The sequence below is a fragment of the Bufo bufo genome, chromosome 8 (genome assembly GCF_905171765.1).
Source record: "Bufo bufo chromosome 8, aBufBuf1.1, whole genome shotgun sequence".
In the NCBI taxonomy this organism is placed as follows: Eukaryota; Metazoa; Chordata; class Amphibia; order Anura; family Bufonidae; genus Bufo; species Bufo bufo.
The window spans coordinates 105355467-105499645 of NC_053396.1; the positions used below are offsets into that span (position 1 = coordinate 105355467).

At 45.1% G+C, this 144179-nt stretch overlaps 1 protein-coding gene across 2 annotated transcripts; it reads right to left on the minus strand.

Moving 5' to 3' along the window:
- Window positions 1-23900: 23900 nt before the first annotated feature.
- On the minus strand, window positions 23901-114407 carry LOC120977147 (ubiquitin carboxyl-terminal hydrolase 12-like). Of its 2 annotated transcripts, XM_040404925.1 has the most exons (10): window positions 114052-114115; window positions 78118-78168; window positions 77895-78027; window positions 58181-58394; window positions 44324-44550; window positions 37209-37285; window positions 32123-32206; window positions 30566-30763; window positions 26949-27027; window positions 23901-24948 (listed from the first exon to the last, which is right to left on the minus strand). In XM_040404925.1, exons 5-10 carry the CDS (start codon window positions 44531-44533, stop codon window positions 24847-24849), a joined length of 750 nt encoding a protein of 249 aa, XP_040260859.1. In that variant the 5' UTR covers window positions 44534-44550; window positions 58181-58394; window positions 77895-78027; window positions 78118-78168; window positions 114052-114115; the 3' UTR covers window positions 23901-24846. The 2 variants fall into 2 exon arrangements, with proteins under 2 accessions (XP_040260859.1, XP_040260858.1); XM_040404924.1 differs by lacking the exon at window positions 77895-78027 and having other exon boundaries at window positions 78088-78168; window positions 114052-114407.
- Window positions 114408-144179: the final 29772 nt, after the last annotated feature.

The window sequence follows — 144179 nt, forward strand, 5'->3', positions numbered from 1 at the left end:
TTAATTGAAAAGTTATTCCTTGCCATAAAAATAACTTAATGCACCATTCAACGATTTCCACTATATTGTAGCCCTGCCGCAAAGTGACCTACTAACATCATTTCTTCTTGTTAGCTCAGGAGAAAGTGTTAATGAGGACAAGGCAGCTGATATCACTCTGTCATGCTGATCGAGTTAGAAGAGCAGACTGGTTGCTTTAAAAGGTGGGTTCGTACTTGAAATCATTGTCTTCTTCGGTTAACCATTGTTACCTCCAATGAAACAAGTGCAGTCATCATTGCTTTGCATCAAAAGTGCTTCATGGGCAAAGACATTGCTCCTTGTAAGAATGCACCTAAATCAACCATTTATGGGATCATCAAGAAGGAGAAAGGTTCAATTGCTGTGAAAAAGACTTCTGGGTGCCCAAGAAAGTCCAGCAAGTGCCAGGACAGCCTCCAAAAAAGGATTCAGCTATGGGCTTGGGTTGCCACCAGTGCAGAGCTTGCTCAAGAGAGAGCAGGTATAAGTGGATCTGCACACACAGTAAGGGCTGCTTCACACGAGCGGATGCCGTGCGGGTAATCCGCAGCATGAATGAGAGCCAAGCCGCGCTCCGGACAGCAGAGACATGGAGCAGTAACATGATTGATAATGCTCCGTGCCTCTCTGTGATCTTTTTACTACAAAATCACAGTGAGATAAAGTTGTCACTGTGGTTTTGTAGTAAAAAGATGACAGAGAGGCACGGAGCATTATCAGTCATGTTAATGCTCCGTGTCTGCTGTCGAGAGCGCTGCTTGGATCTCATTCATGCTGCGGATTACCCGCACGGCATCTGCTCGTGTGAAACAGCCCTAAGGTGAAGGCTTTTGGAGGATGACCCGGTGTCAAGAAGGGCAGCAAAGAAGTCACTTCTATCCAAGAAAAACATCAAGGACAGACTGACATTCTGTGGGAAGTACAGAGAATGGACTGCAGAGGACCGGGGTAAAGTTATTTTCTCTGATGGAGCCCCCTTCAGACCATTGAGGACATCTGGAAAAATGATTGTCCGGAGAGGAAAAGGTGAGCTACCATGAGTCTTGTCACATGAACAATAAAGCATCCTGAGACCATTCATGTGTACAGTTGCTTCTCATCCAAGGGAGTGGGCTCAGTCACAATTTTGCCTAAGAACAATGCCATTAATAAAGAATGGTATCAAAACATCCTCAAAGACTAACTTCTCCCAGCGACCCAGGAGCAATTTGGTGATGAATATTGCTTTTTCCAGTATGATGGAGCACCATGTCACAAGGCAAGATAACTAAGTGGCTCGGTGAACAAAACTTTTAAATTTTATGTCCATGGCCGGGAAACTCCCCAATCCCATAGAGAACCTGTGGTCAGTCCTCAAAAACAATAGGGTTACAATTAAGGTATGGTGGCTCACTCTGTACACAGCTGTGGAAGTGGGTGCTGCTAAGTCTACTATGACTCACCCAGTCATAAAAGGGGATTGTAGTATATGTATGTGGAAAGACTGAGCACTCGCCAGCTGGACCAAGTGAAGACCAAGAACAGGTATATATAATGTGAGAATAATTTATTGATGAAATATTAATAAATAGCCCTGAACTTATATTGCAATAAAATATAAAATACAATGCTAATATAAAATGATGTAGTACCCAAATAACGAATTAATATGTAATAATAGCACCTGCATAGATACAATAATATAACATAAACAATGCTAAAAAGAGATTAAAAAAAAAAGGGCAAATATGGTAATATAGATGATATAAAAAACAGTATAAAATGTAGAAGTGGTTATATATTCGATATGTGTTCGGTATATATTCGATGAACCACTACATAGTCCAGTGAAGAAATATGCCAGGTATAATGTCCAATGATGAAAGCGGATAAATGTCCCTATATTTAAAGAGATAGATTCGCTTGTATAGGAACAAATCAACGTACAATCTAGGAATAGGAATGCACCTGTTATATGCCGTCTGTTGTGAGTATAACCGTGGCGTCCCACGAGGCTCACTGAATCAGATTAGGCAGTACCTGGGTCTAGTCGCTTGATCAAGGTGGTCATGTAGCTCTCAGCATGAGAGATCTCTTGATAGCTTTTCACCGATGTTGCAAGCCTGGACCTAGTTGGTAATTATCAAGGCGTCTTACTTAGTTCGTATTTGCGCGGTGTCACTGTTCCGGCAAAGTTAGGATCCAATTGTCGGGATGTTAGGGTCTCAGAAATGTTCATCAGCTGATGTCCAAAGTGTACAGAAACCAAGTCCTCAAAAACAGGTAGACAAACCACAGAAATTGTGATAAACTCTAAGGGCTGATTCACATCTGTATTTAACTGATTCGGTAGGGTGTTCTGGCAGAGAAACAGCCTGCTGGAGTTCACTCACCAGATCCAGCATAGCTGGACACAGCCATTCCCTCGCTGGACCTCATTGACTATAATGGGATCTGGCCATTTTCCGGCATAAGTGCCAGCTTTGGCTGGCCACAAAGTCCTGCTTGCACACTGCATGCTCTGCAACTTCTCTAAACTGTATATGTGGTAGAGGCCCATATCTAACCAGCACTGGAAAGAAACGTGGGACGCCACGGAACTGAAGTTCGTGCTACGAAACAGTGAGTACGGACAATTAATACACTCAGCCATTGTATGCCTATTTTATTATACCGCTGCAGTTAAGATACATCAACAGGACATGGATGGCACTAATGACCATTAAGGACTAAAGGTTACTGATGGTCTCAATATTTCCCTATATCCATGATATAAAATAGAGATGTGGATCCTGGAAACTTTCTATAGGACATAATCCTTTGCACATTATTAGAGACTACATAACTATACCAGTGAATGATTGGATCGCCAACAGAAATAGAGACTAGTGTATGTTAAGATCTACAAATACTGTATACAGGGAGTGCAGAATTATTAGGCAAGTTGTATTTTTGAGGATTCATTTTATTATTGAACAACAACCATGTTCTCAATGAACCCAAAAAACTCATTAATATCAAAGCTGAATATTTTTGGAAGTAGTTTTTAGTTTGTTTTTAGTTTTAGTTATTTTAGGGGGATATCTGTGTGTGCAGGTGACTATTACTGTGCATAATTATTAGGCAACTTAACAAAAAACAAATATATACCCATTTCAATTATTTATTTTTACCAGTGAAACCAATATAACATCTCAACATTCACAAATATACATTTCTGACATTCAAAAACAAAACAAAAACAAATCAGTGACCAATATAGCCACCTTTCTGTGCAAGGACACTCAAAAGCCTGCCATCCATGGATTCTGTCAGTGTTTTGATCTGTTCACCATCAACATTGCATGCAGCAGCAACCACAGCCTCCCAGACACTGTTCAGAGAGGTGTACTGTTTTCCCTCCTTGTAAATCTCACATTTGATGATGGACCACAGGTTCTCAATGGGGTTCAGATCAGGTGAACAAGGAGGCCATGTCATTAGATTTTCTTCTTTTATACCCTTTCTTGCCAGCCACGCTGTGGAGTACTTGGACGCGTGTGATGGAGCATTGTCCTGCATGAAAATCATGTTTTTCTTGAAGGATGCAGACTTCTTCCTGTACCACTGCTTGAAGAAGGTGTCTTCCAGAAACTGGCAGTAGGACTGGGAGTTGAAGCTTGACTCCATCCTCAACCCGAAAAGGCCCACAAGCTCATCTTTGATGATACCAGCCCAAACCAGTACTCCACCTCCACCTTGCTGGCGTGTGAGTCGGACTGGAGCTCTCTGCCCTTTACCAATCCAGCCACGGGCCCATCCATCTGGCCCATCAAGACTCACTCTCATTTCATCAGTCCATAAAACCTTAGAAAAATCAGTCTTGAGATATTTCTTGGCCCAGTCTTGACGTTTCAGCTTGTGTGTCTTGTTCAGTGGTGGTCGTCTTTCAGCCTTTCTTACCTTGGCCATGTCTCTGAGTATTGCACACCTTGTGCTTTTGGGCACTCCAGTGATGTTGCAGCTCTGAAATATGGCCAAACTGGTGGCAAGTGGCATCTTGGCAGCTGCACGCTTGACTTTTCTCAGTTCATGGGCAGTTATTTTGCGCCTTGGTTTTTCCACACGCTTCTTGCGACCCTGTTGACTATTTTGAATGAAACGCTTGATTGTTCGATGATCACGCTTCAGAAGCTTTGCAATTTTAAGAGTGCTGCATCCCTCTGCAAGATATCTCACTATTTTTGACTTTTCTGAGCCTGTCAAGTCCTTCTTTTGACCCATTTTGCCAAAGGAAAGGAAGTTGCCTAATAATTATGCACACCTAATATAGGGTGTTGATGTCATTAGACCACACCCCTTCTCATTACAGAGATGCACATCACCTAATATGCTTAATTGGTAGTAGGCTTTCGAGCCTATACAGCTTGGAGTAAGACAACATGCATAAAGAGGATGATGTGGTCAAAATACTCATTTGCCTAATAATTCTGCACGCAGTGTATGCCAGTCTACATTTAGACTAACTGGAAAGAAACCCTCTGTATAGTGACCAGGGGTCATTCCTTACATGAAGAGAAAAGGCATTTTACACATTAATATAGGAAATGGTTCCTTCCAAACTATGGAATGCTCAACCCCAAGAGGCAGTTATGGTACATGCTGTAAGAGCACTAAAAAGGGTTAGATGCTTATCTAAAGATAATTGACATTGAGGGATATCAATAATTTTGCCTGAATGATGTATAATTGATCTGAGAAGAGTTGAACTGGACAGACAAGTCGTCTTTTTAATGAGTAACTACATAAGTTTGGTAGAAACAATTAATTTCTCAATAAGACTGGGTACACAAAGCCCTAATCTCAAACTGCGTAAAAGAAAATAAAAAATCATTAGTGATTGTAGGGCATGTTTCCGAATTTTCAAATACACAGCATCTCCTGTATGTGGATTTGCCACGGCAAAGTGTGTACCCTGTAGAAAAATTTGCACGTATTGTAAAATCTACACTTTCTTTCAGTGTAAATTCCACCCCAGTCTTGGCTTACAAATACTAATGCTGACCATGTGAAAGTGGCCTGATATAAATGTTAGGGCGCCTTCATATGCTGCGGATTTTGTTGCAGAATTTTCCACAACTGAAAATCAGTTCCATTCATTTGATTGGGGGGGCTAGCACATGGATTTCTGCAAGCCCCATTCAGGTGAATGGAACTGATCTTCAGTCGCGGAAATTTGTGCAACAAAATCCGCAACGTGAAGGCGCCCCCTAATGGCTGGCACTATTGTATATGGGCTATAGGCGATTCTACTCTAGTGGAAAAAAAAATAAAAAATATGAAAACTCAATGCAATTGAGCTGAGACTGACAAAGTATAATCTACTGATGTTGCTTGGTCAAAGATCATACAACCAAGGTGGTGCACCCTTCATTTTGGGTTTTGTAGTAGGGTTTATGTTGATGTAGGGTCACATTAATACCAGGTGGTATCTCCCCTTGCGGCGATGCAATCTGCCGCTCCGGCATGGTGACAGTCATACAGATGCTGGATATCCTCCTGTGGTATGTCATTCCAAGCTCTTTCAACTTGGACCAGTAGTCCAGCCACGGTGCTTGTTGACTGGTATAAACTGCGGTGTTCGAATTGAGCCACTCATTCCCTTCCATCTCTGGTGGGAGTGAACGGTCGGGCTGAGAAAGTCAAATGAGGCTGCTTGCTGTGCTAAACGTCCAAAGGACGTTTGGATGTTTATATCCACAAAACCATCCACCCAATTTTTGTTAAGAAAACAAACAAAAAAAACCCCCATACAATATTCATTAAAAATATTTTATAAACAATTTAGATGGTAGTGTCCCTTTTAAATGTATAAATTACAAGTTTAGCTATAATCTTTTCCTACAAAAACATATATCAATTTGCTTAGTTCCTTCTGCTCTATACCATGCTGCCTGCGTTGTAAGGAGACCGGCTCTCTTTACTCATTGCATATGGGCCGCCTTGTGTCTGAAACACGCAAGCAGCAGTCAGGGGTTAACTTGAGGCTCCTCTCGGTGGACAAATGAAAGCATTGTGTGGGATGTGAGTTCAATAGGAGAGGAAGAGTAATGAATTTCTATTGTAAGAAGTGGGAAGGTTAAGTGTTTGTTTAGCTGCTGCCCAACCAGTCAGAGATCTGCAGTACTCAGATGATGTGGCCAAACAACATACTGCGATGATGAGACGTAAAGAAGTCATCTGCCGCAACGGCATAGATCTGCTCCTAATGGCAACCATCGATGACCTATTAAAATAATGAGGCAAGCGGACGTGTTCTGAAGTTTACCCATGGCTGGTCCGCACAGAAGAACACGCTAACATGGCGTGAAGGCCAACATGAATTCAGTAGCTTCTCTATTACAAACGCGGAATTTAGATCAGAACACAAAAGGACAGATTTTAGTTATGGACAACAGCCATTTTCTCGCTAAGCCCTATAACAGGGATCAGCAACGTTCGGCACTCCAGCTGCTGTGAAACTACAACTCCCAGCATGCACACTTACTCGGCTGTTCTTGTAACTCCCGCAGAAGTGACAGGAGGATTATGGGAGTTGTAGTTTCACAACAGCTGGAGTGACGGAGGTTGCTGATCCCCGCCCTATAACATAGATAACACATTAATCGTCTGGCCAACCTCTCTGTGAACAGTAATAAGGCTTATGTACATTGTCACTCTTGGTTAGCAAGAGGTTAAACGTGTCAAATAAATAATTGGTTACATTTTCAGGACTCTCCAGTGTATCAGATGTATACTGAATAGTCATAGAGGTATAGAAAAAAAAAATAACGTGTAGAGTCCTGTGCCATATAGCAGCTCTCATTACTACTTTAGCCAGGTTATGGCAACTATAAGGCCTCTTTCACACGGGCGTTGCGGGAAAAGGTGCGGGTGCGTTGCGGGAGGAGCTGAGCAGACTGATATACAGTTTTATGGGAAAAGATTTAGTAAAACTTGCAACTTAGGGCTCTTTCACATGAGAGGATGCCATGCGTGGAATCCGCTGCGTGAAAGACAGCCAAGCCCCGCTCTGGACAGCAGAGACACGGAGCATTAGGCTACTTTCACACCTGCGTTCGGGTGTCCGCTCGTGAGCTCCGTTTGAAGGGGCTCACAAGCGGCCCCGAACGCATCCGTCCAGCCCTAATGCATTCTCAGTGGACGCGGATCCGCTCAGAATGCATCAGTCTGGCGGCGTTCAGCCTCCGTTCCGCTCAGCAAGCGGACACCTGAACGCTGCTTGCAGCGTTCGGGTGTCCACCTGGCCGTGCGGAGGCAAGCGGATCCGTCCAGACTTACAATGTAAGTCAATTAGGACGGATCCGCTTGAAGATGACACCATATGGCTCAATCTTCAAACGGATCCGTGCCCCATTGACTTTCAATGTAAAGTCTGGACGGATCCGCTCAGGCTACTTTCAGACTTAGAATTTTTTTCAAACTATAATGCAGACGGATCTGTTCTGAACGGATACAAACGTCTGCATTATAGGAGCGGATCCGTCTGAGCAGACATCAGACGGACCCGCTCTGAACGCTAGTGTGAAAGTAGCCTTAACATGACTGATAATGCTCTTTGCCTCTATGTGATCTTTTTACTACAAAATGACAGTGAGGTAAAGTTGTCACCCTGATGTTGTAGTAAAAAGATCACAGAGAGACACGGAGCATTATCAGTCATGTTAATGCTCCGTGTCAGAGTGAGGCTTGGCTGTCTCTCACGCAGCGGATGACACGCACGGCATCCGCTCGTCTGAAAGAGCCCTTACTCATTTAAATCTATGGTATTTCTGGTTTGATTGTTTACGGGGGAGCTATTAATAGTGACTGGCAGCTATCTCTGTATACAATCGTGGCCAAAAGTTTTGAGAATGACACAAATATTAGTTTTCACAAAGTTTGCTGCTAAACTGCTTTTAGATCTTTGTTTCAGTTGTTTCTGTGATGTAGTGAAATATAATTACATGCACTTCATAAGTTTCAAAGGCTTTTATCGACAATTACATGACATTTATGCAAAGAGTCAGTATTTGCAGTGTTGGCCCTTCTTTTTCAGGACCTCTGCAATTCGACTGGGCATGCTCTCAATCAACTTCTGGGCCAATTCCTGACTGATAGCAACCCATTCTTTCATAATCACTTCTTGGAGTTTGTCAGAATTAGTGGGTTTTTGTTTGTCCACCCGCCTCTTGAGGATTGACCACAAGTTCTCAATGGGATTAAGATCTGGGGAGTTTCCAGGCCATGGACCCAAAATGTCAACGTTTTGGTCCCCGAGCCACTTAGTTATCACTTTTGCCTTATGGCATGGTGCTCCATCGATCCTGGCGCTTGCTAGACTTTCTTGGACGCCCTGAAGCCTTCTTAACAAGAATTGAACCTCTTTCCTTGAAGTTCTTGATGATCCTATAAATTGTTGATTGAGGTGCAATCTTAGTAGCCACAATATCCTTGCCTGTGAAGCCATTTTTATGCAACGCAATGATGGCTGCACGCGTTTCTTTGCAGGTCACCATGGTTAACAATGGAAGAACAATGATTTCAAGCATCACCCTCCTTTTAACATGTCAAGTCTGCCATTTTAACCCAATCAGCCTGACATAATGATCTCCAGCCTTGTGCTCGTCAACATTCTCACCTGAGTTAACAAGACGATTACTGAAATGATCTCAGCAGGTCCTTTAATGACAGCAATGAAATGCAGTGGAAAGTTTTTTTTGGATTAAGTTAATTTTCATGGTAAAGAAGGACTATGCAATTCATCTGATCACTCTTCATAAAATTCTGGAGTATATGCAAATTGCTATTATAAAAACTTAAGCAGCAACCTTTCCAATATTTATGTAATTCTCAAAACTTTTGGCCATGACTGTACACACTTACACAATGCTATCACTGATAACACCTCCCCCGTGTACAGCTATCAGTGACTGACAGCTATCTCTGTACATACACTTACACAGAGAATGCTATCAATCACTGATAGCTGTACACAGGGGAGGTGTTATCAGTGACTGACAGCTATCTCTGTACATACACTTACACAGAGAATGCTATCAATCACTGATAACACTTTCCCCCTGTACAATTATCAGTGACTGACAGCTATATCCGTATACACCCTTAGGGCTCATGCACACGAAGGTTTTTTCCTCTGATTTAAGTCCTCTTCCGTTCCGTTATTCCACAAAACATATCCATATGGTTTCCGCATGCGATCCGTTTTTTGCGGATTGGAAACGGAAACAGTAACTTATTAAATCACCAAACACATGAGCAATATGGGCTGGGCATAGCATTTCTACAGTATGGATCCGCAAAATACGGATGACTTGAATGGGGCCTCGGACCGTGATTTGCGGACAATAATAGGACATGCCCTACTTTTTTGCGGGACGGAAATACGGAAACAGAATGCACACGGAGTACCTTCCGTTGTTTTTGCGGACCCATTGAAGTGAATGGTTCCGCATAAGGTCCACAAAAAAAACAAAAAACGGAACAGAGGCGGAAAGAAAATACGTTCGTGTGCATGAGCCCTAACACAAAGAATACTATCACTGATAACACCTCCCCGTGTACAATTATCAGTGTATCTCTGTATACAAACTTACATATAGAATGCTATCCATATCCCTTCTGAATAGCGATTACAAATTCCTGGTGAAAATCCTATCAATTAGATTACAAGACATCTTCCCCAACATCATACACCCCTCACAAAGAAGTTTTATTAAATCTAGACAATCTGTCAAAAACATCAGGGCAGCTGTAGCCGACACCCTTGAGACACAAGATGGTAATTCCCTCCCCCCACTATCATTAAGTCTAGATGCCGAAAAGGCTTATGATAAAGTGTCATGGCCCTTTCTGAATGCTGCTCTATCCCACAGAGGATTTGGCCCGATATTCTCAGATTTTGTCTGCCATCTCCAATCGGATGTCCGCACTACGCTCACAATAAATGGCTATAACACCCCCTATTTGGATATTTTTAGGGGCACTAGACAGGGCTGTCCTCTCTCTCCTTTACTTTTTAACATTTTTTTTGCACCCCCTCTTACATCACTTACAGCCACTCCACACCTCCATACAACATAGTCATAATTCAGTCGCTCTGGCCGCATTTGCAGATGATATTCTGTTGATTATAAAAAAAAAAAATGAAATTACACTCCCATAAACATTACAGAATCTTACGGATATTGGACAACTCTCAGGATATACTCTAAATTTGGATAAATCTGAAGCCATGCTCCTTAAAAGGCCACACGAGACCGAGGTGGACTGCTCACTTCCCAATTCAATGGCGCTCGCACTCTATATCATACCTGGGGGTACAGATCACCAAGTCACCGGGCAAATTATACAACGCAAACATCGCTTGAGGACACATTGGCAGGCTGGCGACACCTTCCTCAAGATGGTGGAATTCCCTCGCCTGTTATACCTTTTACATTCGCTACCAATCTATTTTCGCCCTAGGGATGAGAAGAAAATCAACTGTCTATACCGTACATTTATCTGGCAGGGTCTCCACCCCAGGATACCTTATATTGTCCGACAACAGCCTAGATTGAATGGGGGGTTGAACTTTCCTAATATAAGGGCTTATAATATCGCAGCTCTCATGAGAATTGCTTGAAATTGGATATACCATAAGTCCATATTCTCAAATAGGGGTCAGAAACCGGCCTTTATACCCGGACTAGCCCTCCCTAACCTTCTCCATAGCCCAATGGGAGAGATCCCGGAACGAGCCAGGGAAAACATTTTAAAAAAAATGTCAACTTGGCAGGCGTGCCAAAAAATGAGAATTCTCAAAAATGTACACCCCCACAACTCATTACATATGACCCTCTTAGCTAACTCACATTTCCATATGGGGTCACCACATAGAGATTTTTTTGACTGGCATAAGGGAGGTATAACTTTGCTCGGCCACTTGGTGGACCACACCACACATAAGATTCTGTCTTTTAAAACTCTCAAAACTAAATACCCCACCATTAAGTTAAGTTTCTTCCCTTATTTACAAGCCAGCAGCTATTTCCAGAAGTTACTACACCACCTAACGCCTCGAGTATGGAGTCCGGCTTTACAGGCCTCCCTCAAACATACTCCTACTTTAAGGGGACATACCACCAGTTTCTCCAAATTTCTAAATACCCTTCTAGATTATAGTCAAGGGCAATGGGCAGTAACTAAGTGGCTCAGCGATATCCCGCAACTAATGTCCACTTTGTATCAGACCCTGGAACGCAATCTCCGCTATTTGCCAGCCAGTCGCTACCGGGAGATGACCCTACAGATTTATCACCGGGCATATATTTCTCCGGTACGGGGCCATCGTATGGGCGTCTTTGAGTCAGATGGCTGCTTCGCGTTGTGGTGAGGCAGGAGCAGATATTTTTCATTGCTTGTGGTTATGCCCGGTGATGCAATCCTTTTGGGGTAAAATACATACATTTACCACCACCCATCTGACGTCAGCAGCACCTTTGGACCCTATATGGGCCATTTTCGGATACATTGACTCGACCACAATGTGGTGCACCCCTGGTAGCCGGAAACTACTATGTCTAATAGCAGCAGCAGCAGCGGTCAAGACCATCCTCCATATATAAATCGATCCTATACCCCCATTTAAGTTATTTCTCGAGAAACTCTGCTTATTAACCCCTTAGGGACCAGGTCATTTTTCACCTTAAGGACCAGACTGATTTTTGCAAATCTGACATGTGTCACTTTATGTGCTGATTACTTTAAAACGCTTTTACTTATCCAGGCCATTCTGAGATTGTTTTATCGTCACTTCATGGTAAATTTGAATCAAAATATAAAATTTTTATTTATTTTAAAAAACAAAAACAAATTTAGGGTACTTTCACACTAGCGTTTTTCTTTTCCGGGATAGAGTTCCATCACAGGGGCTCTATACCGGAAAAGAACTGATCAGGCATATCCCCATGCATTCTGAATGGAGAGTAATCCGTTCAGGATGCATCAGGGTGTCTTCAGTTCAGTCATTTTGACTGATCAGGCAAAAGAGAAAACCGCAGCATGCTACGGTTTTATCTCAGGCGAAAAAAACTTAAGACTTGCCTGAATGCCGGATTTTTTCCCCATAGGAATGTATTAGTGCCGGATAAGGAAAGAGATGGATCCGTCTGTCCGCATGACAAGCGGAGAAACGGATTCGTTCTCGCAATGCATTTGTGAGACGGATCTGCATCCGGATGCGTCTCACAAATGCTTTCAGTCCCATCCAGATCGGCAGATCCGGCAGGCAGTTCCGACTACGGAACTGCTTGCCGGATCACACTGCCGCAAGTGTGAAAATAGCCTTACCAAAAATTTGGAGAAAATTTGCAACTTTCCAAATTTCACTTTCTCTGCTTTTAAAACAGATAGCGATACCTCATATAATAGTTATTACTTTACATTTTCCATATGTCTACTTCATGTAGAAGCAAATCCTAAAATTTTTCAGAAAATTTCGAAAACCCACTTTTTAAGGACCAGTTCAGGTCTGAAGTTACTTTGTGAGGCTTAATATAAACCACCCAAAAATGACCCCATTTTAGAAACTACACCCCTCAAGGTATTAAAAACTGATTTTACAAACTTTGTTAACCTTTTAGGTGTTCCACAAGAATTAATGGAAAATGGAGATGAAATTTCAGAAATTCCCTTTTTTTTGGGCAGATTTTCCATTTTAATCATTTTATTCCGCTAACAAAGCAAGAATTAACAGCCAAACTAAACTCAATATTTATTGCCCTCATTCTGTAGTTTACAGAAACACCCCATATGTGGTCGTAAACTGCTGTACGGGCACACGGCAGGGCACAGAAGGAAAGGAACGCCATATGGTTTTTGGAGGGCAGTTTTCACTGGGATAATTTTAACTTGCCATGTCACATTTGAAGATGAACCCCTAGAGTAGAAACTACAAAAAAGTTACCCCATTTTGAAAACCACAGGATAAGGTGGCAGTTTTGTTGGTACTAATTTAGGGTACAGAAGATTTTTGGTTGCTCTATATTACACTTTTTGTGAGGCAAGGTAACCAAAAAAAATAGGTTAGATCATGAGCTATTTTTATAGAGCAGGTTGTTACGGACGCGGCAATACCAAATACTTTTTTTGGTTGTTTGTTTCAGTTTTATGTAATAAAGCATTTTTTTTTTAAAATTATTTTTTAGTGTCTCCACATTCTGAAAGCAATATATTTTTTTGGGCTGACTTTCCTATGTAGGGGCTCATTTTTTTCAGTATGAGATGAGATGATGGTTTGATTGGTACTATTTTGGTACTATTTTTTTACGGTGTTCACCTGAGGGATTAAATCATGCGATATTAGTATAGAGCAGGTTGTTACGAACGTGTAGATACCTAATATGTATACATTTTTTTTTTTTTAAGTTTTATACATAAAACGTAATATTTTTGAAACAAAACAAATCATGTTTTTGTGTCACCATAGTATGAGAGCCATTTATTTTTAATTTTTTGGGCGATTCTCTTAGGTAGGGCATCATTTTTGCAGGATGAGAGGATGGTTTGATTGGTACAATTTTGGGGTGCATATTACTTTTTGATCGCTTGCTATTACACTTTTTGTGATGTAAGGTGACAAAATGGCTTTTTGACACAGTTTTTATTTTTTATGGTGTCTATCGGACGGGGTGGATCATGTTATATATTCATGTTATATATTTATAGAGCCGGTTGTTACGGACGCGGCGAAACCCAATATGTGCGGTTTTTCTTTTTCTATTTTTTATTATAAAATCAGGGGAAAGGGGGGGGGGTGGGCATGGCCTGACCGGACATGTGAGCGGCTGTGTGGCACAAAATCCTCTAAAAACTCCTGCAAACTGCTTAAAAGTGTGTGTGACTCGCCAGAATTGAAGATCGCACTGTTCCCCTTGTACCTAGCTACATATTCGCTGAAAAATGAAGCGACAAAAGGCAAAGGAGAGGGAAGGAAAGGACTGCAGTGCCGACCAGCCTGTGAAGAGAGCGGAGGTAGCGGCGCGCCTAGAAAGATTCGCTCATACCAGAGCGTCCTCTGTATATGAACTGGACCTGGAAACCTCCGCTGTGTCCACCGCCCAGAACACTGAGGAACCAGCTGTGCTTGCAGTACAATCTCAAGAGGTTGGTGAAACTTCAGAATGGGTGGTTGCTGCTGATAAAGAACCTACTATCAAAGATGTGTTTGCAGCAGTAGCGCATAGTAACAAAGCGCTTGCCTCACTCAGCAATAATTTTGGTAGCCTGAAACAAGATATTGGGCTTATCAGACAAGATATGAAGCAAGTGAGGGAAAGAATTTAAATAATGGAGACATGTGTAAGCGACTTGGAAGATCAAGTACAGCCAATACAGCGTGATCTTAAATGTGTGATTCATAATGTCACGTTGCTCATATCCAAGACGGATGACATGGAAAACTGGCTAAGACGTAGTAATGTCCGTATGATTGGAGTGCCTGAAAAGAGCAGAGGGATCAGGCGCTGTTACATTTGTAGAAAAGTGGATAATAAAAAAGTTTGGCAAAGATAAGTTATCTCCGTTTTTTGCCGTTGAGCGTGCTCACCGTGTACTGTTTCGCCCTCCACCACCCGGGGCGCCACCGAGACGTCAGGGACCGAGATACCATCCAGAGAGGTGCCAGAGACTGTACGGATCTCACTATAAATGGTAGCCAGATCTCTTTATTCCCGGACTTTTCTGCTGAAGTTCAGAAGAGACGTGCTCGTTTTCTGGACATTAAGAAAAGGCTGCGGATTCTACAGCTTCCTTACTCAATGTTATACCCGGCAAAACTGCGGGTGGTTGCAAAAGATGAGACTCATATGTTTGATAATCCTGAAGATGCATGTCAGTGGTTGGATGCGCATGAAGGAGATCTGTGTGGAAATTCTTGAGTTCATCATGTGCCATTAGTAATGTTTAATAACTACCTCAGTTTTCTTGCAGGAATTACTGTAGTTAGAATGGTAGAATTGCTATGCTGCTTTACAGTTTGAACGTTCTTACAGCAAGACAGCTTATGAAAATAATGGGAGGCAGAATAGAGCAGTTGTTCAGAAATTACCTACTGTGAATGAGTCACATACAACTGTTCGTTATAATGTTTATATCTCTGTAATAGCAGTATGTAGGAGATTGGTATAGAAATATGCTTTGCCAGAGTTCAGTGCCAAGTATGCTTACTGTAATAGTTGACCTATTGACAGTTTTGATTAATTGCTATATCAGAGTTCAGGTATTTTTAATACCCCAGTTCTCCTCTTGATAGGAGAAATGTCTTTTTGTTTTACTGTTTTATGTTGGGGAAGGGGTGGGTTTTTTGGAATACTATCGCTATAGGAGATCGCAGTAACAGCCAACTACAATTCTGGAATTGGTTTGATGATGGGGACCCTTAAAGGGTTTCCATCACTTCGTTTCACATAATTAGCTGTCAGACACTAGCGATCCGCTAGTGTCTGCTCTGCCAAACCATCCTAATATAATTGCTTTTGGGGCAGCCGTTTTGCTAAAAAAAGAACTTTTATTAATATGCTAATGAGCCTCTAGGTGCTATGGGGGCGTCATTAGCACCTAGAGGCTCCGTCTACCTTCAGAAACTGCCGCCGCCCAGCGCGTCCCTCCAGCCCGCCCATCTCCTCCTGAATGCGATCCTCCCTGTGAGCGCCTGTATTCGGCGCATGCGCAGTGAATGTCTGACCGCTTCCCTGCTCAGACATCTCCACTGCGCCTGTTCCTCGGAGCACTATGACGTCATCGCGCAGGCGCAGTGGAGATGTCTGAGCAGGGAAGCTGCTACAAGCCGCTACAAATTTGACCGCGCAGCTGCAGTGGAAAAGGAGATAGGAGGAGAGTAAACGGGCGGGCAGAGGCACACGGAGGGCGGGGTTATGAGCCGTTGAGGAGGTGCTGCCTGGGGCTCGGAGGATTGAGACGCCGCCCTGGGCACTTGAGAGGGCTCATTTACAGAATCTTTAAAGTTCATTTTCAGATAAAAGAAAACTCTGTTACATACATCAAAGGTACCGTTTTTAAGTTCTGGGTGGCACATATAACACTATTTGATCAGTCTAATATGCCCAAATGTGGTGACAGACTCCCTTTAAAGGCATATATATGTTAGAGGGGTATATATTAAAGAAATTAGCATACACAAATCTAAAAATAAGGCCCTTTCAATTGAAATGTCTAATAGAGTGCTGGAAACTGAGGTGAAATATATTGCCAATCCAACACCAGAGAATGCTAATAACTGGACTGAGGCCCAAGATCTGTGGAAAGAACATCTGATTGATAAGGCAGGAGCTAAATGCTTCTTCAGGGCACAGAAATATTTTATGGAAGGTGAGAGTGCTGGCCACCTCTTGGCTACCATTGTAAAAGCACAATCAGGTCCCTCCTGTGTGACAGCTGTCAGAGACAGGAATGGTATCCTGGTTACCAGGGATGAGGATATAGTTGGGACATTTCATGCTCATTTTAAGGATGTCTATAGGTCTAGGTTGACAGTTTTCTCAAAAGACAGGGATTGTTATCTGAGTGAAATTGTAATGCCTACCCTCTCTGTGGAACAAAGGGAACTTCTCGATGAAAAGGCACCGGGCGGGGATGGTCTTCCTGGGGAATTTTACAAAAAACATCAAGATTTATTACTCCCACATCTCTTGAATGTACATCAGGATTCCTATAACACATGTACTTCACCGAGCTCGATGAGAGAAGCAGTGGTTGTTGTAATCCCAAAGCCGGGTAAAGATCCTACCTTAGTTGACTCTTATAGGCCCATTTCACTACTGACCGTGGATATTAAAATACTTGCCAAAGTCTTAGCTAACAGATTGCTAGGGGTTATCTCCGCTATTGTACATGAGGATCAATGTGGTTTTATGCCAGACAGATCCACCTCCCTTAATCTTAGGCGTCTTTGCCTTAATCTTCAACTGGGAATGGAGGGGGGAGATTGTAGTGCTGTGGTCTCTCTTGATGCTGCCAAAGCTTTTGATAGTGTCGAGTGGGACTATCTGTGGGCTGTATTGTCAAAGGTGGGATTTGGTCCTTGTTTCATTAAGTGGGTTAAACTACTGTATGACCAGCCTAGAGCTAGGTTCAGAATAAATGGTGGACTGTCCCAGGTGCTGGAATTGGAGAGAGGTACGAGGCAAGGCTGTACTCTATCCCCTCTGCTCTTTGCACTGGCAATTGAGCCGCTAGCATGTCTAATCCGATCTACTCCATTAATACAAGGTATTGTAAGAGGGAGGATGGAAGAACGAGTATCGCTATATGCGGATGACATGTTGTTATATGTGGGAAACCTAACCTCCATTAACCCCATAATATCGCTTATTTCGGATTTTGGTAACCAGTCTGGTCTGCTTATTAACTGGGATAAATCTGTGATTCTCCCATTATCCCCTCTCCCGCAATCTCTCTCTCTTGCCCATACTAACCTTAAAGTAGTATCATCTTTTAGATATTTGGGAATTGAAGTTTCAGCCAACCCTCATAGATATATCCCTGACAATATAATACCTATACTTGCCAAATTTAAACGTAAAGCGATATCATGGCATAAACTCCCCTTATCTCTAATTGGTAGGGGTAAATTGCTGAAAATGGTTTTGATGCCACACCTTTTATATATACTCCACAACGCACCTGTTTGGGTTCCCATGTGCTACTTTTACAAGATTCTAAAATTTTTCCGGTTTGTGTTGTGGAAAAAAGATAGAAGTAGGATCAAATTAGAAACTCTGCAGTGATGAAAGGAAATGGGTGGCCTAGCTTTACCTAATCCTTTTCTATACTTTGTAGCCGCTCAAGCGCAGCATTTTAAGAGCTGGAGTGTAGTTGGAGGAGGTGGAAGGAGTGGTAAGCTTGTAGAGTGGGCTTCTGGGTGCTCTCCTCCTGTTACGTTTTTGGAGAGAGAGGTAGCTGTAAAATTGAAAGCGATCCCGATTATTGGGCTCATAAGGAAAATATGGGATAAGATCAAAGAAGTGTTGAGAATCACAGGATTAATGGACATCTCACCTATATGGCGTAATAAGGCTTTGTCAGAAATATCTTGCCTAGAAGGTTTTTCCCAATGGGAAAGAAATGGCAGATGGAATATTAGTCAGGAGAGTATCTGAAAAAGTTTCCTCTGAAAGTAAAACTGCAATGGGAAAAGGATGTGGGTGTGATAACAGATACTCAGTGGGAGGAGATACTGGCCTTGACCCCAAAGTTGTCCCTTAGTGAAGCAGCTAGATTATCACAACTGTACATGGTCCACAGGACGTACAAATCCCCAGCCTTTTTATTTAAAATTGGTTATAGAAGTGACTCCACATGTCCGAAATGTCAGGAGGAGACTGGATTATTCCATATGTTGTGGAACTGCAGTGCCCTGAAACGGTACTACTCTAGTTAACAAAATATATAGTGCAAAATATGTGCCAAATCCTAGAATGTGTATACTTGGTATCTTTGGAACTGATAACTTACAAGAATACATTGTCACTGAATTAATAGAATATTATATCAAGCGCGTAAAACACTGGCCGCCAAATGGATACAGCCTCTTCCTCCTACTATCGCTGAATTTATTGCAAGATTGAACATTGTAATAAGAATGGAGAGAGGGGTATACATTAAACGTAATTGCCTGTCTAAATTTGAAAGTATATGGGGCCTATGGATAGACAGATCAAGGGTATGTAGTCCTTGGCTAGAGGGATAGGAGTCACGTAAGGGGATGTGTATTGGGTGTATCATCAAATTTGAGTGAATTTGCTCTAAATATCTGGATATGTATGATATTTATCGGCTATTTGAGTCCTATTCCGATTAGACAATCCTTTGTAATACTCTAAATCTGTCTCAAGGGGGTGGGGGAGTTTGTGTTGTGTTTAAGTGTATTTAACTTTTATATTATTGTAGCTATGTTATGTCATGATTTTGTATTATGACCTTTGACGCTGCTTGATTGTAAACTTCTGATCTGCATTTTGTATGGTCATTTTACTTGAATGAAACTAAATAAAAATTATCTGATTAAAAAAAAATAATAATCAGGGGAAAGGGGCGTTTTTTTCTTTTTTTTAACTTGAAACTTTTTTTTATTTTATTGAAAACTTTTTTACTCTGGGACTTCAACGTTTGGGGGTCTGATCCCCTTCTGCAATGCATTACATCTCATCTGTATTGTAATGCATTGCCTGTTAGTGTATGACACTGAGTCATACACTAACAGGTTGCCAAGGAGACCCAGCCTGAGATCTCCTGGGCACCCGTGGAAGGCAGGTCCCGATGCCGTGCAAGGCATTGGGCAGCCTCTGCACGGCAACGGGCTGCCTCCTGACACATCCGAGTCCCCACCACAGCAGCGTAAGGGACTCGATGCGCTCCTTCACCCGACACAAACCCATTCTCTGTCGCGGTCAGCGTGGACTGTGGCATAGAAGGGGTTCATCTGCAGGCATCAGCTTTTACAGCGATGCCGGCGGATACAGCAGTGGTCCGGCTATCAGGGACTGCCGAGCCCCTGCAGTGATCGGACACGCACCGCTACGATGCACGCCGTGCATGTACGGTGGAATGCCTTTTGTCAATGCATCCCCCGCCGAGCATGCACAGCGTTTTGTGTTAAGGGGTTAATGAAGATGGATTGGGTAAAGGCGTCTTCAAAAAAGGAGACACATGTGAAGCTATTTTTTGCATGCTGGGAGAGAGTTTTATAGACATACTGCCCCTCCAGGTTAGGAGATGTATTCAGGAATGTTTCCAGCTCACCTCCTGGTACCAGACACGAATCTTATTGAATGAGCCGCCTATATCAGGGACATGATCTAATCTGAGTGCTCTATGTTTAGACTTTACATGTACTGAATATGGAGATGAATGAGTTGGGCTGATCTTATGTTTTACTTGCTCTGCGGTTTGCAGAGAATTCTGTAATGGTTCTTTCACCACTTTTTCCCCCATGTCCATCCTTTCCCCTTCCCTCCCCCCTATCCCTCATTTCCCTCCTAAAAAACCAACATATGTCGGAAGGTTGACGAAATGACTTTAATATATTGCTCTATTTGCTTGTATTGGGACCATCACCAGAGACGTGCCATGAACAATACTGATCAATATTACTGCTCTTATTAAAATGTATGTCATATTTTTTTTCTTAAGTCAACATTAAATAAAAACATTTGAAAATAGAATACTATCAATCACTGATAAAACCTCTCCCTGTACAACTGACCACGAAACTATCTATCAATCTGCTCAGCTTCTCTTGCTATATAGCAGGCAGCCTACAGATTGCACTGCGTTTTGTGGTCATGTCTTCTTTAACGGGATTGGCTTATTAATACCATTTGGAAGGATGATCAATGTTGTTGAAACACAGCACAGGTTATATGTACGTCTGAGATGACACTTTTAAAGGCTCTAAAGTATACTAAATGGCCCCTTCCAGAATCAATCAAAAATAAAACTGCAGCACTCACCGGTCTTCAATTCATGCCGGTTTACTCACCAAAAATTGTGACGTTTCTCAAGCAAGACCGAGAGGTTAAAACGTTGCAATTTCTTGTGAATAAACCAGCATGAATTGAAGACCGGCGAGTGCTGCAGTTTATTTTTAATTTATTCCGGATGATTTGGGGATACTACAGACTGGTATCCAACACCATAGAAACTTTTTGCTATAGATTTTTAAGTGCTGCTACTTTTTTTTATTTTTTGCCATAAAACTGGTGCATCTTCGGCCGCACCAGGCATATCAGAGTTACGCCGGTCTGCAATAAATTTCCCCCCTTAGTGCCCATTTAGCCAAAACGTGTGTTGAGAGTCTGGCATGTTATCTTTCCGATTCAACTAAAAGGTTCTGTGCAGAACATTACTATTCCTACAAAAAAAACTAACTCAAATTGTTCTTTATGAAACCCGCTTTCTCCATCAAATTTTATAGTAAGCATTGTGCATTCCATGAGGTCATATTCTCTGGGTATTTGCCAAACTCTAATTAGTCCATGAAAAGGCTAACTAGTAAAACATGATTCATCACTCCAGAGGTTACGTTTCCACTGCTCAAATGTCCAGTGGAAGACACTATTTCAGCTGTCACTCTTGGCATTGCGCATGTTGATCTCAGATTTCTGTGAAGTTGCTCGTCCATGGAAATCCATCTCATGAAGCTCTTGAGGGATTGTTTTCACTTCAGCTAATACAGAAGAGCAGAGCGCTCTGCATGGGCAGAGAAAGCACAAACCTAAGAACCTCTGAATTTTCAACAGGTAAAATTAAGCTCATATAAAAAGATTGTCACTTCCAAAAAAAAAAACAACTACAGTAAGAAAAAAACAAACAAAAAAAAAAACCCACTGATTCTGAATCTGTAAATTATACAAGAGTTTAGGAGTCCCTCTGTATAATTGTGGGTGTACAGAAAGGAAAACAAGTGACGAGAACTATAAGGCCCCTTTCACACGAGCGAGTTTTCCGTGCGGGTGCAATGCGTGACGTGAACAAATAGCACCCGCACTGAATCCTGACCCATTCATTTAGAAGGGTTCTGTGTACATGAGCGTTGTTTTTCACACATCACTTCTGCGTTGTGTGAAAATCGTAGTGTGTTCTATAGTCTGCGTTTTTCACGCAGAAGTGAATGGGGCTGCGTGAAAAACGCATTTCATCCGCAAGCAAGTGCAGGTGCGAAGCGTTTTTCACTGATGGTTGCTAACAGATGTTGTTTGTAAACCTTCAGTTTTTTATCATGAGCGTGAAAAACGCATCAAAACGCATTGCACCCGTGCGGAAAAAACGGAACAACTCAACGCAATCGCAGACAAAACTGATTTAACTTGATTGCAAAATAGTGCGAGTTTCCCTGAACGCATCCGGACCTAATCCGTCACGCTCGTGTGAAAGGGGCCTTAGAAGATGCAGATTCAGAATCTGTCCTTTATATGTTTCTACTCACTTGCATTCCCCCGCGGTAAGTCTACAAATGGGCCAAATGATGCAAAGCGAAGACTCCTAAACTTGCAAGGTATAATGAAGAGGACTCCAGGACTCACTCTCAGCATGCAGCACATTTGCAGTTGAATAGTGGGGGAGTGCAAGAAAGTAAAAAACCTAAAAATGACACATTCAGAACCAGCCTCTTTTATAGTATTCACTGGTTACTCTAGTTTACTGGGTCTTTGGTAATGACAATCTCTTTAATGACGTAGATATGAAACGAAGAGTAAAAAATGCACCAAAAACCAAAAAGGCCGATATGAAACTATCCAACCTTGAAACCAACAGTAGGCAAGCGTTAGCCAAAAAGGTAGTAATGGAAAGCACTCCCACCCAAACCCTAAAAAGGCAATATACTAGTTGGACCAGGAGAAAATACCAGCTATATTTTCTGTTGTTCTTTTCCGTTAGAGGAGCATCACTCTCATGGAGATTGCTCAGTTTTTATACCAGACATACGCAGATGTGAACATGCCTTAAATCAGACATTCGAGTGACTGCCAAAGGTACTTATAATGACAATCAACATAGCCATCTAATATTAATGGGAGCAATATCTCTGTAAATAGAGAGAACATAAACAGGTAGCTAAAATGGCAAACCAAAATTGTGGAGCACCACGTGCCATTGATGTGAGAGGTGAACGTGAGCTACTGAGGTGCACGAGGGCAACCGATACGCTACAGTGGAGCAGCTCACCGCCAGAATGAAACAAGGGGCTACAAGACTTGGCCCTAAAACAACAGTTCAGTGAACCCTACTGTATATGGGGCTCCGAAGCAGACAAATGGTCACTGCACCTCTGCTAACGAAGTTGCATCAGCAGAAAAGGCTTCCATTTTCGCTGCAGTATCGGAACTGAACCTCCGCTGATAGGTAGAGGGTTGCCTTCTCCGATAAGTCACATTATCTGGTTCATCCATGAGATGGTCATTAGCGTGTCAGACTGAGAATTATTAAAGAACAAACACTCTGCAACCATTGCTGGAAGAACACAAGCTGGTGGTGGCAGCGTTCTGGTCTGGGGAATGTTTTCCTGGCATTTTCTGGGCCCACTCATCCATGTGGAAGGCACTCTCTACCGATTTGGGTATGAATCCATCCTTGCAGATCACGCCCCCCCATACATGCCGATTGTCTTCCATGAGGTGGATGGGACCTTACAGCAAGCCAAAGCGGCGCTAGCACCGTATTTTAGACTATTTCATGCCTGTGTAGCTTACTTCAGTGAAACTACGGCCACTATTTAATCCATATAGACCTTCTCTTGTATTCTAAAGATTACAGGCCTTTCTTTAATTCAAAGTAAGCAGCTTTAATAAAGCTTTTATGTTTAGTTTATTTTATATAAAGGAAAGGAATAATTTCAATAGTTTTTGGAATGTTCTCCCAAGATTTGTTCCTAAAATTAGAAGTACAATTTGACTTCTGATTATTGACCTGCAATTGGCAATGTAAGGTTTTAGTACACACTTTACAGTGCAAAGATATAAATGTAACCCCTCTCCGCAGAATAGGTGATGCATATCTGACTGGTGCGGGGGTAACAGCCTATATGTTGAACACCAGTTCGGCTAATGGAGTTTTTGGAGAGGGCAGCCCTCTAAATCGGCCAAACATTCTTCAAAAAACTCTCAAACTTTTAAAGAGATTTTTTTTTTACCATTAAAAAAACATAAGATGCAAATATGGATCCCAAGGTGTAACTGGAAGGTTAGTGTGAGCCTTCTGTTTTTGTAGGGGTTGCTCTTCACATAGTATCAGTATTAAAAACAATGCACAGGCATAGCAAACACAAGGTAAACAGGCAAAGTATTAAACCCTGCTCCGAGTAAGGATAAATGGGTTACTTTATTTATGGGATTTTACACTATAAACCTTCATCACCTCTTATAACTGAGTTTTTTGGAAAACAATAGCAAAAAGCCTAGAGAGCAAGGACTCTGGAATCCAGCAGTAAACACTTTTCAGGACCAAATGACAGATGCAATAAACTGGCTCAAAACTAGGTAAGTTACCCTGGCAAACCACTATATTTATCGCAGCTTGTGACTAGGTCCTGAAATGAGTTCATGATTGCAGGCAGAAACTTTCCAAAAGTTTTGCCCTCTTTTCAGACTATACCCATCTCTGCAGTAGTATTTTCAGAGGCCAACTTGAACAATTAGAAAAGGTGCTAATATTCCAAAAGACATTGAAAGAAAAATTAAATAACAAAAATAAAAGATAACAAGTGATCCCATTACTTAGTGTGCAGAACAGCAGCCTCTTAACACTCACTACAAGGAGTGTTAAAGCAAAAAAATGGAAGGTAGGAAACACCGAAGATGGTGCAGGTACAGTCGTGGTTATAGGATATGTACGTAATATGATTCAAGGATTGCTAATGAAATCAGATTTCTCAAATGTTAAAACATTTGATGAACTGAGCACCAAACAACAGCTGATCTGTCTTACAAAGTGCTATCTTCTTAGATTGGGTCTCAGCCGTGGTCCCTGTTCTTTCAAGGGTCACTTCAGTATACAACTTTTTAGGAAAATGGAAAAACCTGCACCTGGTTATGAGAAAACAGACTGAAGTGGCTTATTGCAAAAGATCCACTTTGTACGGCTGATAGCAATAAGAGCTGAATGTGAAACGGTCCATCCGGGAACTGAAAGCAGATATTTGTGGCAGCAGTCATGAGCATCTCCTCTGTAGTCAATACAGGACTTTGATCCCTTATTCACTGTCCAACAGTTCACAAATAGGAATTTACTTTAACCCAACCATGGGATTTAGTCTCTTGATTGGTAGAACAGGATATATCCCGATTCAGAGTTTTTGGAAATGTCTGATGTTAAACCGTAGAACTCTTCAATGGCTTGGGCGTCAATTTTCTGTTGTCAAAAGGGAAAGGATGAAAGAAAAAAAAAATGAAATTAAAAACAGTTTAGATAATATTTGCCCAATTAAAACCTCAGTGTAATGTTTTATTCGTGCATTCAAGACACAGTGCTCAAAGTGTCGTGTTCAGGGGTTTTCGTTACAGGGAGTTGATTATTTCGGTTTCCTGGCAGAGTACAGGATCAAGCCGTCAGTGAGTCAACCTCATCCTGCTGATGGCACAGTATGTAGTGCCAAGAGGCTCAGCCCATGTTCTGCGCCATCAGCCTCTTAATTGACATGGAGTCGGCAGGAAAGGGTTCATTTGAGTTGCATAACTGTAAAACATTGTGGAATTTTAGGTGTTAATGGAAGTTTGACATTACATATATTTTTTTGCTCAGTAAGTGGGGGAAAAATGACAATGTGTCTTATGGAGCGAATAGTAGGAGCGGGGAGAGGTGAATACAGCGCTCCTGCTGCTGGCTGTACTAAGTGAGGCACTCCGAGAAAACCATGGAGTGGCCAGTGCAGGAAGAGCAGAGGTGTGACCTGGAGCAGTAGGGCAAGTTCATTTATCTATATGTCTCATGCGGCTCTTATCTTAGGTCTAATGAGGAATGGGGTTCTGATTTAGGGGATTTGATAATGAGGCATGGGGGGTCTGATCTCAGGTCTAATGAAGAATGGGGGCCGGATCTTACATATAATTTGGAATGAATTTCTGATGAGGAATGGTGGCCTAATCTGATATCTAATGAGAAATGGGGGTCTGAGCTGAGGTCTAATGAGGAATGGGGGTCTGATGAGGAATGGGAGCCTGATTTCAGGTCTGATAAGGATTGGGGGGTCTGATTTGGTATTAGGTTTGTCAATAAAAAAAAAATACAAAACTGCACCGTTTGGCTTCTGCAGCTTCTATGTTTTACAGTACATAGAAGCTGTAGAAAGCCATTCTGTGAAAAGAAAGCATGTTTGACACCTCATTTTCCTGACGCTCTCAGATCTGACATCTCTTGAATGATCTTCTAAGTTACTTTATGGTAAAATCTAAGTACAAATCCACCCCAAACTGGAAGTGTCATTTTGAGACAAAATTTGAGACGTTTTATCTTTTTACGACACCCTCACCATTTTTTCAAAAAGTGGGTGGGGTGTGGGCTGGAGAACATGGGCTGCAGGCGGGGACTCATTTAAAAACATGCAGACCAGAAAACTGGTTCACAATACACCAGAAATCTACTCAAGATGGAGATCTCTGTTCTGGTGCTTGGACAGTAGAAGATGCAAAGAATTTTTTTTCCCCGTTTTCCAATATGATACATTCAAAATGCATCTTGTCCCGCAAAAAAAGGAAGCTGTCATATGGCCATGTGAACGGAAAATGGTTCTAATTATTGGATCGTTATTCTCTGGCCTGTAAAAAAGGTGCACAATGTAAACTGTAGTAATCTTCTCACCAGTGACTATATTTGTGAGTTATAGCCTCCCTTCCGATCCTCAGCTGTGTCATGTGACCAACTCTCTGATCTCCAAATGACCCAGGACAGTAAGTCAGTTACGTCTCTATTGATTCCTATGAGATTGACGTTAATGCTCCCATAGGAATACATAGAGAAACTGGCTTCCTGTCCACACATAAGATGCTGTGTTATTTAGAACGTCTGGGACCACAAGCAAAAGACCCCTAGCAATCAGACACTTATCCTGTGAATAGGTGATAAGCGTGAATTACAGGACAACTCTTAAAAAAATAATAATAATAAGACAGTTATAGTTTACGATAAGAAAATAATTCAACTATAGCATACTGGACACCAGAGGAAACTGACGACATGAAACAAATGCTGAAAAAGTCATGTCAAGGGATAATCAATGTGTAGAACAATTGTTATAGGGATAATAACAGTAGGCATACTGTATGGGAATAATGTAGAACTACAGATCTAAAAAAATAGATTTCCAAAATCAAGAAAAAGCTAAAAAGAATAAATAAAAAAAATAAAAAAAATACCTCTACAATGTCATCATCAAACAGCAGCCAGAATCCATGACTCTTTACAATGGTGATGTAGTGTCCACGGTTTGGGCCACTGTGTAAAACGGAAATTGTAAAATGTTATTTACTCAGTTTTGATACTGCGCATTTTTTAACGAAATGTATTCTTAGCATGATGTAAAGTTATAGAATTTCACACTATACTTTCTGTGTCAATATTTCACAGTGTTGAAGATCTCCGTTTGCAGTCATTCAATAGGATTCCTTAATTAATTAATTTTTTTAATTTCATATGGCCAAAATTTGTTCGGATCATATAAAGGAAACACAGGTGCTTCGCTTTTTACATGTGAGCGCTAAAAACTGCACTGGACACACAGGAGCACGCCTCATGACCAGGACAAATTTTTATCCACTGAAAGCAAACAATGAGGGTTCCTACTGAATACCAGCAAGCAGACATCTTCAAACCCATACGAATGGAGAAATCATATAACTTTTCGTTATGCAGTCAATAACCCCCATTTGATGAATACAAATTTAATACATTAAAAATTACAATAAAAAAGGAACTAAAATAAATTAACATGAATCTTTCAGAATACTTACTAGAGGATGCTACCATAGCTCAGAAGGAACTAGTCTTTTTGTTACTGATCTTGTCCAGTTGTTTTCATGCTGCCAAAGCTTGCTGTGTTTGGGATTACCTTATGGAGAGGTCCTTAAGCGGAGTGAGGAGTCTTATAGCCAAGGCGCAACGCTCCTCTGGAATTCTAGTTAGGGGGTATTCAAATGAGCTCTTCACAAGCTCTGCCTCTGCCACCGGATGTAAGGTAAAGGTCTTTTAAAGGGTTGAACATTGACTTCTAGGAGAGCTGCCTTACATCTGGTGGCATTAGAGGCAGAGCTTGTTAAGATCTCATTTGGATCACCAGTGTGAAAAGCATTCCACGACTCCTCTCCTCCGTCACAGACTTGCTCCTATTTACAGCTGCCTGCACATCCCTTAATTACATGGTATAAACTAGTGCTGTATGATCACCTTAAAGAGGTTGTGCAGCAAGTACATATTGATGACCTACCCTCAGGATAGGTCATCAGTATCTGATCAGTGGGGGTCAGACACTGGTCACCCCTGCAGATCAACTGTTTGAAGAGGAGATAGCTTTCCAGAATTCTAGAGGAGCCTCCTCCTTTTCGAACAGCTGATCGGCCGGGGTGCCGGGAGTCGGATCCCCACCAAGCAGATATTGATGACCATCCAGCACAACCCCTTTAAGTCAATGTGAGGTTTCAGAGAGAATGCTGTATAGGGGTCCATTCAGACGTCTGTAGGCGTTTTGCGGTCTGCAAAATTGCGGATCCGCAAAACACGGACACCGGCAATGTGCGTTCCGCATATTGCGGACCGCACCTCGCCAACACTATAATAGAAAAATGCCTTTTCTTGTCCGCAGGTGCAGACAAGAATAGGACATGTTCTATTTTTTTCGGTAATGGAATTGCGGATACGGAAATGCGGATGCGGACAGCACATAGTGTGCTGTCCGCATCCATTCCAGCCCCCCTGAAAATGATCGGGACCCAAGTTGTGGACGTGTGAATGGACCCTAAAACTGCATTCACATGTCCATGTGCTGGATGCACTATGGGGGAGAGTTATCAAAACTGGTGTAAAAAACTGGATTAGTTGCCCATAGCAACCAATCAGATTTTACCTTTCATTTTTCAGAGCTGCTTTGGAAAATGAAAGGTGGAATCTGATTGGTTGCTATGGGCAACTAAGCCAGTTCTACTTTACACTAGTTTTGCGACATTTGCCCTTTTATGTCCGTACTACTCTTATGTGTCAAGGCCTGAAACATGGATATAACTGACCTGAACTCACAACATCATTGGGATCTGCAACTTTCAATGCCAGAAAACGAGTGCAGGAGGCTTGATAAATTGGTTTTTGATTCTCTGAAATGGGATAGTACTTCCAAAGGCCCCTTACAAAGTTACAGCCCTAAATTACACTTAGGGCTCATGCACACAAATGTATTTTTGTCCGCATTCGACCTGCATTTTTTTGGGCGGGTTGAATGCAGACCCATTCATTTCAATGGGGCCACAAAAGATGCTGACAGAACACAGTGTGCCAAATTATGGACAGGGATAGGATTTGCCGAACTTTCTGTTCCGCAGAGCAAACACGACCGGTATCTGTATTTTGCGGATTCGCAATTTGCGGACCACAGAACGGTCATGTGCATGAGCCCTTAAAGGGGTTTTCCGAGGCTTTAGAACTGACACCCGTGACCCCCACTGATCTGTTGTTTGAGAAGGCAGCGGTACAGTAGAGTCACGGCCTTCTGACAGCTTTACCTAGGCCAGTGACAATACATTCATTGGTTCCCATGGCCTAGGTGCAGCTCAGTTCCACAGAAGTGAATGGGGCTGAGCGCGATATGAAGCACAGCCGCTATACAATGTACGGCCCTGTGTAAGAACAGAGAAGGATGCGGTTCTCACAAGAGCGCCAGTGCCTTCTCAAACAGCTGATTGGCGGGGGTCCGGGTGTCAGACTCCAGCCGATCAGATACTGATGACCTACCCTGAGAATAGGTCACAGTTCTAAAGTCTTGCTTGACCCTTTTGAAGACTTGTCGCATAACTGTGTTCAGATTCACCATACAGAAATACAGCTGGATTTGTGACTCTGACCTGTAATTATGGGCCGGTAAGGGCTCTTTCACACCTGCGTTCTTGTCTTCCGGCATAGAGTTCCGTCGTCGGGGCTCTATGCCGGAAGAATCCTGATCAGGATTATCCTAATGCATTCTGAATGGAGAGAAATCCGTTCAGGATGCATCAGGATGTCTTCAGTTCCGGAACGGAACGTTTTTTGGCCGGAGAAAATACCGCAGCATGCTGCGCTTTTTGCTCCGGCCAAAAATCCGTAACACTTGCCGCAATGCCGGATCCGGAATTAATGCCCATTGAAAGGCATTGATCCGGATCCGGCCTTAAGCTAAACGTCGTTTCGGCGCATTGCCGGAGCCGACATTTAGCTTTTTCAGAGTGGTTACCATGGCTGCCGGGACGCTAAAGTCCTGGCAGCCATGGTAAAGTGTAGTGGGGAGCGGGGAGCAGCATACTTACCATCCGTGCGGCTCCCGGGGCGCTCCAGAGTGACGTCAGGGCGCCCCAAGCGCATGGATCATGTGATCGCATTGGACACGTCATCCATGCGCATGGGGCGCTCTGACGTCACTCTGGAGCGCCCCGGGAGCCGCACGGACTGTAAGTATACCGCTCCCCCGCTCCCCGCTCCTACTATGGCAACCAGGACTTTAATAGCGTCCTGGGTGCCATAGTAACACTGAACGCATTTGGAAGACGGTTCCGTCTTCAAATGCTTTCAGTACACTTGCGTTTTTCCGGATCCGGCGTGTAATTCCGGCAAGTGGAGTACACGCCGGATCCGGACAACGCAAGTGTGAAAGAGGCCTAATATAGTAACTAGACTGAAGATGAAGCAAGAACTCTCTTAATCCTAAAATATTACTAAGTACAAATCACAGTCTTATAACGTATGCCATAGACTTCTGGTGATACATTACTGAAGAAAAACCCTGACGTTTACCCACCTCCCACAGTGAACAACCACCGCTACGAGGTCATACATTCGCTCAGGGTTAGTGGCATCCCCGGAAGTGTTGAAGAGCCGAAGCTCAAGTGGAAACACCACGCGGTAGGAAAGTTTGGTATATCGGTGCAGCTGGTCCATGTACTTAAACCGTTTCAAGTGCAGGGCTAATATCATAGGCAACTTCTTCACTCTCATCCTGCCAACGGAGAGGAAACACACTTAGCAAACACTTCATGGAATTACTCAATAATAACAGTTTTTGGCAAAAGGGAAGGGCAACGACACACAACTTGAAAAGAAATTAACGGCAACAGAATTTAATCCTCCTCAAGCACCAAGTACTAGTACGGTGCTGTAATACACTACCTGCTGCTCACAGGGAGGAGAAAAACGTGAAATATGTACTGACTGACAAAGACTAAGGCTTCATGCACACAGCCGTTGGGGTGGCCGTGGCCGTATTGCGGACCACAAACGGCGGGTTGGCAATCCACGGCCGCCAGCTGTGTTTCCCCCCCGCATCACGGATGCGGACCCATTCACTTGAATGGGTCTGCAATTTCAGAGATGTGGAACGGAACGGAACACCAGAAGCACTTTGCGGTGCAGACATACCACGGACCCATTCAAGTTGAATGGGTCCGGCCCGCTGCACGAATGTTGCCAGTGTATTGGGGACCGCAATTGCGGTCCCCAATGCACAGAACGGCCGCACAACGGCCATGTGCATGAGGCCTAATGGTCAGCAATCTCAGACTAATATGTAGTACAGACAATCAGGATTATGGCTAAAGGGCAACGCATTTTCCAATGTGAATAGTTTCTACACACGAAGCTTGAACCAGGCCCAACAATTTACTCAGTTGTCAACCACAAGAGAACCTGTCACTTGGTTTCCCTCTACTAAGCCACCACCAACTGGTTAACAGTACTAGCAGTACACTTTTACATAAACTGACTGATAGTAAAAGAAGCTCTATTCCAGCAAAAAGAAAGTGCTTCCTACCAGTCATCTGGGTGGTGCTGTGCCCGTGAATGGTCATGCAGTCCGGCTATGATCACCCCATTGTGGTGCGACTGATATCATAAAGAAGCTCCGACCTTAGGAGAAGCTCTGATGAAATCTTCATCACTTTGCCTCCCGGATAAAGTGCACAATGTGGGAAACAGAGTGACGGGGAAGATTCCTTCCCGACAATCGGCTAGATCAGGCATGCTCAACCTGTGGCCCTCCAGCTGTTGCAAAACTACAACTCCCAGCATGCCTGAACAGCTTACAGCTATAAGCCTACAGCAGGGCATGGTGGGAGTTGTAGTTTTACAACAGCTGGAGGGCCGCAGTTTGAGCATCCCTGGGCTAGATTGTCGGCCCGTGTAAAGGGAGCATCAGAGAAGGAAGTGCATTAAAAAGTGCTACTTATGGGATCTCTCACTATGGAGGACCAGCCTTGCACAAGCAGATAAATTACGGTAAACTTCTCAATGTCAGGACATAATCTGTTAACGCCACAACAGACAGTAGCACGCCAAATATCTAAACATTCTTCTTACTCACCTCTTCTGTCCTTCCTGTTTGCTTCGACACTGCTCACAGTAATATTTGTATTCACTGCATAGTGTTTCTGTATTACTGAACCCCCTGCAGGAACACACAGAAGGCCATATAACTACACAGTCTGCTTGACACTTCGGCACATATGCATAAACGGTGGAGGATGTGAGAAAACAAGTCATAAACTTTTATTTTTTTTATGGACCTGTATTATAGCTTTTAAGGATTATGAGAATGCAGCTATGTACTTGATATGGCTCAATAAAAGAAGTGCCTTCTGAAAAGTCTGTATTCGTGTTTATGTTGATTTTTCCTCAAATGTGCAGATTACAGAAGAGTTTACTGCGCATTATTCTGTAAAATGGACATTGTAATTCCAAATGTTCAGACACTCAACTTAAATAGTAATGCATATAGGCCTTTACCTCACAGATCCCCTGCTGCATTCAGACTACTGAGACCATCAGAAAATTGCAGCACAGTTTCCAGCAGAAACCGTGAATCTAATAGCCAGAAAAATCTGGTACACGACAGTGGTAAAGGTAAAATCAGCCACAGTTTCCCTTGCCTAGGCAGCAATGCTGGAGCACCTTTTCTTAGAGCACTACGTTGTTCCATTCATCACTTACTCCTAGCCGACAGGTCCTCATTACTGCACCACGCGGGGAGTTCATGGGTCCTCTTTTATAAAACCTAAGCACATGTTCTGCTTCGGCTAAAAGAGCATCTGTCAGCATGATCAACCCTATGAAACTAGGCATATTGCCTGGTAGGGTTGATCATGCCGAGTAAAATGATACCTTTCATTTTTATGTAGGTTGAAATGCTGCAGAGATGTCTTTGTTTTTATATTTATGCAATTTAGTAATTTTGCACATCAAGGGGCTGGTCTGAGCCCTTGGAGCACTTCTAAACCAATGCCCCTGTGCTGTGTGCACTCCACCCTCCCCTTTGACATGACTAACCCTGGATTCTAGCGCCTGCATCAGCTCAGTGACTCAGTGCTTGTACAGTGGATCAAATGCTGCTTCCCAAACTTGGGAAGCAACTGCAGATCCATTGCGCAAAAGCCAGGTGTGATAATGCAGGGCTAGACGAGGTGTCAATCAAAGGGTAGGGGGAGTGCACAGAGCACAGGGGTGTTGTGTTAGCAGTGCTCCAAGGGCTCAGACCAGATCCTTGGTGCATTAAATTGACAATTTGCATAAATTGATACATAAAATCGAAGATATCACTGCAGCAGTTCAACCTATAGAAAAAAAGAATCAAAGTATCATTTTACTCAGCATGATCAACCCTATCAGGCATTATGAATGGTTTAATAGGGATGATCATGCTAACAGATGCTCTTTAACCCCTTAAGGACACAGGGCGTACCGGTACGCCCTATTTCCCGAGTCCTTAAGGACACAGGACGTACCGGTACGTCCTAACTTTAAATAGGCATTCCGGCGCCCCAGGGGTTAATCTGAACAGGATGCCGGTGATCGCAGCAAACCGCAGGTCAATTCAGACCTGCTGTTTGCTGCGCTTTTTGCAGTTTCTGATCCCCGCGGTCCCTGACCGCGGGGATCAGAAACTTTAGAGTGCCTAAAATCAATATTTTTCACCCCCCCTGCACGATTTGATGCCGGCGGGTGGTGCGGGGGGGGGTGTCGCAGGCGGTGGGGGCGTTGGCTTCTAGTGGTTATACCAGGGTGCCAGCACATTGCTGACACCCTGGTATAAACGGCTGACATCTGTGCAGATGTCAGCCGTTTAACCCTTTCCATACCGCGGTCCGTACGGACCACTGTATGGAAAAAGTTAACTGTCATCGGTCAGGGAGCTCCCTCCCTCTCCATCGGGGGGCTGCTGTGCCTTTGCAGCCCCCCGATGGAGAGGGAGAGAGCCCCCCGACAGCCCCCCTCAGCCCTGTGCTTACCCTTCCCCATCTGCGAAGTTGTGGCAGACAGGAAAGGTTCCCATGGCAACAGGACGCCTGCTTAGGCGTCCTGCTGTCCATGGTGCTGAACAGATCTATGCTAAAAGCATACAGACATCAGACCCACTGGATCTTCAAGAACAAAGTGGGTCTGGGTCCAAAAAAAATGTAGAAAAAAGTGAAAAAAGTTAAGATTAAAAAAAAAACAACATTTAGCACTGAAAAAAAATAAAAAAAATAAAATACACTACACATATTAGGTATCGCCGCGTCCGTAACGACCTGATCTATAAAACGATCATGTTACTTTCCCCGCATGGTGAACGCCATAAAAATAAAAACTATGAAAAAATTGAAATTTTGCCCACTTTACTTCCCAAAAAAGGTAATAAAAGTGATCAAAAAAGTCGCATGTACGCCAAAATAGTACAAATCAAACCGTCATCTCATCCCGCAAAAAATGAGACCCTACTCAAGATAATCGCCCAAAAACTGAAAAAACTATGGCTCTTAGACTATGGAAACACTAAAACATGATTTTTTTTTGTTTCAAAAATGAAATCATTGTGTAAAACGTACATAAATAAAAATAAAGTATACATATTAGGTATCGCCGCGTCCGTATCGACCGACTCTATAAAAATATCACATGACCTAACCCCTCAGGTGACCACCGTAAAAAAAAAACAAAAAAAAAAAAACACGGTGTAAAAAAAGCCTTTTTTTTGGCATCTTACGTCACAAAAAGTGCAACAGCAAGCAATCAAAAAGTCATATGCACCCCAAAATAGTGCCAAACAGTCATCTCATCCCGCAAAAAATTAGACCCTACTCAAGATAATCGCCCAAAAACTGAAAAAACTATGGCTCTTAGACTATGGAGACACTAAAACATTTTTTTGGTTTTAAAAATGAAGTTATTGTATAAAACTTCCATAAATAAAAAAAATTGTATACATATTAGGTATCGCCGCATCCGTGACAACCTGCGCTATAAAATTACCACATGATCTAACCTGTCAGATGAATGTTGTGAATAACAAAAAAAAAAACGTGCCAAAAAAGCTATTTCTTGTTACCTTGCCGCACAAAAAGTGTAATATAGAGCAACCAAAAATCACATGTACCCTAAACTAGTACCAACAAAACTGCCACCCTATCCTTAGTTTCTAAAATGGGGTCACTTTTTTGGAGTTTCTACTCTAGAGGTGCATCAGGGGGGCTTAAAATGGGACATGGTGTAAAAAAAAAAACAGTCCAGCAAAACCTGCCTTCCAAAAACCGTATGGCATTCCTTTCCTTCTGTGTCCTGCCGTGTGCCCGTACAGCGGTTTACGACCACATATGGGGTGTTTCTGTAAACTACAGAATCAGGGCCATAAATAATGAGTTTTGTTTGGCTGTTAACCCTTGCTTTGTAACTGGAAAATCTGCCAAAAATGTGAAATTTTGAAATTGTGTCTCTATTTTCCATTAAATCTTGTGCAACACCTAAAGGGTTAACGACGTATGTAAAATCAGTTTTGAATACCTTGAGGGGTGTAGTTTCTTAGATGGGGTCACTTTTAGGGAGTTTCTACTCTAGGGGTGCATCAGGGGGGCTTCAAATGGGACATGGTGTAAATAAACCAGTCCATAAAAATCAGCCTTCCAAAAACCAAACGGCGCACCTTTTACTCTACGCCCCGCTGTGTGGCCGTACAGTAGTTTACGGCCACATATTGGGTGTTTCTGTAAACGGCAGAGTCAGGGCAATAAAGATACAGTCTTGTTTGGCTGTTAACCCTTGCTTTGTTAGTGGAAAAAATGGGTTAAAATGAAAAATTAGACAAAAAAATGAAATTCTCTAATTTCCTCCCCATTTGCCAATAACTCTTGTGCAACACCTAAAGGGTTAACAATGTATGCAAAATCAGTTTTGAATACCTTGAGGGGTGTAGTTTCTTACATGGGGTTATTTTTGGGTTGTTTCTATTATGTAAGCCTCGCAAAGTGACTTCAGACCTGAACTGGTCCCTAAAAATTGTTTTTTTGTAAATTTCTGAAAAATTTCAAGATTTGCTTCTAAACTTCTAAGCCTTATAACATCCCCAAAAAATAAAATATCATCCCCAAAATAATTCAAACAAGAAGTAGACATATGGGGAATGTAAAGTCATCACAATTTTTTGGGGTATTGCTATGTATTACAGAAGTAGAGAAACTGAAACTTTGAAATTTGCTAATTTTTCTAAATTTTTGGTAAATTAGGTATTTTTTGGTGCAAAAAAAAAAAATTTTTGACTTCATTTTACCAGTGTCATGAAGTACATTATGTGACGGAAAAAAACTATCTCAGAATGGCCTGGATAAGTCAAAGCGTTTTAAAGTTATTAGCACTTAAAGTGACACTGGTCAGATTTCCAAAAAATGGCCTGGTCCTTAAGGTGAAAATGAGCCCGGTCCCTAAGGGGTTAAGCTGAACTGTGCTTAGGTTTTATTAAAGAGGACCCATGAACTTCCCACGTGGTGCAGTAATGAGGACCTGTTGGCTACGAATAAGTGATTAACAGAACAACGTAGCGCTCTAATGGGAAAAAAAAAAAAGTTACAATACAGCAGACATTTAAACTGATATCTGCTTTCAGTTGTCTCACTTGTTCAAGTCACCAATACGATTAGCAGAAGGGCTTAATCACATCACATTTGTCCCCCGTCATCAACTGGAGTTCATGCTGCCCTCCATACTGCTCCATATTATTTCCATGCAGATTCACACTTACCTACTACCCGCTGCACTGCCTCCGATGTGTCCATGTTCCAATCCCCGCAGTATGGCCATGGTCACACGCTCTGTGGCAGAAAATGACTGCCATCAGCGGTGACATGGCCACAAACAGGGCTTCATCGCTGAAACTAGTTACTGGCTGCAGAGGAGCATATGTGACCAGGGCCATGCTGCACCAGATGTCAGCACTGTAGGGACCAGAACATGGACACAGAGGAGGCAGCACAGAGGACTGGAGTGCTGGGGAACAGGCAAGTATGAGACAGGGTGCGGGCACTTGCTAAGAACTCATTATTCCTGGAGAACCCCTTTAATTATTGCATGCAAAAAAAAGAATCCAATGAAGAAAAAAAAAAAGATCAAATATTTGTTCTTCATGACTTGTGACTGGGCCTCACCTTAAGCAGTGTGTAATGGAAGTATTCTGCTCCACATCCACTGAGAGATCCAAGAAATCTTCATCTTTGCTACTAACCTTGAAAAGCAGAAAGAAATAGAACAGTGTGACTGTAAAGCACTGGAAGGTTAGTGGCATTTCCATTTCTAGAGGAGATTTATAGGACTGTAAAACTAGGGGTGCACCGGGTATTGAATTATCAATACATAATCGATACTTTTGTACCGGTATCAATTCTATACCGGGATTTGCCATTTACCGATACTAGGCTGCGCTACTGCTCTCAGCGCGCCATGTTCCCTCAGCAGCACAGGGGAGAAGGAGTCACTCTCCCCTTCCCTCTGTGCCGCTGCCACCAATAAGGAGAGAGAGGGGCGGAGGAGGGGAGGGGCTGTGGCTACTGCGCCACCAATGATAACTAAACCATTAATACAGATACAGGAGGCGGGTGCTGGCGGCAGAATCACATAGCCAGCACCCGACCTCTATGACAGGGAGCTGCGATCAGCGGCAGTTAACCCCTCAGGTGCAGCACCTGAGGGGTTAACTGCCGCTGATCGCAGCTCCCTGTCATAGAGGTCAGGTGCTGGCTATGTGATTCTGCCGCCGGCACCCACTTCCTGTATTTATAATTGTATTAATAGTTTAAAAACATTGGTGGCGCAGTGTGACCCCTCCAACCTCACCCAGCATTAAAGGCATTGGTGGCAGTGGCCACAGGGTCTCCTCCCCTCCTCCTCATTGATAGTGCATTGGCAGTTGTGACCGGAGCCCCAGCAGTGTAATCCTAGGGCTCTGATCGGTTACCATGGCAGCTAGGACGCTACTGAAGCCCCAGTTGCCATGGTAATCTCCCTGCTGCTGTGTGCACAAAGCACAGGGCAGCAGGGAGAGTGTGAAGTCCTATTCACCCTCAGAGATCTATTAGGGTGAATAGGACAAGGGATTAAAAGATCCCAGGTTCTAGCCCCTAAGGGTGAAATGGTTATTAAATAAAAAGTAAAAAAAAAAAAAAAAGGGTGGAAAAAAAAAAAAACACACCAAAATATTAAGTATAAATCACCCCCTTTCCCAATTTTACATATAAAATGTATAAACAATAAATAAACATATCACCACATCTGAAAATTCCAAACTATTAAAATATTAAAAAATCTCTATGTGGTGAACACCGTAACAGGAGAAAAAAACAAAAAAAAAAATGCGCAATTCGCCATTTTTTTGTCATCTTGTGCCCCCCCTTCCAAAAAAAAAAATAGGGTGGGACTGTTCTATTATGGGCCGAATGTTCCATAAAATGCGGAATGCACACAGCTTTTTTGTTGTCTTATTTTTTTTGCTTGGTATCGAGTATCGCAATACTTTATGGTACCGAAATCAAATCAAAATTTTTGTATCGTGACAACCCTATGTAAAACCAGGGCTGAACACAGAGCCGTATTACTCTACATATATAATTACATTCTGTAAGTGTGGAGGCTTCCAGGACTGTAGGCATCTACTGTAAAAAATGTATGAAGTGTAATTCAACAGTTACCCAGATACAAATCATGAAGTAGATTTCTTTAAAAAAAAAAAAAAGAAGACAGACAGATCCGGCACTAATACATTCTTATGTAAAAAAAAAAAAAAAGACGGATCCGGCATTCCGGCAAGTGTTCAGTTTTTTGGGCTGGAGATAAAACCGTAGCATGCTGCGGTATTATCTCCGTCCTGATCAGTTAAAATGACTGAACTGAAGACATCCTGATGCATCCTGAGCGGATTGCTCTCCATTCAGAATGCATGGGGATAAAACTGATTAGTTTTTTTCCGGTATTGAGCCCCTAGGACGGAACTCTATGCCAGAAAAGAAAAACGCTAGTGTGAAACCCAAAATTCAGGAATCCCCCTAAAAGTTCCACATTATCTTTAGGGGCACATTGAAAGATCCATAAACATTTATAGGAACGTCAAACTCTGTATTAGAAAGCAGATGATCGGATAATGGATGTTAACAAAGATCACAGTAAAGGACTGTTTATATGGGTCAGTGATTGGGCGACTGATCGCATTTTAGACGCAAGTTCCCAATTAATCTCCGATGTAAACATGCCCAGAGACCGAGCAAACCCTCCTCTGTCGTCCATTACATTTTCTATGTGAACATGATCATCGGGTGTCGGCTTCAGACCACCTTGCATAATCAATGAAACTGAATGGGGATGAATGATCGTACAAACCACAGTACTGGCAATTGCTCCATGTAAATGGGAGCTAAACAAACACTGATCACTGCACGTTACCAACAGAAAATCTGCCGACAGAACTGCCCCCTAAGGGGCCTTCACACGCTTTGCAGAAATTTCCGCAATGAAAATCAGTTCCATTCATTTGAATGAGGCGGCAAGAACATGGATTTCTGCAAGCCCCATCTAGGGGAATGGAACGGATTTTTAGCTGCAGAGACCTGCCGCGTGTGAAGGCCCCTAATAGAGCTTTTTTATTATAATTATTGGACATATGCTACCAAAACAACTGTGACTCATTCACAAGAGCGCCACAAAAATTGTAAAATGCCATAGAAACATCTAACTGTATGTTTATCAAAGTTTTATTTTTGGAAGCTTTATGACTAATACTACAATCTGGAACAGATGGCAACTACAAGTTACTCTGACCCACAAGTCCACAACCAAAAATAAAATGTAATTTGCTTCTCCATACTTCTGAGGGGTAATCAAAAGTGATGGTCACAGCTGATCATATAAAGAAAAGTGACCTCCTGCCTGGAGGTTTGGGCCTAAGTTATAATGCATACGTTACAATGTCACACTGCACATGTTGTCCAGTCTGCGGCCTACAGGGGGCGCTGAGTAACTGTTATATAGCTTTGTAGAAAATGGTGAAGTAGTTGCTTCTCTAATTACCGATTTAAAATTGTGTAACTTTGCACTGATTTACTTTGTATACTAATCTTGACTTCAGTAGAGCTAGTTCTAGATATAGCTGCTATTAGGCCCTATTCTAGCATTTAGTACATTCTTTGAGAATTCTTTTTTTTCCTTTATCAGATCATTTCTGTGTACAAGGATGATAATCCTCAGAAGTCAAATCATGTCATTTCCAGACACTGGACAAACCTTCAATCCCGAGAGATGTGAGCTTAGAGGCTTGCCGATTTGTGAATACAGCTCTTGGCTATAATACAGGATGCAACTCAAGGTCAGAACACAAAGTCAAGTACAGTATGTTTGTGTGCAGGTTATCGCATCTGCCTCAAAACCTCCTCCAAAACCTCAGTGGGAACCCACCCTAAGGCCCCTTTCAGACGGGCGAGTATTCCGCGCGGATGCGATGCGTGAGGTGAACGCATTGCACCCGCACTGAATACCGACCCATTCATTTCTATGGGGCTGTGCCCACGAGCGGTGATTTTCACGCATCACGCATGCTCCTCTTTGTGCGTTTTTCACGTAACGCAGGCCCCATAGAAATGAATGGGGTTGCGTGAAAATCGCAAGCATCCGCAAGCAAGTGCGGATGCGGTGCGATTTTCACGCACGGTTGCTAGGAGACGATCGGGATGGGGACCCGATCATTATTATTTTCCCTTATAACATGGTTATAAGGGAAAATAATAGCATTCTGAATACAGAATGCATAGTACAATAGGGCTGGAGGGGTTAAAAAAAAAAAAAATAATAATTAAACTCACCTTCCTCGCGCAGCCCGGCTTCTCTTCTGTCTTCTTTTTTGCTGTGTGCAGGAAAAGGACCTGTGGTGACGTCACTCCGGTCATCACATGGTCCGTCACATGATCTTTTACCATGGTGATGGATCATGTGATGACCGGAGTGACGTCACCACAGGTCCTTTTCCTGAACACAGCAAAGAAGAAGAGAAGCCGGGCTGCGCGATCAAGTGGATTAAGGTGAGTTAAATAATTTTTATTTATTTTTTAACCCCTCCAGCCCTATTGTACTATGCATTCTGTATTCAGAATGCTATTATTTTCCCTTATAACCATGTTATAAGGGAAAATAATACAATCTACAGAACACCGAACCCAAGCCCGAACTTCTGTGAAGAAGTTCGGGTTTGGGTACCAAACATGCGCGATTTTTATCACGCGAGTGCAAAACGCATTACAATGTTTTGCACTCGCGCAGAAAAATCGGGCATGTTCCCGCAACGCAGCCGCACCTTTTCCCGCAACGCCCGTGTGAAAGAGGCCTTAGAGTTATGCCAGATGGTGCAGTATGCCACGTCTACACATGGCAGCCAATGGCTGTACGACTTTGCTGCAACATCGCTGCCATGGCTGGACCTGCCCTGTCATGTGTGCCTCACCATAATATGGACTACAGATTCCATATGCTCTACTTGAACATTTAAAGAGACTCTCCTATTTATTTATTATTTTTAAAGAGGCAGGGAACCTATTCAAAATATAAAAATGTTACACATAACGTCCTAAACCCCCTCCATTCTAGCACCACCATAGCCATGGCAGCATGTTTTTGGCTGAGGTGATAACATGCCTGTGTATGTGCATGCCACCACTGAAGTCAGGAAAACAAAGCCCAACGGGGGTTCAGGGTAATAAAGTAGGACATGTTTTTATGATTCTAATAAAAACTTTAGTCTTTAAAAAAAACTTTAATAGAATAACTCAACCCCTTTAAAGAAGCACTCCCGCAAAAATGTCAATTCTCTGACCTGTTAGAAATGCGTTTTGTTTTCGGTTTGTGAGATCTGTTCAGGGATCTCACAAGCGGTCCAAAACGGATCAGTTTGCATTCTAATGCATTCTGAATGGAAAAGGATCCGCTCAGAATGCATCAGTTTGCCTCCGATCAGTCTCCATTCCATTTGCTTATATCTTTGTGCAATTGACTAGCAGAGCGCTGTTACCTGTAGTTCTACTATTCCAAGTGTGTTTTAGCCAAGGTAGCGTGCACCTGCGTTCTTATATTCACTTATTGTGGAGGTGCTGGTTCGTTTATTTTTTCCCCATTGTCACTGCCACTAGGGGAGTGGCTCCCCCTGGTGGTGAGATTGAACCGTGCACCACCAGCCCATTTACCATGTGCTTTTAATTAGATAGCTTGTACAGCTGTATTCTACCCAGCCCATACTGCAGGCTCACAACCTGGGAGAGGCATGCGTAGGATGCAGCTTGGTACTACTTTGCCCAGATTGTAGGCTGTAAGCCCAGGAGAGGCATGTCAGAGTAGGACCCATCTGATTAGAAGCGACCTTGACGACAGGTAGATGGGCCCGAAATATTTTTGATCAATTATATTCGCAAAGAGCTTCTAGCTGCATTTGCAGTAAGTATGACCACCAAGTATTTATTCTTTCAGTGTTTGCTTATATCTTTGTGCAATTGACTAGCAGAGTGCTGTTACCTGTAGTTCTACTAATCCAAGTGTGTTTTAGCCAAGGTAGCGTGCACCTGCGTTCTTATATTCACTTATTGTGGAGGTGCTGGTTCGTTTATTTTTTCTCCATTCCACTCTGGAGACGGACACCAAAACACTGCTTGCATGATGAAACTGACCCAAACGGATCAGTCCTGGCACACAATGTAAGTCAATGGGGACGGATCAGTTTTCACTGACACAATCGGTCACAATAGAAAACGGATCCGTCCTCCATTGACTTTCAATGGTGTTCAAGACGGATCCGTCTTGGCTATGTTACAGATAATACAAACGGATCCGTTCTGAACGAATGCAGACGGTTGTATTATCTGAACGGATCCATGACGGATCTGCACAAAACGCGAGTGTGAAAGTAGCCTAACTTCTTGGCGGTGACTATATTTGTGAGTTATACCTCCCTTCTGATGCTTAGCGGTCTCATGTGACCAACACTCTGCCTCTCCACCTGACACAGGGCAGGAAGTCAGTTACTTATCTATGCATTCCTTATAAGGCTGACATTCAGGCTCCCATAGAAATACTTAGAGAAACTGACTTCTTGTCCACACATAATATGCTATGTTATTTGGAAAGTCACAAGACACAGCTGAGGATCAGAAGAGAGGTTATAATTCACAAATACAGTCACTGGTAAAACAATGACTTTCACTACAGTTTACATCATGTACCTTTCTAATGGCAGAGAATTAACATTTTGTGGGACTGCTTCTTTATGAGGAATCTCATGTTGCGGACAGAATGTTAGAGAGCAAGAGAAGCTAAGTAGAGAGACACTTTTGTGGGATACATTCAGTCCAATGATCAGTTTAGGTGCCTACAGAAAAAGTAGTCATGTGTATGTATAAGGAATAACATAATATTTTGTCACTTTTCCCCTGAGCAGACTCTACCTCTAATTAGCAGTTTCCCCATAGCTAGTAGCTGTATACTGTCTGCTGTGCTGTCTCTCATAAGCACCAGCATGGAGGACATTATACAGCAGTACTGAGCAGTGTAGCTGTGAATCCAGCACTGTGAGTGATAAAATAGAAAACTTACTAGAGCCACAGCCAGACTCAGCATCTCTGTAACTCTGCCTCTCTCTCCTTCCAGCACCTATGTAACCTGATCTCTCTGAAGACTGATTTTACCAGTAAACTGAGGGCGCATGATCAGTACAGGAAAAGAGTAAAGAAAAGTGGATCAGAAATAAGTATTTTCTCTGAGATATATTATAAAGTTTCTTGCATTCACTTGTACAATTGATTTATGTGAAGTTTTAATGAACGAGCGGAGAATTAAATCATTAAATTCCAAATTAAATTAAAACCTTTCCCACAAACTAAATATCAGTCTGCTTAGCTCCTCCATGCCGGTAGAGCAGCTGATTCAACATGACAGGTCCCTTTTCAAGCAACAAAGGCAAGTCCTCTAAACAGGTCCCTCATCTCTAAGCCAGAGCAATGAGCTGCGGCAAAGAGTAGCTCTTACTCTGAGGGACCATTGTCACCCCCTGAGGTCTACAGACACCCACAGATTTTAGTGGAAGCTTTACAAAGCATTAATCAGGGTCGCTACAGAGGAAATGAATATTTGTTGAGTGGTTCTCCTAGAGGAGACCAATGATTACATTATTACAGCCTGGATTACTAGGAAGCTGTAGATGATATCTTCAGAACCAGTTCTTGGTCTAGTACACGCAACTCACAGTTTCACAGTTAAGACATCTGGTTTCATTGGTTAAAGTCCCCTGGAAGATCTCATGAACCCAGGTGAGGTCGGGCTTATCGGGCTCCTGAAGATCTAAGCTCCCGTTCTGCAGCTTGCCATTCTGGTTCTCCTGTTTCTTTTCTTCTTGCAGCAGGTCAGCAATAGTGTTGAGAAGGTAGTTTAAGAACTCATGGGCATCCTGCTGCATGTAGTTGTCAAACAGTTCTGCAAAAAGACATTAAAACTGAATTACACAAAATCACACAAAACCTAGCCCCAATACCCTACTCTCCCCCATAGAAAAATTTAAATGGGAATGGGGAATTGTTCTGGGATCTTCAGCTGTCCTAATAGCTCCCTGCAACATAAACCGCATACTGAGCTGACCTATGGTTTACCCTATTTATAAAAGCCAAGGTGCATTAACCAGACCGTCAAAGGGGTTTTCTGACTTTTTTTTTTCTCTGACAACCTATCCTCAGGCTAGGTCACCAGAATCTGAATGGTAGGGGTTCCCAGTGTCAGACCCTCACTAATCAGTTGTGTGAGGAAGCCACGGCAGCCATCGGAGCTACAAAGAGCACAGCCGCCTCCTCGCTTACCATGCACAGCGCTGTACATTGTGTAGCGGCTGTGCTCGGTATCACGCTCAGCCTCATTCACTTCTATGGGGCTGAGCTGCGCCTAGGCCACGTGACTGATGAACGTGTTGTTACTGGCCTAGAGGAAGCTATGAGAAGGTTGCGGCGGTTCTGCGAATGCAGCTGCATTATCACACGCCGTATCTGCGAGAGTTCCGGGTGTTGGACTCCCACCAATCAGATTCTGATGACCTATTCAGAGTATAAAAAAAAAAGTGGAAAACCCCTTTCATCTTATCTGCCTTGCATTAGGATAACTTATTTTTTTATAACTGCATTAATTTTCCTGAAACTGGTAAATTTCATATGACATGACAGGTCCCAAATGATAAAAAAAAATCATTATTTTTCCAGGTCTACAAAACAATATTTAGTCATCTCTGGGCAGTCTCCTGCTTCGTGCAGGTATCAGTGCCACAAGACAAATCAACGTTATTCATGTCATCCGTTAAGTGGGATTTAATGTTACGGCTGATCAGGCACACATACAAGTATTTTCTATAGCGCCTAACAGATGTACACACGATTCTCCACAAGATGGCAGTGTTTCTCATTCTGCTGAATCAAATCCATGTTTCTCAACATTATTCAGTCTCACACCCCCCAGCCTGAACTCTGAACCCCGTGATTCCCCATGGCCAAATTCAGTCATGATATTGAAAACTGCTGAACTGACATACTGAATTATGCTGTGGCTATTAAAGTGGTTTTCTCCAACACAGAAAGATAGACTATCACGAGGATATGTCATCACCCCACAGATCTTGACGGGACATTTCTATCAAACTCAATATTCAGAATTATTTTAAAATATTTTGCGGTTTTTATTTTTCATTTCAGCAGTACTAGGTCACTGAAAATTACAAAACACTGTCCTTCTTTAGCAGTCAGCACGTCTATATAGATAGGATTACCTATCTACCAGTGAAATAGTAGACTAATAGAATTAGGACAATGGCATGACAGGTCTAGTGTTCTCCTGATGGGGCTGTATAAAGGTGTCCACAGAAGAGGAGTGTAATGTATGTGTGATGCTCTAATTGAGTTGCATATCCCCTTTTCCCTCTCTGGTCGGATTGAAGGGTCTGAGTGAGGGGAGTCAAGTAAATATATATATATATATACACACACACACACACACACGTATAATATACGCTGTTAATATGTGATATAAAAAAATGGAAGTGTCCCTTTAAAGGGGTTCTCTGGGATTTTGATATTGATGACCTATTCTCAGGACATCCTAGGTCATCAATATCAGATCGGTAGGGGGTCCAACTCGGGCACCTTTGCCGATCAGCTGTGTGAAGAGGCCACGGCGCTCCTCGAGTGCTTAGGCCTCTTCCTAGGCCAGTAACTTCACGTTTATTGGTCACATGGCCTAGGCGCAGGCCATTCAAATGAAAGGGCTGAGCTACAATACCAAGCGCAGCTCACAGGGCTCACCAGCCACAGTTTTCTCTAAATTCTCATCGGAGGGGTGCTGGGTCCCCACCAATCTCATATTGGTGATAGGCCATCTTCAATATGAAAATCCCAGAAAACCCCTTTAAGTTTAAAGGGAGTCTGTCACCACTATATGACCATATACAGCACTTACATGGCGCTGTAGCACACCTATACAGGATTCTAGGAAAAACAACGTTTATTTCATATGCAAATGAGCACTCGCAAGATCCCGCGCCTGCGCACTGCTTCGTCGGGCCTGGACATGCACACTGCAATGGCCATTTTGGGTAGGGCATCAATTCAACTATTGCGCATGCGCCAGCCGGCAAAAACAGTGCGCAGGTGCGGGATCTCGGCCGAACCTAGGGATGATACAAGGGATCAGGAGGGCGGGCAAAGGAAGAGGCTGGGGGAGGAGTAACGGTTAAAAAGGCAGAGCAGCCTGGGCACCTACACACTGAACACCGCCCCTGGGCACTTGCGAGTGCTCATTTGCATATGAAATAAACGTTGTTTTTCCTAGAATCCTGTATAGGTGTGCTACAGCGCCATGTAAGTGCTGTACATGGTCATATAGTGGTGACAGACTCCCTTTAAAGCAGTGCAGCTGGTATCCAAGTGAATGGTCCGTGCACAGTGCATGGCTGGGATGGCAGTTGTGCATTGTAAACCATAAAGTGGCTGCAGTACTTAGACAATCAGCCAGAAGACAAAGAGGGGCCGGAGACCGAGCACAAAGATCAGCTCTCTGACAGATTTGCTAGTGTGCAAAATTCTGCAGCCTACTAAGTACTGGGATACATGGAAGCTACAGAAGCCAAATAAAGCCACATCTATATACCGTATATATGGATGTTCCGCGATCACTCAAAAACACAACCATCGATTTCAACAAAACTTGGTATATACATCCTTTGCTACCTGGATAGAAATCTTGTGGGTGGGGGGTGTCACAGCTCTAAAAAATGCAAATATGGCACATCACATGACCTACATTAGCCAATAGAAGCGTGCAGGTCTTTCTCTTCATATCCCAACTGCCATACACACGGTCACATGTCCCTAGATGGAAGCTCACAGGTCCTTAGTCTCCACATACACACAGTTTTACACCAGGTTTCCATAACAACCCAGCCATTTTTCTTCACTGCTGCAGGTCAGCTTTAAAGGGGCAGGGCGCTGTGGATGACACTGTTAGGGAAAGGAGTGCTGTGAGGTGACAGTTCAGGGGGCAGGTAGAGAGACTTAAAAACCCCGCCCCTGGTCCCGCTAAGCCACCCCCCCCCCATTTGGTTAGGTCACGCCCACTACCACTCAACAGCAGACAGGAATTGAAAAAAAATGAAGGTAAAAATCAACTTCTGTCAGCTGCAGGGGTGGGAGGGAGGGTGACTTTCTCCCTGCAGCTCACACTCAGACAGCACAGTGCTGCTGTCTGAGAGTGAGCTGTTCAAAAGGACATCCCTGCGTGAGATATTCCCAAAAAATGCATTAACCAACAGAAGCCTGGTCACATGACCCTTTATCAGCCAATAGAAGCTCACATGCCCTTAGTCTCCACATACACACAGTTTTACTCCAGGTTTCCATAACAACCCAGCCATTTTTCTTCACTGCTGTAGGTCAGCTTTAAAGGGGCAGGGAGCTGTGAATGACATTGTTAAGGGAGCGGAGTGCTGTGGAGGTCACAGTTCAGGGAGCAGGTAGGGTGGCCATTCAAGCCACCCTAAAAAAGACGGACTTAAAAACCCTGCTCCAAAGGTCCCTCCAAGCCACGCCCCCTTTCACTCCGCAGCCACCGGGGATTGAAAAAAATGAAGGTAAAAATCAACTTCTGTCAGCTGCAGGGGTGGGAGGGAGGGTGACTTTCTCCCTGCAGCTCACACTCAGACAGCACAGTGCTGCTGTATGAGAGTGAGGTGTTCAAAAGAAAATCCCTGTGTCCGTCCAGGCCCTGCGACAGACGGAGGACAGGGAGTCTGAAAGCTGGACTGTCCAGCCTAAAACCGGACCTCTGGCCACCCTAGGAGCAGGCTGCTATGGAGGTCACAGTTAAGGGGACGGTCCGCTATGGAGGTCAGTGTTAAGGGGCAGATTGCTGTAGAGGCCACTGTTAAGGGAATGGGGTGTTGTGTAAATCACTGTTAAGGAGCTGGGGTACTGTGGACGTCACTAATGAAGGGGCAGCCGCTGTGGAGGTCACTGTTAAGGGGCGGGATGCTGTCGAGGTCACTGTTAGGCCCCTTTCACACGGGCGAGAATTTCGTGCGGGTGCAATGCGTGAGGTGAACGCATTGCGTCCGCACTGAATCCGGACCCATTAACTCCAATGGAGCTGTGCACGTGAGCGGTAATTTTCTCGCATCAATTGTGCGTTGCGTGAAAATCGCAGCATGCTCTATATTGTGCGTTTTTCACGCAACGCAGGCCCCATAGAAGTGAATGGGGCTGCGTGAAAATCACAAGCATCGGAAAGCAAGTGCGGATGCGGTGCGATTTTCATGCATGGTTGCTAGGTGACGATCGGGACCCGATCTTTATTATTTTCCCTTATAACATGGTTATAAGGGAAAATAATAGCATTCTTAATACAGAATGCTAAGTAAATTAGGGATGGAGGGGTTAAAAAATAAAAAAAGATAATTAAACTCACCTCATCCACTTGCTCGCGCAGCCCGACTAGTCTTCTTTTTACTTCTTTGAGGACCTGGGAGGAAAAGGACCTTTGGTGACGTCGCTGCGCTCATCACATGGTCCATCACCATGGTGATGGACCATGTGATGAGCGCAGTGAAGTCACCAAAGGTCCTTTTCCTCCCAGGTCCTCAAAGAAGAAGAAAGACGACGAACCAGGCTGCGCGAACAAGTGGATGAGGTGAGTTTAATTATCTTTTTTTATTTTTTAACCCCTCCATCCCTAATTTACTTAGCATTTTGTATTCAGAATGCTATTATTTTCCCTTATAACCATGTTATTTTCCTGCAATGCACCGGTAACGCCCGTGTGAACCCAGCCTTAAAGGCGCGGGCTGCTGTGGAGGTCACTGATAATGGGGCGGGCACTGTGGAGGTCTCTGTTAAGGGGACAGAAAATTGTGGAGGTCACAGTTAAGGGGGCGATCAGCTACGGAGGTCAGTGTTAAGGGGGTGGGGTGCTGTAGAACTGTATAGGTCACTGTTAAGGGGGATACTGTTGATATATTTTAATGACATACACAAACATTAAATGAAATAGATGAAATATACCCGTGCAAAGCCGGGTCCTTCTGATAGTTTGTAATAAAAGGCAAATACATAAAATTTAATTAGAACAATGCTCCAAAGCTGTCTATAACCTTTAATTTACTAAAACTGTAATACAGTTTTTTCACGTCAGACACATATCTTATGTAAATGCAGATCCTGTGTGCTGCGGGAGACGTGGAGCCAGGAAAATGACTACGGAGATGGTTAATAGTGCCTAAAATGTGTTTTTTGGGGTTTACAGGAGAACGGCAAGAAACCAATTCTGAAATGAGGGTTCAAGTAAAATGTTGCCTATTACTGCATGGGGAGTTAAGCACCTGTGATAATGGAGCAGGAAAAGTGAGTCATGGAAAACAGGTCACAGTAGTCAGGAGGATGGAGATTACAGCTTCACATTCTACCATATGAGTAGGCTAAGTTTAATCAGGGACTGCATCCTCATCTGATGCCATGGGTCAAATAGGTAGAGGGGTCTTCATCATTACCTACTACCATCAGTGAAGATATGAGCATGCCCATCTAAGGGCTCTTTCACACCTGCGTTATTGTCTTCCGGCATAGAGTTCCGTCGTCGGGGCTCTATGCCGGAAGAATCCTGATCAGGATTATCCTAATGCATTCTGAATGGAGAGTAATCCGTTCAGGATGCATCAGGATGTCTTCAGTTCCGGTACGGAACGTTTGTTGGCCGGAGAAAATACCGCAGCATGCTGCGCTTTTTGCTCCGGCCAAAAATCCGGAACACTTGCCGCAAGGCCGGATCCGGAATTAATGCCCATTGAAAGGCATTGATCCGGATCCGGCCTTAAGCTAAACGTCGTTTCGGCGCATTGCCGGAGCCGACATTTAGCTTTTTCAGAGTGGTTACCATGGCTGCCGGGACGCTAAAGTACTGACAGCCATGGTAAGTGTAGCGGGGAGCGGGGGAGCAGTGTACTTACCGTCCGTGCGGCTCCCGGGGCGCTCCAGAGTGACGTCAGGGCGCCCCAAGCGCATGGATCACGTGATCGCATGGATCACGTCATCCATGCGCATGGGGCGCTCTGACGTCATTCTGGAGCGCCCCGGGAGCCGCCCGGACTGTAAGTATACCGCTCCCCCGCTCCCCGCTCCTACTATGGCAACCAGGACTTTAATAGCGTCCTGGGTGCCATAGTAACACTGAAAGCATTTGGAAGACGGTTCCGTCTTCAAATGCTTTCAGTACACTTGCGTTTTTCCGGATCCGGCAGGCACCTCCGGCAACGGAAGTGCATGCCGGATCCCAACAACGCAAGTGTGAAAGAGGCCTAACTACAGTATCTCACATAAGTGTGTACACCCCTGACATTTTTTGTAAATATTTTATTATATCTCTTCATGGGACAACACTGAAGATACAACACTTTGATACAATGTAAAGTAGTCAGTGTACAGCTTGTATAACAGTGTAAATTTGGGGTGCCCTCAACATAACTCAACACAGCCAATAATGTCTAAACTGCTGTGCCCAATTAGTCATTTTTCCCTCCCGGTTGTCATGTGACTCGTTAGTGTTACAAGGTCTCAGGTGGGATTGGTGAGCAGGTGTGGTAAATTTGGTGTTATCGCTTAACACTCTCTCATACTGTTCCCTGGAAGTTTAACATGGCACCTCATGGCAAAGAACTCTGAGGATCTGAAAAAAATAATTTTTGCTCTACATAAAGATGGCCTAAGCTATAAGAAGATTGCCAACACCCTGAAACTGAGCAGCAGCATGGTGGCCAAGACCATACAGCGGTTTAACAAGACAGGTTCCACTCAGAACAAGGCCTCGCCATGGTCGACCAACGAAATTGAGTGGACGTGCTCAGCGTCATATCCAGAGGTTGTCTTTTCAAAATAGACGTATGAATGCTGCCAGCATTGCTGCAGAGGTTATAGGGGTGGGGGATCAGCCTGTCAGTGCTCAGACCATACGCCGCACACTGCCTCAAATTGGTCTGCATGGCTGTCATCCCAGAAGGAAGCCTCTTCTAAAGATGATGCACAAGAAAGCCTGCAAACAGTTTGCTGAAGACAAGCAGACTAAGAACATGGATTACTAGAACCATGTCCTCGTTTGGTTCAGATGGTGTCAAGCATGTGTGGCGGCAACCAGGTGAGGAGGAATACAAAGACTGTATATGTATGTTGTCTACAATCAAGCATGGTGGTGAAAGTATCATGGTTTAGGGCTGCATGACTGCTGCCGGCTGTGGGGAGCTACAGTTCATTGAGGGAACCACGAATGCCAACATGTACTGTGACATACTGAAGCAGTGCATGATCCCGTCCCTTCGGAAAATGGGCCACAGGACAGTATTCCAACATGATAATGACCCTAAACACACCTCAAAGAAGACCACTGCCTTGCTAAAGAAACTAAGGGTAAAGGTGCTGGACTGGCTAAGCATGTCTCCAGACCTAAACCCTATTGAGCATCTGTGGGGCATCCTCAAATGGACGGTGGAAGGTCTCTAACATCCGCCAACTCCGTGATGTCGTCATGGAGGAGTGGAAGAGGATCCCAGTATCAACCTGTGAAACTCCATACCCAAGAGAGTTAGGGCAGTGCTGGAAAATAATGTGTCACAGCCAGACAGCTGAGAAGCGCTCACAGGAGCTTCTCAGATCCTCCTCCTTGAATTTCTTTGTTTTGGTTTAGTTTCTCATCTCGTTAGTCTATCTCAGCTGTCATGCAGTTGGACTGATTGCTACCCTTTAAGTTCCTCCCCATAATGCAGTAGTGTGCGGCTGATACAACTTCCTGGAGTGTGTGTGCATGCTGTTCCCAGTTCCCAGTCCTCAGTAGTCAGTCGTCTGCAAGATAAGTGCTGTTTATGTATTTATGATTTTGTCTTTTCTGGATCCAGGTGACCCTGACTCCCTCCGTGTCAGTGTAGGGAGCCGGTGGTCGTGTCCCTTCACTATTGTAGGGTCTTCAGGTAATAGATAGCCGAGGAACGTGGATATGCGGCCATCCACCTTTGGGGTGTTCGCATAGGCTGAGCAGTGAGGGAGAGCAGCAGGTCTATTGCAGGGGTCTCCCTTTGTTCCTTAGTTGTGGATCCAGAGAGACATTGTTTATATGGTATTGTCTTGTTTCCTGTACACCATCCGTGACATTATCAGCCGCCCAAAACCGTCTCAAGCATGGATCCGGTTTCACTTTTGGCTGAACGCTTTCAGGGTCTTTCTTTGGAGGTAGCTGATCTCCGTAAGACTTTTTCTCAGTTTCAAGTGACCGGTTCAGCTTGCGTTCATGGAGTTTGTGCTGAGCCTAAGATCTCGCTCCCGGATACGTTCTCCGGGGGTAGTGAGAATTTTGTGCGTTTTAGAGAGGCTTGCAAACTCCATTTTCGCCTTCTTCACCATTCTTCTGGTGATGAAGAACGGAGGGTGGGGATCATTATATCGCTGCTCAGGGGTAACGCTCAGTCCTGGGCCTTTTCGCTGCCGGAGGGGGCACGGCCCCTTCGTTCAGTGGATGAATTCTTTTTAGCCCTGGGTCAGATATATGATGATCCGGATCGTATTGCTCTGGCTGAGTCTAGACTACGTCTGTTATGCCAGGGTAAACAATCCGCAGAGATATACTGTTCAGAATTTCGGAGATGGGCAGCAGATACGGGTTAGAATGATGCTGCACTCCGAAGTCAATTTTGCTATGGTTTTTCTGAAGGATTGAAAGATGCATTTGCCTTTCATGAAAGACCTACCTCCTTGGATTCTGCTATGTCTCAGGCCGTTCGTATTGACAGGCGTCTTAGTGAGAGAGGAGAGATCTCTCCTTCCTGTCATACTCAGTCCCGGGACAGTGCAGCGGTCTCTTTCTGTGCGCAGGGGTCTCAGTCGCTGTCAGCCCCTTCTGAGCAGGAGTCCATGCAGCTGGGGTTGATTGCCTCTGACAATAGAAGATTCAGCCCGCAGGGGAGGGTTTGTTTTTGTTGTGGAGGTATAAATCATCTGGCAAATGTTTGTCCCTCTAGGAGATTCAGGCAGTTTTTTGGGAGTAATAGAGACAAAAAGGAAAAAATCTTTTAAAAATGTTCCGTCTGTTACTATTGGCAGGGTTGAGGTGGAAATTGAAGGTTTTCCGTTTGCTTGTAGTTTCCGTTTTGTCCTGCCTGCTAGGGTGGCGCTAGAGAGCAAGAGCATTTTTTGTGAGATTTTTGTGGATAGTGGAGCAGCTGTCAACCTCATTGATAATCAATTTGCAATAACTCATGGTTTCCAGGTATGCACTTTGGGAAGAGATATTCCTGTTTTTGCTATTGATTCAGCTCCACTTTCTCAGAAATCATTAAAGGGCATAGTTCGCAATATCCGTTTAATTGTGAGTGATGCTCATGTTGAGGATGTGTCATGTTTCGTCCTTAGCGGTTTGCCTACTCCTCTAGTGTTGGGGCTACCCTGGCTCACTAAACATAACCCCACCATTGATTGGCAAGCGAGGCAAATAAATGGTTGGAGTGACTTTTGCAGAGAGAATTGCCTCATAACATCTGTTTCTGAGGTTTCTACTAAGACTGTACCACCTTTCCTCTCTGAATTTTTGGATGTCTTCTCTGAGAGTGGAGTTCAGGGTTTACCTCCGCACAGGGAGTATGATTGCCCTATTAATCTCATCCCAGGCGCCAAGCTGCCTAAATCTCGTTTATACAATCTCTCCCAACCTGAGAGGGTCGCTATGCGGGCTTATATCTCTGAGAGTCTGAGAAAAGGACACATACGACCCTCGAAGTCACCTGTTGCCGCTGGTTTTTTCTTTGTTAAGAAAAAAGATGGTTCTTTAAGACCTTGTCTGGATTTCAGGGAGCTGAACAGTATCACTATTCGTGATCCTTATCCGCTTCCTCTGATCCCGGACCTGTTTAACCAGGTTGTTGGGGCTAAAGTCTTTTCCAAATTAGACCTAAGAGGGGCATACAACCTGGTTAGGGTCAGAGAAGGAGACGAATGGAAGACTGCTTTCAATACCCCTGAGGGCCATTTTGAGAATTTGGTTATGCCTTTTGGTTTGATGAATACCCCAGCCGTTTTTCAGCATTTCGTCAACAGCATTTTTTATCATTTAATGGGAAAATTTGTATTAGTGTATTTGGATGACATTTTGATTTTTTCTCCTGATTTCAAGACTCATAAGGAACACTTACGTCAGGTCTTGCTCATCCTGCGGGAGAATAAATTATACGCGAAACTGGAAAAATGTGTGTTTGCGGTTCCAGAAATCCAATTTCTGGGGTTTCTTGTCTCCGCTTCTGGTTTTCGCATGGACCCCGAGAAGGTCTGCGCTGTGCTTGAGTGGGAGCTTCCTGAGAATCAGAAGGCGCTGATGCGTTTTTTGGGCTTTGCCAATTATTACAGGAAATTTATTTTGAATTATTCCTCTGTTGTTAAACCACTCACTGATATGACCAGAAAGGGGGTAGATTTTTCTTCCTGGTCGGTAGAGGCGCGTAAGGCCTTTTCTAATATCAAGGAGAGTTTTGCTTCCGCCCCCATCCTAGTTCAACCTGATATTTCGTTACCCTTCATAGTTGAGGTTGATGCTTCTGAGGTAGGGGTGGGTGCGGTCTTGTCTCAGGGTTCCTCTCCTGCCAAATGGCAACCGTGTGCCTTTTTCTCAAAGAAACTCTCCTCCGCAGAGAGAAATTATGATGTGGGAGATAGGGAATTGTTGGCCATCAAGTTGGCTTTTGAGGAATGGCGCCATTGGCTAGAGGGAGCCAGACACCCTATTACCGTGTTTACTGACCATAAAAATCTGGCCTACTTTGAGTCAGCCAAGCGTCTGAACCCGAGACAGGCCAGATGGTCTTTGTTCTTTTCAAGGTTTAATTTTGTTGTTACGTTCCGCCCTGGGGTTAAGAATGTGAAGGCAGATGCCCTGTCACGTTGTTTTCCGGGAGGTGGGAATTTTGAAGACCCGGGTCCCATTTTGGCTGAAGGTGTGGTGGTCTCTGCTCTTTTTCCTGAATTGGAGGCAGAGGTGCAGGCAGCCCAGTCAGAAGCTCCTGATCTTTGTCCTCCTGGGAAGTTGTTTGTGCCTCTCGCTTTGAGACACAAGATTTTTAAAGAACACCACGACACGGTCCTTGCTGGGCACCCGGGGGAAAGAGCCACACTGGATCTCATCGCTCGGAGATTCTGGTGGCCTGCGCTTCGTAAGTCGGTTAAGGGTTTTGTGGCAGCTTGCGAGACTTGCGCTCGTGCCAAGGTCCCTCACTCACGGCCATCAGGTCCTCTCCTTCCTTTGCCCATTCCTTCCCGTTCTTGGACACATCTGTCCATGGACTTCATAACGGACTTGCCTCGTTCCTCGGGGAAGTCTGTGATTCTGGTGGTGGTGGACCGTTTTAGCAAAATGGTGCATTTTATCCCTTTTCCTGGTCTGCCCAATGCTAAGACGCTGGCGCAGGCATTTATTGACCACATTGTCAAATTGCATGGGATTCCTTCAGACAGTCTCTGATAGGGGCACGCAGTTTGTTTCCAGATTCTGGAAGGCTTTCTGTTCTCGCTTGGGGGTTCGGTTGTCATTCTCTTCTGCTTTCCATCCGCAGTCGAATGGCCAGACAGAGCGCGTCAATCAGAATCTGGAGACATATCTGAGCTGTTTTGTGGCGGAGAATCAGGAGGATTGGTGTTCTTTTTTGTCCCTTGCTGAGTTTGCTTTAAATAACCGTCGTCAGGAGTCCTCTGATAAGTCACCATTTTTTGGTGCATATGGGTTCCATCCGCAGTTTGGGACTTTCTCGGGAGAGGGCTCTTCTGGTTTGCCTGATGAGGACAGATTCTCCTCGTCTTTGTCATCTATTTGGCAAAAGATTCAGGATAATCTAAAGAGCATGAGTGAGAGATATAAGCGTGTGGCGGATAAGAGACGTGTGCCTGGTCCGGACCTGAATGTTGGTGATCTGGTGTGGTTGTCTACCAAGAATATCAAATTGAAGGTTCCCTCCTGGAAGTTGGGTCCTAGGTTTATTGGGCCTTACAAGATCCTGTCTGTCATCAATCCTGTTGCCTACCGTCTTGATCTTCCTCAGACTTGGAAGATCCATAATGTTTTTCATAAGTCTTTATTGAAACCTTATGTTCAACCTATTGTACCCTCGCCTTTGCCTCCTCCTCCGATTATGGTTGATGGAAATCTTGAATTTCAGGTCTCTAGGATTGTGGATTCTCGTCTTGTCCGCGGTTCCCTCCAGTACCTCGTTCATTGGGAGGGTTACGGTCCTGAGGAGAGGATGTGGGTCCCAGTGACAGACATTAAGGCCTCTCGTCTCATCAGGGCTTTCCATAGGTCCCATCCTGAGAAGGTGGGCTCTGAGTGTCCGGAGTCCACTCCTAGAGGGAGGGGTACTGTCACAGCCAGACAGCTGAGAAGCGCTCACAGGAGCTTCTCAGATCCTCCTCCTTGAATTTCTTTGTTTTGGTTTAGTTTCTCATCTCGTTAGTCTCTCAGCTGTCATGCAGTTGGACTGATTGCTACCCTTTAAGTTCCTCCCCATAATGCAGTAGTGTGCGGCTGATACAACTTCCTGGAGTGTGTGTGCATGCTGTTCCCAGTTCCCAGTCCTCAGTCGTCTGCAAGATAAGTGCTGTTTATGTATTTATGATTTTGTCTTTTCTGGATCCAGGTGACCCTGACTCCCTCCGTGTCAGTGTAGGGAGCCGGTGGTCGTGTCCCTTCACTATTGTAGGGTCTTCAGGTAATAGATAGCCGAGGAACGTGGATATGCGGCCATCCACCTTTGGGGTGTTCGCATAGGCTGAGCAGTGAGGGAGAGCGGCAGGTCTATTGCAGGGGTCTCCCTTTGTTCCTTAGTTGTGGATCCAGAGAGACATTGTTTATATGGTATTGTCTTGTTTCCTGTACACCATCCGTGACATAATGGTGGCCACACAAAATACTGACACACTGGGTACAATTTGGCCTTTTTCACTTAGGGGTGTACTCACTTTTGTTACCAGCGGTTTAGACATTAATGGTTGTGTGTTGAGTTATGTTGAGGGCACCGCAAATTAACACTGTTATACAAACTGTACACTGACTACATTGTATCAAAGTGTTGTATCATGAAAAAAAGAATAAAATAAATTTTTTACAAAAATGAGAAAAGTGTACTCACTTTTGTAAGATACTGTATGTCCTGCAGCACCTGGATTATGGAGAGTTTTTTTTTATCTCTTCAGCGCCAGGTATGTTCTACTAGCGATACCACCTGATGTTAGTAGAAGATCCCATGCATGCAGCCATTACCTGGAAAACCTGGACAGGCTGCCCAACCTTTACTACCTGTTCCTGTTGCCTGGTAACTATTACCGTCACATCCGCACTGGTAATACATTTAGATAATAGGTATGGATTAGGGAACTCTCTGAAATATTAATGTAGCATTATCTACTTGATTATTTCGGGTGGCGACTATGGTTGGTGACCTGTGAACTAAGAAACAGTTTGTCTTACACATTACTGAGGACAATAACGCACTTTGGATTTATTAGCATACCATTTTCTTTCCTCAATCTGGAGATGAATTTCTTGGGAGGTATGACCCCCACTTTCTTCTTTTGCGTGGCAATGCTGTTAAACAGGTCCGCCAAGCATGTGAGTAAGCTTTCCTTCTTCCGTGGCTGGACCTTGTATGCCAGAACTTTTTCCCGAAACGGACGACAAAAATAAAGTGCTTGTAGAACAGAGTTGCAGTAGCAAGTGTTGCCGAACTAGAAGACGAACAAACAGAAAAACAAAATGATCAATAAATGATCAAGCTACAAAAAAAAAAGTATGGCAAATACATTTTCTGCAGACAGAGTACAATAAAGTAAAAACACAGTATGAATAAAAACTAAAAATAATTAAAATATTATTTCGCATTTTAATTAAAGCTCGTCAAGTTATGACCAATTCTTCCTTGGAGAAGAACAACAAACACTTAACTGATATTCCAATCCCCAGCAATTGGAATCAGTACCTTTTGAGGAAGAAGCTATTCATACATACCACAAGTACCTGAGAAGTCCAACAGTTGACTACACTGGTCTCCACAAAAATAAGATCTAGTCTATAGTCACCTGATGACTGCAGCTCTGGCAATGCTTGGCAATTCTCTGCAGTAATCAGTGGGGGCACTAACACCAGGCAGCGATACAGTTGTATACTGCAGCAGGGCATGGGAGCCTAAGACTGACCACCCGTTCATCCTCTTATGAATGGGCAGATTTACAGTGCAGGATGGAAGAGACCTTTGGCCTGAACCGCACCACTGACAGCAAGAGAACGGGAGTGAGGCGAGTAATGGCTTCTTTTTTCAATTATCTCTTTGTGGTGAGTCAAATTAAGCCACACTAATGGGGGCACTGTGGGGTTACATTGTTACTATGGGGAGCACTTACTAACAAGGGCACACTATAGGAGCATTATTACTATTGGGGGCACCATTGCACAGAACCTTTTGTGGGTACTATGGGGAAGTACTATTAATACTGAAGCCATTCTGGTTGGCAGTTACTTTTAGGTAGCTGTAGGAGAGGACTTTTACTGTTGAACGCACTCCCGTTTTGTTTTTTAGATGAACTACTTGCACAACTTATTTTTCAGAGCACTGTAAATTATTAGTGCCAGGGGCAGTATCTGCATGGAACATTATTACTGCTGGGCACAATTATTTTTGAGGAAGGACATGTGTGGCACAAGTTATGGTAGTGGGCACCGTCTGTAAGTCCCTTTTCTCTGAAGTACAGTATTTGGTGCACTTGGCAAAACAGCATTAGGTGTATCAGCAGGATGACAATTTTAGGGAATGAGAATAGGGAGTTTGCATTGAGAAGGTGGGGAGGATAATGAAAAAGCGAGGAGCCTAATATGTACTTGCAGGAGAGATTATCTAAGGCTGGAAGATGTCATAATGGTGGTCTGGGATGAATGGAGAAGACGAGGAAAAAGAATGACTCCAATAAGATAAGCGTACTATATATAATTGTATTCTTCTTATGTATGTTTTCTAGGACTAGATTGAATTAGAACATCTAGACCTAACATGTAAGTGTCTTTGAAGTTTGGGAGAGAGGGTCTGAATTTCGGTACATGTCTTGTATCCCTGATCTCTTAGGCTACTTTCACACTAGTGGCAAGGAACTCCGGCAGGCTGTTCCGGCGGGTGAACAGCCTGTCGGATCCATGATACCGCTAGTGCACGCGTGACCCTGGACTACCACTCCGGCCCCATTGACTATAATAGGGGCGGGCCGGAGTTCCGGCGGCAGCACAGCAAACATGCCGAGAGGTGGCTGGAATAAAAGTACGACATTTCAAGTCAATTGGTTCGAAAAAATAAAATAAAATTGGGTCTGAACATAAAATGTATACAGATTCTGTACATTAAACCATTTGTAAGCACATTAATAAATGAAATTCAACCCAAACAAGAAGAATAAATACAAGATGGCACCATCCAAACGGAGACAGAATTCAATAATCACGTTAGTAGTTAATGCCATATAGTGTAAACAGTGGTGCTCGAAACAAAGGAAATAGGCCATGTAGCATCCCAAAATGAAAAAAGATGGCATGGCAATCCCAATAAAGCAAACTCTTCCTTTATGGAGTTGAAAACGGGGGGGGGGGGAGAAATAAAAAAAGATGTGTGTAAATTAGAGGGCATCTGTCAGCAGATTTCCACCTATGTCACTGGCTGACCTGGTACATGTGCGCTTGGCAGCTATAGACATCTGTGTTGGTCCCATGTTCATATGTGCCCGCATTGCTGAGAAAAATGATGTTTTAATATATGCGACAGATGCCCTTTAACTAATGCATTATGAGAAAATCTCTTTAAAAAACTGTTAACACCTTCGCTACCTGCGCCATACATCTACGGCACTGGAGCAAAGTGCAAAGATGGCGCCTGCTCACACGCGTAGCGGGCGTCATGTATATAAATCACTAGTCCGTAAGGCTTGATTTAAATCATAGTTTTCTACATAAAGACTAATTCTTGCTGGTATAACTTATAATATGCAAGTAGATGAAGATTTTTAGAATAACTTTTCATATTAGTTTGATTAGGTTGATTCTGCATTCATAGGTTTGTAGAAGTTAGGATTAAAGAGATTCTGTCACCTCTCATAACCCAAATTCGGATTTTAAACATGTCATGCTCCACAGCTTACCTTGAATCGGCTGTGCTGTTCTATATTGTAATCCGTCCAGTAGTTTTGCAGAAAAACGACTTTTATAATTATGCAAATTAACCCTGAAGGTGCCCAGAGGGGCGTTATGTTCCCCTTTGTGTGCCCAGTAACGCCCCTCTTACAGTGCCCAAAACGCCTTCCTCCAGAATCCCTAACCGCCCACAGCGTCTCATCCCTCTCCTCCCCCTCCCTGACGGCCGAGCGAAGTCTCGCGCAGACGCAGTACCCACTGAGGGCTGCGCCAGTGCGATTTGCTGGAGACTGAGGGGAGAGCGAGCATCGGAAGTCACTGGGCTCGGCGCATGCCCAGTGACGACGATGAAGCTCCTGCCCTTTAAGGTCTTTTTCTCAACTCTGTTCATGTTATAACATTTTTGCTGTGAAGAAGAGTCATGTGATCTCTGCTGAGTCAAATTCCGTTTTGAGAACTGCAAAAGTAAACCAAACATCTGTGATAATATCTTGTAGGCAGAGAAACTGCCCAATAATCTTACAAAAACCTCTGGAAGAGCATGACATTGTGAATGGATTAATGGAATTTATTTACCAAAAAAATTACACATATAGAATGTGTTGGCAGATAAGAACCCTTTGGCCCATCTAGTCTGCCCAATATACTCCAAATGAGGTGTCACTAGTGCTCTGTAGCACCTCTGTAGCATGAGCACCTCCCTCTTTCTACTGGTAATGCCTCTCCCTATACACCCAAGCATTCTGCTAGCATTTCCTGCTGCTCTATGACATTGTCGGCCTACCTTTAAGTCTTCTGAAATAATGACCCCTAAATCCCTTTCCTCAGATACTGAGGTTAGGACTGTATCACTGATTTTATATTCTGCTCTTGGGTTTTTACGCCCCAGGTGCATTATCTTGCACTTATCAACATTACATTTTAGTTGCCAGATTTCTGACCATTGCTCTAGTTTTCCTAAATCCTTTTCCATTTGGTGTATCCCTCCAGGAACATCAACCCTGTTACAAATCTTTGTGTCATCAGCAAAAAGACACACCTTACCATCGAGGCCTTCGGCAATTTCGCTGATAAAGATATTAAACCAGGGCTTGACAAATTTCCTTGGAATCTAGGAGCCAGCTAAAAAAGTTAGGAGCCAGGCAAAGCCGCGTCATAAAATCTATATTAATAGAGCTCTATTAGGGTGAATAGGACTTTACACTCTCCCTGCTGCCCTGTGCTTTGTGCACACAACAGCAGGGAGCTGACCATGGCAGTCAGCCCCTCATGTGCCCCCCCCAGCCTCTCATGTGCCCCCCCCCAGCCTCTGATCAGCCGCCCCCCTCTGATCAGCCCCTCATCAGCCCCCTCTGGTAACAAACCCACCCCCCCTCCCTCCCCAGTATTAATCATTGGTGGCAGTGGCCACAGGGTCCCCCTCCCCCCCCCCCCATCATTGGTGGCAGTGGGCAGTTCCGATCGGAGTCCCAGCAGTGTAATGCTGGGGCTCCGATCGGTTTCCATGGCAGCCAGGACGCTACTGAAGTCCTGGCTGCGATGGTATGTTAGTGAGCAGCATTATACTCGCGTGCACCGTGATCGCCGGGAGCTCCTTCTTCTCATAGGTCTGTGCGGCGCATTGCTAATGCTATAAGCATTAGCAATGAGCCGCACAGACAGAAGAAGGAGCGCCCGGCGGCCACGGCGCACGTGAGTATAATGCTGCTCACTAACATACCATCGCAGCCAGGACTTCAGTAGCGTGACTCCTGGCTGTCATGGTAACCGATCGGAGCCCCAGCATTACACTGCTGGGACTCCGATCGGAACTGCCCACTGCCACCAATGCAGACAAACATTCCCGGCACCCGACCTCTGACAGGACGCTGTGATCCGCGCGATTAACCCCTCAACTGAGGGGTTAATTGCGCGGTTCACAGCGTGCAGTCATAGGGGCCGGGATATGGCCGGCACATTGGTATTCAGGCATTCATTGGTGGCGCAGTGGCCACAGTCCCTCCTCTCCTCCTTCTACTCTGTTCTTAGTGGCCAGTGGCAGCCGCGCACAGTGGGGAGGGAGGGACTCCTCTCCTTCTCCACTGTGCCGGCTCAGGAAACCATGGTGCGCGCCGAGAGTGCATCTTTGAAAACGGGCTGACAAATACCCAAGCGCCAGGACCAAATTCCTGGTTGCCATGGCGACCTGGCACCTGGGATTTGTCGAGCCCTGTATTAAACAATATAGGTCCCAGAACAGATCCCTGAGATACCCCACTGGTAACAAGACATGGTCTGAATATACTTCATTGACTACAACCCTCTGTTGTCTGTCCCTCAGCCACTGCCTAATCCATTCAACAATATAGGAGTCCACGTACAGCCTTATTCTACATAATTAAAAAACGAATCTTTATTTCATGATGGAATAACCTTTGGATGGTAATATATTTTCCTCAAAAAGCATTTTATATAACAAAAAAATCAGATTTAAATAAAAATTAAAAATAAAATCAGATTTTTTTGATATATTTTTTTTTTAAATCATAGATTTTTATCCACCCTGTATATATCACATTATTACAATTTGCCCTTCCACATTAAGCCTTTATTTTACTATTGAATCATATTTGAATCATATTTAAATATGACTTCTTTACTTTTACTACAAAGTCCATCATTTTGACCATTTCTATTCTTACATGGACACCCCCCCTTGTATTTTGGCGCCTTCTGCATTAGGGTATTTATTTCCACAATCCACACATGACTTTGTATGCAACCCCGACCTGATGAAGTGGACCTGTTGATCCCCGGAACGCATTGTCTCATTTTTATTTGCATTATTTTATTTTATTTACAGTCGTGGCCAAAAGTTTTGAGAATTACATAAATATTGGAAATTGGAAAAGTTGCTGCTTAAGTTTTTATAATAGCAATTTGCATATACTCCAGAATGTTATGAAGAGTGATCAGATGAATTGCATAGTCCTTCTTTGCCATGAAAATTAACTTAATCCCAAAAAAAACCTTTCCACTGCATTTCATTGCTGTCATTAAAGGACCTGCTGAGATCATTTCAGTAATCGTCTTGTTAACTCAGGTGAGAATGTTAATGATCTCCAGCCTTGTGCTCGTCATGTCAGGCTGATTGGGTTAAAATGGCAGACTTGACCTGTTAAAAGGAGCGTGATGCTTGAAATCATTGTTCTTCCATTGTTAACCATGGTGACCTGCAAAGAAACGCGTGCAGCCATCATTGCGTTGCATAAAAATGGCTTCACAGGCAAGGATATTGTGGCTACTAAGATTGCACCTCAATCAACAATTTATAGGATCATCAAGAACTTCAAGGAAAGAGGTTCAATTCTTGTTAAGAAGGCTTCAGGGCATCCAAGAAAGTCCAGCAAGCGCGGGATCGTCTCCTAAAGAGGATTTAGCTGCGGAATCGGAGTGCCACCAGTGAAGAGCTTGCTCAGGAATGGCAGCAGGCAGGTGTGAGCGCATCTGCACGCACAGTGAGGCGAAGACTTTAGGAAGATGGCCTGGTGTCAAGAAGGGCAGCAAAGAAGCCACTTCTCTCCAAAAAAAACATCAGGGACAGATTGATCTTCTGCAGAAAATATGGTGAATGGACTGCTGAGGACTGGGGGAAAGTCATATTCTCAGATGAAGCCTCTTTCCGATTGTTTGGGGCTTCAGGAAAAAGGCTTGTCCGGAGAAGAAAAGGTGAGCGCTACCATCAGTCCTGTGTCATGCCAACAGTAAAGCATCCTGAGACCATTCATGTGTGGGGTTGCTTCTCATCCAAGGGAGTGGGCTCACTCACAATTTTGCCCAAAAACACAGCCATGAATAAAGAATGGTACCAAAACACCCCCCAACAGCAACTTGTTCCAACAATCCAACAACAGTTTGGTGAAGAACAATGCATTTTCCAGCACGATGGAGCACCGTCCCATAAGGCAAAAGTGATAACTAAGTGCCTCGGGGACCAAAACGTTGACATTTTGGGTCCATGGCCTGGAAACTCCCCAGATCTTAATCCCATTGAGAACTTGTGGTCATTCCTCAAGAGGCGGGTGGACAAACAAAAACCCACTAATTCTGACAAACTCCAAGAAGTGATTATGAAAGAATGGGTTGCTATCAGTCAGGAATTGGCCCAGAAGTTGATTGAGAGTATGCCCAGTCGAATTGCAGAGGTCCTGAAAAAGAAGGGCCAACACTGCAAATACTGACTCTTTGCATAAATGTCATGTAATTGTCGATAAAAGCCTTTGAAACGTATGAAGTGCGTGTAATTATATTTCACTACATCACAGAAACAACTGAAACAAAGATCTAAAAGCAATTTAGCAGCAAACTTTGTGAAAACTAATATTTGTGTCATTCTCAAAACTTTTGGCCACGACTGTATATGTTTTTTAACTAAGAAAATAAAAGAAGAAGATTTTTTTCCTATGCCGGTTGTTATGGTTTCTTGCGCCAAAAATATAAGATTACACTCACCGGTAATCACTTTTCCATGAGTCCATGACAGCGCCCATGACAGCACTCCGCCTCCATCCAGGACAGGAAACAGGAACTTCCGTGGAGAGCTTCTTAAGGAGGGACCCGGCCTCTATCCACCAGTTAGTTGCGAGAACCTGTCCCAAAACATATAGAACATCCCAAGAACGCTTCTTTTTTTTGGGGGGGGGAGGGAATAAGTAGCGGGTGCTGTCATGGGCTCATGGAAAAGTGATTACCGGTGAGTGTAATCTTATATTTCCCTTATGCCCATGACAGAACCCTTGAGAGAAGGCTAGAATAGAAGTAGTCTAGGGAGGGATTACAGCCTGTAAAACTTTCCTACCAAAGGATAGCTGATCCTTGGAGTCTAGATCTAGCTTGTAATGGCGAAAGAAAGTACAAGGGGATTTCCAAGTAGCGGCCCTACAGATCTGCTCTTTCTGCCCAGGAGGTAGAAATGGACCTGGTTGAATGTGCCCCGAATTCCAAGGGGCAAGGCTCCCCTGCCGAGGAATAGGCCAAAGCAATGGCTGCGACAATCCATCTAGATAGTGTTCTGGATGTGACTATCACCTTTGTTCTTCCCGGTAAACTGCACAAAAAGTCTAGAGGATCTCCTCCAGGATTCAGTCATCTCCAGATACTTTAGGAGACATCTCCTGACATCAAGATAGTGTAATTTCCTTTCTTTTTCATTATTCGGAGCTTGGCATAATGAAGGTAGGACGATTTCCTGAGATCTGTGAAATAAGGAAACTACTTTGGGGAGAAAAGAAGGGTCTGGCTTGATTAATACTCTGTCCTCCAGGATCTTAGTATAGGGAGGAGAGGTGCAAAAGAGCAGAAATTTCATTTACACGTCTGGCCGAGGTGATAGCCATAAGGAAAGCAGTCTTAAAAGAAAGTAATTTAATCGACAAATCCTGTATGGGTTCAAAAGGAGGCTCCATCATACTGGACAATACTAAGTTGAGGTCCCACGGAGGAGCAGACATTCTGGAAATTGGTCTGGTATGACTGACAGCTTTAAAAAATCTTCTCACCCAAGGATGGTTGGCTAAGGTGAAGTCAAAAATACGCTGAAATATGCACTTTAAGTGTACTAACCCCTAGCCTTTTTTTCTAGGCCACTCTGAAGAAAATCGAGGATTATCGGCATAGGAGGGGGACCTAAAGGGTCTATTGGAACTGTGGAAAAAGTTAAGAAGTTTTTCCATATTCTTAAGTATATAGAAGAGATGTCTTTCCTACATGACAGGAGGGTATTAATCACATCTCTGGAAAGGCCCTTCTTCTCTAGTATAGACCTCTCAGATACCATGCTGCTAGGTGTAGGTTGGTTACCTCTGGTCCTTGATACAGCAGGTCTTGTCTGCCTGGCAGAATCCATGGTTCTGTTATTGATAGTTTGCGTAGCCAGGCGAACCATGACCTTCTGGGCCAGAAGGGGGGAGATCAGAATTAGTCTTGTCCTGTGTTGCCTCAGTTTCTGTAGAACCCTTGGAATTAGTCTTATGGGTGGAAAGGCGTATAGAAGATCGTTCGGCCAAGGTAGGGAGAAGGAGTCTATGCCAGTTGGAGAATCTTCTGGATTTAAAGAAAAAAAAAAAAAAGAGATGACATTTCCGGTTTTGCCCGTTTGCGAACAGGTCTACTAGAGGACTGCCCCAGAGGTGGACTATCTGCTTGAACACTGTTTGATTTAAATACCATTCTCCCTGATCTAGACGATTTCTGCTTAGAAAATCCGCTTTTCTGTTTTCTGAACCTTTCAAATGCACCGCTTTTATGAAGGAGACTGAGGGAATGATTATGGAAAAGACCTTTTCTGCCAGAGACATAAGGTCCTTTGACCTTGTCCCGCCTTGCCTGTTCAAATAAGACACTACCGTGGTGTTGTCTGAAAAGACCTTCACTATTTTTCCCCTTAATTTTTGAAGGAAAGCTATTAGAGTGAGGAGTACTGCCCTTAATTCTCTTACATTCTACGAATCTCTTCTTTCCAGAAGAGACCATCTTCCCTGAACAACATCTTCCTGACAGTATGCCCCCCCAACCTGTCGGACTTGCATCCGTGGTGATTGAAATCTGCTCTTGCATATTCCAGGGGAGTCCCTGAGACAGGTTTACTGGGTCTAAGCACCACTGCATGGATTGAATGACCTGGGATGGATAAGGAAGTGGGGCATCCAAAGGGGATAGAGACCCCTGCCACTCTCTCAGAATCTGCCATTGAAGCTTCCGAGAACGCAGCAACGCCCACTTGACTGCAGGAATTGTGGATGTCATCCTGCCTAATACCGCCATCCCCTGTCTGATGTTTCTGCGTTTTGATGAAATTAAAGATTGTATTTCTTTCAGAATTTTGGAGATCTTGTTCTGAGGAAGAAAGCAGCATTGTTTTACGGAGTCAAAAATTAGACCCAAAAACGGACAACTCTTTGATGGGATTAAGTTTGATTTCTCCCAATTTATCCACCATCCCAACTCTTCCAATATCCTGATCATTTCTGAGAGGTGGGAGGACAGTGTGTTTTCCGATTCTGCCACGACCAGTATGTCATCCAGATAGGGTATCGTTAGGATATCCTTTTCCCTTACATGAGCCATCACTTCGGCCATTAGCTTGGTGAAAAGCCTGGGAGCTTGGGATACTCCGAATGGGAGCGCTCTGTATTGAAAGTGGTGGATCTGCCCCTCCATGGATACTGCTACCCTCAGGAACTTCTGGGAGTCTGCATGGATTGGGATGTGATAATATGCGTCTTTTATGTCTAGGGTTGACATTACGCATTCCAGAAACAGCTGATTTACTGCTGATTGTAGCGATTCCATCTTAAACTTTTTGTACTTTTAGGAATCGGTTTAGGTATCTCAGGTTTATTATCATCCTGAAAGCCCCATCTGGTTTGGGGACCAGAAAAGGGGAACAATAAAGTCCTCTCCCTCTTTCTGATTCTGGAACCTATTAAGACTTTCTTTTTTAAGAGGGAAAGTAACTCTTGTTTTAAGGCCTCATTTTTTTTTAAAGAGTTTTGGTCCAGCCTTGTAACCATTATCCTTTCCAGTGGGGGAGGGGCGAACCCGTCTCTTATAACGCCCAGAATCCCAAGCCTGAAAAAAAGAGAGACAACCTTCCTCCCACCGGACCGGAATCGTCATTTCTGACAGTTTTTAGAACGGTTACTGGACTGAGAGCTGAAAAGGAAACCTTTTTCTTTCCTAGCATTGTTACCCCTCCAGTATTTTTGTCTTTTATCTTGATTATAATCCCTCGTTTTTACGAAAAAAAACTGATGCTTTTTTGTAGGTTTGGAGGATGGAAAGCCTTTTTTGTAGTCTGCAGCTTTCTCCAATAAATCGTCTAGAACCGATTCAAATAAGAAATCTCCCTGGCAGGGAATAGCACATAATTTATTTTTGGATTCTGTATCTCCTGACCACCCTTTCAACCAAACGGCTCTTTTGCGGAATTAGCTAAGGCCGCAGATCTAGCACTCAGTTTTAAGGCATCTGCAGAGGCATCTGATATAAAGTCGACCGCTTTCATGATCGGAAAACCTCTAGTAATTGATCTCTTGGAGTTTTGTTTTCTATGTGGGATTCCGTCCTGTAACCATAATTTGAGGGATCTTGCTGTGGAAGTAGCGGCAATATTAGGTTTGAATGCCTGAGTAGAGGCTTCCCAGGCGTTCTTAAGGTATACTTCAGCTCTTCTGTCCATTGGATCTTTTAAAGCCCCTAAATCTTCAAATGGTAAGGCTGATTTTTGAAGATCTTGGCAATAGGAGCATCTATCTTAGGAGGAAGAGCATTCCCCCTCATCAAAAGGATACTTCCTTTTAAAAAAAATTTGGGATGAACACTTTTTTGTCTGGTCTTTTCCATTCTTTTTTAATTAGGAATTTTATGTTCTTATTTATAGGAAAAATACTTGTTTTTTTATGACCAAGGTCACCGAACATAATCTGCTGGATTGTCTTTTGCTCTTTAGACTCGTCCACCTTCATTGTAGCCCTAATGGCCTTAAGCAAGGAGTCCGTGTCCTCATGGGAAAATAATGGTTTACCCACTGACTCCTCTTCGGATGATGAATCCGAACTACCCCGGATCTCCCGTTCTGCCTCAGCCTCAGAAGAATCTGAATCTGAGAAACGACTAGAAAGAGCCTGCTTGCCAGGTGGGGGGAGATGGAAGGAATTTCTTAAATTCCTTCATAGAATCCGCGATTTCAGATTTCACCATGTTCTTGATACTTTGCATAAACGATGGGGACTCTTCTTCTACCGTCTTATTAATACAGTGCTGGAAAAGCAACTTTGGCCAGGAGGGGGTTAACTTTTTCCTACAAGTTGCGCACTTTTTTCCACGTGTCTTAGAAGTCGCCTTCCTAGGGCTCGTTTTAGTATTCTATGAATAAATAAACAGAATGGCCCCCTTAGAATAAGGAACTTGTAAGGATAATGCTGGGAATTGACCCACTTACCCCACCAGGAATACTGATCGAGTATCGAGGTTATCCTGGTCACCAGTGCGCTGACCACTCCCCTCTTCCATGGTACAGTCCAGAGATGGAGGGTCTTCCATAGACGAGCTCTGTAGACGTCCTCGAAGGCTGGCTGGCACTCTTCCACCTGCGCACTGAGCGGGGTTACATACCCCAGGTAAGGTCCCTTGGAGAAATCCGCCTGCGGCCTTCCGCTCTCTACTTCCGGAACGCCGTGCGTTCCAAATACCAGAAGTGGACATACGTCACTTCCAGTCTGCGCCTAACGCGAGAACAAGAGCCCTGCTGCGCCCCCTGCATCTGTAATGCCACAAGGGAAGCGGCCTGCGGGAGGAAGAGGCCCCGGACCTCCTGAACACTGCCAGTAGGTTCCGGCGTGACAGTGGTACCTCCCGGTACCGCTGGACTGCATACATGTCCCCCTGGGCTTCAACCAGGAAGGGTGGAAATCCAGACTTTAGGCGGCTCCTAGTGGAGACTTACGCCGTACCAGGTAACCACTATGGATATAACACACCGACGGGGCCCTGCAGCCTTTGTAGCTTTTCACAGAAAGCGTCCTATCCATAGGACAGGAAACAGGAACTAATGGATAGAGGCCGGGTCCCTCCTTAAGATGCTCTCCACGGAAGTTCCTGTTTCCTGTCCTGGATGGAGGCGGGCTCTCTCAAGGGTGCTGTCATGGGCATAAGGGAAAAGGTGAAGTAGAAAAAAAACTGTTAATCACAGCGGCAGGGGGGCGGAGAGACCAGGGAGCTCATGAATAGTAGGACTCACGAGCATGTGCTGGAGCTGTTAGGACTAAAGAACGTCTATTGTATTGTTGTTGGGCAAACCTGTTGAGAACGTCAGGTTCGGGCGAATGTCTAATGTGTATGGGAAGCTCCAGACTCTTGGGATGTCGGAGGGGAGACGGAATTGGCGAAATGAATATTTTTGCCTGATCCTTTTGTTCTCCCAGGTGGTAAGCTGCCGCTTGAGGTGTCTTTTTCCTTCCTCCCCACTGAATACACAGACATATTTGACCAAAACTAACATCTATGTGTATAGAAGAGTTGGGAGGGAGAGATAGCTGTCGGTAGAACTTTCGTTTGACCGACCATTATTGAAGACGTAGGACTACCTTCTGGAGTTATGGCAGAATAAAACTAGTAAATTCTATTTTAAAAAAAATAAAATCTATTTCTATGTCTACTGAAAACGGTCATGACGGAGATGACAGTAACACCCTGCAAAGCTTTAATAATGCATTTCTAAAAATACATGTTTTTAATAGTTAGAAAATATGCTCGAAATGGCAAAGGGCATCTAAGTGTCCCCTCAATAGTCTGTAGTGGAAATAGAAGACGGGCGCTGGTAATTTTAGCAGCTCTATTCATAGTCCAATGAGAACCTTCACTCTTTGCAGTCTCCAGCTTTCAGATAAAAACTGTGTGGGTGTATGGTCTGAAAATACAGAATTGGTGACTATTTTATATCCAGTAAACATGTAGTTGGACAGTGGGGGTTATGACTTTCTTTATAAAGAGAAGAGAAAATACAAATATGAATGCAGCACCAACGTCCCTTTCAGACCTCCATCAGGAATGTCTCAGCCTATCAGCAACCATAGCAATCGCTCCATTTAAACAGCCCCAAAAAAAGTTGATGGCAGCATGTCCTCCAAGCTCTCCAAAATGGGTCCATAAAAATATACAAAAAGCGCAGAAAAAGTGCCATAATAGTGCAATTTTTCAACAATAACAACAACAACAGTCTTTTTCAAGCCTTTTTCTATATAAAGAGTTGACCAAACACGCCCTGCCACCCCCATAAGGCTAATTTCACACTCGTGTTAAGCTTTTCCAGAAAAGCCTGCCAGATCCGTACTACCGTTTGCTGCCGGAAATCTGCCTGGGCCCATTCACTATAATGGGGACTGGCTGGAGATCCGGCCTCAGCACAGCAAACATGCCGAGAGGCGGCCGGACAAAAAAGTCAGAGTGCACACGTGTGCAAACCGTAGCACAGATCCGGCAGGCTGCTCCCCAGCAGGTACAGCCTGCCGGAAAAGCTTAACACGAGTATGAAAGACTCTCCCCCTCCCCCCGCTGAAGTATAGATAATGTCAGTTGAAAAAAATATATATTGTAAATTGCCAAGGAAATCAGAGATTATTACACTCCGCCGGAAGTCATAGCATACAGCCGCCCTCTCCAAATGAGCCTTATATGTGTGCATAAGGTATAGCGCCCCTACATTAGTGTTAATGGACTCTAACAGAGCTGGGATTTGAACACCATACTAATAATGTTTATCTAGCTGGTATGTCCCAGCCTACACAGCAAAGCAGGTGAGCTATAGGGAACAGGAAATATCAACTTTTTTTGACCGCTTTAGGGGCCAGTATGAAAAACGGCAATGTTTCGAGATTTTTTTTTAAATGAAATCATTTTTTCCAGTTTTTATGGTGTTTTTTTTTTCCAGTTTTGACTACTTACTGTGACAGAGTGAAGTGTCATCTGGTGGATGGGAGATATTTTCCTCCCAGCATGTGCAGCTGAGACTGATTGCAGCAAGGACCGGATCTTACATGCCAGTCCGGGCTTTGCGGACGCCAAATGGTCTTAAAAAAAAAACAGCTAGAGTGCAGTAAGTGTCGGTGTTAGGGTCCATTCACACGTCCGTTTTTTCTTTCCTGATCTGTTCCGTTTTTTGCGGAACAGATCTGGACCAGATCTGGACCCATTAATTTTCAATGGGTCCTGGAAAAAATGTGTGCTGTCCGTTTCCGTTGTTCCGTTCCGCATGTCCGTTTAAATATAAAACATGTCCTATTCTTTTCCGCAAAATTCGGATCCTGGTACAATACAAAGTCAATGGATCTGCAAAAAACGGAAGACATTCGGATCTCATTACGTATGTCATCCGTTTTATGCGGATTCCGTTCCTGGAAATTACATTTAAAAAAATATATATATATATTTTTTTTTTCAAAGAAATCCAAACAACTTTATTTGCTTATTGAAATTTATACAATACATGTTTCCGTTTTTTGCGGATCAGCAAAAAACGTATGACATACGGAAACATTTTCAGGAACAAAGGATCCGCAAAAAACGGACCGAAAATCGGGATATAGAAAAATACTGACGTGTGAATGTAGCCTTAAGGTGCTTATGGCTGGATGCATGTTTGCGACCTATCTGGGAGGACAGGTTGACGATATCCAGGACCTGAACTCCATATGTGGATCTGCTGCAAGGTGTGAATACACACCAGAACTTGAACTCTATATGCGGTACCCGCGACATGGTGTGAACTAGGGTTGGACGATATCAAAAATATTCCCACGATAACGATATTAAGAAATTTATCGCGATAACGATATATATCGCGATAAATGCCCATTTAGAAGAAAAAACACTTGGGGCCACAAGGAGACATTATACTGTATGGGGGCAGCCACAAGGAAACATTATACTGTATGGGGTATCCACAAGGAGACGTTACACTGTATGGGGGGCAACAAGAAGACGTTACACTGTATGGGGGGGGGGGCACAAGGAGACGTTACACTGTATGGGGGCAGCCACAAGGAGACGTTATACTGTATGGGGGCAGCCACAAGGAGATGTACACTGTATGGGGCAGCCACAAGGAGACGTTATACTGTATGGGGCAGCCACAAGGAGACGTTATACTGTATGGGGGCAGCCACAAGGAGACGTTATACTGTATGGGGGCAGCCGGGCAGCCACAAGGAGACGTTATACTGTATGGGGGCAGCCGGGCAGCCACAAGGAGACGTTACACTGTATGGGGGCAGCCACAAGGAGACGTTACACTGTATGGGGGCAGCCACAAGGAGACGTTACACTGTATGGGGGCAGCCACAAGGAGACGTTACACTGTATGGGGGCAGCCACAAGGAGACGTTACACTGTATGGGGGCAGCCACAAGGAGACGTTACACTGTATGGGGGCAGCCACAAGGAGACGTTACACTGTATGGGGGCAACCGGGCAGCCACAAGGAGACGTTATACTGTATGGGGGCAGCCACAAGGAGACGTTATACTGTATGGGGGCAGCCGGGCAGCCACAAGAAGACGTTATACTGTATGGGGGCAGCCACAAGGAGATGTACACTGTATGGGGCAGCCACAAGGAGACGTTATACTGTATGGGGCAGCCACAAGGAGACGTTATACTGTATGGGGGCAGCCACAAGGAGACGTTATACTGTATGGGGGCAGCCGGGCAGCCACAAGGAGACGTTATACTGTATGGGGGCAGCCGGGCAGCCACAAGGAGACGTTACACTGTATGGGGGCAGCCACAAGGAGACGTTACACTGTATGGGGGCAGCCACAAGGAGACGTTACACTGTATGGGGGCAGCCACAAGGAGACGTTACACTGTATGGGGGCAGCCACAAGGAGACGTTACACTGTATGGGGGCAGCCACAAGGAGACGTTACACTGTATGGGGGCAGCCACAAGGAGACGTTACACTGTATGGGGGCAACCGGGCAGCCACAAGGAGACGTTATACTGTATGGGGGCAGCCACAAGGAGACGTTATACTGTATGGGGGCAGCCGGGCAGCCACAAGAAGACGTTACACTGTATGGGGGCAGCCACAAGGAGACGTTACACTGTATGGGGGCAGCCACAAGGAGACGTTATACTGTATGGGGGCAGCCACAAGGAGATGTTATACTACTGTATGGGGGCAGCCACAAGGAGACGTTATACTGTATGGGGGCAGCCACAAGGAGACGTTACACTGTATGGGGGCAGCCACAAGGAGACGTTACACTGTATGGGGGCAGCCACAAGGAGACGTTACACTGTATGGGGGCAGCCACAAGGAGACGTTACACTGTATGGGGGCAGCCACAAGGAGACGTTATACTGTATGGGGGCAGCCACAAGGAGACGTTATACTGTATGGGGGCAGCCACAAGGAGATGTTATACTACTGTATGGGGGCAGCCACAAGGAGACGTTATACTGTATGGGGGCAGCCACAAGGAGACGTTACACTGTATGGGGGCAGCCACAAGGAGACGTTATACTGTATGGGGGCAGCCACAAGGAGACGTTACACTGTATGGGGGCAGCCACAAGGAGACGTTACACTGTATGGGGGCAGCCACAAGGAGACGTTATACTGTATGGGGGCAGCCACAAGGAGATGTTATACTACTGTATGGGGGCAGCCACAAGGAGACGTTATACTGTATGGAGGCAGCCACAAGGAGACGTTATACTACTGTATGGGGGCAGCCACAAGGAGACGTTACACTGTATGGGGGCAGCCACAAGGAGACGTTACACTGTATGGGGGCAGCCACAAGGAGACGTTACACTGTATGAGGGCAGCCACAAGGAGACGTTACACTGTATTGGGGCAGCTACAAGGAGACGTTATACTGTATGGGGGCAGCCACAAGGAGACGTTATAGTGTATGGGGGCAGCCACAAGGAGACGTTATAGTGTATGGGGGCAGCCACAAGGAGACATTACACTGTATGGGGGCAGACGGGCAGTTCCCCAGCCTCTGATCAGCCCCCCCCAGCCTCTCCCTCTTATCAGCCCCCTCTGGTAACCCCCCCCCCCCCCCTTAGTATTAATCATTGGAGGCAGTGGCCACAGGGTCCCCCTCCCCATCATTGGTGGCAGTGCCCCTTCCCCCCAGTATTAATCATTGCTGGCAGTCGCCACCGGGTCTCCCCCCCCCCATCATTGGTGGCAGTGGGCAGTGCACCCCCCCCAGTATTAATCATTGGTGGCAGTGGCCACAGGGTCCCCCTCCCATCATTGGTGGCAGTGGGCCCCCCCCTCCCCAGTATTAATCATTGGAGGCCACAGGGTCATCCCCCCATCATCGGTGGCAGTCGGCCCCCCCTCCTCCCTCCCCAGAATTAATCATTGGAGGCCACAGGGTCGTCCCCCCATCATTGGTGGATGTGGGCAGTGCCCCCCTCCTCCCTCCCTCCCCAGTATTAATCATTGGAGGCCACAGGGTCGTCCCCCCCATCATTGGTGGCAGTGGGCCCCCCCTCCTCTCTCCCTCCCCAGTATTAATCATTGGAGGCCACAGGGTCGTCGTCCTCCTCCTCCCCCCATCATTGGTGGCAGTTTGCAGTTCCGATCGGAGTCCCAGCAGTGTAATGCTGGGGCTCCGATCGGTTACCATGGTAGCCAGGACGCTACTGAAGCCCTGGCTGCCATGGTATGTTAGTAAGCAGCATTATACTCACGTGCGTCGTGGCCGCCGGGCGCGCCTTCTTCTGTCTGTGCGGCGCATTGCTAAGGCTTATAGCATTAGCAATGCGCCGCACAGACCTATGAGAAGAAGGCGCGCCCGGCGGCCACGACGCACGTGAGTATAATGCTGCTCACTAACATACCATGGCAGCCAGGGCTTCAGTAGCGTCCTGGCTACCATGGTAACCGATCGGAGCCCCAGCATTACACTGCTGGGACTCCATTCGGAACTGCAAACTGCCACCAATGATGGGGGGAGGAGGAGGACGACGACCCTGTGGCCTCCTATGATTAATACTGGGGAGGGGGGGCCCACTGCCACCAATGATGGGGGGACGACCCTGTGGCCTTCAATTATTAATACTGGGGAGGGAGGGAGGAGGGGGGCACTGCCCACATTCCCGGCACCCGACCTCTGAGAGGACGCTGTGATCACCTGAGGGGTTAATTGCGCGGATCACAGCGTCCTCTCAGAGGTCGGGTGCAGGAAATGCGAGTGACAGAATTCCTTCCCTCCCCCACGCCGGCCGAACTGCTAAGAGCGCCGCCGCAAGCGGCCAGCAGGTATCGGGGACATTTGCACGAGTAGAAGTACTCTGCAAATGTCCCGTATCGGTTCATGCTGGGGCGGGCGGCCGCAGATTTAGAAGCGGTCAGCGTACATGACCGCTCCTATGACGTCACGAAATACCACGGTATTTACGAAACGGCGATATCGCCATATCGCCGTTTTTTTAATACCGCGGTATATCGTGATACCGGTATATCGCTCAACCCTAGTGTGAACCTTAACCCCAGGACTTAAAACTAAGGTGATTTTGTTTGTTTTCTAGTAAGGGTACTTTCACACTTGCGTTTTTCTTTTTTGGCATAGAGTTCCGTCACAGGGGCTCTATACCGGAAAAGAACTGATCCCCATGCATTCTGAAGGGAGAGTAATCCGTTCAGGATGCATCAGGATGTCTTCAGTTCAGTCATTTTGATTGATCAGGCAAAAGAGAAAACCGCCGCATGCTAGTTTTATCTCCGGTGAAAAAAAACTGAAGATTTGCCTGAATGCCGGTATTTTGAATGCCGGATCTGGCACTAATACATTCCTATAGGGAAAAATGCCGGATCCGGCATTCAAAATACCGGAATACCGGATCCGTCCTTCCAGTCTGCGCATGCGCAGACCGGTAAAAATGTGAAAAAAAAGATACAAGACGGATCCGTCTGTCCGCATGACAAGTGGAGAGACGGATCCGTTCTTGCAATGCATCCGGATGCCTCTCACAAATGCTTTCAGTCACATCCAGATCGGCAGATCCGGCGGGCAGTTCTGACGACGGAACTGCCAGCCGAATCACACTGCCGCAAGTGTGAAAGTAGCTTAACCTGCCACAAGGTGCCTCTGTACTGCATCCGCTCACCCTGCCTACCAGAGAGAATCCACACAATACTTAGAGGGGTTTGTGGGCAAAAAAATGTTTAAAACTGCTAATAGTGTTGTTTAAAACACAAAAGGCAATACTAACCTCCCAGATCCCCTGCTGCTTCCATACAGACGTCGCCAGGTCCCCCGCCGGTGATGTCCTGATACAGGATTTGTCACATCCCAGTGCAGGGGCATATCATTGCTGAACCAGGAAGGAGAATGGCAGCATCAGTATGAAAGCAGCAGGGGATCCATGGGGGTAGTAAAGCTTTTTCTTTTTTTTAAAGCAGCATTATTAGCAGTTTTACACAATGAAGTAAATAAAAGATTTTTAAAATGCATATAAAAATTGGATTGAATAAATAAGTCATTTTCTGAGCATACATTCCCTTGCAAGCCTCTGTGTTCACCCCCACTGTTCAGTGATTTATCTGCAGTAACTGGGCAATCTTCTGAATGTTAGGTCCGAGGATATCCCCACAGCTTTGTCAGTCTGACATATCGTCTACATTTACATCTAAGAGGAGGAGAAACCATAATTCATAAGGAAGTAATGCAAAAAGGAACTAAAACTTACATTGACCAGTCCAAAATAATGTTCATTTACAGGAAATTGCTCTGGGCCGATTTCTTTTTCCAATGTTGAGGCATTGGTGCCCTACAGGAACAAAAATGCAATCATTAATCATAAAATCCTTATCATAAATGTTACTGTATACAACATCTGAATATTATCAGCAAACTGGGAAGAAGAGACTTCTTATCCAATCGGGATAACTGACACTAGGGGCTGTCTCATGTAGGGAAAGTTACCGTAATACAAGGCACTTCCTAATGTATTGTGATTGTCCATATTGTCTCCATAGCTGGCTGGATTCATTTTTCCCTGGCATTATACATTGCTCGTATCCATGTTACAACCACCCTACAATCCAGCAGCCGTACACAACCTTATGGGCCACACACTGAACCAATCCCAAGGGCTGAAAATGAAACTTAAAAGGGATATTACCAACTGAAATGCTGTATAGTATATACCATAAATGTCTGGTTATACATCCAGGACCCTCATCTAATGGGAGAATACATGAAAAATACATGTGAGCAGCCACAAGAGATAGACATACATGTCTGTTACCAGATGGTTGGGGGCCGTACAGACGCCACATGTGGCCCCCAGGCTGCAGGTTGCGCACCCCTGAACGGACATTACTTCCCCCACATCTGCTTTACCAATATGTAATCGATTTCAAATAGTGGATGTAAATTTTCCCACATATGACAAATTCCAGCAAGCCATTAGTTATAAAATGTATAAAAATACGATGCAACAATTCAACCATTATTAATTTATATCGATATGCATTTACATTTTTTTCACTTTTTAACCTTTATTTACATACTTGGCACCAACCTATGTAACCACTCACAATGGGCTCTCCACTCCATTACATACGATGGCCTATCCTCAGGATAGTCCATCAGAATCTGATCAGCAGCCGGGAAACCAACAACCAGCACCATGACGATCAGTTGTAGCTTCGGCACCAGAACTACATGGCCACATCCGTTGTGCAGTTACTGCAGCTGTGCGCTCACTAAAGTAAGGCTCCATTCACACGTCTGCAATTTCGTTCCGCATTTTTTTGCGGAACGGAATTGCGGATCCATTCATTCCTATGGGGCAGCACAATGTGCTGCCCGGACACGGAATTGCGGATCCACACTTCCGTATCCGCATTTCCGTTCCGCAAAAAAATAGAACATGTCCTATTCTTGTCCGCAAAATGCGGAACGCACATTGCCGCTTTCCGTGTTTTGCGAATCCGCAAAACACGTTGCGGACGTGTGAATGGAGCCTAAATGGGAGCAGCGCTGTAGTAACCAATGGACGGAGCTGAGAAGTTCTGAAGGACAGGGGTGCAGCTTTGTGCAGAAGGAGAGACAATTTAAGATCAGTTTTGGTAACTGTCCTTTTACTGGAAAAACCTGTAGGAGGACATTTACTAACTACAGAGAACACGCTTACATGGTTTCTTATAGGTACAAATGTACTAATATCAAAGGGCGCATTATGTCGCTACATTTGGGAATATTTTAGCACAAGTTTTCCTGAAAACAACCCTAACAGTTTTGCAGTCCGACAAGCGCGGATCCACAAAATACTGGCCGTGAGCATCTTGCAATTTTTTGGGCCCCATAGTAGAAATGCGTATTCTTGTCTGCAAAAAGGACAAGAATAGGACATGTTCTATAATATGCGGCATGGCCGCAAGGATGCAGACAGCACACAGATGTGTGTGTGTTGTCTGCCTTTTTTTGTGGCCCCATAGAAATGAATGGGACCAAAAATACAGATCTGGAACTGGATCTGAATACTTTTGTAATTGCATGTAATAAAAAATGTAGCATAGCCACAGAGTTATTCAATAAAATGTATCTGTATAGCGCCACCTGCTGTTTGTTATTTTTCTTATTTGTCTGTCCGGTTCCCATAGAATGCCGCACATGCTCAGTTTCAGCCTTCAACTGCCTCCTGAGCCGTGATAGGGAGAGCATGGACAAGCCCCGCCGAGCTGCAGCAGAAAAAAGACACTCCCCTGAGCAGTCAGTAGAAAAGACACTCCCCTGAGCAGTCAGTAGAAAAGACACTCCCCTGAGCAGTCAGTAGAAAAGACACTCCCCTGAGCAGTCAGTAGAAAAGACACTCCCCTGAGCAGTCAGTAGAAAAGACACTCCCCTGAGCAGTCAGTAGAAAAGACACTCCCCTGAGCAGTCAGTAGAAAAGACACTCCCCTGAGCAGTCAGTAGAAAAGACACTCCCCTGAGCAGTCAGTAGAAAAGACACTCCCCTGAGCAGTCAGTAGAAAAGACACTCCCCTGAGCAGTCAGTAGAAAAGACACTCCCCTGAGCAGTCAGTAGAAAAGACACTCCCCTGAGCAGTCAGTAGAAAAGACACTCCCCTGAGCAGTCAGTAGAAAAGACACTCCCCTGAGCAGTCAGTAGAAAAGACACTCCCCTGAGCAGTCAGTAGAAAAGACACTCCCCTGAGCAGTCAGTAGAAAAGACACTCCCCTGAGCAGTCAGTAGAAAAGACACTCCCCTGAGCAGTCAGTAGAAAAGACACTCCCCTGAGCAGTCAGTAGAAAAGACACTCCCCTGAGCAGTCAGTAGAAAAGACACTCCCCTGAGCAGTCAGTAGAAAAGACACTCCCCTGAGCAGTCAGTAGAAAAGACACTCCCCTGAGCAGTCAGTAGAAAAGACACTCCCCTGAGCAGTCAGTAGAAAAGACACTCCCCTGAGCAGTCAGTAGAAAAGACACTCCCCTGAGCAGTCAGTAGAAAAGACACTCCCCTGAGCAGTCAGTAGAAAAGACACTCCCCTGAGCAGTCAGTAGAAAAGACACTCCCCTGAGCAGTCAGTAGAAAAGACACTCCCCTGAGCAGTCAGTAGAAAAGACACTCCCCTGAGCAGTCAGTAGAAAAGACACTCCCCTGAGCAGTCAGTAGAAAAGACACTCCCCTGAGCAGTCAGTAGAAAAGACACTCCCCTGAGCAGTCAGTAGAAAAGACACTCCCCTGAGCAGTCAGTAGAAAAGACACTCCCCTGAGCAGTCAGTAGAAAAGACACTCCCCTGAGCAGTCAGTAGAAAAGACACTCCCCTGAGCAGTCAGTAGAAAAGACACTCCCCTGAGCAGTCAGTAGAAAAGACACTCCCCTGAGCAGTCAGTAGAAAAGACACTCCCCTGAGCAGTCAGTAGAAAAGACACTCCCCTGAGCAGTCAGTAGAAAAGACACTCCCCTGAGCAGTCAGTAGAAAAGACACTCCCCTGAGCAGTCAGTAGAAAAGACACTCCCCTGAGCAGTCAGTAGAAAAGACACTCCCCTGAGCAGTCAGTAGAAAAGACACTCCCCTGAGCAGTCAGTAGAAAGGACACTCCGCTGAGCAGTCAGTAGAAAAGACACTCCCCTTGAGCTGTCAGCTTGAAATAAATCTAGCAGAGCAATGAATGCGCAGATCTCCGGATCCATGTGAGGTCCAGGTTCTAGGTTTTTACATAAGTCATGTTTTTTTTCCATTAACGTATGCTACTTCAATACTGCTCTCATCACCCCCTTCTCCCCATTACTAAGGCTCATTTATCAAACTATGTGTAGCAGTCAGCAGATAATCTTCATTTACTCACTGGTGAGTTAGTTGCTGATGATTTATAGGCATTCAATTTTTTTATGCAATTAACCAACTCTCCACATGCCAACCCCCGGCTGAGCCCATGCAGCACCCTGGGATTCAAAGATCAGGGTGACTGGACCCCTGTTCGTCAGACAGGTCACAATTCCAGAGACGAGTGCAGCTCTTATAAGCCATTTATGCTTTGTGGACACAATATAATTGCCTAAGATGGGAATATAAAAGGCATAAAGCTTAGAGATAATTATGACCCTGTTCTGTGCCCTGAGAGAGGAGTAAAGGAAACATCCATAGGGATAATAAATCTGGATCTGCCATTACATTGTACATCTACTAGGATATAAACACAGACATCTAGCAGGCAGTGTTCACATCAACACGTACGAGATTTGTGCTCATTACGTTAAAGGGCATCAGCAGTTTGTATCTATGACACTGGCTGACCCGTTACATCTGCGCTGGGCAGCTGAAAACCCTATGAGAAAAATGATGTTTTAATATATGCAAATGAGCCTCTAGGAGCAACGGGGGCGTTGTCATTACACCTAGAGGCTCTGCTCTCTCTGCAACTGCTGCACTTTGACAGGGCCAGGCAGTGTAAACATCGTCGCACCTTCCTGCCCCTGTGCAGCAGTTGTAGAGAGAGCAGAGCCTCTAGGTGTAATAACAACTCCCCCATTGCTCCTAAAGCCTCATTTGCATATATTAAAACTTCATTTTTCTCAGTAATGCAGGCAAATATGAAGACGGGACCAACACAGATGTCTTCAGCTGCTAACGGGTCAGCAAGTTTCATAGGTACATGGCAGACCGTCTCTAATGCCTGCAGACCACCTCTTGACAAAGAATATATTCATACTTACCTGCTACCCGCCGCTCTAGTCCTCCGTGTTACCTTCATTCTTCGGTTCCCGCACTGTTCATGTGGTGGTGCATGGTGCTCCAGGTAATGACTGGCCTCAGCAGAAATGTGCTTCCTGTGGCCAGGTCACTGCTGAAGCCAGTCACTGGCTGGAGCGGTACACATGACCATGCCCATGGCCAGCCGGGTATAAAACAGTGCGGGGACAGGAAGAGAGAGACAACGATGGACTGGAACAGCGCGATAAGTATAAATCTTATTCAGGAGGCAGACTTAATACATAAAATATCATCATTACCGGAAAATCCCTTTATCAGGTGCATATCACCAGGAAATTCCCTGGTAAACCACAGTACAATTCCTTGTAGGCTCAGCTGAATGTAATGATACCTTTCACTTGGCGATATGTTGCTTCATTCAGGAGATGAAGTACTTATCATATGCAAATGAGCAGCTAAGTGCGCCGAGGGTGGGCCTAAGCCACCCAGCCCCTCCCCTTCCTGGCTGACAGGACCAGACAAGAGGACTATGCAGAAACCTGGTCCTGTCAGTAAAAGGAGAGGAAGCAGGAGAAGCAACGGTGGCGTTCCGTTTCTTGGCAGGCAAAACACTGGGTGCGGACTCATTCATTTCTACGGGGCCGCAAAGGATGCGGACAGCACTCCGTGTGCTGTCCGCATCCATGGTTCCGTTCCACTGCTCCGTAGAAAAGATAGAGCATGCCCTTTTCTTTTCTGCAATTGCAGACAAGAATAGACATTTTCTATTATGGTTGCCATGTGTGGTCCACAAATTGCGGAACACACAGCTGGAGCCGCAAAACACTATGGTCGTCTAAATGTGTCCTAAGTGTGGGACAGGCTAGCTGTACAGTATTGTTTTTCTGGTGCTAAAGGGAAAAAACTCTCAGTCCGTAAACCAGCAGCAGGAGGACCAGACCAGTGCCACGGAGGACGGTACTGGAGAAAGGGGCGAGGATAATGTTACTTTCTGAGCGCTTCTCAGAGATTTTTAATTTTTTCGGACAAACCCTTTTAAAATTAAATGAACCATTATAGAAAGTGTATTCAAAGGGCTGGAAAAAACACTATTTTATCATAACTGCATATGTATTTACCGCAAATAACCAGTGTTTACTACTAAATATTAAGAAAGCTTCATTTCCATGGTGATAGGATCTGTCAAGGGAAAGTTGTTGTCTTTTTTTTCAGAACTGCCAAAAATAACTTTAGGGAGTTCTTAGGGAATTAAGAAAGAGAAAATACTTAAATATTACTTTATTATAACTATATTCCCAAATATCTTTCATTGGTTATAATGGCTTCTTTTGTCTAGGGAGCAATCATTAGGAGAAATAAAATGTCCGCCGTCCTATTAGAACACACAAAACCTGTCCTAATCGCACAGCAGAACAAGTTACTTCACAGCACTGAGCTACAGAGCTGCCTCAGCCACCTCTCCTACTTGTCAGAGATTATGATCCTGAATACAGCTGACAAGATATTCAGATGAATCTCTGTGGGAATGGAGTTCATGAGGAGACATGAAGTACAGAGAGGACAGACAAGACAGACTGCGGAAATGTGGGGCTGTGATAATGGAGACTGCATACAAGTGTTGCTGCTCGTTACTACAGTCGTGGCCAAAAGTTTTGAGAATTACATAAATATTGGAAAAGTTGCTGCTTAAGTTTTTATAATAGCAATTTGCATATTCTCCAGAATGTTATGAAGAGTGATCAGATGAATTGCATAGTCCTTCTTTGCCATGAAAATTAACTTAATCCCCCAAAAAACTTTCCACTGCATTTCATTGCTGTCATTAAAGGACCTGCTGAGATCATGTCAGTAATCGACTTGTTAACTCAGGTGAGAATGTTGACGAGCACAAGGCTGGAGATCATTATGTCAGGCTGATTGGGTTAAAATGGCAGACTTGACATGTTAAAAGGAGGGTGATGCTTGAAATCATTGTTCTTCCATTGTTAACCATGGTTACCTGCAAAGAAACACGTGCAGCCATCATTGCGTTGCATAAAAATGGCTTTACAGGCAAGGATATTGTGGCTACTAAGATTGCACCTCAATCAACAATTTATAGGATCATCAAGAACTTCAAGGAAAGAGGTTCAATTCTTGTTAAGAAGGCTTCAGGGCGTCCAAGAAAGTCCAGCAAGCGCCAGGATCGTCTCCTAAAGAGGATTCAGCTGCGGGATCGGAGTGCCACCAGTGCAGAGCTTGCTCAGGAATGGCAGCAGGCAGGTGTGAGCGCATATGCACGCACAGTGAGGCGAAGACTTTTGGAAGATGGCCTGGTGTCAAGAAGGGCAGCAAAGAAGCCACTTCTCTCCAAAAAAAACATCAGGGACAGATTGATCTTCTGCAGAAAGTTTGGTGAATGGACTGCTGAGGACTGGGGCAAAGTCATATTCTCTGATGAAGCCTCTTTCCGATTGTTTGGGGCATCTGGAAAAAGGCTTGTCCGGAGAAGAAAAGGTAAGCGCTACCATCAGTCCTGTGTCATGCCAACAGTAAAGCATCCTGAGACCATTCATGTGTGGGGTTGCTTCTCATCCAAGGGAGTGGGCTCACTCACAATTTTGCCCAAAAACACAGCCATGAATAAAGAATAGTACCAAAACACCCTCCAACAGCAACTTCTTCCAACAATCCAACAACAGTTTGGTGAAGAACAATGCATTTTCCAGCACGATGGAACACCGTGCCATAAGGCAAAAGTGATAACTAAGTGGCTCGGGGACCAAAACTTTGACATTTTGGGTCTATGGCCTGGAAACTCCCCAGATCTTAATCCCATTGAGAACTTGTGGTCAATCCTCAAGAGGCGGGTGAACAAACAAAAACCCACTAATTCTGACAAACTCCAAGAAGTGATTATGAAAGAATGGGTTGCTATCAGTCAGGAATTGGCCCAGAAGTTGATTGAGCATGCCCAGTCGAATTGCGGAGGTCCTGAAAAAGAAGGGCCAACACTGCAAATACTGACTCTTTGCATAAATGTCATGTAATTGTCGATAAAAGCCTTTGAAATGTATGAAGTGCGTGTAATTATATTTCACTACATCACAGAAACAACTGAAACAAAGATCTAAAAGCAGTTTAGCAGCAAACTTTGTGAAAACTAATATTTTTGTCATTCTCAAAACTTTTGGCCATGACTGTACATCCCCACCTCCTCTCTGTACTACATGCCTCCTGATCAACTCAATTCCTACAGCGATTCAGCTGAAGATCTTATTAAAAACTGTATTCACGAACATAATCCCTGACCAGTAGGAGAGGAGGCTGAGGCAACTCTTTACCTCAGTGTTCTGACATAACTTGTCCTGCTGTGTGATTAGGACAGGTTTTGTGTGAACTAATAGGACGGCGGTCATTTTATTTCTCCTAATGATTGCTCCCCAGACAAAATGGAATATATTTATAATAAAGTAATATTTAAATATTCTCAGTAATTTTATTTTCTTAATTCCAGGAGAACCCCTTTAAATAACCTTCTCTTTGTCTACTACTTGGTTTTATTTTTTTCTTTAAGGGGTGATTTAGACCATTTTCTGGTGAACAGCACCATTTTGTGACACAAACTAACATGACAGAAGAAGACCAATGCCAGGTACCTGTCAAAAAGCTGACCTGCCGCGGTTTAATTTATCAGTCATTGTTGGGCGCTGTCGTTGAAAAGTCTTTCATGCTGAGCACCAAATCTGCATCCCATCAACGGAAACCCATACTAGCTCAAAGATCATTGCTGGTCCGTAGTTTTGTGGTCGAATTGCTGTCCAAGATGACAACTTTCACAGACCAACCATCAATGACAAGCCGTTCAGAAAGTGGCAACCTAAAATCCCTAATGTATGGCCAACTTACTACTATGCTGATGCCTACAAAAGTCTAGGGCCCTGATTTATCAAGACTCTCGTGTGCTACGTCGGGCTCAATGGAACTTGCGCCACCGGAGGAGATATGTAATAATTCAAATGTAAAAGCTGGTGTACACGTCAGTCATTATTTACGTCAGTTTCAGGCATAAATAATGATTAATGTGGTGGGGCCAATGGCCCTGCCCACACTCCACCCTTGCCATGCCCCATTTTAAGATACTGGCAAGGGGTGGCGTAAAATGAAAGCTGGGACTTAAAAAGTCACATAAAAAAAATTGGTTTAGGGGAGATGATAAATTGAAAAGAAGCAGCAGCAGACTGGAAGAGAAGTTGTGGGGTAATGAGGGCTGAGTATTTTATTATTTTCCTAAGCCCACCAACACATAATTGATCCTATGGGGAGACTCACAGTCATGGGACTGGACGATTAACTTCTATCTATAGACTGCAGCATACATTTACAGAGTTCTTATACAATGACATTTTATTTATTCCATGAAAGTACCTGGTGGCAATCTAAGGTAATATAATGCTCAGAATACACATACCATTGCTCTCTCACACAAGATGTGACACTAAGTAGATAGAGAGCAGACAGCTCTGCAGCTTCCCCGCTCTCTTCTACGGAGGCGTTTTTTCCACATTAACATTCTGATCTTAACCAGCTTCTCCAGTCAATGGAAAGGATGCTCAATCAAACCTTATTAGCAAAAGCTAAACCAATAGAGATCTCACGTTGTGGAACAGCTTTAGAGAAAGATGGTGGAATCTAAATGACGTATATATGATAAACACAAGGCTGGATGTTAGGACAAGAGTAGTTATACTTAATGTAGTAGCAGTCATAAAATACATCACTATTTCATTGAAATGGAGACATAAAGACATCACAACCACTGCCACAAGATTCATTCATTTGTACCCAGAGAACTGTGAAGAACATCTTGTCCCTCAAAGGAAATTCCACCAAAAACAAATATGCAGAGTGGTTCACTCCCAATATAAAGAAAGCGGTCTCTTGCCTCCTACTGGGGTAGCTAACCTGTAGTCCATGTCGGACCTTTTCACAGGCTTTGAAACAAAACTAAGAATATCGGCTGTACCAGAAGCCTTCTCCAAAAGAAAAAAGAAGACCCATGTACAGACCGCTGTTTTAGAGTTTTTGCTCCTTGTGAGTAAGCGGGCATGCTTGGTTGGCTGGGTTCTTTGTGGTAGATGTTGAGGGTGCTATTTCTCTTGCCGAAGAACATCAGAATTGGTGTAGGGAGTCTGACAAGCCAAAAAATGCTCCCCCTGGAGATATGCAGATTAGCTCAATTCCAAGAGAAAGAAAGCGGTCTATGTAGTGCCACCCACAGGAGGTGACTTCCCTATAGTCCATGTCTGCCCTTTTCACATGTCCTATGAGACTCCTTACACCAGTTCTGGAGCTCTCCACAAAACTGAACCTTATTTCATACAGTAGTCACAGTTCACATCTGTTGACCAGGGTGCGAGACATGCAGGAAGGAGGACTCATGGTAAGTTCACAACTACAGCAGGTAAATCCGGTAGACTGTTCAGGCAGAGGAGCACACCAACAGTTACCATACCCAGTCCAGCCAGACACCAGCAGATCCTCATTTACTATAATGGATACAACAGGGAATAAAAAAATAAAAATATCATACTAACCCCCAAACCCATAAATCTTTTGAAAGTCGACACCTGACACATTGTCAAAACAGCACCTAGCACTTTATACACACAGGCCTTCATGCACCTTTGCGTCAAAGTGTCATTTTTCCTAAAAATTGTTAAAAAGTTAACATTAGTGGGTAAAAGTGTAACCTAGTCAGAAAGGTATATGGACCACACCTCTTAGAAATTGGTTGCCTTGACAGATTGTTTACAACCATGTCCACCATCATGTAACTTTGTGACGAACCTTCGTGCAACTTTGCAGCAAAGTGATTATTGGCAAAAATTTGACAAGCATTCAAATTTGCAACTAAAGTGTGTACTCGACTACTTTACACCAGTTTGATAAATCTCCCCCATAGTCTGCAAAAAAACTAAGACGTGAGGAGTTCATACATACCACACAGGTCTACATTCAATGCTGCATCTGTTCACGCTCCTTGGGAAGAGAGCGCCTTAGGCTACTTTCACACCAGCGTTTTTACTGGATCTGGCGGGGTTCTGCAAAAACGCTTCCGTTACTGATAATACAACCATCTGCATCTGTTATGAACGGATCAGTTGTATTATCTTTAACATTGCCAAGACGGATCCGTCATGAACTCCACTGAAAGTCAATAGGGGACGGATCAGTTTTCTATTGTGTCAGAAAAAAACGTCTTGCTCCGCATCCAAGGACGGAAAGCAAACTGCAGCATGCTGCGGTTTGCTCTCTGGTATGAGAACAGAACGGAATGCATTTTGGAGCATCCCCTTAACAATGAATGAGGACAAAACGGAAGCGTTTTGTTTCTGGTATCAAGACCCTATGATGGATCTCAATATTAAAATATTAACGCTAGTGTGACAGTAGCCTTAATCGGCGTGAGGAGACTTATAGGTCATACATGTTCCTCTCGAATTCTGGGAAGAAAAGGAAGCAAATGAGCTCCTAACAAGCTCCGCCTCTAATGCGACCAGATGTAAGGCAACTCTCCTACAAATTAATGGGGAGATTTATCAAACTGGTGTAAAGTAGAACTGGCTTAGTTGACTACAGCAACCAATCAGATTCCACCTTTTATTCTCCAAAGGAGCTGTGAAAAATCAAAAGGTGCGGCCGGCATATCCCAGGTAAGGCTACTTTCACACTCATGGATCTGCACAGACGGATCCGTTTAGATAATACAACCGTCTGCATCCGTTCAGAACGGATCCGTTTGTATTATCTGTAACCTAGCCAAGACGGATCCGTCTTGAACACCATTGAAAGTCAATGGAAGACAGATCCGTTTTCTATTGTGCCAGATTGTGTCATAGAAAACGGATCCGTCCCCATTGACTTACATTGTGTGTCAGAACAGATCTGTTTGGCTCAGTTTCGTCAGACGGACACCAAAACGCTGCAGGCAGTGTTTTGGTGTCCGCCTCAAAAGTGGAATGGAGACGGAACGGAGACAAACTGATGCATTCTGAGCGGATCATTTGCCATTCAGAATGCATTAGGGCAAAACTGATCCGTTTTGGACCGCTTGCGAGAGCCCTGAACGGATCTCAAACAGAAACCAAAACGCCAGTGTTGAAAGTAGACTAAGGGCTCTTTCACACCTGTGTTCTTGTCTTCCGGCATAGAGTTCCGTCGTCGGGGCTCTATGCCGGAAGAATCCTGATCAGGATTATCCTAATGCATTCTGAATGGAGAGAAATCCGTTCAGGATGCATCAGGATGTCTTCAGTTCCGGAACGGAACGTTTTTTGGCCGGAGAAAATACCGCAGCATGCTGCGCTTTTTGCTCCGGCCAAAAATCCGGAACACTTGCCGCAAGGCCGGATCCGGAATTAATGCCCATTGAAAGGCATTGATCCGGATCCGGCCTCAAGCTAAACGTCGTTTCGGCGCATTGCCGGAGCCGACATTTAGCTTTTTCAGAGTGGTTAGCATGGCTGCCGGGACGCTAAAGTCCTGACAGCCATGGTAAAGTGTAGCGGGGAGCAGGGGAGCAGCGTACTTACCGTCCGTGCGGCTCCCCGGGCGCTCCAGAGTGACGTCAGGGCGCCCCAAGAGCATGGATCACGTGATCGCATTGGACACGTCATCCATGCGCATGGGGCGCTCTGACGTCATTCTGGAGCGCCCCGGGAGCCGCGCGGACTGTAAGTATACCGCTCCCCCGCTCCCCGCTCCTACTATGGCAACCAGGACTTTAATAGCGTCCTGGGTGCCATAGTAACACTGAACGCATTTGGAAGACGGTTCCGTCTTCAAATGCTTTCAGTATACTTGCGTTTTTCCGGATCCGGAGTGTAATTCCGGCAAGTGGAGTACACGCCGGATCCGGACAACGCAAGTGTGAAAGGGGCCTAAACAGTAATAGTTTGCAGGTTTCCAAGCAAGAAAAAAAATATATACAGTACAGACCAAAAGTTTGGACACACCTTCTCATTCAAAGAGTTTTCTTTATTTTCATGACTATGAAAATTGTAGATTCACACTGAAGGCATCAAAACTATTAATTAACACATGTGGAATTATATACATAACAAACAAGTGTGAAACAACTGAAAATATGTCATATTCTAGGTTCTTCAATGTAGCCACCTTTTTCTTTGATTACTGCTTTGCACACTCTTGGCATTCTCTTGATGAGCTTCAAAAGGTAGTCCCCTGAAATGGTCTTCCAACAGTCTTGAAGGAGTTCCCAGAGATGCTTAGCACTTGTTGGCCCTTTTGCCTTCACTCTGCGGTCCAGCTGACCCCAAACCATCTCGATTGGGTTCAGGTCCGGTGACTGTGGAGGCCAGGTCATCTGGCGCAGCACCCCATCACTCTCCTTCATGGTCAAATAGCCCTTACTTTCAAAGTTTTCCCAATTTTTCGGCTGACTGACTGACCTTCATTTCTTAAAGTAATAATGGCCACTCGTTTTTCCTTTACTTAGCTGCTTTTTTCTTGCCATAATACAAATTCTAACAGTCTATTCAGTAGGACTATCAGCTGTGTATCCACCTGACTTCTCCTCAACGCCACTGATGGTTCCAACCCCATTTATAAGGCAAGAAATCCCACTTATTAAACCTGACAGGGCACACCTGTGAAGTGAAAACCATTTCAGGGGACTACCTCTTGAAGCTCGCCAAGAGAATGCCAAGAGTGTGCAAAGCAGTAATTAAAGCAAAAGGTGCCTACTTTGAAGAACCTAGAATATGACATATTTTCAGTTGTTTCACACTTGTTTGTTATGAATATAATTCCACATGTGTTAATTCATAGTTTTGATGCCTTCAGTGTGAATCTACAATTTTCATAGTCATGAAAATAAAGAAAACGCTTTGAATGAGAAGGTGTGTCCAAACTTTTGGTCTGTACTGTATATATATATATATATATATATATATATATATATATATTCTCAATATAGAAATGTTATTGTTGTTATTTGATTATATATTAAGTATTATAGTATAGCCTTTTATTAGGAGTTAAATGAAAGAGAAAAAAAATATATATAATATTATTATTATTATTATTATTATTATTAATAAAAAAAATTATATAGGTCTCTTCCAGGATTCAAACCTACATGCAAAACCATGCACTTACCAAAAAGCTATAGCATTACCACATGGAGATGCATGTTTTTTCTATGCTTATAAGCCAACATATAATACTGGTGACTTTATAATTATATATTGTGCTTGTGAATAAAGCAGTAATACGTAGATTCACTTTCTGATCAGATCTTAGGCTACTTTCACACTCGCATTTTGGGCGGATCCGTCATGGATCTGCAAAAACGGATCAGTTACAATAATACAACCGCATGCATCCGTCATTAACAGATCCATTTGTATTATCTGTAACATAGCCAAGACGGATCAGTTTCTATTGTGTCAGAGAAAACAGATCCATCCCCATTGACTTGCACTGTGTGTTAGGACGGATCCGTTTGGCTCAGTTTCGTCAGGCGAACAGTAAAATGCTGCAGGCAGTGTTTTGGTGTCCGTCTCCAGAGCGGAATGGAGACTGATCGGAGGCAAACTGATGCATTCTGAGCGGATCCTTTTCCATTAAGAATGCATTAGGGCAAAACTGATCTGTTTTGGACCGCTTGTGAGAGCCCTGAACGGATCTCAAACGGAAACCAAAACGCCAGTGTTGAAAGTAGACTAAACAGTTTTTCGTGATTTTCTGCGGACCCATTGACTTTCAATGGGTCAGTTGAAAACTCGGCTAATGCACCGTTTGTCATCCGCGTCCGTGGTTCCAGTCCGTCAAAAATATATAACCTGTCCTATTTTTTTCACGGAAAACGGTTTGCGGACCCATTCAAGTCAATGGGACCGTGAAAAACCGCGGAGGCACACAAGATTTTCAAACGCATCTGCGTCCGTTTTTTTCCTATCATTTGCATGGCAAACTTGACTTAGACTTTTTTTTACTTTCCTTCATGTCTGGTGATCCTCCAAAAATAAAGGAAGACACACAGAAACAAAAACGGAAACGGATCACGGAACAACGGGAACCCCATTTTGCGGAACGGAACACAACAACTGTCGTGTGCATGAGGCCTTAGAGAGCGGTTGTGTCTCTTCTCTCCCTGCGGCCTGTCAGCACTTCCTCCACCCTGGCTTAACTCTTTAAGGACTCAGCCCTATTTCACCTTAAGGACCAGGCCATTTTTTGCAAAACTGACCAGTGTCACTTTAAGTGCTGAAAACGTTAAAACGCTTATACTTACCCAGGACGTTCTGAGATTGTTTTTTCGTCACATATTGTACTTCATGACACTGCTAAAATTGGGTCAAAAAAGTTAATTTCTTTCCATAAAAAAAATACCAAATTTACCAAAAATTTTGAAAAATTAGCAAATTTCCAAGTTTCAATTTCTCTACTTTTATAATACATAGTAATACCTCCAAAAATAGTTATTACTTTACATTCCCCATATGTCTACTTCATGTTTGGATCATTTTGGGAATGATATTTTATTTATTTTTTTGTCCCACTTTGGGACTTGAACTTTTGGGGGTCTAATCCTTTACAATGCATGCTAATACTTCTGTATTGGAATGCATTGGCTGTATGACTAATACTGTGTGTATTACTCATACAGCTTCCGGCCTGTGAGATCCAGGGGCTGGATCTCACAGGCTCTTAACCGGAAGGCAGCGCGATGCCTTCCTTAAGCATCGCGCTGCCTTCCATGCCATCGGGTCCCCCCCAGAGCCCCATGGGGACCCGATGGCACCGCCGACAACCGCCGCCCGCACAATAAAAAGACGCAAACAGCAGGTCTGAATTGACCTGCGGTTTGCGGCGATCGCCGACACGGGGGGGGAGGTCACGGGACCCCCCCCCCGCACATTTAGCCGTGGTGCCTTCTCAATGAGTAAATTTTATATATATATAAAAATAAAAAGAATCCAAGGCAGCACACAAATCTCCGTGAAAAACAAAAGGGTGTTTATTGACCCATATGTGGACAGCAACGTTTCAGCTCTCTCTATGGAGCCTTTGTCAAGCCATAGTGTTCAGTGCAAAATCAGGTGCTTATAAAGCGTACAGATTTACAACAATCTCATTACATAATTACAATTCAATTACAACAAAAAATATAAGAAAGTTCCAGTGAACGTCAAATCAAGAAAGTGAAATTATATATAGTGCATTCAAACACTGTACTTTGTGCAAAACAGTGTCACAAATAGTAATTAAAATCATCCATATACATGATTGTGATACATACACATAATAAGTTGATCATCATTTCCAGGTGACCCTACTTGTGCTGATCAAAATAGTATAAAGAAAATCATTTACTTATGGATATCTCATGTGCATCGGAAGATCGCAGGACCTGTTCGGCGTCCGGAACTCGGCACTGCGCATGCGCGGGACGAGCTTCATCACGCGAGATGTTCTGGGTGAGCAGAGACCAGCGGCCCACAACCAAGATGGCCGCGCGGCAACACAAGCAAACTGGGCATGCTCATTCCCCACACTGGGCGGGTTTTCAGGCAGCAAACACAACAGTCATGTGAGGAGTCACATGACACTCTCACTTGGTAACGGACCTGTCAAACTTTGCTTACTAGGCTACACCACCGTATCGTAGGGGGTCCAGCGTCTAATCTAAATCAGTGGCACACACCACTTCCACATATTGCCGCTTCGTCCCCATTTATATGCACTCAATTTTATTTACTTTCAGGTCCATATACCATATCCATTCACACTTGTGCTCTCCAAGCGTGCGACCTCCATATGAAAAATCAATCGGAGGCAGCACAGTATAGAGGGTCTGGTAAGCAAAGGTGTGACCATAAGGTGACTCCATGTCCCAGATTCCTCATCAGGAGAACCAAGCTGATGCGATCACTCAATACATGCAATCACCGTCACCACTGTGTGTGTTGTAGGGAAATTTGCTGCCACAGAACGCCTGCGTCATCACGCCCCACCCACAGATGCGGGCCCCCGGTATCCGCCGCTGCACAGTATAGTAATCAAAAAGCTGGTATCGATAGTTAAATGCCGTTCCAGTCCTGCCGTCCTCCAGTGCTCAAACATGTAATCCATTATAAGATAAAATTTCACTTTCATCTACAAAAAATAATTATAAAAACAATGTTAATTATTAGCTTAAAAAATAGCAATTGCACTTATATACAGCCTTATACGAGATAGAAGAGGCTGAATTTCCCAGAACCCCACAACTAGGACAAAACATGGGACACTACACATCACTGGGACAGCCCACGTACCCAAACAAACATATAGGGAAAAGGACAAACAACATGAGCAGAGACATCAAACCACCCTGAAATCAACATTGAGCCCCCCTGGTTTAAGAGTCTTAAGCTCGAAAATCCAGTAGAGTTCCCTTCTTTTAAGACGTGTCGTCCTGTCCCCACCCCGTCTGGGTAAGGGCACTTGTTCGAGTATCCTAAATTTTTAATCCCGTTCTTGATGACCTGCTTCTGTAAAATGCTTAGGAACAGGTAAGTCCAGCCTCTTTTTCCTTATGGTATATCTATGCTGATTCAGCCTTGTTTTGACATCCCAGGTAGTTTCCCCAACATACTATAGTCCACAGGGACAAGATAGCAAGTAAACTACATAGGATGAATCACATGTCAAGTATTGCTTGATACGGACTGTTTTCCCAGAGGCTGGATTAACAAAAGAGTCACCTTTGATCATATAGGGGCAATTAACACAGCTGCAGCACGGATAGCAGCCCCTCCGTGTAGAGCCAAAATACGTGCTGCAGTCAACCTTCCTTGAACCAACATCTGCCCTGACTAATTTATCACCTAGGTTCCGGCTTCTCCGAAAGGAACATAGTGGAGGGATTTTAAATTCCTCTATATTATCAAAACCACTGGCCAAAATCGGCCAGTGCTTCCTGACAATAGTGGACAACCGAGGGCTACTAGTACAGTAGTCTGTAACCAACGGTATCCTGTGTGTAGAAATCTTGGTTTTAACTGGGTCACCATCTTTCATCCTCACCTCAGTTTTATTGATACATTCTCTGACTAGCTTTTTGGGGTAACCCCTGGACCGAAATTTTTCGGCCATTTCCGCTAATCGTTGGTCCCTAATCGGACCTGCCTCGACTATCCTGGCCACACGTAACATCTGACTGTATGGGAGAGACTTAATCATTGGCCGCGGATGGTGGCTCTCATATCTGACAAGAGTATTTTTGTCCGTGGGTTTCACAAAGAGGTCAGTGGACAGGGTGTCCCCCTGAATCATCACCTCAGTATCAAGAAATTGTAATCTGTCATGTGAATGCAGCAAGGTGAACTTGACGCTAGGATCAATCCCATTCAGGAACGAGTGGAAAGCCATGAGGTCCTCTGTGGCGCCCACCCATATCAAGAAAATATCATCTATGTAACGCCACCACCCCAGCACATGGCTGAAGTGGCGGCATCCATAGACGTACGAATCCTCCAAGTGTGTCATATATATATTTGCATAGGTGGGCGCCACATTGGACCCCCTCAACTGTACATAGTAATCATCCTGAAATAGGAAATAATTCCTGAAGAGAATGAATCTCAATAGTCCCAATAAAAATATCCTGCATTCCTTTGTATATGCCGTCCGCATCAGACATAATTCCACTGCATGGAGACCCAATTCATGCTCGATTGACGTGTATAAACTACACACGTCAAAAAAAGCAAGAATGGCACCATCTGGGATGCTCAGATCCTTGATCTTTACCAAAAAATCACTAGTATCCCTTATATAGGATCTGGCGGACACGGCAAACGGCCGCAAGATCCTATCAAGGAAAATCGCTGGGTTACAAAACAGAGAACCCCTGCCGGACACAATGGGCCGGCCAGGGGGAGCAGTGAGCACGCAAATTCTTGTGTATTTTTGGAAGCGTATATAATATTGGAGTCATTGGTTTTTCACATAGTAAATAACTACACAATTTCTCGTCTATGATGCCACCAGATTTGCTGAAACGTTGCTGTCCACATATGGGTCAATAAACACCCTTTTGTTTTTCACGGAGATTTGTGTGCTGCCTTGGATTCTTTTTCTTTTTCTATCTAATCTGGACCAGGTCCGTGGCCCTCTTCAAGGTATTGCACCTGCTGATACATTGTGTGCTGCTCATCTATTTTTTACTTATATATATATATATATATATAATATTTTTTAACCATGTGCAACTCAAGTCAAGAAACCAGAAACATCAGGGAGGGAATGGTGCTGTCGTGAGGTCTGGAAAATCCGATTACCGGTAAGTGTAATAGTCATTTTTCCCTTCCCCCACGACAACACCACAGAGAGGATTTACAGAGAAGAATACCCCTTCCTTACAGTGGGGGCCACCACTTGCAGAACTTCTTACCGACAGACGAACAGGGCAGAATTTAGCTGGAGCCAATAGTGACGGTAAGGTAGAAGGAGAAGAACATGTGGCAGCCTAACAGGTTTGCACAATGGAAACATTAGCCCTTCCCTCCCAAGAGGTAGACTGTACAAGTAGAAAAGGTTTCCATACCTTCTCACTATTGCCTTTGCTGAATGAATATCAACATCTATCTTTTACCTATGATCAACTGGTGTTACAAAAAATTTTGGACACCAGGTTGGGTCATTTGTGAAATAATACCTCTGATGCTTTCTAAATACTGCATCTATGTCCCCTGATGAGCCCACTTTACACACTGGGGGAAACGCGTTGGTATAAAGGCACAGGCTCAAAAGGCAGCCCGCCAGACAGGCACAGGCTCAAAGGCAGCCCGCCAGACAGGCACAGGCTCAAAGGCAGCCCGCCAGACAGGCACAGGCTCAAAGGCAGCCCGCCAGACAGGCACAGGCTCAAAGGCAGCCCGCCAGACAGGCACAGGCTCAAAGGCAGCCCGCCAGACAGGCACAGGCTCAAAGGCAGCCCGCCAGACAGGCACAGCTTCACTCGCAAACGGCAGCCAGGCGGGCACCGGCTCAACGGCAGCCAGGCGGGCACCGGCTCAACGGCAGCCAGGCGGGCACCGGCTCAACGGCAGCCAGGCGGGCACCGGCTCAACGGCAGCCAGGCAGGCACCGGCTCAACGGCAGCCAGGCGGGCACCGGCTCAACGGCAGCCAGGCGGGCACCGGCTCAACGGCAGCCAGGAGGGCACCGGCTCAACGGCAGCCAGGCGGGCACCGGCTCAACGGCAGCCAGGCGGGCACCGGCTCAACGGCAGCCAGGCGGGCACCGGCTCAACGGCAGCCAGGCGGGCACCGGCTCAACGGCAGCCAGGCGGGCACCGGCTCAACGGCAGCCAGCCATACAGGAACAGGCCCAAAGGCGGCCCTCCAGAGAGGCACAGATTTCAAGGCAGCCAGCTAGACATGCACCGGCTCAAAGGCAGACAGTTAGACAGGCACAGTCTCACAGGCATTCAGTCGACCATGCATAGACTCTACAGGCATTTAGGTGACCAGGCATAAAAGCTACAGGTATTCAGCCGACCAGTCAGATGCTGTAGGTGCAAGCCAAACAGGCGTTCATACCACTCAACCGTCCGGCAACACCAAGCAGGCATATATGGAAAGACCTTTGGCCATACAGGCATCAGTAATCAGAAAAACCAACATAACAGAGACGTTCAGGCAAGAAAGAGTCGGACAACCAGGCCCCAAAAGCCATCAGTCAGGCAACCAGGCCCCAAAAGCCATCAGTCAGGCAACCAGGCCCCAAAAGCCATGAGGCAGACAACCAAAATATTTGGCCCAGATCCTCTTACCCATGGATATGGGCTTCAAACGACCCCATTCCTAGGGTCCTGACAGCCGAAAACTATGGCGCGATAGACCCCGGCAGGTATTAACACATAGCCCTCCAGAACATTTCAGGGATCTCCTAGGCTAGCGGTACCTGAAAGGAAAAGCAGGTCTCCTGCTCGAGGGACAGGAAACCACCGAGGTTGGAGAGAGGCTCCACCTTTGTATTCTGAAGGTTTCCTGTCCCTGGGGGCGGATCCTCTCTCTCTGTGGTGCTGTCGTGGGGGACGTCATCCGTATTTTTTTCAGACTGCAAAATACCGTACATACGGTCGTGTGCATGAGCCTTAATGCTGCGTGTCTCTGGCCAACATCAGCTGCAATGTATTGTACTGTATTATTTCAGGAATAGATGGGATAACAGAAACATTCAATGTAATTCTTTCACAACTGTAGAGTTGTTGCGATAACAAATTTTTGATTCGATTTCGATACCATAAAAAAAATATTGCGATACTCTATACCATGCGAAAAAATAAACCAAAAAAGCAACGTGTATTCCACATTTAAAAAAATGGCGAATCGCGCAGTTTTTATTTATTTTTTCTGTTCCTGCGTTCACCGCATTGATTTTTTTTAATATTTTAATAGTTTGGACTTTTCTGAAGTGGCGATATGTGATATGTTTATTTATTGTTTAGATATTTTATATGTGAAATTGGGAAAGGGAGTGATTTATACTTAATATTTTGGTGGGGAGTTTTTTACCTTTTTTTTTTTTTACACTTTTTAGTTAATAACTATTTCCCCCCTTAGGAGCCGGAACCTGGGATCTTTTGATCCCTTGTCCTATTCACCCTAATAGAGCTCTATGAGGGTGAATAGGACTTCACACTGTCCCTGCTGCCCTGGGCTTTGTGCACACAGCAGCAGGGAGCTGAACATGGCAGCCAGGGCTTCAGTAGCGTCCTGACTGGCATGGTAACCGATCAGAGCCCCAGCAGTGTAATCGCAGGGCTCCGATCAGAAGCTGCCACTGCACCACCAATGAGGGGGAGAGGAGAGGGGACCTTGTGGCCACTGCCACCAATGATTTTAATACTGGGGGGGGGGGGTTGAGGGGGAGAGGAGGCACTGCGCCACCAATGATTTTAATAGGGTAGGGGGGTTGAGGGCGCACTGCACCACCAATGATAATTACCCCTTAAAACAGGAGGCGGGTGCCAGCAGCAGATCAGCAGCAGTTAACCCCTCAGGTGCCGCACCTGAGGGGTTAACTGCCGCTGATCGCAGCTCCCTGTTAGAGGCAGGGTGCCGGCTATGCGATTCTGCTGCCGGCACCTGCCTCCTGTATTATGTGTTAAAGACCACCTTATATGGGTCCAGACTTTAAGTATTAGGCTACACAGAGCAGGCCCAGAGATGTCCCAGCACTTACTATTATTCCTGGGTGCCGCTCCGTTCGCCCTCTGTGCCCCATTACTGTCTCCTGCTCCGTATGCGAATTACTATGGAGCAATGGGGAGGAGACATCAGCTTCTCTAGTGGGCGTTCCTTCTCCCTGCGCTGTCCAATCGCAGCGCAGGGAGAAGGAAAGCCCAGGAGAGAAGCTGATGTCTCCTCCCCATTGCTCCGATAGTAATTAGCATACGGAGCAGGAGACAGTAATGGGGCACAGCGGGCGAACGGAGCGGCGCCCAGGAATAATGGTAAGTGCAGGGACATCTCTGGGCGCCGCTCTGTGTAGCCTAATACTTAAAGTGCGGACCCAGGAAAGTCCTGTATTATTGGTGATGCAGTGCACCCGCCCCTCCTCCACTCCTCTCTCCTTATTGGTGGCAACGGCAGCACAGGGGGGAGGGAGGACTGCTTCCTTCTCCCCTGTGCTGCTGAGAGAACATGAGTGCGCCGACAGCAGTGCGCTCATGTTCGTAGATACTAGACTGCGCAGCAGCGTAGCGCAGCCCAGTATCGAAAAAATGGAAATCCCGGTATCGTATCGATACCGGGACAAAAGTATCGATTGGGTATCAAAATTTCGATACCCGCAACAACCCTACACAGCTGTCCCAATAACCGCAAGCTCCACAGACAATCATTGCACTTCACTACCCCGGGTCTCACTCCCACTCCCACTGCCACCTACTCCTAAATCCCTCCAAGGACGTAAGCAGAAAAACCTATAATGAAGTATTGCTGGACAGGGGTATAAAGAAAAAAGCATTTAATATACTCAAACAAAAACAAAAGGTTGCGCATATCAAGATTAAAAGCCTACTCGCCCGACCCGGGTGTCACATAGGGCTGGGCCGATAACTTAAAAAAAAAAAACTAAAAAAACAATGGTACTTTGCCTGTCGGTTTATTCAGTTCGGTTTTGTGACATTTATAGAACGTCCATTCAGAGATTGCAGCTGCACGCTAATCGTACAGCTGCTGAGAAGGGGGTCAGTGACAGCAGGGCTCCCCAGGGAGAAGGCAGGGGCCGTGTGTCTGTGTCCTTGCCTTCTTGATCGCTGTATACAACAACACACTGCCGGGTGGAGGCTTCCGCCCAGAAGTGTTTTCGGTGACGTCACTGGCTTTGATGGACGGGCTTTAGCGATGCCCTAGCCGTTTTACAGGCTAGGGCAGCGCTAAAGCCACCGATCAGTGCCAGTGACGTCACCGGGCTTCCTGGCACCCCTATGGAGTCCGGTTCGTCACCAGAACTCCAGAAAATGCCTTTGCCCTGCGCTATTTAGCGCAGGACAAAGGAGAGCATCAGAGCATGAACTGCTCCGATGCTCATGTCAGGGGGGCTGCCTGGGTGAAAATGGTGGTATGTCCGGGTTCAGCTCTGAACCAGGACAACCCCTTTAACTCTTTAATGCTGGCACTGGCAGGTCTCCTGGATTAGCAGCCTCAGGATCAGCCGCAGTATTGATTTGTTTTATTTTGTGGTTTGTTGGAGCGATAATAATGTATCATCAGCAAAATGAGGAGAGAACGATCCGGATCACAAGAACAACCTCCCTAACATGTCCCCACTGACTGCAATCCTGTTAAAGTGTAACCCAAGTAACTGTGAACTTCAAGCATTACAGAAAGGAGGAAGAAGGGGTCATCATTTTCCAACACAGTAGACAGTGTAACGCACGCTAATGGCCAGTCCTTACCTCTTCCAAGTGGACCCTAAGAGCTCATGATTCCTTTTTTTTTCCATGTCCATTTCGTTTTTTTTGCGGCCCGTATGCAGAACCATTCACTTCAATGGGGCTGCAAAAAAAAAAAAAATGACTGTGTGCATATGTCTGCATGACCGTTCTGCAAAAATATAGAACATGTCCTATTATTATCCGCATTACGGACAAGGAAAGGACTGTTCTATTAGGGGCCAGCCTTTACGTTCTGCAAAATGCGGAATGCACACGGCCGGTATCCGTGTTTTGCGGACTACAAAACAGCCAATGGTTGTGTGTAGGGATGTCATGATACCATTTTTTTTTTAAGACCTAGTACCGATACTTTTATTTAAGTATTTACCGATACCAATTAGAACAATAAAATAAATAACACTTTTATTTTGTGACCACTGACCAAAGAAAGAGCGGCGCAGTTGCTGATAGCAATGAAAAAAATTTAAGTTGGAATTTGGTTGCTATGGACAACTTCTTTACTTTTCCTTTGTACAAGGGTTAATAAATGGGCATATAACAGTGTTTCCCAACCAATGTGCCTCCAGCTGTTGCAAAACTACAACTCCCAGCATGCCCGGACAGCCTTTGGCTGTCCAGGCATGCTTTGAAGTGTAGTTTTGCAACAGCTGGAGGCAGACTGGTTGGGAAACACTATTATATGCACATCCCCCCCCCCCCCACCTTATTTTATATTCCCTGTTTGAACATGAAATGGAGAGAAATTAACTGAATTTCTCCTCCATTGCATGCACAATACCCACCTGGCCTGCTGTAATCCTTCCCATGCGGATCACCAGAGTACTGGGAGGAAGTGGCTTTAACTTCCTCCCAGTGCTAGGCAACCGCATGGGACTTGGGAGCCGCCGTACAGAAGTCCCGCCCCCGCGCCGATCAGCTGGGACACGCTGCTGTCCCCACGATGATCGGCTGGGAGCGCCACCACCGCCGCACGGAAGCAGACATGGGACCCGCCGCCGCAGCCGCCGTCCCCACCGCTGATCATCTGGGACACGCCGCTGCAGGGCCATCAGGTATCGGCAGTGGTATCGGCGACATTTGCACGAATACAAGTACTCGTGCAAATATCCAGTATCGGTCCCGGTACAGATACTGGTATCGGGACATCCCTAGTCGTGTGCATGAGCCCTAAATATAATGGTGGCGTGTTGTAGTAGTCAGTGAAGGTTATAATGATGACATATCAGAAGTTAGCTGGACTTGGAAATATGCTTTAAAATGAATGGGCGGAGATGCAGTAACATGCATGGCCACATCTGATCATACAGCCAATTGGTTGTGGTGGCCCCTTCGTTCTGCAAAACGGTTGATGTCTTGGATTCAGAGGACTACAATCACAGACTGATGGCCTAACCTAAGGGTAGGCCTCTGCTGCTTATCTTGGCATGTGGTGGAGCGAGTTGCCCAATTGTGAGCCTGGCTATTGTTACCAACTGTGTTTCAATTGATGGACCACTTCTAGATCTGCATTTTGTGGATTTTACCATCTTAGACTTGTTGTCTAACTAATCCCCTTCTCGCCTAAGTTGAGTCCTTAGATAAACCCGCCAAGCGTTCAACTTGGGGACTGTATAGGTATTTATTAGGGTGCTACACTAGGGATAAGTTCCAGTGTTATAGGGTTTCCCTGCAACTTTAGGGTATCTAGGGTGAAGTATACAGTCAGGGGGGGTCCCTTCATCCTCCCCGCCTAATCCAGAGATGCGGAATGGAAGCACGGAAGCAGGACGGAGTGCTTCCGTGGGGTTTCGTCCCGTACTTCTGTTCCGCAAAAGAGACGATTACTCTTACCGGTAATTGGATTTTCCAATAGCCTCCACAACGGCACTCCAGGAGGGTGTCCCCGCCTCCCCAGGACAGGAAACAACGTAGAAGCTCAGTCTTAAAAGGCCCCCTCCCCTTACCTGCTTCTGTTAATGATATAGGACTCGGTTAGTTAGTTCAAGAACTGTATTGATATAATGATAACATAACATAACATCTCCCACAATAATTAACACATCTTGGGTAGGGAATCCAATTACCGGTAAGAGTAATCGTCTCTTTTCCCCGGCGCCTCCACAACGGCACTCCAGGAGTATTAATAGAGAAACAAACTCTAGGGTGGGACTACTGCAGATAAGACTTTTCTGCCATACAATAAATCATAATTTTGGAGTACATCTAATTTATAATGTTTAAAGAAAGTATTTGGGTTCTTCCACGTAGCTGCTCTGCATAATTGCTCTACTGAGGCAGAGGTATTTTCTGCCCATGAAGCCGACACGGCTCCGGTAGAGTGTGCTTTGATCCTTTTAGGGGGGGGGGGTCAAGCTTCTCTGCAGGTAACAGAACTCGATGGTGTTTCGGAACCATCTGGATATGGTACTCTTGCTTGCCGCTGATCCCTTATGCTGGCCTTGATACTGAAGGAGGAGATGGTCCAATTTTCTGAATACTCCTGAGACTTCCAGGTAAGTTAGCAGACATCTTCTGACATCCAAATTATGGTATTTTTCTCAGAGGCTGGATTTTCACAAAAGGATGGAAGCGACACCTCCTGTTGGCGATGGAATTTTGAGGCCACCTTGGGTAGGAACATCGGGGGGTGTCTAAGGATAATACGGTCTTCTAACACTGTGAGATAGGGTGCTTTGCAGGAAAAAGCCTGAATCTCGCCTACTCTTCTGGCAGATGTTATTGCCAGTAGAAAGGCGGTTTTTAGGGTCAGGAGTTTAAGTGGGATCTCCTGCAAGGGCTCAAAGGGTGCTTCCTTTAAAACCTCTAATACTAAATTCAGGTCCCAAGGAGGAATGGTAGAATGAATAAATGGGCATTTTCTGAATGCTCTTTTTATGAATCGCTTTATTAATGGTAAGTCTGCTAGCTTTACTTCAAGAAAGCTACTTAATGCTGAGACTTGCACCTTTATGGTATTAGGTCTGAGACCTTTGTCAAGGCCTGCCTGCAAAAAGTCCAGTATGAGTGGAATATTAGCTTCTTGACTGTGGTACAGTCTGTCTCCTGCAAACTCCAGGAATGTTTTCCATGTTCTTCTGCAGATCCGTGAGGTAGAGTCCTTCTTACTACAAAGTAGAGTGGATATTACAGACTCCGATAGGCCTCTTGGTTGTAAGTGGACCCGTTCACTTTCCACGCTGTTAAATGAAGTCTTGCTACATCTGGATGGAGCACTGGACCCTGGCGTAGTGGTCCCGGATACGATGGGAGAGACCAGAATTGACCTGCCGATAGAATGTAGAGGAGGGGAAACCAGGACCTTTTTGGCCAAAATGGAGCAATCAGTATTAATTGTGCCTCTTCTATTACCTTTACTAACACCTTCGGAATTATATTGTAAGGGGGAAAGGCATACAGTAGATCTTTCGGCCATGGACAAGACAGCACTTCCATAATATTAACTGACAAAATCGAATAAAACCAAAACTACAGTAACTCATGCAAACTTAGTCAATGCAAAGGGTAAGGAGCATTACCATACACACATATGAACATAAATCGGCTTCGATACCCCCTCTACATGGAGAAGTCGTCCCACTGGTGGGGCAGAGGTTCCTAACTGTGCAACCCTTATTTATTAAACCAATTCTGACAACCATAATAAACCTTTAGAATGTTAGTAACCAGCAGAAGGAACACGTTGGACAGTCCGGTATATTACCATGGCCAAAGTCTTTGCAGTTTCCTACATCCATTAAAGGGGTTATCCATATGGTATTGATGGCCTGCCCTCCTGACTCCCGCGGTCTCTTCACAGCTTACCAAGCATGGTGCCGTCCATTGTACAGCGGCTCCATGCATTGGAACAGGGCAGAGCTGCGCTAGGACACATGGCCAATGTACAGTGAAGTCACTGGCCTGGTCACAGAGCCCTGCAGCCTCTTCCAACAGCTGATTGGTGGGGGCCCCAGGAGTCGGAGCCTCGCTGATCCGATATTGATGACTTATCCTGAGCACAGGCCATTAATATCAAATTCCCAGAGAACCATTTTAATTTCAAGTCCTGCCTGAATATAACAAGTCTTTCTCCAATGTAAACGAATGAACGGAGGGTCATTGCCAGAGGCCGCAATAATGCCTGTACAAGCGTCAGACTCCTGTACAGACAATTGTACGCTCTGAAAAATGTCTAATGCGTATGAATACGCACCGGGAGCACAGCAATACCTCTGGTGCCTGACAGATCCAGTAACCAAGATCCGTGCAGTAAGGGGGCTGCCGATTTTGCAGTTTTGGCGGGCTACCAGACCATTCAGCGCATCTCTCTCACCCCCTTCCTATGCGCACTGAACTTATAGCAGCACTTTTCATTTTATTCTTTTTTATGAATTAGCTCATTTTATGAAAAAGGGCGATCACACCCCACCCTGGCACCAGTGAGGGACCTTTGATATCCTTGCCGGCAGTTGACTAAAGTGTCAGACATCATGGCAGGAAAGGAGCCTCTGCTTGGCACCCTAAAAGGCTGGTGGAGCGAAGAAACTGGCCCAGGTGATGTAAGAACACAATGTTGTCACTTGTGTACACCAACCCCAACCCCCCCCCCCCCCCCCATCCCCATCCCCAAGTACACCACAGTATTAGTGCCACCATTCAGGGGTAAATAACAGTGGTTTACAAAGGTTCACATAAGAGTGAGTCCCCCTTGACATTGACCTACGGCTCGATAGAGGACCCCTGTAGTGCTGCCCAGAGAATGCTACCTTTATATCCTGCTGGAGTCCAAGAGTGCATCCATTTTTAAGGAGACTCCAGAATAACCAAGGAGGGTTGGAAAATAGGCAATCGATAGTCCCAAATATAGTGACAGCCATGTTGTCCATGTTAGGCTTCATGCAAATGACCACATTCCATTTGAAGTCTGCAAATCGCGGATCCGTATCTCTGTGCCTCAAAAGATAGAGCAAGTCCTATTTGGGTCTGCAAAATGCAGACCCCCCAACCACTGAAGTCAATGGGTCCACAAACATGCGTGGATCACACGAGGACTGCATCCGTGATTTGTAGACCACAAAAACAACATGGTCATGTGCATGAGGCCTTATGGCGACCGCCACAGTGCTCAATGATATAAAGTACAGAGGAGGCAGACACTGCACTGTGCCACAGTCCAATATATTGTGAAGGAGTCTGGACTTTTTTACTTGGCTATAACCGCCTCCTGTGCATTCACCCCAGACCCCATCCAGGGGCTTATTAACCCTAGTCAGTGCCTCCAGATCACGGTAGAGATTCAGTCTCATCTTCTGCGAGACCCCCGCTGATCAGCTGTTTGAGAAGGCAGCAGCGCTCGCTGGTCATGGGGCATGGGCTCGGCTCAGCCCCAGTGAAATGAATGGGGCTGAGCTGTGCCCAGGCCAGTAAAATAGTCGTGACATCACTGTCCTGTGGGAAGCTGCGAGAAGGCCTTCTCAAACAGCTGATCAGTGGGGGTCCCGGGGGTCCCACCCCCACCAATCAGATACTGATAACCTATCCAAGAGATAGATCATCAGTAAGAAAAAGGCTGACAACCCCTTTAATGTTAAAGGGGGAGCAGCCAATGGCAGGCGGGGACAGGGACGAGTCTCCTTAGCGTCACCCGCTAGGGGGGTTGTCCCCGTCACCGCCTGCCATTGGCTGTTCCCCTCGACACTGGATGTTTTCATCCACACACGGGGAGAAGAAGCAGCAGCAGAGGTGCGGGGAGCAAGGTAAGTACATTCAGTATGAGAGGCCTGGCCGTATGGGGGGCATTTTTTAGTCTCGGATAACCTCTTTAAGTATGCCTACGTATGATTTATTTGAATTGCTGCAACTTTCATACTCCTCAAAAATGCTAAGAGGAGTATTGTTACTCTGCCAGAAAAAAATGTAGTGCGACCTCTGGTCATTGCCTTCCACAGGCTCAGCACGTAACTGACCACAGATTGCTCTATATGTCCCAGTACAAACCCAGTTAAATGACGGAAAATAAAAATGTGATCAAAAACACATGAAATCTTTTTACGGAAAGGACCATTAGATAGATGTCTGCTCAAAGACATTGCACACTGGCAAACATCATAAAAAAGACAAGATCAGCATGAAGTCTAGATGTAGAATAACAAAGAGTAAACGAGAGGAAGATCGGATTTCTGCCTACGAGCTGCGCAAATAAAACAAAGTAGCAATACAAGAACCAGTAACCGCAATGTAGGAGGCGGCAGGATAATTAAGGCTACTTTCACACTGGCGTTTTGGCTTTTTGTTTCTGAGATCCGTTCAGGGCTCTCACAAGCGGTCCAAAAACTGATCAGTTTTGCCCCAATGCATTCTGAATGGATAAGGATCCGCTCAGAATGGATCAGTTTGCCTCCGTTCCGTCTCCATTCCGCTTTGGAGGCGGACACCAAAACACTGCCTGCAGCGTTTTGGTGTCCGTCTGATGAAACTGAGCCAAACGGATCCATCCTGGCACACAATGTAAGTCAATGGGTACGGATCCGTTTTTTATGACACAATCTGGCACAATAGAAAACGGATCCGTCTCCCATTGACTTTCAATGGAGTTCATGACGGATCCGTCTTGGCTATGTTACAGATAATACAAACGGATCCGTTCATGACAGATGCTTGCGGTTGTATTATTGTAACGGATCAGTCTGTGCAGATCCATGACAGATCCGCACCAAACGGCAGTGTGAAGGTAGCCAACAGGGTATACATTTCCTAAGGCGCCCGGATGCGTTGCGAATGCATTCAGTGAAAAATATTGGGCGGGTGCAATGCGTTTTTCACGCGCATGATAAAAAACTAAAGGTATACAAACAACATCTCTTAGCAACCATACGTGAAAAACGCATCATATCCTCACTTGCTTGCGGATGCGATGCGATTTTCACGCAGCCCCTTTCTCTTCTATGGGGCCAGTGTTGCATGAAAATCGCTGAATATAGAACATGCTGCGATTTTCACGCAACGCAGAAGTGATGCGTGAGAACCAGCGCTCATGTACACAGACCCATTGAAATGAATGGGTCCGGATTCTGTGCGGGCGCAATGCGTTCACATCATGTATTGCACCCGTGTTGAATACTCGCTCGTGTGAAAGGGGCCTAAAACTTTTCATCACTATGGTGCCAACATATACTACACTGCAACCGATTTTCCTTCCTGAAGAACATGCATGCCGCAGCCTGATGCTTCCATCTACTGCCAAATGAATGGTGCCAGCTCCACCTGCGTCATGGACCACCCCTGCAAAGTGGAGACAGCGATAATGACCGCTGCTGCCAGCTCCTCCAGGACAAGCCTTTGAAAGCATGGACTGATACAGGAATCAGAGGGCAGAGCAGTGCATCGCTCATAGCTGCAGCTCCTACTACTGCTGTCACATGGGGAAAAAGGGGCCCCTGCTGCTAATACTACTGCTGGGGGGAAGGTAAGCCATCCTGTTGCTGTTCATATTGGGAGAATGGACAGAGGGAACCCTGCTACAACTACTCCTGCTGGAAAGGCTGGGTGGTGATGCTTCTACTATTACTACTGGGGTAAGGTGTGGTACAGCTGCCATTACTAGGGGAAAGCGTGAACCCTGCTGCTACTACTGGTGGGATAGAGGTGAAACCTGCTGCTGCTGCTATTACTACTGGGGGCCATGCTGCTGCTACTACTACTGGTGGGATAGAGGTGAAACCTGCTGCTGCTATTACTACTGGGGGCCATGCTGCTGCTACGACCACTGGTGGGATAGAGGTGAAACCTGCTGCTGCTATTACTACTGGGGGCCATGCTGCTGCTACTACTACTGGTGGGATAGAGGTGAAACCTGCTGCTGCTATTACTACTGGGGGCCATGCTGCTGCTGCTACTACTGGTGGGATAGAGGTGAAACCTGCTGCTGCTATTACTACTGGGGGCCATGCTGCTGCTGCTACTACTGGTGGGATAGAGGTGAAACCTGCTGCTGCTATTACTACTGGGGGCCATGCTGCTGCTGCTACTACTGGTGGGATAGAGGTGAAACCTGCTGCTGCTATTACTACTGGGGGCCATGCTGCTGCTACGACCACTGGTGGGATAGAGGTGAAACCTGCTGCTGCTATTACTACTGGGGGCCATGCTGCTGCTACTACTACTACTGGTGGGATAGAGGTGAAACCTGCTGCTGCTATTACTACTGGGGGCCATGCTGCTGCTACGACCACTTGGCATAGCTGCTTGGGTATCCATGTCTTGACTATAAGGTTGGATTCACACAAAGTGTTTTTCACTGCATTTTCATGAATCCCAAAGATTACACTAAGTAAAGCTATGGAATTTTTTATTTTATTTTTATTTTAAAAGTGAAAGTTTAATCAGAAAATGACCTATTATTTAAATTATGTTTTTATGTTAAACATATGTCACTATCTACATAAAAAATTATTAGAATCCTGCAATTTTCACACTAGAATACGTTAAAGAGGACCTTTCACTAGTTTAAAAACTAAAAACGAACTATATCAGTGGGCAGAGCGGCGCCCAGGGGTCCCCCTGCACTTACTAGTATGTCTGGGCGCCGCTCCGTTCGCCCGGTATAGGCTCCGGTGTCTGCAGCTCCCTCTGTTGTACTGGGACTCCCAGGCTATGAGCTGTGCGCTATGATTGGCCAGCGCTGCAGCAAGGGACAACCCTAATACAAAAACTCCGCCCAGTACAACAGAGGGAGCTGCAGACACCGGAGCCTATACCGGGCGACGGAGCGGCGCCCAGACATACTAGTAAGTGCAGGAGGACCCCTGGGCGCCGCTCTGCCCACTGATATAGTTAGTTTTTAGTTTTTAAACTAGTGAAAGGTCCTCTTTAAGACTTTTGAGAGCAACTACATAGACATAGACACAATGGTTTGGAGGGGACCCCACTGACATCTATGGGGGAGTTTTCTAGGCATGCTCTGGACTAGGGATGAGCGAATCAACTTCGGATGAAACCGTTTCAATACTGTACGGAGCGAGCGTGATTGTCCATATTGCTTCCTTTGCTGACTAGATTCATTTTTCCCATCACATTATACACTGCTCGTTTCCATGGTTACAGACCACCCTGCAATCCATCAGTGGTGGCTATGCTTGCACAATATAGGAAAAAGCGTCAGCCTCTCTGGTGAATGGGACCATGGGAGCGCACATAGGCTGGTGCTTTTTCCTATATTGTGGTGGTGGTGGTCACATAGAGAAATTAAAAAAATAAAAACACCAAAAAATTTAAGAAAAATATATTTAACATAAAAATGTGATTTAAACAATAGGATATTTTCTGATAAAACATTCCTGTGCCCAAGAAGTCATCCAACCAAAAATAAACAGAGCCGGGTAGGTGTATAAAAATAAATCGCCCAATGCTCAAACTCAGTAGTTCTCATCTCCACCATCGGATCCAAGTTTTAAAATGTTTTTTCAGTTTAAAAATCAAATACCGAAGTTATTCACCGAAATCTTGCGAGACTCGTCGCAGGTCGTACGGCGATGGATCTCCGTGCAGCATTAAAGTGAAGTTTTGAGCAAAGCGACTTCGGATCTAGGATACAAAGCTTGCTTCGCTCATCCCTACCATTCACAAGTCCGTAGTGTATTGCGGATCCACAATACACCCGGCTGGCACCCCCCATAGAACTGCTATTCTTGTCTGCAATTGCGGACAAGAATAGGACATGTTTTATTTTATTTTTTTCGGGAGCTGCGGACCTGAAGATCGGGGGTGCGCTCCGGAAATGCAGATGCGGACAGCACACTGTGTGCTGTCCGCATCCATTCCTGCCCCATAGAGAATGAATGAGTCCGCACCCGTTCCGCTGAATTGTGGAACGGGTGCGGACACATTCACGGACGTGTGAATGGACCCTAATAGAGACGCTACTCAATGACACAGCACTCTTCTCTCATGGTGATGAAGAAGGGATCCAACGTGATAAAATGTGGGATTCTGTCTGCTCAGTGGCACCTGTAGTCTCAGGATGTATGACACAGCGCGCCAGCAGTGCCCACCCTACTGGGCACAGTGAGGAAACACTTCAATATTTGAAAATATCCTGACAACGTCATGCACACTACAAAAGACAAGAGTCCTACACACACATTCCCATGAACAAACCGTCAGTCCATGCCGAGAAAATCCCAACATGTTCTATATCTGACCATTCAAAAAAAAAAAACGGACTGCACATCCGTGTGTCATCCATATTCCATGGACACTGCTCCGATAAAAAGTCATTTCCAGAAAATCTCCTAGAAATGGACGTCATCTGTGTTGTGTAAGAGGTTTTTACGGACCCATAGATTATAAAGCGAAGGATCCATAATCACAGACATAAATAGGGCATGCTTCCATGGCGTCACTCACAATGGAACCGCGGTCCGTGGAAAACAACCCACGTGTGACTACACACATTGAAGGCAACGGGTACGTGTGCTGTGCGTGGAGAACACAGCGGGCGGCCACCATGATTGATGGATGCTTTCAGGACTCGTGTTGGCTTTTCGGCTCTCCGGACCAGGTGCTGGGAGCGGGCAGTCCTATTAGTGGCAGCACTGGGCACGTCTTACACGTGCGGGACACACCTAATCATCATTAACATGGAGACATAGTGACTAGTGTTGAGCGCGTTTCAAGTTCAGGTTATCTAAGAATTCCGTTATGGATTCCGCTACCACGGACTATACCTAATGGTCAGTGGTAGCAGAATCCATGACGGAAAACCTAGCGAACCCGAACCTGGTACACCGGACTAAAAACGCAAGTTTGCTCATCCCCAATAGTGACCGTAACAACGGCGGTGTGAAAATGGCGCAAAAGAAAAGGCTGCGTAAATGCCCATGGCCGCCTATCAGATTCCACCTTTCATTTTTCAGAAACCATCTGCCAACCACGCCACTTTGTACCAGTTTACATCCATCTCTCCCAGTAGGTGTACTGGGGTATAACCTACACTATTTCTTACTGGGGGAAAGGTATGAAAACTGATGCAGAGGAAAAGTTGAGTGGTTGCCCATGGCAACCAATTGGGCTCCTGCTGGAATTCGCTGGATCCGGCCAGACACTGCCGTCCACCACCAGACCCCGCTGACTATAATGGGATCCGGCCAGACACTGCCGTCCACCACCAGACCCCGCTGACTATAATGGGATCCGGCCAGACACTGCCGTCCACCACCAGACCCCGCTAACTATAATGGGATCCGGCCAGACACTGCCGTCCACCACCAGACCCCGCTGACTATAATGGGATCCGGCCAGACACTGCCGTCCACCACCAGACCCCGCTGACTATAATGGGATCCGGCCAGACACTGCCGTCCACCACCAGACCCCGCTGACTATAATGGGATCCGGCCAGACACTGCCGTCCACCACCAGACCCCGCTGACTATAATGGGATCCGGCCAGACACTGCCGTCCACCACCAGACCCCGCTGACTATAATGGGATCCGGCCAGACACTGCCGTCCACCACCAGACCCCGCTGACTATAATGGGATCCGGCCAGACACTGCCGTCCACCACCAGACCCCGCTGACTATAATGGGATCCGGCCAGACACTGCCGTCCACCACCAGACCCCGCTGACTATAATGGGATCCGGCCAGACACTGCCGTCCACCACCAGACCCCGCTGACTATAATGGGATCCGGCCAGACACTGCCGTCCACCACCAGACCCCGCTGACTATAATGGGATCCGGCCAGACACTGCCGTCCACCACCAGACCCCGCTGACTATAATGGGATCCGGCCAGACACTGCCGTCCACCACCAGACCCCGCTGACTATAATGGGATCCGGCCAGACACTGCCGTCCACCACCAGACCCCGCTGACTATAATGGGATCCGGCCAGACACTGCCGTCCACCACCAGACCCCGCTGACTATAATGGGATCCGGCCGCTGTGTGCGCATTTTGGTAAGACAAAAAGAAACGGTGTGGTTCAGAGGCGAATGGCAGCATGGCCGGATCCAGTGAACTTCGCCAGGTTACCCTCTGCAGGATCCGTTTTACAGGTCCTGTAGTCGTTTCATAGCCCAATATCCAGGACTGCCGGTGATATCACAGCGGGCACTACAGATACCAGCGCACCTTCACTGTGTGCCAGCTGGGGTGAAGGTGGCAAAAACAAGTGTGCCCAGGGATCGGAGGGGGTAGTCTTTACACCTCATGACCCCCCACAAAGTGACAGGACCTGAGGATAATGGGCTGACAACTACAAAAAATAAACTATGCCAGGAGTTTTCTGTAGTCAGAGAGGGGCGTGGTCAGAGGTCACGTGGGATGTGACACAAGTGATCTGACACCTCACTATAGTGCAAATGAGAGACACTGTCACTAAGCAACGGGTGCTCAGGGCACGCTGGGAAGTGTAGTGCCACAGCAGCTGGAGGCTGGTGCTATGCGGGTACACACCTATGCATCTCCCCCCAGCAGCTCCCATCTTCCTCCCCTGGGCCTCGCAGCTCCCGCATCCCCCTGTCCCGCACCAGACACTCACCATCGTACAGATCGAGGCGATCTTACGGACTGTCATCAGTACGTCCATCCGCCCTCCTCCACCGTCGCCATGATGAACCGGAGCTCGGCCCTTGACAGCCGCAGCAGGGTCACCCGGAAAGCGCTCCGCCCGCTGCTGTGCTACATCGAAAAGGAGCCGACCGGAAACATAGCGGATCGGACGCAGGTTCCTTGTTCAGACGTTCCGTGCAACAGACGTGAGAATTGCACTGCGGCGGGCGGGTGCCGTCTGCCCCGGCGGCATGTAACTTCTCTGTGACCGTGTCTGTGGGCCGCTGTCGGGCCCCGCGCAGGATTACAGCCCGGGCTAGAGGGGCGCTGCCATAACCTAGGAGTCACGTGACTCCGCACCGCTACTTCTGGGTGGAGGGGGGGGGGTGCCTGACTGGGGCACAGGGGTGTCTGTGGCAGATGAAGCCTCAGTGCCCTGCCACACAGGCTGTGATGGACAGTTCCCGCCTCCTTAAATTTTTGTGAATTTCGAACTGCAAGAAAATGGAATTGCATCACTTAATGGCTTTTTGATAAATCCGCCTTTAATTGTGAGACGCTCAGACGGAGTCTACTTCATCGAGAAACTTGCATTTTCAACTTTTGGCGAGATCGGTGCAAAAAGTGACATTTTTTCTTGTTGCAATTAGTGCACATTATGATTTGGTGCACTTTGCTACAAATTGATACTTCCCCAAATGTGTACAGAGATATTGGATGGGGGGGGGGGGTGTCCTGTGTTTCCTACAGTGTCTTGATATCCTGTGCGCCCCATGTTGTAGGTGGATACAAGTTGACTGAAGGCGGGGACTGCAATACCATAGTGCAGAATAAAATACCGCCCCAGCAGAGCCGAGTACCACAGTGCAGCACAAAATACTGCCACCTGCACCGCAGTATGAAACTGTATCATCGTTCTGAGGATGGCAACACAGTTGAGTTCAGGAGGGCTTCTGCGACCGCTGGCCAAGTGCATACTTTTTTTATGTACCTGGCTGGCCACCATGAGGCGGGCTTGGGTGGCCCCCTGGGCATTGGCAAACAGGAATATTTCCCTGTAGAGTCTATGGCCAACCCGCCCCTGACTTAATGTATAATGAAGTGCAGGCCTTCTCATAAGTTAAAGGGGTTGTCTCATCATGGACAATGGGGGATATCGCTAGGATATGCCCCCATTGTCTTATAGGTGCGGGTCCCAGCTAGAACAGAGCCCCGCAAGTGAAGGAGGGTGAACTGCGCATGCGCAGCCGCCCTCCATTCATTTTCCATGGGGCCGGAGAAAATAGTCGAGCGCTGGCTCGGCTATTTCCGTCGGCCCCATAGAAATGAATGGGAGCGAGGGCCGCGAATAAGCTCCCATTCACTTCTATGGGGATCAGGCTTGGAGGTGGCCGGACCGGAGTCCTCCAGCCACCACCTTGCGGGGCTCCGTTCTCGATAGAGTTGCGGGACCCGCACCTATAAAGCAATGGCATATCCTAGCGATGAGACAACCCCTTTAAGCTCATCCTCAGGGACTCCATGTGCCTAGAATGAAATCTACCTCAGAAAACTGAGGTGAATGATAATAAATCTGCCCACACCATGCCTTCTTAACGGAAAGTGATGAGGACAGCGTAAAACTGAAAGGTGCACAAACCCGCTGTTTGCTACTTTTTTACGCTCGTTTTCTGGAATAGGGCCTTCAAAAATGACCCTCATTGTCCCTTAGAAACATTGCTATGCCCAATGTAGATGCTATGTAAGGAATCTGAAGGGGAAAAACATAATTCACCAGTATAAAATGGAGGCATACAGAAGTGAGTAGAGTTCTCATACACCAGTATGCACCACTATGTATCCAACAGGAAATAATTGTGCACATACTGTATGTATCTTACATGTGTGAATGAGCCTTCTCGTTCGCATACCGCACCTATAAGAAAGCGGTGCACAGGGCTATAAGCCCATACTTAGGGTTTGTGCACACAGATCTAGACCTCATGCACACAACGATATTTTGTATGTGTGTCCGAACCCTTTTTGTTGCAGATTGTACACGGGCCATTTACAGTATTTTTTGCTTTATACGTCCGTGTTGCATCCGTTTTTTTTTTGCAGACCCATTGTAGCAATGCCTATCTTTGTCCGCAAATTGGACAAAAATAGGACATGTTCTATCTTTTTTGTGGAGATGCGGAATGGACAACTGTATTGCTCTGCATCTGATCCACATTTTTTGCAGAACAGATGCGGACCATTAATTTCATCCGGGGGGGGGCAGAGCATGGTGCAGGACGTGTGAAGCTAGAGCTCCTCACCATACCACTCGGCCGACTGCTGAAATAGCGACTATCACCGTCTAAAAATGGGTAAACTGTCTAAGGAGAAGGGAAGGGAGCTAGAGCATACTCCCAGATCGAAAAAATCCCAAGGGGACTTGAATAAGTACATCCACAAGAAAGATTCCTCCCCGGTCAGCAGAGGGAAAATGGCGTCGGCGGAATCCCGTGCGCCCGCACAGGATGGTGACAGCGTCTGTGCCTTCTCTGATGCACAGGGTGAACAAGACCCGATGCCAATAACAAGATCCTTTCTGAAGCACTCGCTGACTCAAGCCTTGTCACCGGTGATGCGAGAACTGGCAGACATTAAAGGGACACTGACAGGCCCAATAAGCATATTTAGGTATATATATGACAGTACAGGTCTTATAAAGTGTATGAGAATCATCTAAGTATCCCCCCTGTCCACCTTATAAATACAGTAAACTGAAGTTTTATAACCTGCTTGAATCGTCTTCAATCTGCCCAAGGGGCGGCGTTTCACCTCCACTTGTGCCCAGCCAGCCTCGCCCCAACTGCCGTTTAGAAGCGCCACCCAGCTCATCAATATTCACTTTGCTGGGCGGCTTCTGCTGTCCCCGCTCTGAAGCGCTGCGCTGAACAGTGCCCGGCGCATGCGCATAATGCAGAGGCTGAAGTGGCCTCTAGGATGCAGACTGTACACAGGCGCGATGTGATCCCGGCCAGTGAGTGTGCCGGGCGCATGCGCTGAAGATGAGATGGAGGCCGATGCCCATAGGAATGTATTGGGCATGCGCCGGATCTTGTGAAGTCGGGGACAGTAGTAGCCGCCCAGCGAAGTGAATATTGATGAGCTGGGGCGGCGCTTCAAAGCGGCGGTTGGGGGGCGGCTGGCTGGGCGCAAGTGGAGGTGAAACGCCGCCCCTTGGGCAGATTGAAGACAATTCAACCAGGTTATAAAACTTCAGTTTACTGTATTTATAAGGTGGACAGGGGGGATACTTAGATGATTTTAATACACTTTATAAGACCTGTACTGTCATATATATACCTAAATATGCTTATTGGGCCTGTCAGTGTCCCTTTAAGGTAGAGATGAAGCAAATGGGGCACAGAGTGGAGGCGCTTGAAGAAGGACAGACCTCAGTAATACAACACAGTAAGGGGATGCAAACTCAGTTGCGGTCTATGCGCACCCAGATTGATAATGCATACCTATATCTGGAAGACCAGGAGAATCGCAGTAGGAGGAAGAACATTCGGCTGCGGGGAATCCCTGAAGCAATATCGCCTGATGCCTTGCCGGATACAGTAATAACATTTTTTGCTCTCCTAATAGGGCCGGAGCGAGCAGCCGCTGTTATCATTGAACGCGCTCACAGGGCACTTAGACCGAAACCCCCTGGAGGCGACCCTCCTAGGGATACGGTTTGAGCTCTGCTTAATTACTTAAATACCACAGCGATCATTAAAGCAGCTCATGAAAAGGATGAAATATTGCTGGACTCTCATCCCATTTTGATATTCCAGGATCTGACAGCCAGCACATTAGCCAAACGTAGAGTGCTTAGGCCATTAACAGATGTGTTAAGATCAAAGAAACTGCCCATACGGTGGCTATTCCCATTTGGACTCAGTACTACCATGAATGGCAGACAGATGGCGATATGACACCCTGATGACCTGACCAAGATATGGGAGGCTTTGAAGATGTCCCCGTTGGATATTCCTTCTTGGCTACCTTCCGCTTCCATGGAGGACTTACCATCTATGGCCTTTCCCCAGAGATTGCACTCCTTGACTAGATTCAAATCTCCTAGGCTGAAGCCCTCCTCCAAGGACTGAAGGCACCCACATAGTTATCCTGAGACTGGTTAATTTCAAGTATGAAGGTTTTCTTTTTAAACCACCAAAAGTTTAAACAACAACAGGTTGTATACCTTGAATGTTCTCAGATGCTCTTTTATTCCCCTTGCCGGCATTCCTATGGGGAACATGTTGATGTATAACTTGCCTTTATCTTTTCAGGTTGAAAGATGTTACTATTACCCTTGCTGAGAGAACGGGGGCTCACTCCTGGTTCTTGGTGACGGAGGGGCTGCCCGCCTCTGACTCCTCTGAGGGGCTGCCCGCCTCTGACTCCTCTCCTTCCAGTCCTATATTAGTCGCTTTAGATAGATTATGTCTTACATTGAAATGACCGAGCTGGTGGAGATCCTGATCTTATTTGGATAACTTCACTCCCCCCCCCCCCCCCCCCGCACCTGTATCTCATGTTTTGTTAGGTAATAATTTTTATTGTCCTGAAGAAGGGGGATGTTCTGCCCCCGAAACGCGTAGATCTTCTTTAATAAAAGATTACCTTTATTGGTACCTTCATAGTAATGAGCTTTTTTCCTGCATCAGCGCCACCAAGAATGGTCTGAATTTTTTTCCACTTTTTTCCACAATCCTGATAACCGTTATTACGGCAAGGGATACAGACCAGGGGCAGCAGACGCAGTTTTCTCCTCTCCCGTGAACTGGATGGGTAATCATCCAGAAAAGCGATTCAGAGGCGTTGTGACCTTTCACAACCCCATTCGGTAAGCATAATCAGTGCTTTTTCTTATACCTAGTGCTGTAAGGTTCTATACACGAGGCGCTGCCTCCTCTCTTCTTCTTTTTTCCCCTTTTTATGTTTTGTTATATAGCATTACGCCTCTGTTCGTCGTTGGGGCTGATGAGCTCCCTCTACTTGTTTATATTTCTCTTTAACTATTCAGTGCCCCTTATGCAACCCTTGAACCCAGTTGATTTTTCATGGTGGCTTGGTTGGCCCACCCAACAGATGCAATATGGCTGAGATTACCCTCATATCCCTTAATGTTAATGGTATGAATATCCCACAGAAACACAGTCAGATATACCATACGCTGAGGAGAGAGAGGGCAGATATCACCTTTCTTCAAAAAAAACCATTTCAGGCACAGACACATACCTAATACGATAAGTAAATGTTTCCCAAAGTGGTATCATGCCTCTTACTCTTCTGCGGCCAGGGGAGTTTCTATTGGTATCGATAAGAATGTCCCATTTACATTGGGATCTCAACTGATTGACCCGGAAGGAAGGTACATATTCCTTAAGGGGAAAATTAGATCATACAATGGATTCTACTTCCTCTGCCTCTCTCATTCCCCAAGCGCAGATACGCAAGCTACAAATTGCGCTGTCAGAACTGAGTGTATCGGATGTTTGGAGAATATTCCATCCTGAAGGAAGAGATTACACTTACTACTCATCGGTTCATGGCTCATACAGACGCCTGGACTATATATTCCTCTTTTATAGTCTACTCACCACTGTCCAAAATGTATCTATAGGTCCTATTACGGTATCAGATTACACCCCGGTGTCATTGGGACTAGTACTAAGGGACCTCCCTTCTAAATCATGGACGTGGCGCTTAAATGATACTTAACTTAAATGAATTATTGAGGATGCGTCTAACAAGGCATTTATAGAACAGAAAATGTTGGAGTACTTCTCCATTAATGATTCCCTCACACCACTTAACCCGTTCTCTGGGAAGCGCATAAGACTGTCATCACAGGGGAACTAGAGTGAAAAAACAAAGGTCTAAACAAATAGATTCGCTGTTGCTTCAAATTTCTACTATAGAGAAATTACACAAAACGACAAAGACGGCAGAGCACTTGGATGCTCTTAAATCCCTGCGTTCCCAACTGAGGGATTTGTTAAGCATTGCAACAGCCAAGGTAATGCAGTCTTTGCGTTTCAAGTTCTACTCTCATGGGGATAAGGGATCCAAACTAATCTCTGGCCTCCTCCGGACGCAGAGGAACAAAACATTTATACATGCCAATAAAAACAAAGAAGGTCTTAGACTAATCACAACTCCGTCCATCGCAAAGGAGTTCTGTAACTTCTATACCTCCTTGTACAATTAGAGAAGTCAAATCTCGCACAAGATACTGATCTCACTTAGCTGAATGATTGAATAGATTCCTTCCTCAAGTCCATTCAGATCCCCCATCTCTCTGAGGAGCATAAAACTCAACTTTTGCAACCCTTTTCCATTGAGGAAGTGAATAAGGTTTTGAGCACAATTCCTGCCGGTAAAAGCCCTGGACCCGACGGATTCCCTATAGCGCACTACAAGAAATTTTGAGATATTCTATCGTCCCACTTTGTTAATCTTTGTAATTCTGTGTTGCGAGGGGGAACCCTCCCACCACAGGCCCAGGCAGCACACATAACAATTATTCATAAGGAACGGAAGGATACAGAACAATGTGGCAGCTATAGGCCTATTTTCCTACTTAACACCGACTTAAAATGGTGGGCTAAACTGTTAAGCCACCATATAGCAGCTATGCTGCCTGGTCATGTGGGGGAGGAACAAGTTGGATTTGTGCCGGGTAGGGAGGGTAGACACAATATTAGTGGGGTTCTACATGCTGTATACCTTCCTAAACAAAGAAACACTCCTTTAGTCCTCCTCGGAACCGACGCAGAAAAGGCGTTTGATAGAGTGAGCTGGCTCTATATGGGAAAAGCGCTGGAATCCTTTGGCTTCCCAACTCAATTTATAGCAGCTATATTTTCCCTATATTCCTCGCCCTCAGCTAAAATATTAGTTAATGGTTCTATGTCTGATGCCTTTCCTATTACAAATGGGACCAGGCAAGGTTGCCCTCTCTCTCCTACGCTCTTTGTACTGACCTTAGAGACACTGCTGTTGAAATTTAGACAATCATCGGATATTAGAGGCCTGCACATAGGTAATCACACACATAAAATGGCAGCATTTGCCGATGATTTACTTTTATTGATCTCTAACCCACTAGAAGCGTTGCCTAAAGTGATGGATATTTTTAGGGAATTTGGTAGCATATCAAATTTTAAAATAAGCTTTGAGAAATCTGAGGCATTGGCGGTCTCCGTAGCACAGACACAGATGACCAGGATTAAAGCATCCACAGCTTTTAAATGGCCTCACACGTCCTTTAAATACTTAGGCATAATAGTACCTGTAGACTCTAAATTATTGTTCCAGTTGAACTATACACCGTTACTGAATAAGACACAAACCTTTCTTTCCGAACCCTCATTTCCCATGTTGTCATGGCTGGGAAGGAAAAATATCCTTACTACATATGTTTTACCGCAACTCTTATAAATGCTTTGTTCCCTCCCTCTCACTTTGCCTAATTCATACTTAGCCACCCTGAAGATTCTTTTTAGTAGATTCCTCTGGGCTAACAAAAAAGCTCTGCCTGTTACTGGAGCTTCATTGTAAGGTAATAAAAATGCGCTGATTTAAAGTTAAATTAAAAGTTACTGCCGGGCCGGGGCTGTTATGGGGAGGGGGATCTGTGGATGGCGCTGTTATGGGGGGTATCTGTGGATGACACATATAGCATAAGATGCTATATAGTGTCATCCATAGATCCCCCCCATAGCATGGTCATCCACAGATCCCCTCCATAGCAGTGTCATCCACAGGTCCCCCTCCCCATAACAGTGTCATCCAAAGTTTCTCCTCCCCATAACAGTGCCATCCACAGATCCCCTCCATAACAGTGCCATCCACAGTTCCCCCCCCCCACATAACAGCGACATCCACAGATCCCCTCCATAACCGTGCCATCCACACATCCTCTCCATAACCGTGCCATCCACAGATCCCCTCCATAACCATGCCATCCACAGATCCCCACCATAACCGTGCCATCCACAGATCCCCTCCATAACAGTTTCATCCACAGATCCCCCCATCACAGCACCATCCACAGATCCCCCATAACAGTGTCATCCAAAGATCCCCCATAACAGTGTCATCCAAAGATCCCCCATAACAGTGTCATCCACAGATCTCCCATAACAGTGTCATCCACAGATCTCCCATAACAGTGTAATCTACAGATCCCCCATAACAGCGCCATCCACAGATCCCCCCCATAACAGCGCCATCCACGGATCCCCCATAACAGTGTCATCCACAGATTCCCCCATAACAGTGTCATCCACAGATCCCCCCCATAACAGTGTCATCCACAGATCCCCCCATAAGTGTCATCCACAGATCCCCCCATAACAGTGTCATCCACAGATCCCCCCATAACAGTGTCATCCACAGATCCCCCCATAACAGTGTCATCCACAGATCCCCCCATAACAGTGTCATCCACAGATCCCCCCATAACAGTGTCATCCACCGATCCCCCATAACAGTGTCATCCACAGATCCCCCCATAACAGTGTCATCCACAGATCCCCCCCATAACAGTGTCATCCACAGATCCGCCCATAACAGTGTCATCCACAGATCCCCCCATAACAGTGTCATCCACAGATCCCCCCCATAACAGTCATCCACAGATCCCCCCCAACACAGCGCCATCCATAGATCCCCCATAACAGTGTGTGGCAGTCCGTTATTTAGCTCACCTTTCCAGAGGTGAAAAGGTAGGGGGATTAGTCAGATTATTTCGCAGAAGGAGACCTCAGGAGACAGAAGTGCATTTCAACTGGCGTCCTGCCAGCTTTATTTCACAGGTTGCATTAAAACACAAAAACATAAACGGAACACCTAGCCTTGTCCAGGCTCTAACTAAACAATAGGTCCTTCTCTAGGACGTGGATGAGCTATCCTCAGTCCACCCAAAATAAGCACGCTGTCTGAACAGCAACCTGTGATACTTGCAGTTTGCAGGCTCTGGACCTTCAGGGTCCCTCAGTGAGATGTGGCTTCTCTCACTCCCAGGAAGTTCTGAGCAAGTGTGTTGACAGCCCAGTTTTCTAGCAACTCCCCAGGTGCAGCTCATCAGAACCCAGGCTTAGGTTTTTTAACCCTTTCCTAAATAACTTTCTTCAGCATATGCTAAGAACCTGGGAGACACATATATACCCTCAATTACTTCACCCTGTGAGACACCACATTTCCCCCTCTTTTGCACTAACCTATGGGTTGGGGCACCCTGGCTTGACAAACAGTAAGTACGAGACAAACCATCTACATTTCCCTGGAGGCTGCCTGCTCGGTGCTGTACTGTGAACCTAAAAGGCTGGAGGGACAGAAACCACCTGGTAACCCTACTATTCTTTTCCTTGTTATTCTGCATCCACTTTAGGGGTGCATGGTCTGTGATGAGGGTGAATTCTCTGCCCAGTAGGTAGTATTTGAGAGCGTCCAGGGCCCATTTAATGGCCAAAGCCTCTTTCTCTACAGTGGCATACCTCTTTTCATGGTCATTCAGCTTCCGACTTATGTATAAGACAGGGTGTTCTTCCCCATCAATTATTTGTGATAACACTGCTCCTAACCCAGCCTCCGAAGCATCGGTTTGCAGTGAGAAGGGTTTATGAAAATCCGGACATACCAGTACCGGCTGGGAGCACAGGGCTTGTTTCAAGGATTGGAACGCCCTCTCGGCCTCTGGGGTCCATTTTATCATCACCGAATTTTTTCCTTTTGTAAGATCGGTTAAGGGAACCGCCATAGATGCAAAATTAGGGATAAACCTTCTGTAATACCCTGCAATTCCCAAAAACGACCTCACTTGCTTCTTGTTTAGGGGTCTAGGCCAGTTTTGTATGGAGTCTATTTTGTTTAGCTGGGGTTTAATCAGACCTCGCCCAATGGTGTATCCCAAATACTTGGCTTCTTCCAAGCCGATGGCACACTTTTTAGGGTTTGCAGTGAGACCCGCCTGTCTTAGTGAATCCACGACCGCCTGCACTTTTTGTAGGTGAGACTCCCAGTCGCTACTGTAAATTATTACATCATCCAGATATGCTGATGTATAACCAATATGTGGCCTTAGGATCCTATCCATCATACGCTGAAAAGTCGCCGGGGCCCCATGGAGGCCAAATGGCAACCTAGTGTATTGGAAATGACCACTGGGTGCAGAAAAAGCCGTCTTTTCCTTGGCCCTTTCAGTTAGCGGAATTTGCCAGTACCCTTTAGTTAAGTCCAATGTTGTTAAGTACCGAGCACTACCCAGCTTGTCTATTAGTTCGTCTACTCTCGCCATTGGGTAGGCGTCAAACTTTGAGACCAAGTTTAACTGGCGATAGTCATTACAGAACCTTATGGACCCATCAGGTTTGGGAATTAAAACGATGGGACTAGACCACTCACTTACGGACTCTTCTATTACCCCTAGGTCTAACATCTTGTTAATCTCTTGGGTAATGACCTCACGCCTCGCTTCGGGGACCCGGTAGGGCTTAATCTTCACCTTAACACTGGGTTCTGTGACAATATCGTGTTTTATCACATGAGTGAGGCCTGGGAGTTCTGAGAAGAAATCGTTATTTCTCATAACGAATTCCTGTGATTCCTGTTTCTGATGGGGAAACAGGGACTCAGCAATTCTAACCTCAGGTACGGTGTAGCTTCGTGGTACTGAGTTTACCACCAGAGTTTCCCTATCTTTCCAGGGCTTTATCAAGTTAATATGATAGTTCTGTTCGGGTTTTCTCTTCCCGGGCTGATGAACTAGATAGTTCACCTCGCTTATCTTTTTAACAATTGTGAAGGGCCCTTGCCATTTTGCTAAGAATTTGCTCTCTACTGTGGGTATTAATACAAGCACCCAGTCCCCTGGACTAAAATGACGCAGTTTCGCACCCCGGTTATATATTCTACTTTGGGCCTGTTGGGCTTGCTGCATATGTTCTCGAACCAAGGGCATGACTGCCTTGATCCGGTCCTGCATCTGTGACACATGCTCAATTATACTGCGGTACGGGGTAGATTCGTGCTCCCACGTCTCTTTAGCTATGTCGAGTAGCCCTCGGGGCTGCCTGCCATACAGAAGTTCAAAGGGTGAAAACCCCGTAGACGATTGCGGTACTTCTCGTATGGCAAACAGTAAATAGGGAAGTAGGCAATCCCAATCCCTACCATCCTTGGCAATCACCTTTCTTAACATGTTTTTCAGGGTTTTATTGAATCTTTCCACCAATCCATCCGTTTGCGGATGGTAGACTGAGGTTCGGATATGCTTCACCCTGAATAGCCGACATAATTCTTTGGTCACCCTGGACATAAATGGGGTGCCCCGATCCGTTAAGATCTCTTTAGGGATCCCAACCCTACTGAACACCAGGACCAACTCCTTGGCTATGGTCTTTGCCGTCATATTTCTTAATGGAATAGCTTCTGGATATCTGGTGGCGTAGTCTAGGATCACCAGTATGTACTGATGTCCGCGAGCTGATTTCACTATAGGGCCTACCAGATCCATAGCTATTCGTTCGAATGGCACTTCCACAATGGGTAAGGGTACCAATGGGCTTCTAAAGTTAGGGGACGGAGATGTATATTGGCACTCGGGACAAGATGCACAGTAATCTCGTACCTCTGCTACTAGCCCTGGCCAAAAGAAACGCATTAAAATTCGTTCTTTTGTCTTTTCCATCCCCAGATGTCCCCCCAACAAATGACCATGTGCTAGATCCAAGACCATCTTCCAAAATGGCTTGGGAACTATCAGTTGTTCTACGATGTCTTCACCTTGCTTGTCTACCTGATACAGTAAGTTAATTTGCATCGCGATATGGGGATAAGCAAGCGTGACATCTGGGTAAACCAGAACACCATTTATTATTTTTACATTTTCCCGGGCCCGAACCAAAGTAGGGTCATTCAGCTGCGCTGTGGCAAAATTGTCGCGTGAAACCTTTATATCCGCTAAGACATTTTCAACCCTCTCCTCTGGCTCCCCACTTACATCAGTGGTTTCGGTGTCCCCTGACATTACATCAAAAGGAAACACGGCCTTATCAGGAGATGACAGAACCTCATGAAGAAGCTCAGGTTCTGTGACTCCTGTTGCCCTTTCTCCAGAGATCGTAACCACTGTTGGCTCTTTAACCCTTTTTTTCCACAATTCCCAGAAAAAAGGAAAATCCCTCCCCAGTATTATGTCATACATGAGAGTGGGTATTATCGCTACCTGACAGGTTACCTGGAATACAGGTGACCCCTACTGACTGGGTCTGTAAGCTATCGGAGTTTACCAAACTGGCTTTGACTAACGTGATCATACTGCCAGTATCCAGGAGAGCCTGCACCTCTCTCCCCTCTACTGAAACAGGACACAGATGTTTATCGACCTTTTCAGGGGTCCCAATAGAACAAACCCCTTGGGCAAACATCGATTTCGTATTTGCCATAGCACTCATATCACACTGCATGGGCTCTGAGTTTAACGGACAGTTAGCAGCAATATGTCCTGGTCCCCTACAACGGAAGCATTTAATAGGTTCTGGTCTCAGAAAGTCAGACTTGGACCTTTCGGAGCGTTCTGGCCAGAGTTCAGCTTTGGACCTTGTGTCCCTGTTAGGGGCCCCACCCCTCGCAGGAGTACCCCCCTGCCGGGTACTTTCCTGGGTTAGGCGGGGCTTTTGTAACAGGTCCTTTGCCGCAGCATATCTTTCCACCAGAGAGACCAACTCATCTGCGCTGTTAGGGTCACCGTGGGTAACCCACTTGCATATTTCAGGTGGAAGGGCTCTAAGATATCTGTCTATTACCACACGTTGGACAACCTCTGGATCCGATAGAACATCTGGTTGTAACCACTTCTTGGTTAAGTGTACCAGGTCGTACATTTGGGAGCGAGCTGGTTTGTCTGCCTGAAAACCCAATGGTGCACTCTTTGGGCCCGAACCGACAAAGTAACTCCCAGACGGGCCAAAATCTCCGCTTTCAGCTTACAGTAATCCTGAGTGTCGGCAGGATCCAAGTCATAATAAGACTTCTGAGCCTCTCCACTCAGAAAGGGGGCTATCAACCCCGCCCACTGATCTAGTGGCCATCTTTCACGCTCAGCGGTGCGCTCAAAGGTCATCAAATAAGCCTCCACATCATCCGTGGGAGCCATCTTTTGTAGGTAGTTCCCAGCACATATGTCCTTCTTCCCCATGGGACCAATTTCAGTCGACCAAGGGGTCTGGTCTGCAAAGCGCTGCACCACCTCAGTCAAAGCAACACGATCTTTGTTTTGCATCTCGGTTAGAGTGGTAAGTTGCATTGCCATAGATCCTCTGTCTGCCGATTAGCTTCTTGCTGCACTTTGTTTGCATGTTGCTGGGCTGCGGTGGCTTGCAGCAAAGCCTTTAACATATCCTCCATGTCAGGAGTCTTTCTCTGCAGCAATGTAGCAGGTTTTACCCAGGACATATACCTGTTCCCAAGTCCAGAAACAATTTGTATTCAGGCGTTACCCTTAGCAACCAGCTGTTCAAGGACCAGAAAAATTTCCAGCAGCAAGCCCCCTTTAACTCCACACAGTTTTTTTTTTTTTTTTTTTAAGTATTCAGCAGCACCTGTTCCACTGAGCAAACGGGCTTCTGGCCCTTTAAGTTCCCACACAGCACTGCAGCATTCAGCTTTTCTGAGGTGTCGTTGCCCGCATCTGACACCAATTGTGGCAGTCCGTTATTTAGCTCACCTTTCCAGAGGTGAAAAGGTAGGGGGATTAGTCAGATTATTTCGCAGAAGGAGACCTCAGGAGACAGAAGTGCATTTCAACTGGCGTCCTGCCAGCTTTATTTCACAGGTTGCATTAAAACACAAAAACATAAACGGAACACCTAGCCTTGTCCAGGCTCTAACTAAACAATAGGTCCCTCTCTAGGATGTGGATGAGCTATCCTCAGTCCACCCAAAATAAGCACGCTGTCTGAACAGCAACCTGTGATACTTGCAGTTTGCAGGCTCTGGACCTTCAGGGTCCCTCAGTGAGATGTGGCTTCTCTCACTCCCAGGAAGTTCTGAGCAAGTGTGTTGACAGCCCAGTTTTCTAGCAACTCCCCAGGTGCAGCTCATCAGGACCCAGGCTTAGGTTTTTTAACCCTTTCCTAAATAACTTTCTTCAGCATATGCTAAGAACCTGGGAGACACATATATACCCTCAATTACTTCACCCTGTGAGACACCACAAGTGTCATCCACAGATCCCCCATAACAGTGTCATCCACAGATCCCCCCCATAACAGTGTCATCCACAGATCCCCCCATAACAGTGTCATCCACAGATCCCCCCCATAACAGTCATCCACAGATCCCCCCCAACACAGCGCCATCCATAGATCCCCCATAACAGTGTCATCCACAGATCCCCCATAACAGTGTCATCCACAGATCCCTCCCATAGCAGCGTCATCCACAGATCCCTCCCATAACAGTGTAATCCACAGATCCCTCCCATAACAGCGTCATCCACAGATCCCTCCCATAACAGTGTCATCCACAGATCCCTCCCATAACAGTGTCATCCACAGATCCCTCCCATAACAGTGTCATCCACAGATCCCTCCCATAACAGCATCATCCACAGATCCCCCATAACCGTGTCATCCACAGATCCCCCATATTAGTGTGTCATCCACAGATCCCCTATAATAGTGTGTCAGTCACAGATCCCCCAAAACAGTGTTATCCACAATTTGTTTTAATATGGCCTTTGAACATAATTTTTCAAGTAAAATCATATAAACCCCTTTTTTTTTTTTTGTCATTCTGGTGTTTTTTTTCCGATTAATCGATGAAATTATCGTCAACTAATCGATTATTTATATAATCGTTAGCTGCAGCCCTAATATACAGGCTATCCATTTAGAGAGATGGCTCACACTCGTGCACCCTACTTTTAGGTCTATTTCTGTTGATATAGAAAAAACGATGTTAGGGGCAGATAGGAAATATCTACTTTGGTCCAAAGCGCCCATGCCTTCTAGACACATACTTCCCAGTGCCTTAACCAGAAGCACTATAAGCGTATGCTCTAAAAACGCTGCATTAACTATGAGTAGAGATCAATGGTCCCCTTTAATCCCCTTACGAATATTACCGCAACTCTTAACAGGGAAACCGATTGCAGTTTCTCCCATATGGAAGTCTACCTCGGCGCTCCGTTTGGGTGATCTAGCAAAATCTCAAGCCACATCTAATTATTATAAATCGCTTCTGGGGGAGTCATGGGACTGAGACAATATCTTGCAGAAACTGGACTTTGAAACCACATGTAATAAATTGGAAGTTTACACACTTTTACCTTCACTTCCACAAAAATGAATGTCTGTAATATACACTCACCTAAAGAATTATTAGGAACACCATACTAATACGGTGTTGGACCCTCTTTTGCCTTCAGAACTGCCTTAATTCTACGTGGCATTGATTCCACAAGGTGCTGATAGCATTCTTTAGAAATGTTGGCCCATATTGATAGGATAGCATCTTGCAGTTGATGGAGATTTGAGGGATGCACATCCAGGGCACGAAGCTCCCGTTCCACCACATCCCAAAGATGCTCTATTGGGTTGAGATCTGGTGACTGTGGGGGCCATTTTAGTACAGTGAACTCATTGTCATGTTCAAGAAACCAATTTGAAATGATTTGAGCTTTGTGACATGGTGCATTATCCTGCTGGAAGTAGCCATCAGAGGATGGATACATGTTCTCATTCTGTTTACGCCAAATTCGGACTCTACCATTTGAATGTCTCAACAGAAATCGAGACTCATCAGACCAGGCAACATTTTTCCAGTCTTCAACAGTCCAATTTTGGTGAGCTCGTGCAAATTGTAGCCTCTTTTTCCTATTTGTAGTGGAGATGAGTGGTACCCGGTGGGGTCTTCTGCTGTTGTAGCCCATCCGCCTCAAGGTTCTGCGTGTTGTCGCTTCACAAATGCTTTGCTGCATACCTCGGTTGTAACGAGTGGTTATTTCAGTCAACGTTGCTCTTCTATCAGCTTGAATCAGTCGGCCCATTCTCCTCTGACCTCTAGCATCCACAAGGCATTTTTGCCCACAGGACTGCCGCATACTGGATGTTTTTCCCTTTTCACACCATTCTTTGTAAACCCTAGAAATGGTTGTGCGTGAAAATCCCAGGAACTGAGCAGATTGTGAAATACTCAGACCGGCCCGTCTGGCACCAACAACCATGCCACGCTCAAAATTGCTTAAATCACCTTTCTTTCCCATTCTGAAATTTAGTTTGGAGTTCAGGAGATTGTCTTGACCAGGACCACACCCCTAAATGCATTGAAGCAACTGCCATGTGATTGGTTGACTAGATAATTGCATTAATGAGAAATAGAACAGGTGTTCCTAATAATTCTTTAGGTGAGTGTATAACTCCTTATCCTTAAACAGTGGCAGTCAGTGTAAAAGAACTGAACATTACACTAAGCGAGGTAGAGACCAAATTTATATTGTCTCACTCCCATGGATGCGTTAGAGTCCAAGAGAACTCCTATAAGATACTATCCAGGTGGTATCGTACACCGGAATATTTACATAGGGTTCACCTTTCGCCCACAGATCAGTGTTGGAGGTGTAATGGCAATGTTGGTTCTATTTCACATATATGGTGGTCGTGTCCAGCGCTCAACCACTTTTGGAAGGGTATAGAAGAAGCCATTAACAAAATCTGCCTAAAACTGTCTGCTCCCTTGGTTCTCCTCTGGAAACCGGAGAGCGATTTCAGACCAGCTAAAACGAACCTGCCTACTTACTTGATTACAGCTGCCAAGCTCCTCATACCAATGAAGTGGCGTGACACAGATCCTCCAACCATTTCAAAGTGGTATGACAAAATGTATAACTTATGCCGTATGGAAGAATTGGCAAGCTGGGAAAATAAGACTAGAGAGTCCTATCCCTGGCTGAGCCATGTTAAAGAGAAACACATACGCTTGCAATATAGGATTCCTACTACCTGACCCAAGAGGCAGCAACCTGAGCCTCAGTTAGTTAGGAAGGAGACGCTTTTGGAACCCCAACCTTAGTATAGCTCCATCATTGACGGTTATTTGAGATTCCATCCCTATTGCCCAGTCTGGCGAGTAATATTTTGGCCATATTCATATGATTAGCTAAAGATGACACTTTACCTCATGCCACGCTTGCATACATTTTGCTTTATGTTTGGGAAATACCTCACTCTCTATTTATGGGTTCACACCTTTTCCTCCCCTGTCCTTTATTGACACTTTTCCGGTCAGCTCTAGAAGATGGCAGTCTACTACTCGCTTGTGCAGTAGGGCTTGTACCCCAGAAATGAAGGATGTTTCTCTTCATTATGGTAATACTGCTTCCTATATAACTGAGACCGGATGTTTATATATCTACAGTTGTTTCGATTGTTATGTCAAACTACCTCTGTTATTGTACTCATTGCTGTACACTTTTCTTATATGACTGATTTTTGCAACATTGTACAACCAATGTATACAATATTTCTTACAATAAAAAGAGATTACAAACAAACATTAATTTCATCCGTTCCGTAAAAAATGCAGATTTGGAGCAAAAATACGGTTTTGTGAATGGGGCCTTAGGCTACATGCACACGAACGTATTTTGTTTCCGTGACTGTTCCATTTATTTTTTATTTTTTTTGCAGATTGGATAAGGACCCTTTCATTTCAATGGGTCTGCAAATAATGCATGGTGGGCTTTCCACCTCCGTATGTCCATGCCGTAGCCCTGCAAAAAATATAGAGCATGTCCTATTCTTGTCCGTTTTGTGGACAAGGATAGGCAATATTACAATGCAAAAAAAAAAACGAACGCAATGTGGATGCCAAAAGGACGTTATCCATATTTTTTTGCAGATCAGTATTTTGCGGACCGCAAAACACATACAGTCGTGTGAATGTAGCCTTAGAAGAGGACCTTTAGAGCAGACTCCCAGTCTTCATAAGACCCCAAATAAGATCCCCAATCTTCATCAGGCTTCAGATCAGACCCCTATCAGATATAAAATAAATAAACTTACCTCTCCTACTCCACCGCAACTCTACAGATCCAACGTTCTCTTCTGCAATCGCCGCTCCCTGGTCTTCCCCGGGCCCGTGCTGAACTGTGACGTCAGGTCATAATGCGCAAACTTTGTCTTGATGCCATATGCAGTGTGGGGGTTTGCTCTGGTAGGCAGGTTAGCGGACGCAGTATAGAGGCAACAACAAAGTCTTTAAATTAAACAGTTCAGTGTTTATTCACACATTAAGTAAGTGACAAAACAAAAAGTCAGTTTCAAGGAAAACAGTCACCTTGTGACTCTGGTGTTCGTTTACTCCATGCAGCAAAGAAGAAGTCCTTGGACAAAGCAGAATCCACCTGCTTTCACACCAACAAGGTAGCAGGCCTTAATCCAGGCCCAAACTCCCAGGTCCCAACACAGAGACTGACAGAGATGAGTAATCCACACCACCTGACAGTGCTGCCCCGGGGCGGACTGACCAGTCGGCCACTTCGGACATGGTCCGAGGGCCCGGCCGGGATGGGGGCCCGCCGCAGAATAACAATGTGTTATGCTGGCCTGGTAATGGTGGTAATAGTAGCGGGGCTCTGTGGATGGCACTGTCGTGGGGGCTCTGTGGATGGCACTGTTGTGGGGGCTCTGTGGATGGCACTGTGGGTGACACATATATAGCACCTTATGCTATATATGTGTCATCCACAGATCCCCCCATAACAGTGTCCCTGTGAGTGAATGACCCCCAATACAGGGTCTGGGGGTTGGCATCTGGTGTTGTAATGGCAGCGGGCCCGGTGCAGTCACTGTATTCTATCGCACCGGGCCCTGCTCGCTGTAATACAAATTTTCATATGTGAACAAGAAGAGAAATCCTCTGCAATCCTCTCCCTCTCTGTACTCACAAACTCAGTAGCAGGCAGGCTGGGCGGCGTAACTCACTGACGTCACGCGCCTGCTTCATTCATAAAGTGGGAGGAGCAGGCGCGTGACGTCAGTGAGTTGTGCTGCCGCCCAGCCTGCCTGCTACTGAGTTTGTGAGTACAGAGAGGGAGAGGATCGCAGAGGATTTCTCTTCTTGTTCACATATGAAAATCAGTATTACAGCGAGCGGGGCCCGGTGCGATAGAATACAGTGACTGCACCGGGCCCCGCTGCCATTACAACACCAGATGCCAGCCCCCAGACCCTGTATTGTGGGTCATTCACTCACAGGGACACTGTTATGAGGGGATCTGTGGATGACACATATATAGCATAAGGTGCTATATATGTGTCACCCACAGTGCCATCCACAGAGCCCCCACAACAGTGCCATCCACAGAGCCCCCACGACAGTGCCATCCACAGAGCCCCCACAACAGTGCCATCCACAGACCACCATTAGTTCAAAACCCACCAAAAGCACACCTTTTGGTTCAAAATATTTTTTAATTTGGCTATTCCCCACCCCTCTTGTAATTGTTCCGCTACTTGTGGGCTGCGCGGGCATGAGTTCAGTCACTTCGGTGCGCAATCCCGTCCTGCAGCGCGAGACCCGCCGCTGTAGGTCACGGGTCTCGCGGGATCACGTGCCAAAGTGACTGAACTCATGCCCATGTAGCCCGCAAGTAGCAGATCAGTGGAACAAGTACAAGGTGGAGGGGACTGTTTCTAACAGAGGCTCACTAATGGACGCTGAGATTAGATCACCCCATACGAAAGCATTGAATCAATGCTTTCCTATGGGGAAAAATCTGACCCTGGAGGTCATCATGCAGAGTGTGAGGACATCCAGTGTCAGATACCGGACCAAAGGTCTGTTTTAATCCAGGAAGCCCTCAGGTGGCTGCCAGCGACTAGAGGCCGACTTATTGCTGGAACGTAAACAATGCAGTTTCTCTAGAACATTGCAGCTCGATTTGCTTTAACTTTGAAATCTTATTAAAGATTGTGTAGGGTGTGGCTGGAGGCGAGGCATGGAGGCGGGAGAAGGGTGGGGCTTGCAGCAGAACATGGGTGGGGCCTGTAAGGGGGCCCTTGATTTATTTTGCCCGGGGGCCCTGAGGGTTCTCAGTCCGCCCCTGGTGCTGCCTGTGTTTTATAGCCCAAGACCCAGCCTTGAACGTGGGGCGTAGTCACCCACCCAGCACTTTGCCTACTCACAGAAAGATCCGTCCCAGATCAGCTATACAGCCATACTAAAATAGTAAAGTGTCAATCAGCATTAGCTGACGCTGACCCTGAAAATACCGGCTCTTACTTCACCGAGGCCAGGAAGCTCAGTGACACATACCTTCTGTCAACAACGGATCCTTGCTCCTTCCTACAGCAGTCAGGAGAGTGCATCACTGCACCCAGAGGAAGACCAGGGAGCAGTGAGTACAGCGACATACATCATGGAAGCGCTTGCTAGTATTTGCTTTATAAGACGCACTGGCATTTTTCCTCCACTTTTAGTGGAAAAAGTGCGACCTATAAAGTATAAAATACATTTCTGTGGGTCCACGGAAAAAAAAGGGCTCCGAAACGCGTCTGGTTTCGGGAGACGCTCATGCCTGAAGTACCCATATGGATCCATAAGTAGACAAAAATAGGAGCACTCCATAGTCAGGTCCATAAATATTGGGACATCGACACAATTCTAACATTTTTGGCTCTATACACCACCACAATGGATTTGAAATGAAACGAACAAGATGTGCTTTAACTGCAGACTGTCAGCTTTAATTTGAGGTTATTTACATCCAAATCAGATGAACGGTGTAGGAATTACAACAGTTTGCATATGTGCCTCCCACTTGTTAAGGGACCAAAAGTAATGGGACAATTGGCTTCTCAGCTGTCCCATGGCCATGTGCGTGTTATTCTCTCATTATCCCAATTACAATGAGCAGATAAAAGGTCCAGAGTTCATTTCAAGTGTGCTATTTGCATTTGGAATCTGTTGCTGTCAACTCTCAAGATGAGATCCAAAGAGCTGTCACTATCAGCGAAGCAAGCCATCATTAGGCTAAAAAAACAAACAAACCCATCAGAGAGATAGCAAAAACATTAGGCGTGGCCAAAACAACTGTTTGGAACATTCTTAAAAAGAAGGAACGCACCGGTGAGCTCAGCAACACCAAAAGACCCGGAAGACCACGTAAAACACGGATGACCGAAGAATTCTTTCCCTGGTGAAGAAAACACCCTTCTCAACAGTTGTCCAGATCAAGAACACTCTCCAGAAGGTAGGTGTATGTGTGTCAAAGTCAACAATCAAGAGAAGACTTCACCAGAGTGAATACAGAGGGTTCACCACAAGATGTAAACCATTGGTGAGCCTCAAAAACAGGAAGGCCAGATTAGAGTTTGCCAAACGACATCTAAAAAAGCCTTCACAGTTCTGGAACAACATCCTATGGACAGATAAGACCAAGATCAACTTGTACCAGAGTGATGGGGAGAGAAGAGTATGTAGAAGGAAAGGAACTGCTCATGATCCTAAGCATACCACCTCATCAGTGAAGCATGGTGATGGTAGTGTCATGGCGTGGGCATGTATGGCTGCCAATGGAACTGGTTCTCTTGTATTTATTGATTATTTGACTGCTGACAAAGTGTTTCGGGCAATATTATCTGCTCATATTTAGCCAAATGCTTCAGAACTCATTGGACGGCACTTCACAGTGCAGATGGACAATGACCCAAAGCATACTGCAAAAGCAACCAAAGAGTTTTTTAAGGGAAAGAAGTGGAATGTTATGCAATGGCCAAGTCAAACACCTGACCTGAATCCGATTGAGCATGCATTTCACTTGCTGAAGACAAAACTGATGGGAAAATTCCCCAAGAACAAGCAGGAATTGAAGACAGTTGCAGTAGAGGCCTGGCAGAGCATCACCAGGGATGAAACCCAGCGTCTGGTGATGTCTATGTGTTCCAGACTTCAGGCTGTAATTGACTGCAAAGGATTTGAAACCAAATATTAAAAAGTGAAAGTTTGATTTATGATGATTATTATGTCCCATTACTTTTGGTCCCTTAACCACCTCAGCCCCCAGTGCTTAAACACCCTGAAAGACCAGGCCACTTTTTACACTTCTGACCTACACTACTTTCACCATTTATTGCTCGGTCATGCAACTTACCACCCAAATGAATTTTACCTCCTTTTCTTCTCACTAATAGAGCTTTCATTTGGTGGTATTTCATTGCTGCTGACATTTTTACTTTTTTTGTTATTAATCGAAATTTAACGATTTTTTTGCAAAAAAATGACATTTTTCACTTTCAGTTGTAAAATTTTGCAAAAAAAACGACATCCATATAGAAATTTTGCTCTAAATTTATAGTTCTACATGTCTTTGATAAAAAAAAAATGTTTGGGTAAAAAAAAAATGGTTTGGGTAAAAGTTATAGCGTTTACAAACTATGGTACAAAAATGTGAATTTCCGCTTTTTGAAGCAGCTCTGACTTTCTGAGCACCTGTCATGTTTCCTGAGGTTCTACAATGCCCAGACAGTACAAACACCCCACAAATGACCCCATTTCTGAAAGTACACACCCTAAGGTATTCGCTGATGGGCATAGTGAGTTCATAGAACTTTTTATTTTTTGTCACAAGTTAGCGGAAAATTATGATTTTTTTTTTTTTTTCTTACAAAGTCTCATATTCCACTAACTTGTGACAAAAAATAAAAAGTTCTATGAACTCACTATGCCCATCAGCGAATACCTTGGGGTCTCTTCTTTCCAAAATGGGGTCACTTGTGGGGTAGTTATACTGCCCTGGCATTCTAGGGGCCCAAATGTGTGGTAAGGAGTTTGAAATCAAATTCTGTAAAAAATGACCTGTGAAATCCGAAAGGTGCTCTTTGGAATATGGGCCCCTTTGCCCACCTAGGCTGCAAAAAAGTGTCACACATCTGGTATCTCCGTACTCAGGAGAAGGTGGGGAATGTGTTTTGGGGTGTCATTTTATATATACCCATGCTGGGTGAGAGAAATATCTTGGCAAAAGACAACTTTTCCCATTTTTTTATACAAAGTTGTCATTTGACCAAGATATTTATCTCACCCAGCATGGGTATATGTAAAAAGACACCCCAAAACACATTCCTCAACTTCTCCTGAGTACGGGGATACCAGATGTGTGACACTTTTTTGCAGCCTAGGTGGGCAAAGGGGCCCATATTCCAAAGAGCACCTTTCGGATTTCACTCCTCATTTTTTCCTGAATTTGATTTCAAACTCCTTACCACACATTTGGGCCCCTAGAATACCAGGGCAGTATAACTACCCCACAAGTGACCCCATTTTGGAAAGAAGACACCCCAAGGTATTCCGTGAGGGGCATGGCGAGTTCCTAGAATTTTTTATTTTTTGTCACAAGTTAGTGGAAAATGATGATTTTTTTTTTTATTTTTTTTTTCATACAAAGTCTCATATTCCACAAACTTGTGACAAAAATAAAAACTTCCATGAACTCACTATGCCCATCAGCGAATACCTTGGGGTCTCTTCTTTCCAAAATGGGGTCACTTGTGGGGTAGTTATACTGCCCTGGCATTCTAGGGGCCCAAATGTGTGGTAAGTAGGTAAATGACCTGTGAAATCCGAAAGGTGCTCTTTGGAATGTGGGCCCCTTTGCCCACCTAGGCTGCAAAAAAGTGTCACACATCTGGTATCTCTGTATTCAGGAGAAGTTGAGGAATGTGTTTTGGGGTGTCTTTTTACATATACCCATGCTGGGTGAGATAAATATCTTGGTCAAATGCCAACTTTGTATAAAAAAATGGGAAAAGTTGTCTTTTGCCAAGATATTTCTCTCACCCAGCATGGGTATATGTAAAATGACACCCCAAAACACATTCCCCAACTTCTCCCGATTACGGAGATACCAGATGTGTGACACTTTTTTGCAGCCTAGGTGGGCAAAGGGGCCCATATTCAAAAGAGCACCTTTCGGATTTCACAGGTCATTTTTTACAGAATTTGATTTCAAACTCCTTACCACACATTTGGGCCCCTAGAATGCCAGGGCAGTATAACTACCCCACAAGTGACCCCATTTTGGAAAGAAGAGACCCCAAGGTATTCGCTGATGGGCATAGTGAGTTTATGGAACTTTTTATTTTTTGTCACAAGTTAGTGGAATATGAGACTTTGTATGAAAAAAAAAAAAAAAAAAAATAAGCATTTTCCACTAACTTGTGACAAAAAATAAAAAATTCTAGGAACTCGCCATGCCCCTCACGGAATACCTTGGGGTGTCTTCTTTCCAAAATGGGGTCACTTGTGGGGTAGTTATACTGCCCTGGCATTTTCCAGGGGCCCTAATGTGTGGTAAGTAGGTAAATGACCTGTGAAATCCTAAAGGTGCTCTTTGGAATATGGGCCCCTTTGCCCACCTAGGCTGCAAAAAAGTGTCACACATGTGGTATCGCCGTATTCAGGAGAAGTTGGGGAATGTGTTTTGGGGTGTCATTTTACATATACCCATGCTGGGTGAGAGAAATATCTTGGCAAAAGACAACTTTTCCCTTTTTTTATACAAAGTTGGCATTTGACCAAGATATTTCTCTCACCCAGCATGGGTATATGTAAAATGACACCCCAAAACACATTCCCCAACTTCTCCTGAGTACGGCGATACCAGATGTGTGACACTTTTTTGCAGCCTAGATGCGCAAAGGTGCCCAAATTCCTTTTAGGAGGGCATTTTTAGACATTTGGATACCAGACTTCTTCTCACGCTTTGGGGCCCCTAGAATGCCAGGGCAGTATAAATACCCCACATGTGACCCCATTTTGGAAAGAAGACACCCCAAGGTATTCAATGAGGGGCATGGCGAGTTCATAGAAATTTTTTTTTTTTGGCACAAGTTAGCGGAAATTGATATTTTTAATTTTTTTCTCACAAAGTCTCCCGTTCCGCTAACTTGGGACAAAAATTTCAATCTTTCATGGACTCAATATGCCCCTCACGGAATACCTGGGGGTGTCTTCTTTCCGAAATGGGGTCACATGTGGGGTATTTATACTGCCCTGGCATTCTAGGGGCCCTAAAGCGTGAGAAGAAGTCTGGAATATAAATGTCTAAAAAATTTTACGCATTTGGATTCCGTGAGGGGTATGGTGAGTTCATGTGAGATTTTATTTTTTGACACAAGTTAGTGGAATATGAGACTTTGTAAGAAAAAAAAAAAAAATTCTGCTAACTTGGGCCAAAAAAATATCTGAATGGAGCCTTACAGAGGGGGGGGGGATCAATGACAGGGGGGTGATCAATGACAGGGGGGTGATCAATGACAGGGGGGTTGATCAATGACAGGGGGGTTGATCAATGACAGGGGGTTGATCAATGACAGGGGGGGTGATCAGGGAGTCTATATGGGGTGATCACCACAGTCATTGATCACGCCCCTGTAAGGCTTCATTCAGACGTCCGGATGCGTTTTGCGGATCCGATCCATCTATCAGTGGATCCGTAAAAATCATGCGGACGTCTGAATGGAGCTTTACAGGGGGGTAATCAATGACAGGGGGTTGATCAATGACAGGGGGGTGATCAGGGAGTCTATATGGGGTGATCACCACAGTCATTGATCACGCCCCTGTAAGGCTTCATTCAGACGTCCGGATGCGTTTTGCGGATCCGATCCATCTATCAGTGCATCCGTAAAAATCATGCGGACATCTGAATGGAGCTTTACAGGGGGGTAATCAATGACAGGGGGGTGATCAGGGAGTCTATATGGGGTGATCACCACAGTCATTGATCACTCCCCTGTAAGGCTTCATTCAGACGTCCGGATGCGTTTTGCGGATCCGATCCATCTATCAGTGCATCCGTAAAAATCATGCGGACATCTGAATGGAGCTTTACAGGGGGGTAATCAATGACAGGGGGGTGATCAGGGAGTCTATATGGGGTGATCACCACAGTCATTGATCATGCCCCTGTAAGGCTTCATTCAGACGTCCGGATGCGTTTTGCGGATCGGATCCATCTATCAGTGCATCCGTAAAAATCATGCGGACATCTGAATGGAGCTTTACAGGGGGGTGATCAGGGAGTCTATATGGGGTGATCACCACAGTCATTGATCATGCCCCTGTAAGGCTTCATTCAGACGTCCGGATGCGTTTTGCGGATCGGATCCATCTATCAGTGCATCCGTAAAAATCATGCGGACGTCTGAATGGAGCTTTACAGGGGGTTGATCAATGACAGGGGGGTAATCAATGACAGGGGGGGTGATCAGGGAGTCTATATGGGGTGATAACCACAGTCCTTGATCACGCCCCTGTAAGGCTTCATTCAGACGTCCGGATGCGTTTTGCGGATCCGATCCATCTATCAGTGGATCCGTAAAAATCATGCGGACATCTGAATGGAGCTTTACAGGGGGGTAATCAATGACAGGGGGGTGATCAATGACAGGGGGGTGATCAGGGAGTCTATATGGGGTGATCAGGGGTGATCAGGGGCTAATAAGGGGTTAATAAGTGACGGGGGGGGGTGTAGTGTAGTGTAGTGGTGCTTGGTGGGACTTTACTGAGCTACCTGTGTCCTCTGGTGGTCGATCCAAACAAATGGGACCACCAGAGGACCAGGTAGCAGGTATATTAGACGCTGTTATCAAAACAGCGTCTAATATACCTGTTAGGGGTTAAAAAAAACACATCTCCAGCCTGCCAGCGAACGATCGCCGCTGGCAGGCTGGAGATCAACTCTCTTACCTTCCGTTCCTGTGAGCGCGCGCGCCTGTGTGCGCGCGTTCACAGGAAATCTCGCCCATCGCGAGATGACGCATATATGCGTGACTGTGCGCAGGGCTGCCACCTCCGGAACGCGATCCTGCGTTAGGCGGTCCGGAGGTGGTTAACAAGTGGGAGACACATATGCAAACTGTTGTAATTCCTACACCGTTCACCTGATTTGGATGTAAATACCCTCATATTAAAGCTGACAGTCTGCGGTTAAAGCAAATCTTGTTAGTTTCATTTCAAATCCATTGTGGTGGTGTATAGAGCCAAAAATGTTAGAATTGTGTCAATGTCCCAATATTTATGGACCTGGCTGTATATGTTTTTGAGAAATTGCTACTTGAGGAATCTGAGTCCCTACTGAGATAAAATCATCCACCTGGATTAAATTTAACAAGTGGGACTTTGATCTCTCCAACATACCGCACATGAGACTAGCGAGCTGCGATACACTCCATAGCGAAAGGTGAGCAGCGCAACCGGCAAGCTGTGATACACTCTACAACAGAAAGTGAACAGTTGGAGGTAAGATCTCTATGTGCTGGAGTTCACGTGGGACGCCACGGCAGGCACTGGATTCCCTACCCCCACATTCAACTGTGAGTAATCAGCAATCCTTTGCGTGATGGTAGACATATGGACATGTAAGTAATACTCACTGACAGGTCGGTTGCGGTGAGGTCTGGACATCGTGGAGTGTGGATTTTGCAAACCTGAAACATAGGAATCGTTACTTTGTGGCTCACAAATATAAATATTCTGGAGACATTTACCCTACAGGGACATTTGTTCATGTGAGAACTATTACACAGTTATATAGGATATTCGAAAGACACATTCTAACTATAGATTTATATAATATACAGTTTGTAAGTCATTTTAATGAATGATACTGTGAACTGAATTTCTAAGCAGACTATTCCTCACTATACAGGTGAAACTCGAAAAATTCGAATATCCTGCAAAAGTCCATTTATTTCAGTAATGCAAATTAAAAGGAATTGCATTAATGCAGCTTAAAATTAGAATTTAGTGAAAAGGTTCAATATTCTAGGCTCAAAGTGTCACAGTTGTCAGCTAATTAGTCCATACCCCCTGAGCAAAGGGTACCTGAAAATGGTGACTTTGGGGTTTCATAAGCTAGAAGCCATAATCATCCAAATTATAACAAAGGCTTGAAATATCTCGCTTTGCATGTAATGAGTCTATCTCATATGTTAGTTTCCCCTTTTAAGTTGCATTACTGAAATAATTGAACTTTGCACGATATTCTAGTTTTTCGAGTTTCACCTGTATATTTTCAATACTCTATATCTGATCACTTTATAGTCACTACCACCTACAATAAGGCGTAATATGTACCGCTTTTACAGTTCAATTCATAGAAAACACTGATTGCTTTTTAGCATCGTGATACGACGATATAATAGAATGCTGTGCACATTTACAGTTCTCTATAGATATAGACCGTGCAACCTTGTCCTTAGGTGGTGTTACCTTTAATTAGTGGCGATTGTAATATGATTTGTATATAAGGCTATTAATTGTTGTTATAGACAGATTTTTTTTATAACGTTTTTTTTTTTATTATATTGTACCTACATTTTATTTAATTTTTATTTCTATCTTTTATAAATAAAGTTTGGGGCTTTATAAAAAATATTCCTCTGGTCCATGTGATTCCGTATGTTGTGTGCCTATCATCCTATGGGAAGTTTATTTGTTTGCTTTATAACACGCACTGACATTTTTCCTCCACTTTTGGGGGAAAAAGTGCGTCTTAAAGTTTAAGACTACTTTCACACTGGGGTTTCTGGGTCCGCTTGTGAGATCCGTTTCAGGGCTCTCACAAGCGGCCCAAAACGGATCAGTTCAGCCCCAATGCATTCTGAATGGATAAGGATCCGTTCAGAATGCATCAATTTGGCTGCGTTTGGTCTCCGTTGCATTTTACAGACGGTCACTAAAACGCAGCTTGCAGTGTTTTGGTGACCGTCTGACTATGCGGAGTCATACGGATCCGTCTAGACTTACAATGTAAGTCAATGGGGATGGATCCGTTTTTCACTGACACAATATGGTGCAATTGAAAACTGATCCGTCCCCCATTGACTTTCAATGTAAGTCAACACCGTTCTGAACGGATACAAGCGTTTGCATTATTCGTGCGGATCCGTCTGTGCAGATACAAGACGGATCCAAACAAAACACGAGTGTGAAAGTAGCCTAAAATACATAGGAATATGTCCTACTTTGGTCCATATTGCAGACAAAAATAATCATTTCTATTGATGGGAGTAAGAAAAATGGGGATTGCACATGGAAAGTATCAGTATTTTGAAGATCTGTGGTTTGCGGACCTCAATACGGAGATGGTTGTGTGCATGGGGCCTTACTGTAATACTGTTAGTAGCTTTCTCCTAGAGAAGGGCATCCTCAGCAAAGATTGGCATTACATTCGCTAGTCTTAGTGTAAAGTCCATCAGCGCAGAATGTGTCAAATTTATTATGAGGCACAGGCCTCCTAATAAATGTGATGCTTGTCCAGGCAGTCCGTCTGCCAGACTTTCAAATCTATGCTAGATATTAGCTAGTGTAGATTTTAACTGTCATGATAGTAAATCCATCCGGCAATGGGGGACCACTCCCTCTCTCGCTAAGCCCTGCCCACTTTTTAGTAGCGGTCAGAGAATCTGAAATATTGCGTACGCCATAATTCGTGACTTTTAGTTGCGTAAAAAGTTTGATAAATGTACTTTGTCAGCTATGTACAGGGCATAATACAGCCCCACTTCATGATCTGCGGGGAAGCCCCATACTCTATACTAGCATCATATAGATTATATGCAACATGGCAACACTATACAATAGCATATACTGCCCACCTGCTCTCCTGACCACCGCCTACACTAGCGTTTTTGCTGGATCCGTCATGGATCAGCAAAAACGCTTCCGTTACGATAATACAACAGTTTGCATCCATTAGCACGGATCTGGTTGTATTATCTTTAAAATAGCCAAGATGGATCCGTCATGGACACCATTGACTTACATTGTGAGTCAGACAGAAAAATGCTGCTTGTATTTTCATCCTCCCCCCCTTTTTTTTTCTTCTTTACAATAGCCATAACATTTTATTTTTCCATTCAAGTAGTTGTATGAGGGTTCTTTTTTTTGCGGGACAAGTTGTACTTTCTGATGGCACCACATAATATTCCATTTGATGTATTAGGAAGCATGAAAAATTATTGGGGTGGGATTGGGAAGCAAATGCAATTCTGCCGTTGTTTTAAAGGCTTCATA

Excerpts from the sequence above, each read along its gene's own strand:
- LOC120977147 (XM_040404924.1), bottom strand. The coding sequence starts at position 114,099 with ATGGACGTACTGATGACAGTCCGTAAGATCGCCTCGATCTGTACGATG. Across the intron at positions 58,395-78,087 it reads ATTATTTTGGACTGGTCAAT|TTCGGCAACACTTGCTACTG; the intron begins GTAAGTTTTAGT and ends TTCGTCTTCTAG. Across the intron at positions 37,286-44,323 it reads GATGTCTTAACTGTGAAACT|GTTAGTAGCAAAGATGAAGA; the intron begins GTGAGTTGCGTG and ends CTGCTTTTCAAG.